General features: G+C 43.3%; 2 protein-coding genes across 4 annotated transcripts; one reads left to right on the top strand and one right to left on the bottom strand.

The window, feature by feature from the left end:
* The first annotated feature begins 334 nt into the window (after window positions 1-334).
* On the top strand, window positions 335-64,809 carry SLC34A2 (solute carrier family 34 member 2). 3 transcript variants are annotated; one of them, XM_034426290.3, is made up of 13 exons: window positions 335-557; window positions 42,969-43,080; window positions 44,195-44,332; window positions 46,722-46,850; window positions 49,096-49,239; window positions 51,045-51,156; window positions 53,275-53,470; window positions 56,539-56,634; window positions 58,534-58,654; window positions 60,040-60,207; window positions 61,032-61,148; window positions 61,875-61,999; window positions 63,608-64,809. In XM_034426290.3, exons 1-13 carry the CDS (start codon window positions 534-536, stop codon window positions 64,172-64,174), a joined length of 2,049 nt encoding a protein of 682 aa, XP_034282181.1. In that variant the 5' UTR covers window positions 335-533; the 3' UTR covers window positions 64,175-64,809. The 3 variants fall into 3 exon arrangements, with proteins under 3 accessions (XP_034282181.1, XP_060544863.2, XP_060544866.1); XM_060688880.2 differs by lacking the exon at window positions 335-557 and adding an exon at window positions 29,894-30,143; XM_060688883.2 differs by lacking the exon at window positions 335-557 and adding an exon at window positions 30,269-30,292.
* Window positions 64,810-77,409: 12,600 nt separating this feature from the next.
* On the bottom strand, window positions 77,410-113,616 carry SEL1L3 (SEL1L family member 3). The gene is made up of 24 exons (XM_060688876.2): window positions 113,525-113,616; window positions 110,774-111,332; window positions 107,775-107,901; window positions 106,921-107,042; window positions 104,571-104,686; window positions 103,120-103,175; window positions 101,339-101,471; window positions 99,433-99,562; window positions 98,731-98,874; window positions 97,532-97,743; window positions 96,168-96,347; window positions 94,269-94,388; window positions 92,977-93,117; window positions 90,658-90,720; window positions 89,184-89,360; window positions 88,109-88,236; window positions 87,943-88,026; window positions 86,665-86,755; window positions 85,843-85,927; window positions 85,496-85,605; window positions 83,501-83,628; window positions 80,166-80,268; window positions 80,015-80,087; window positions 77,410-77,839 (listed from the first exon to the last, which is right to left on the bottom strand). Exons 1-24 carry the CDS (start codon window positions 113,576-113,578, stop codon window positions 77,679-77,681), a joined length of 3,297 nt encoding a protein of 1,098 aa, XP_060544859.2. The 5' UTR covers window positions 113,579-113,616; the 3' UTR covers window positions 77,410-77,678.
* Window positions 113,617-121,146: the final 7,530 nt, after the last annotated feature.

Here is a 121,146-nt window from a genome sequence, read left to right as displayed (position 1 = left end):
AAGTGCAGGGATTCCCTTAGCACCTGTAGCAAGAAAGATTGTAAAATGGAGCAAAACTCTCTTAACAAGCGTCTCGCTTAGCAACAGAATTTTTGGAGCCAATTACGGTTGTAAATTGAGCTCTACCTGTATTCTATCCGAAGGGGCTATGCGTGAACTGTGAGAGTTGCTGTGTCTGTGACCATCCCAATTTAGACATAGTTTTCACATTGCATGAAGTCCCCAAGGTAGCTTGCTTGGCTTTGAGCTAAGAAGGCTTAGGTTCAATCGACATTATTGCTAAACCATGATATATGGCTGTGTCGAAGGAGCGTAGAGTCGTGTTACAACCAAGCGTGGCTTAATGGTGGCTGCTCGTTTGTGACAGCTGTCTTCTGTTGAACAGATTTACACATCCGGAAAACGTTTGAAGAATCTTCACCTCAGAATTCCGACATGAGAACCTTGAGGGGAAATTTGGAGGGAATTTAAAGCATAGATTAACCGAGTTCAAGGATTAAATATGGTCAAAGCGATGGGATGCAGACAACTGTATGAAGGCAAGAAGAAATATACAGGTCAGTGAGCGAATGTGGGACACTATGGCTTGTTCTCCAGGTTTGCTATTTCTTTGTAGACCAGGGATCTCCAAACTTGGCAACTTTACGACTTGTGGACTTCAACTCCCAGAATTCCCCAGGTTGGCTGGGGAATTCTGGGAGTTGAAGTCCACAAGTTGTAAAGTTGCCAAGTTTGGAGAGCATCATTGTAGACTTTCACCATATTACAATCTATAAAATGTTGTCTTCAAGTCGAAATAAAAACTCAGCTCCCTTATCTGCATCTGTACAAACTACGAACCACCAGGAGTTCATTTTATCAGGGTTATATTCTTAGTGGAACTCCAACTGAGGTTTGAATGTAAAATATAGAAGAGATCATTTATATCTGTTTATAAACACATAACACACCGCAGTATATTTTATATTAATTTCATTGTTAGAAAACCGATGAGGATTTTCAGTCTTGAGGCTCACAATGGGATCCATCCATGCTTAGACTTTAGAGATCTAAGAGTTGAAGGGGCCCTGGATTAATTTATGGAAATGTTAAATCACTTGAATTTAAAAATATGAGAATGATATGATTAGGTAAAGATTCCCCTCGCACATATGTGCTAGCTGTTTCCAACTCTAGGGGGCGGTGCTCGTCTCCCTTTCAAAGCCGAAGAGCCAGCGCTGTCCGAAGACGTCTCCATGGTCATGTGGCCAGCATGACTCAACGCCAAAGGCGCACGGAACGCTGTTACCTTCCCACCAAAGGTGGTCCCTATTTTTCTACTTGCATTTTTTACCTGTTTTTGAACTGCTAGGTTGGCAGAAGCTGGGACAAGTCACGGCAGCTCACTCCATCACGCGGCACTCGGGATTTGAACCGCTGAACTGCCGACCTTTCAATCGACAATCTCAGCATCTTAGCCACTGAGCCACGGCATCCCATAAAACCTGCATAGGTCTCCAGAACTTCTAACTTCTAGATAACGTTTTATGGAAAATGAGTCTTCTCCAACATTTGCTTTGAAGGACAGGGATTTTCATAATTCCGTTATCCACCATGTCAGGTTTATATCAATCAAACTAAATCCTCTAAAAGTCTTTAAAGGGCGTGTTTTCCTAGTTCAGGTAGTAGCTTCCCTTGAGTAATGGTATAATGTTAGACAAAACTCTTGAGAAGCAAGGCAAAAAATGCTGTCCAGAGAACACAAAGATAAGAGTGGGCATAACCCTCAGCTGGGAAATGGGCAGAGGAAGAATCCTGCTTAAATTCCCAGGCTGTGAAAGCGACAGTGGGCGATTGGTACTTTCAGACTTGCAAGATTTTGCTAATGTAGCTTTCAGGGGTAGTATTCATTTGCGTTCTCTACCGGTTTGCAAATGTGAGCGGATGGCATAGACCAGGGGCCACCCGCGATTTCCACTACCGGTTCGAGCGAACTGCTCTGAACTGGCTGAATACCATCTCTGGTACGCATACAATAAAGTAGAATTAACTCATCTGGTTCAGGGGTGGGTTCTACTTACCTTTACTACCAGTTCACAATGGGATTGCGCGCGTGAGTGAGTGAAGTGAACATGCGCATCTTGTTTCTGCGCAAATCTTCCGGGTCTTCCGGGTGCGCTTCAAGGTGTTGGTGACCACCTTTAAAGCGCTCCGTGACTTAGGGCCGGAGTATTTGCGAGACCGCCTTCTGCCGCCGATAGCCTCCCACCGACCGGTTCGCTCACACAGAGAGGGCCTCCTCAGGGTGCCGTCGGCCAGGCAGTGCCGGCTGGCGACCCCCAGGGGGAGAGCCTTCTCCGTGGCAGCGCCTGCCCTCTGGAATGACCTGCCCCCTGAGATACGCACGATATCAGATCTCCGGACTTTTCATCGGGCCCTGAAGACACACTTGTTCCATCTAGCTGGGCTGGCTTGATCCCATCCTCTCAGTTTTAATTGAATTTGGTTTTAATTGGGTTATTTTAATTACTGGGCCGAAATTATTTAATTGTTTTTAACCTGTTTTTTAAATTTTATATGTTATGTTTTATCTCGGCTCTGCACCGCCCTGAGTCCCGCAGGAGAAGGGCGGTATAGAAATATAATAAAATAAATTAAATAAATAAATAAATAAATAAATCGCCTATGATGACATCTGGGGCGGTGGGCGGGGCCTCCCACCAGTTTTACTACCGGTTCTTGCGAACCGGTCCGAACCAGAGGCAACCCACCACTGATCTGGTTGTGTTTCCTCCTTGGTCTACCAAGGAAAGATGAGTCCCTTGATCTTATCGTACACAATTGGAACCCTTGTTTAGATTTATCTGGAAAACTATATTTAGATTTCAGTTTTTTTCCAGGACTGCCAATGATGTTCTGGCTTCTGTTTCAGTGTTTCCGGGTATTGACAGCTTTCCAATCAATTAATCTCTCTCTCTGTCTCTCTCTCTCTCTCTCTCTCTCTCTCTCTCTCCCTCCCTCCCTCCCTCCCTCCCTCCCTCTCTCTCTCTCTCTCTCTCTCTGTGTGTGTGTGTGTGTGTGTGTGTGTGTGTAAGCTTTCAAGAAGTGTTTGGCCCCAGCTACGGATCCCAAAGAACACAGCACACACAAAGTCTGTACAAATCTTAGTTTACTAATTAAGGACTACTAATGAGCTTTCTTAGTAGTTGTTCAAACACAAGTACAGTTTAAATTAATCTTTTCTGAACAAGGGCTGTTAATTTAACTTCATTAACAGCCGACAAGAATCCAAAGAATAATAACTCAGTTCTGAGGCACAGTATTTCAGATAACCATAATCTTACTGTGGTTGGCAGAATGCCCAGAAGCAATTTGCAGGAAAACTGACAAGAGAAACAAGAGCCAAATCAAACATTTCTGGAGTCAAGACGCGAAGGAATATGAATGAAGTTGTTTCCTGCAAATTGCATCAGTCGTCGTTCCTCCTTAAATAGGCTAAGGGAGTGGCCAATTAGCCCCAAGCCTTACTCTCGAGGAGACCTCCTCCTGAGGAGCCACTCCTGCCTTTTGGCAGCTCTGCGCGCCTGTGCATCGAGAAGAGGCTCCTCCTCTTCTTCCTCTTCACTTATGGGAGCTTCTGGAGGTTCTGAAGGCCCTGGCTGAATCCCCACCTCTGGCACCACATCTTCTCCAGCCTCCTCATTGTCTGACTCGAGTGCCAGCTGCACACCAGCCTCCTCGCTGTCGGAATCAGCTACTAACTGTACAGGCCGCTGACAGGCCACAACAAGAAGAGACTGGACTGCCGTCTGTCAGAAATGGTGAAGTGTCTCCTGCTTGGGCAGGGGGTTGGACTAGAACAGGGGCTGCCAACCTTTTGTACCTCAGGGATCACTAAATTCATAATTTTAAATCCCGCGGACCATAATATGAATTTTTCAAAAAGATAAATAGTATTTTGTGCAATATAAAAAATGCAAACAATTTTTCTGCGGGCCACCAAAATTTTCTTACGGACCACCAGTGGCTCATGGACCACCAGTTGGTGGCCGCTGGAGTAGAAGACCTCCAAAGTCCCTTCCAACTCATCTGTTAATCTGTGTGTATATCAAGTTTGTGTGTGTGTATATATATGTATGTATGTATGTATGTGTATGTATGTATATTTTTATACATACATAATAATTTTACGTGGGAGTTATAACACAGTTATAATTTTACGTGGGAGAAGACTCGAATAACCAAAGACCTACATACAAACACCCGCGAAAACCTGAGAAAACATATATATATATATATATATATATATAAAAATTTGATTTATATGCCGCCCTTCTCTGGAGACTCAGGGCACCCCCCACAATCTGGGTCCTCAATTTACCTACCTTAGAAAGGATGGAAGGCTGAGTCGACCTTGAGCCTTGGCGAGATTCGAACCTGCAGTAATTGCAGGCAGCTGGTCTTAATAACCAGCTTAATAACAGGGTGCCTTAGACCACTGTACTACCAAGGCGCGCTCTCTCTCTCTCTCTCTCTCTCTCTCTCTCTCTCTCTCTCTCTCTCTCTCTCTCTCTCTCTCTCTCTCTCTCTCTCTCTCTCTCTCTCTCTATATATATATATATATATATATATACATACATACATACATACATACATACATACATACATACATACATACTGAAGGAGGAATTGGAGAGGATGTGGAAAGTAAAAGCCAAAGTGACTGCAGTGGTGATCCCAGGAGCATTCAGGACTGTGCTGACCCAGTGGATCTAACAGATCCCAGGAATGACATTGGACCTCTTTGTTCAGAAGAGCGAAGGGCTAGGAAGAGCTAAGATCCTAAGCAGAACCCGTAAATTCTTAGGCCTCTGGTAGAAGACCTGAGACTGAGGAAGACTCATACCAGCCACACGGCTGAGAAGAGAATTTTTTTAAATATATACATAAATGTCCTTAACCATGATTTCGAATTGATCCTTCTGAAAGGAGAACTTGATCTTGAAGTCTTTGTTGAAAAACTTCCTGGTTTGATTATTCTATAGTATATTCAATACCGGACATTCCGAAAGTCGACATTTTGTGAAGGATTCTCTTTCGGTAGGTTTGTTTATCCAAATTAACGGAGCTGACTGTTTACCGATTTCCTGGTTGCCAAGTTATTGTTATTCTCATGCATAAAAAAAAAAAAAAAAAAAAGATGAGAAAACCGGCTTATGTTTGTGTTATGTTAAACCCAACAACTAGCTGACAAACCTGTCACAACATTCAGCAAAAGTCTATATATAGTCTTTATAAAGTCTGCTTTTGAATCGGTTCCCAGGGAGAGATATTGTGGGAGAACCTAAACAACGCTTGTAATGAGTGTACACAAGATTATTGGATTTAATCTGGTGAATCATACCGTTCAAACAGAATTTGATAGCAGAAATCATTTAAACAACCTCGTGCCTCTTTCAGAGAAGTTCTGGCAGGACTGTGCCCGCGTGCCATTTTTTTCCTCATTTTTTTTTTTAAAAGCTGAGTGTGTGAGATTATTTATTTATTTATTTATTCAATTTATATACCGCCCTTCTCCTAGTGGACTCAGGGCGGTGCACAGATCTGGTTGTGTCCTCCTTATTCACCTAAGTCAGGGATTCACACAACCTTTGGGCTGCGGCCCACCAACGGATTGCGGCCTATTCGCAACCGGGCTGCGCAAGCATCAGGTTGGCGTGCAACGCACTCGCGCAGCTCAACACACTGCGGTGTGCATGCCGGCCTGATGCGTGCATGAATCGAGCTGTGTGCACGCGTGTGCACATCAGCCCGACACTCACGTGGGCCGGTTTCCCTCTCCCAACCCAGCCGGGCCACTAAGCCGCACAGGTTGGAGACCGCTGACCAAAATGAATGAGTTCCCGTTGCTGTGCGCCAAGAACAGTTTGTCTGATGTTAAACTGGGAAGAATTTGTCAAGTTCTTTGTCAGGCATTGTTTGACGGAGGGGTGTCAATCTCGATTTCATTGAGGGCCACATCAGGGTTGTGTTTGACCTCGGGAGAGGGGCGGGGGTGTGGCCATAGTGGGCATGGCCAGCTCGACACCATCCGTGTCGGGGGCACCTGTGGTGGCCAATTGCTAAGGCTAGACTTCCCTCAGAGCCTCCCTCACTCTAATTATAATCTCCTTCCTTCCTTCCTTCCTTCCTTCCTTCCTTCCTTCCTTCCTTCCTTCCTTCCGTCCTTCCTTCCTTCCTTCCCAGTGGTAAGAATGCAGTATTGCAGGCTAACTCTGCCCATTGCCAACAGTTCGATCCTGACCGGCTCAAGGTTGACTCAGCCTTCCTTCCTTCCTTCCTTCCTTCCTTCCTTCCTTCCTTCCTTCCTTCCTTCCTTCCTTCCTTCCCTCCCTCCCTCCCTCCCTCCCTCCCTCCTTCCCTCCCTCCCTTCACAGTGGTTAGAATGCAGTATTGCAGGTTAACTCTGCCCATTGCCAGCAGTTCAATCCTGACCATCTCAAGGTTGACTCAGTCTTCCATCCTTCCAAGGCCGGTAAAACGAAGACCCAGATTGTTGGGGGCCATAGGCTGACTTTTTAAACTGCTTAGAGAGGGCTGTAAAGCACTTGTGAAGTGGTATATAAGTCTAAGTGCTACTGCTATTGCTATTTGTTAAGTTAGTGACACGTTTGCACAGTGAATCTGGCTTTTCCCATTGACTTTGCTGGTCCGAAGGATGCAAAAGGGAATCACGTGGCTGGGGGACACGGCAACCGTCATAAATACGAGTCAGTTGTCAAGCGTCTGAATTCTGATCACATGACCAGGGGATGCTGCAACAGTTGTAAGAATAGAATAGAATAGAATGGAACGGAATGGAACGGAACGGTACGGAACGGAACGGAACAGAACAGAACAGAACAGAACAGAACAGAACAGAACAGAACAGAATAGAATAGAATAGAAAATACAGAATGGAATGGAATGGAATGGAATGGAATGGAAACGGAATGGAACGGAACGGAATGGAATGGAATAGAATAGAATAGAGTAGAAAATACAGAATGGAATGGAATGGAATGGAATGGAATGGAATGGAATGGAATAGAATAGAATAGAATAGAATAGAATAGAATAGAATAGAATAGAATAGAATAGAATAGAGTAGAAAATACAGAATGGAATGGAATGGAATGGAATAGAATAGAATAGAATAGAATAGAATAGAATAGAATAGAATAGAATAGAATAGAATAGAATAGAATAGAAAATACAGAATGGAATGGAATGGAATGGAATGGAATAGAATAGAATAGAATAGAATAATGGAATGGAATAGAATAGAATAGAATAGAATAGAATAGAAAATACAGAATGGAATGGAATGGAATGGAATAGAATAGAATAGAATAGAATAGAATAGAATAGAATAGAATAGAATAGAATAGAATAGAAAATACAGAATGGAATGGAATAGAATAGAATAGAATAGAATAGAATAGAATAGAATAGAATAGAATAGAATAGAATAGAAAATACAGAATGGAATGGAATAGAATAGAATAGAATAGAATAGAATAGAATAGAATAGAATAGAATAGAATAGAATAGAACAGAACAGAACAGAACAGAACATAATTCTTTATTGGCCAAGTGTGATTGGACACACAAGGAATTTGTCTTCGGTGCATACGCTCTCAGTGTACATAAAAGAAAAGATACGTTTGTCAAGAATCATAAGGTACAACACTTAATGATAGTCATAGGGTTCAAATAAGCAATCAGGAAACAATATCAATATAAATCGTAAGAATACCAGCAACAAAGTTACAGTCATAAGTGGGAGGAGATGGGTGGTGGGAACGATGAGAAGATTAATAGTAGTGCAGACTTAGTAAATATTTTGACAGGGTGGAGGGAAGTGTGAAAAACGGTCATCAGCCCCTTTTCTGGGTGCCGTTGTAACTTTGAAACAGTCACTAAATGAACCGTTGTAAATCGAGGGCTACCTATACATATAAGGGAGCCTTTAAAGGTTGCAACTAAAAATAAAAATTGTCCAGCTTAAATAAGGAAACGGAACATGTTTTAGCATGTTTTTTTTCTCCCTTCTGCCAAGGTTGTGCATAAACTATTCCTCAACCTGAACATTCCCCTCGAGCTGTTTGCTCCTGACCTAAATAAACCTTCGAATGAAATATTGACACAGTTCCAAAACAAAAGAAACGAAAAAAAACAGAGAATCAAGCGGTTTTTTTCCAAGAGACAATAATTAGAATGTTTTTCATCAAGGGTTTTTCCAAAGCCATTTTATAGATCCAATTTCCTGGGTCTATAAAGCATATTTTTTTGGTATTTTATTATTTTATTTTTTTTATCTTCTTCTTTCTTTTTTTGCTTTTGATGATCTTTGAAACTTATGTCGGGACAGAGAAGAGAGAGGGGAGAGGCTGCAGTTCGTTAAACTTAATCTGGAATTGATTTATTGAAACTGTTCGGTAAAACTTTGCCGTATTTTTTTTGGGCACGGTATGGGGCACAGGTAGTCCTCGACTTACGACCACAATTGAGCCCAAAAATTGTGCTGCGAAGTGAGACGTTAAGTGAGTTTTGCCCCATTTGGCCACCTTTCTTGCTGCAGTTGCTAAGTGAATCACTGCAGTTGTTAAATCAGTCACATGGTTGTTAAGTGAATCTGGCTTCCCCCCTTCCCCCCTGTGGCCTGTGCTCGTCAAAAGGTCGCAAAAGGGGATCACGTGACCCCGGGGATGCTGCAACGGTCATAAATCTGAAATCATCATAAATCGTGATAAGTCTGAACCAGTTGCCAAATCAACTGAATTTCGATCACCTGACCAAGAAGGAGATACTGCAATGGTCGTAAGTGTGAAAAACAATCATAAGTCATTTTTTTCCCCCCAGGCCGTCGTAACTTTGATGAACTGTTGTAAGTCGAGGACTACCTGTATTTTCAGTTAAAAATGTTAATAATCTTGTAAAAAATTTAACTTCTTGATTAATTATTGCTATTGGTTTCACAAGAGCTAAGTTTATATTATGTTTAGGTAAGACGTGGGATTCTTACCATAAATATTGGGTTTGTTTACCATTTATAACACTATCTAAAACTGTGATGGCGAACCTGTGGCACATGTGCCACAGCTGGCACACAGAGCCCTCTCTGCGGGCACCCAGCCATCGCCCCAACCCAGCTCCACCGCACATGCGTGCGTGCTCCTGCCAGCCACCTGGCCCTTGGGTCTCTGTTGCACATGCACGGGGACGGGGCACATGCACAGGGGGTGCTTGCATTGCATTTTGGGGGTTCGTGCGTGCCCCCCTGTGTCCCATTTTGGGCCTGGAAGCAGTGGTGGGATTCAGCCGGTTCGCACCTATTTGGGAGAACCGGCTGTTAACTTTCTAAGCAGTTCGGAGAATCGGTTGTTGGAAGAAATCTTATTTTTTTTCCACTTTACAGGGCTAATCCTGTAAGGAAGGCAGGAAGGAAACATTCTGGTGGTGTTTCTAGCCTAATCTTTATTGCCCTGCTTACAGAAACTGCCTCTCTGGTTAACCCTTGTTACATTGTAACAGCTAAGGCGAAGCACCGTTCAACGTGAGTGACCTTGAGTTGGCCACACCCATATGGTCACATGACCACTGAGCCACGCCTATCCAGCTGGTCATTAGGGCAGAGAACCGGTTGTGGGGGGCAGGGTCATGCTTGGTGGTCTCATGGGCATGTGCGGGGGTGCTCACATTGCATTTGGGGGGTTTGGGCAGGTGCGCGTGCATTCACGTGTGCGCTTTGGGCACTCAGTACCAAAAAGGATAACATCACTGATCTAAGATCTAAATTTTTATTAGGTTTATGTAAAACATTTGGGATTCTTGCCATGGAAATTGGGTTTGTTTACCAATGGCAGTTAAGTAGGACAAAATGATAATCTATCTATTCCAAAGCCTTCCCTGTTTTGCATTCTCAATAGACATTTTGACTCCACCCTCACTTCTAAATGTATTAAAATAATGTATGTTCTTCTCAGAATTTCTTTATGCATATCTTATTAAGATGGTTTTAATTCTGAAACAATCTCCTTCTCCGTCTCCTTATCTTTATTTTCATAAGATTTTCATCATATTCTTTCAAACTTTCCATTACTCTTTTGGAAGTGTACATACATTTCTCCTCTGGCAATGTAATTTAAGAGATAATTTGAGAATTCCTAGCACATTCTTTGATTTAAACATAGCTGCATGAGAGTTAGCATTTTTGCCACTCAATGGATAAAAAGGATTAAAACACCTACACAAGAAATTAATGGCAATAATCTTAATCCATCTGAGATTTTTTTTTTTATTAAAATTGATTCAGAGATTTATTACACCCCTGTGGCTCTAAATCAATTCAATGCAATCTATCCGATTTGATTAACAATCTATTTTGATCATTTTCCATAAGATTTATGGGTAACATCAATTGCCTTGAGGTTATAATAAAATCATAGTCGATGTAAGCGAGAAACTCATTTGTAGTTTCTGAAACGGAAGCGCCTTTTCTTGAAATAAAATGAAACGAATTGCGCTTTTTAAAGCTCGTGTTAAACATTGATCGTAATTAACGCTTCGGTCTTGTTTGCTCTGTACCAACGAACTTAAATTACAAGGATATTATAATCATTCAGATTCTGAATTTTATTTGGGATTCATTATTCCATTAAATAATTGCTCAGTTCGTTTTGAATTCCTGTTGTGCTTTGCAGGCGGTTAGAAGTGAGTTATTATTATTTTTTACAAATCAGAACTTGCCTGAATTTAATTGTCTGGGGGAAAAAAAATTGTAAAAACAAATCTGAGGCATACTGTGAATGGTTTATCCGGCTTCTAAAATGTTGTACTTGGGCATTTAACAAGTATCAAGTGGTTGATCCTAAGGCTTTTAGCAATTATGTGTAATCAAGGATTTAAACTCAGTGGCAAGTTATAGGTGAGTTCAGGATGGTTTCACAATCACTAAACGGGAATTTTAATCTGAATAAATGCTTGGGATCTTTCTCCCTAGTTAAAAACTAATGCAAATATTATTATTATTTTGATTCGTCACACAGTCAGCCAAATGTTCAGACTGTATTTGGAATTTTTATCTTCCTATTGATTGGTTAATTGTTTTTGCTGCCAAGAAATTCCTCCTTAGATCTAGGTTGCTTCTCTCCTTGATTAGTTTCCATCCGTTGACTAGAATAGAATAACAGAGTTGGAAGGGACCTTGGAGGTCTTCTAGTCCAACCCCCTGCCCAGGCAGGAAACCCTACACCACTTCTTGTCCAAGTTGCTTCTTGTCCTGCCTTCTGGTGCTTTGGGGAACAGGTTGACCCCTTTTTCTTTGTGGCAACTGCTCAAATATTGGAAGACTGCTCTTATGTCACCCCTAGTCCTTCTCTTCATTAGACATACCCAGTTCCTGCAATCGTTCTTCATATGTTTTAGCCTCCAGTCCCCTAATCCTCTTTGTGGCTCTTCTCTGCACTCTTTCCAGAGTCTCCACATCTTTTTCACATCGTGGGGACCGAAACTGGATGCCATATTCCAAGCGTGGCCTTACCAAGGTCTTATAAAGTGGTATTAACACTTCGCATGATCTTGATTCTATCCCTCTATTGATGCAGCCTAGAACTGTGTTGGCTTTTTTGGCAGCTGCTGCACACGGCTGGCTCATATTTAAAGGGTTGTCCACTAGGACTCCAAGATCCCTCTCACAGTTACTACTATTCAGCAAAGTAACACCTATACTGTACCTGTGCATTTTGTTTTTCTTGCCTAAATGTAGAACCTTGCTTTTTTCACCGTTAAGTTTCATTATATTAGATAGGGCCTAATGTTCAAGTCTGTCAAGATCCTTCTGTATCTTGAGCCTATCTTCTGGAGTGTTGGCGATTCCTGCCAGCTTGGTGTCATCTGCAAATTTGATGAGTTGCCCATCTACTCCCTCATCCAAATCATTGATGAAGATGTTGAAGAGTACTGGGCCTAAGAGAGAGCCTTGGGGTACCCCACTGCATACTTCCCTCCATGTAAATGCAGTTCCATTGAGGACTACACGTGTCAGCATTCTGATGCTGCCATAAAATATGAGGCTTGACTTTTCACCTATTTATTTTCTCTGTAGATCATATCCCCTAGGAGATGAGATGGGAGGGGGACATTCCTGTGGGTTGAGGTCAGAAGCTGGGGAGACTGACTTGGAAGATGGCCAATGAGAAGATGAGAGTTGGGGAACGGAAAGGGAAGGGTTTGGGGGTCAGAGGGTTAGTATCGGCTACGACGAAGTCGGGGCCAGATCTGTCGTGCTCAATATTTCAGCAAAGATTAATTGTTTGGGAGTGCAATTTATTTGAGATGACATTGAAACCTGACAACACGTTGAGTGCGGTTGGTCAGCCAGTTACGAATCCATCGGATGGTGATGCTGTCTAGCACACATTTTTCTATCTTATCAGGTAGAAGGTTGTGGTCTACTTTGTCAAATGCCTTACTGAAGTCCAAGTCAATTACATCCACAACATTTCTCTGCTCTGCTAATTTTGTCACTTTGTCAAAGGTTTCAATAAGATTTTTGGTCCGGCATGATCTGTTTTTGAGTACTTCTGGTTTCCCTCACCGTACAGCTGCCATCATTTCTGTTACAATATTCTTTGTCTTGCCCAGAGTGAATTCACCCTCCCCATGCCCATCCTTGCCCTCCTGCCCTCCAGCTTGATAGCTACCAGTAATTGAGGTAGGTTTGTAGTCATGCTTGTAGACGACTTAGACTCTTGACTTATGGAGCCCCCTTAAGGCAGGGATATTGTGTTGCTCTTTTGATGAAATACCTTTTAATTAAGTTCTCAAGTCAGAATAGAGCTGGGAGGGACCTTGGAAGTCCTCCAGTCCAACCCCCTGCTCAAGCAGGAGACCCTTATGTTCATCACATTTTCTTCTCCTTCGTGAAGACAGTGGAGGTGCCTTCTCAGCTTCTCAACTACCTTCTTCTATGTTTCCCAAGAATGACAAATGATGTTTGATGTTGATACAGAATACCAAATAACAGAGTTGGATGGGACCATGGAAGTCTTCTAGTCCAACCGCCCCCTGCTCAGACCATTTTAGACAGGTGATTGTCTAGTCTCTTCTTTAAAAACCCCAGTGATGAAGCACCTACAACTTCTGAAGGCAACTGGTTAATTGTCCTCACTGGTAGGAAGTTTCTCCTTAATTCTAGATTGCTTCTCTCTAGTTTCCATTCATTGCTTTTTGTCTTCTCTTCTGGTGCTTTGGAAGATAAATGGACCCCCTCTTCTTTGTGGCAGCCCCTCAAATACTGGAAGACTGCTATCATGTCACCCCTCGGTCCTTCTTTTCTCTAGACAAAACATACAGAATTCCTGCAACCATTCTTCATATGTTTTAGTCTTCAGGCCTTTGATAATCTTAGTTGCCCTTCTCTGCACTTTTTCCAAAGTCTCAACATCTTTTTTTGTAATAAAATTGGATGCAGGTATTCCAGGTGTGGCCTTACTAAAGTTTTATAAAGTGGTACTAATACTTCACGTGATGTTGATTCTGTTTTTATACAACCAAGAATTATTTGCATTTAGTTTTTTTCTATATGTAAGATAAATTAACATTTATTTTACCCAATCCTTTTGTGCTCTTTTCTTTTTACAAACAACTACTGTATTGAAAATGTGCAACCCTGGTTTTTTACAAAGCAAATTCTCTAACTCTGAACAGCTTCGCATTGGAGATCTTTTCTGAATTAGAAGAACGTTAGAAGGACTAGATGTTCTGAGTCACCAACAGGATCTGCCTGTAAGCTCAAGAGCTTGGACTAAAGACTAACAGGTTCCTTCCATTGCTGTCCAGCACTGAGTTTTAGTATCTGCTGCTTAATTCAAGAAGTATTCCACAGCTATCAAATTCTGGAGCTATGCAGAGCCTAGTTTTCTGCAAAACTGTCTATTTCCCCCTTGAAAACCACCCTGACTGGATGCCAACACATCAGGTGGGGTTTATCCGTTTTGTATACACATGGATGCAAAAGCAGTTCCTTCTCTTAGTCCTCAATCCCCACGCACGGAGTTTCCACGGATGTCACTGAGTTTTAATATTATAACGAAGGAAAAAAAGTATTATTTTGCATTCACATTGTTGATGTCACCCATCGTTTTAAAAATCTCATTTTTTCCCCATACCAACTTAAAGAGCCACATTTACTGCAAATTTCTTTTAATCGTTTGACCTATTCCTCCTTCCCTCCCTCCCTCCCTCCCACCATTCCTTCCTTCCTTCCTTCTTCCTCCCTCCCTCCCTCCCTCCCATCAGTCAGCAGATTTATCCTGAAATACTGCATTCTAAAGACTGTACCATGGATAGATAGATAGATAGATAGATAGATAGATAGATAGATAGAGATAGATAGATAATAGATAGATAGGTGATAGATAGATAGATAGATAGATAGATAGATAGATAGATAGATAGATACCGGTAGGTAAGTAGGTAGATAGAGAATGATAGATAGATTAGATAGATAGATAGATAGATAGATAGATAGATAGATAGATATAGATAGATACTGTAGATGATAGATAGATAGATAGATAGATAGATAGATGATAGAAAGAAGATAGAAAGAAAGAAGATAGAAAGAAGATAGAAAGAAAGAAGATAGATAGATAGATAGATAGATAGATAGATAGATAGACAGACAGACAGATAGACAGACGATAGATAGACAGACAGATGATAGGTAGGTAGGTAGGTAGGTAGTTAGTTAGTTAGGTAGGTAGATAGATAGATAGATAGATAGATAGATAGATAGATAGATACCGGTAGGTAAGTAGGTAGATAGAGAATGATAGATAGATAGATTAGATAGATAGATAGATAGATAGATAGATATAGATAGATACTGTAGATGATAGATAGATAGGTAGGTAGGTACCGGTAGACAGACAGACAGACAGACAGACAGACAGACAGATAGACAACTGGTAGCTAGATACTGGTAGGTAGGTAAGTAGGTAGGTAGAAGATAGATAGATAGATAGATAATAAATACAGAATAAGTGAGTTGTAATAATATTTAACTGTCCATAGCTCTGGAGAGCAGGAGCACTTAAGACTTACATGCCGCTTCACAGTGCTTTTACAGCCCTCTCTAAGCAGTTTACAAAGTCAGCCTCTTGCCCCCAACAATCTGGGTCCTCATTTTATTGACCTCAGAAGGAAGGACGGAAGTCTGAGTCAACCTTGAGCCGATCAGGATCAAACTACTGGCAGCCGGCAGAGTTAGCCTGCAGTTCTGCCTTCTGACCACTGCGCCACCATGACTCGTTATAAAATCCCATTAGTCCTTTTTTTCTTTTTTCTTTTTTTGCATGCATGCATAAACTCCCATTTCACACTTAACAGACCTCCTGCTTAAGGACTAACTTTGCCTTTCCATTAATCCACTCTTTTTTTTTTTTTTAACTTCTCTTCTTCCTGCACCCAGGAATAAAGTGTTACCATTTTTATTGCCAGGCTGCAATTTTCATTAAGCTGTCACGCTTAATGTTCCTTCCTGATCCATGACTGTCTGTTCAGATCCTGTTAATAGATAGGTGAAGCTTACATTCCTAAGTGTGAGCTAACACGCTTCCCATTACATAATATAATACCTGCCTCGGTGACCTGTTTACACGAGGCGATTATTGTCCGAGACAATAATCATGTTTTCCAAGGCTACTCCATCATTTCGATGTACACGCTTACATATATAATCGCAGCAAAGGTATTCTCAGCAATCTTAGAAGAACCGTTCAAACGACTTAAAATTAATCCAAAGTAGGAACAAAGGTCAGGGTTTTTTGCGGAGGTGGGGAGGAATATCTTAACCATGTTTATTTTTTGCTGATGATGTTTTCTGTGTCTCCAACAACGCTGAAAATCTTCTGTAAGGGAAAGTGGGAACTCTAGTGCTTGCAGTTAAGATGAATTGATGACTGCATGTCATGTGTAGTAAGTTAACTCGACTGATACTCTCTAGTAAGCGCGGAATGACAGAAGTTCAAATGATCTTTAAAATCGCCAATGTTTGTCTGTACGTCGCATCCGAAAGTCATATAAACCAGAATACCAGGCTTGATCAGACTTTTTGTCTTTCGGGGGTGGTTGTTAGATCTTCGTGGTGAAGAAGACCTGGAAGCCTCTTGCAAACATGTGTGAGAAAGCGATGGAAGTTTAGGTAGCCCCTGACTTACAACACTTCGTTTAGTGACCGTACAAAGCTACGACTGCACTGAAAAATGTAATTTATGACCAGTGGTGGGATTCAAATAATTGAACAAATGGTTCTCTGCCCTAATGACCGGCTGGGTGGGTGTGGCCATGGTGGGAGTGGCCAGAGGGTGTGACAGGCAGCCCTCGGCCTCCTGCACCCCCCTGGGAGTGAAAATGGGCCACAGGGGGGCGCCACCCCACCATGCCCCGTTTGGACCTGTTAGGCCTCCCTGCCAGTGGTGGGTTCCTCCCGGTTCGGTCCGGTTCGGCCGAGCCGGTAGCGGTGACGATATGATGTCACCGAACTGGTTCTCATGACCTCCAAGCCACACCCACAAAATAAGCCATGCCCACAGAACCGGTAGTAAAAAAATTTAGAACCCACCCCTGCTCCCTGCACTTACCTGGGAGCCAAAATGGGGCACATGGGGACTCCTGGAAGGGGCGGGGAAGGGAGGGGCAGAGCCAGCCAGCAATTTAAGTACCAGTTCTCCTGAACCGGCCCGAACCAGCTGAATCCCACCACTGCTTATGACCATTTTTCGCAGTTACGACCTTTGCAGTGTCCCCATGGTCACGTGATCCAAAGTCAAACTCTTGGCAACTGGTTCGTATTTATGACCGCGGCTGCGTTTCCAAGGTCCCCTTTTGCGACCTCCCCGACAAGCCAAGTCAAGGGGGGGGGACCAGATTCATTTAACTGCTGGGTTACTCACTTATCATCAACTGCCGGGATTCACTTAACAAGAAAGCTCGTAAAATGGGACACAAAACTCACTTAACATACGTGTCCCTTAACGGCAGGAAATGTTGGACTCAACTGTGGTCATAAGCCGAGGACTATCTATGGATGAGCTACATCCACGGACTAGATTGGCCTTAAAAAGGCCTCTGTGTATCTCTTCAATCTATTGGCACGATCTTACCTGGAACTTCACGTGTGGTCTCAATTTTTTTTTTTTTTTTTTGCACCTGTCAGCTGGATCCTTGCAGAATTTTCTGATTCCCAGCATTAGAAGGTTTTTAGCTTCAAATTTTAGAGTTTCTGGTTGGTCGGAAAAAACCACCTGCTGTCTAAGGCCAAAACTGTATTGACGGAATAAATAATAGTGGCAAAAATAGAGTAGCGTTAAGGAAACGAGCGTGTTTCTTAACACCTCCTCCCATCATTTATTTGCGGGTTGAGAAAGAGTTACAAAACTGGTGGCCAGTTATCATTTCCAGATCTCTATGCTATTAAGACTGGTGTATCTGTTTGCTAGAGTAATTAACCCGTGGAACAGCCTGTCTCCAGAAATTGTAAATGCTCCAACGTTGGAGGTTTTTAAGAAGAGATTGGACAACCATTTGTCTGAAGTGGTGTAGGGTTTCCTGCCTAAGCAGGAGGTTAGACTAGAAGACTTCCAAGGTCTTATACCGGTTTATTTTGCTTTTTTGCAACCTTCAGTTGGACCTAACAGTACATAATAGAGCAACAGTTTTGGAATCAACATATCTCGAATGGGCCAATTTACAAAATAGGTCCAAAATCCAGGACTCCCGTGAGGTTAAAATTTGGAGAAATTTGGGGTGCTTCAGTGCTGCCCCAGGGATCCTGGTCGTGTGATTGCCATTTAACAGAATGACAGAGTTGGAAGGGACTTCGGAGGTCATCTAGTCCAACCCCCTGATTAGGCAGGAAACCCTACACCACTTCAGACAAATGGTTATCCAACATTTTCTTAAAGACTTCCAGTGTTGGAGCATTCACAACTTCTGGAGGCAAGTTGTTCCACTGATTAATTGTTCTAACTGTCAGGAAATTTCTCCTTAGTTCTAGGTTGCTTCTCTCCTTGATGAGTTTCCACCCGTTGCTTCTTGTCCTGCTTTCTGATGCTTTAGAAAATAGATAGAATAGAATAGATTATAACAAGAGTTGGAAGGGACCTTGGAGGTCTTCTAGTCCAACCCCCAGCTCAGGCAGGAAACCCTACACCACGTCAGACAAATGGTAGTCCTATCTCTTCTTAAAAACTTCCAGTGTTGGAGCATTCACAACTTCTGGAGGCAAATTGTTCCATTAGTTAATTGTTCTCACTGTCAGGAAGTTTCTCCTTAGTTCTAAGTTGCTTTTCTCCTTGAAGAGTTTCCATCTGTTGCTTCTTGTCCTGCCCTTCAGGTGCTTTGGAGAATAGCTTGACTCCCTCTTCTTTGTGGCAAGCCCCTCCGATATTTCCAATGCTTCCAGACAGCTTTCTACAAGGAAATTCAATGATAATTCTATGACAATTTGCCATGGCCAACTCACCACGGCCAACTCGTCAAAAGACAACTCGCTGTGAGGCAAGAATCACACTAATAACCAAGAAATGGGGGGATAGAATAACTAAAGAAAGGATGGAAAAGGAAGGAGAGAATCAAATGCGAATGACAAAAATGAAAATATTTGTTTTCATTATATTCTAAAAAAATAATTCAATTGAATAGTTAAATTGTCCCTCAGAGAGGTGGCCGTGGCAAGTTGGCCCATTCCAAACCAAAATGGGAAAACAGGTGGGAAATCAGAGATTGTTCCCCCTCCAAAGGTTATTTGTCCACCAGTGGTCATATTTATTTATTTATTTATTTATTTATTTATTTATTTATTTATTTATTTATTTATTTGTTTGTTTGTTTGTTTATTTATTTATTTATTTATTTATTTATTTATTTACTTATTTACTTACTTATTTATTTATTCATTCATTCATTCATTCATTCATTCATTCATTCATTCATTCATTCATCACTTATTGGATTTATATTGCCGCCTATTTGCCCATGGCTGACTCAATCGGCCCGCAGAATATAAAACCACATTTAAAACAATAAAAACTAAGAAAAAGAATCAAATCAATTAATATAGTACAATATAACAAAATCATCCCCTACCCCCACCACCACCACCACTCCCGCCCCGGCGACAGCGCCTCACACGAGCCATCCAATGGGCTCCATCCCACTCCGGGTTCCCCAGGCCCGCTGGCAGAACCAGGCCTTCAGCTCCTTCCAGAACAGTGCTAGAGTGGGGGCCATTCTAATCTCTGAGGGGATGATGTTCCAGAGAGAGGGGGCCACCACAGAGAAGGTCCTTCTTCTGGATCCCACCAGGTGTATCTCCTTAGGGGACGGGACCCACAACATTCCCTGCCTTCCCCGCTCTGGTGGGTTGAGGTACAGGGGTGAGGTGCTGGGGGTTCGCAGGGGTTCGGGAGAACCTCTAGCTAAAATTCTGTGCAGTTCGGAGAACCCCCAAATCCCACTCCTGGCTGGCCCTGCCCTGCTCGCCCCGCCCCTCGCAGGAGTCCCCACGCAGCCCATTTTAGATGCAGGTAAGTGCAGGGTATGCATGGAGGCTCGGGGAGGGTGAAAAACGGGCCTACTGGAATTTCAGGAAGGCCGGAAACAGGCCCATTTCTGGCCTCCAGAGGGCCTCCGGAGCCTGGGGAGGCCGTTTTCACCCTCCCGGAGACTCAAGGAAAGCCCACCCCTGGTCGGCTAAATGTGACCGTCCCTTTTATTTCTCGGTTAGGTAAGGAGATGCCTCTGAAAGGATGACCCAACGAGGCCCTGTTTTCTAATTACTTTTACATCCGTGTTATCATTTCCCCAAAAGAAGTTAACTGCACGTCACAAAAACAAATAAACAAGGCAGTCATAAAATACGGGCTCAAGCCATTTAGAATAACTGAGGCAGTACAGTCTACAGTAAAACCAGTCCTCCACATACGGCCACAATGGATCGCAAACTTTCTGTGGCTACGTGAGACAGTTGTTAAATGAGTTTTGCCCTGTTTTACGACTTTTCTCGCCCCGGGTGTTAAGTGCATCACTGCAGTTCTTAAATTAGCGACATCGGTTGTTAAACGAATCTGTTTTCCGCATGGACTTTGCTTGTCAGGAGGCCGTAAAAAGGGGATCACGTGACCCCGGGACACTTTGACTGTCATAAGTATGAGTCAGATGCCAAGCGGTCCGAATTTTGACCACGTGACCATGGGGAGGCCGTAAGAAAGGTCATAAGTGTGAAAAACGGTCCCTGTTTTCCGTGCCGTGGTATCTTTGAACCGTCACTAAATGAAAAGTTGGAAGCCAAGGACTACCTATAACCTAGATCGGATATATTTCTCCTGCCTAGAAATGTCTACCTGGTGATTGATTGATTTTTCATGGAACCCAAACCATGTGCTTCTTTAGGAAGAGCTCACGAAAACATTGTCTGAACTTTCTTACCTTCTCTGGACAATGACGCACGCAAATAAAATCCTTGGATATTTGATATAAGCCCACGCTCGACTGGGCCTTGTTAATCTCCCAAAGGAGCCTTCTTAAGCCCTAAAAATGTTGAAAGAATGACTACCTCAAATGTCTGACTTCTCATCCACCTTCACTGACAAATCTTGTATCTCCAGATACTTAACTCCTTATTCAGATTATTGGGTTTCCTTGGCAGGAGTCTCACAGGCATGGCATGGCTTGATTTAGTCTCTTTATTCCGGACTAGAAAGACATAAGAAATGTTCCCCCGTATGCTCCACAGAAGCCAAAGCTTGTATATATGGATTTATGGCCTTGGGTTTCTACTCTAGATTTCTTCCTTCCACCTTTATGAATCCTTTGGATGCTTGGCTGGGCTGCGGATGCCCTTGGGAAGGCACTTGAGATTAGATTAGATTAACAAGAGTTGGAAGGGACCTTGTAGGTCATCTAGTCCAACCCCCTTCTGCTCAAGCAGGAGACCCTACACCATTTCTGACAGAGGGCAGTCCAGTTTCTTCTTGAAAGCTTCCAGGGATGAAGCTCCCACAACTTCTGAAGGCAACTTCTGTTCCATGGGTTGATTGTTCTCACTGTTGGAAATTTCTCCTTATTTCTAGGTTGAATCTCTCCTTGTTCAGTTTCCATCCATTATTCCTTCTTCTGGCCTTCAGGTGGTTTGGAAAAATAGCTTGACCCCCTTCCTCCTCTCTGGGGCAGCCCCTCAAATATTGGAAGATGCTCTCCTGTCTCCCCTGGTCCTTCTTTTCACTAGACTAGCCATGCCCAGTTCCTGCAACCGTTCATCGTATGTTTTAGCCTCCAGTCCCCTCATCATCCTGGTTGCTCTTCTCTGCACTTTTTCTAGAGTCTCAACATCTTTTTTATAGTGTGGTGACCAAAACTGGACGCAGGACTCTAGGTGTGGTCTTACTAAGGCTTTATAGAGTGGTATTAGGACCTCCCTTGATTTTGATTGCATCCCTCTGTTAATGCAGTTTAGGATTGCGTTGGCTTTTTTGGCTGCCGCCGTACACCGCTGGCTCATATTTTGCAAAATAGTTATTAAGCATAAATACCATTTCCTCCCCCTATCAAAATGCCTTCCTTAAAGTTTAGGCTGGTAAAGAAATCAGGAATTGGGGCGATCGAAGCATCAGTCAAACATCATTTCTCCTTGGACAACACAGGTGACTAACAAGTAAGTTCTGGACTGCATAACATCAGATGCAGTGGTGGGATTCAAATAATTTAACTATCAGTTCTCTGCCCTAATGACTGGCTGGGTGGGCGTGGCTATGGTGGGCGTGGCCAGGGGGTGTGACAGGCAGCACTCGGCCTCCTGCACCTCCCTGGGAGCAAAAATGAGCCACAGTGGGGACGGGGGACGTGCCACCCCGCCTGTGCACCCTTTTTTGGCCTAGGAGGCCGCCCTGAAGCCTCCTGAGGGCGAAAACAGGCTGCAGGGAGACTCCTGGAAGGGGGAGCAAGGGGAGGGGCCATCCAGGAATTTAACTACCGGATCGCCAGAACCAGCCCGAACCGGCTGAATCATATGTGTCACTAGAAGGCAAAATCACAAAATTACGGCTCACTTATTTTGGCCATGTCATGTGGGGGGAGTTCACTAGAGAAATAAATTGTGTTGGAAGAATCAGCAGTAAAAGGAAACCAGGTCACCAAAAAACCTGGCGGATGGACACCATCAAAGCTGACCAGAGCAAAGAACAACACAAAGGAGCAGTGCAAGATGGGAAGATGTGGAGAGGTCCAGAGAATTGTCGGACTTGACAGAATGGAAAGAACAATTGTTGGAATGGGGTATGTCTAGTCTAATGAAAAGAAGGACCATGGAGGACATGATAGCGGTCTTCCAGTATTTGAGGGGCTGCCCCAAAGAAGAGGGGGTCAAGCTATTCTCCAAAGCACCTGAAGGCAGGACAAGAAGCAACGGATGGAAACTCACCAAGGAGAGAAGCAACCTAGAACTAAGGAGGAATTTCCTGACAGTTGAGAACAATGAATCAGTGGAACTACTTGCCTCCAGAAGTTGTAAATGCTCCATCACTGGTGGCTTTTAAGAAGAGACTAGACAACCATTTGACTGAAATGGTCTGAACAGGGGAGTTGGATTAGAAAACCTCCGAAGTCCCTTCCAATCTGGAACGAGCTCCCCCCAGAGATACGGAGGATCCCGGATCTGCACACTTTCCGCCATGCTCTTAAGACCCTCCTATTCCAGCAAGCCGGCCTGGCCTAATTTTCTCCCCTTTCTTTTTAATTTTTTTAAACTGAAATTTTAATTTGTTTTAAATTATGGGGTTTTTTAATTGTCTTGGGCTAAATTATTTAATTTGGTTTTAAATTGTTTCTAACTTTTGTATTTATGTATTTTATTCTGTGCCTGTTCACCACCCTGAGTCCTTCGGGAGTAGGGCGGTATATAAATTTAATAAAACAAACATAAAACAAACAAACAATTCTGTTATTCTATATTCTGTATCTGTATCATCAAACATCATTTGGCAAATCTGTCATTTTGGCTCAAAAGCCAAAAGTTTCTGGCAGCGAATAAGGAGCTGGTTACAAGAGATGTTAATGTTTAAAATAGAAGTTAAACCGGAATTTTTTTTACTGGGCATGTCAGATGGCAAATATGACAATAATGTAACCTATTTAATATTGCATATACTTACTGCGGCAAGACTGGCATTTGCTCAAAAATGGAAGGGTAAAGAAATACCCTCAGAAGAAGAAGTAATACACAAAATTTACAGCTTTGCAGAGATGGACGGACTCCCTTTAGAACTCAGAGACAAAAGTGAATCAACATGCTATGAAGTCTGGAATAAATTTTATAATTGGTTAGATAAGCTGACTTTGTATTAAAAAAAAGAACACCGCTTGGGGGGCCCCGAAAGCCCTACTAAGCAGGTATATACAAAAGTATGAAGGCTATTGCTTAACGCATTGTAAGCCGCCCTGAGTCTCCGGAGAAGGGCGGCATATAAATCGAATCAATCAATCAATCAATCAATCAATCAATCAATCAATAAGAGGAAGAATGCCAAAAACAAGGGATAACAAAGGGAAATGTATACATCAATGTTTATTGAATTTGTTGAATGTAATATAGGTTTATTAAATACATGCATAGTTGTTTAGGAAGTAAAATACTGCATACTTGATATATAATGAAGTAGGAGATATGTAAATTGGTGTATAGATCAAGGAATAGATTACTTATTAACTTGATTTAGACGCAAATGTTAGAAACCAGAGACGTTGAGCCATGTCCGTTGTTTTACTTTTAAAACTAATAAAATATTTAAAATTTAAAAAAAACAAAAACAAATGTCATTTGTCGTTCTTGGGAAACACAGCCAGAGGAAAGTAGTTGAGAAGCTGAGAAGGGACCTCCATTGTTTTCACGGAGGAGAAGAAAATGTGGTGAACACAGGGCATAGAAGTATACCTGGAGACCCCTTGAGCTGGGGCTTGGATTAGAAGACCTCCAAAGTCCCTTCCAACTCTGTTGTTCTGTTAATTAACCAGTGGAACAGCTTCCCTCCAGAAAGTTGTGGGTGCTCCATCACTGGGGCAGGGTTTAAGAAGAGACTGGACAACCATTTGTCTGAAATAGCCTGAGAAAGGGGTTGGACTAGAAGACCTCGAAGATCCTTTCCAATTCTTTATTTGGTATTTGGTATCATCATCAGAGATGGTACTCAGCCGGTTCAGACCGGTTCGGGCGACACGGAAGGTAGGCCAGGGTGCAATTCAGTCCTATACTGCTGTGTTTTTGACGCCATAAGCATGTGTAGACAGTGCGTGCGAGTGAATTACTCTGTTGTTTGATGTCGCACACACGTGTGGATGGCATGCGTGAGCGAATTGCCGTGTTTTGTGACACTGCACGCATGTGAATCCCACCTCTGATCATCCTCAAACATCATTTTTTCATTCTTGGGAAACGCATGTTGTGACCTAGGCTTCCTGAGTCATTAAGACACACGAGGAGTCCCAAAAACCTCTTTTATTGCAACAGCTGTGAATTACGTTCCTTCACAGCTGAGTCCCAATTAGTTGCAAAAAGTCCTTCAGGAGAAGTACTTTGGGATAATCACCCACCTTTATCTCCCTTGACAAACACCTACTTGGCAAAGCCACACAGAGTCCAGAATCGAACAAGAGATGCCGACTGGAAACAGAGTTAGCAACGTTGCTTTCTTGCAAAAAGCCCAAGTGCCTTTGTTTCTCTTTTAAGCCTTATGGGAGGGGCCAATCATTTCCAGGCCTTACTCCCGTGTCGTCCCTTTTGCTTTAGCTGCTCTTGCCTTCTGGTAGCTCTGCGCATGTGTGCACTAGGAACAGGCTCCTCCTGTTCCTCTGCCTCTCTGATGCCCGACTCTGGAAGCTCCGCAGGAGTCCTGCTGGCGGACCACAACAACACAACCAGAGGAAGGGGTTGAGAAGCTGAGGAGGCACCTCCATTGTCTTCAGAAAGGTGAAGAAAATGTGATGAACTCGGGACGTAGAACTGTATCTAGAGACACCATTTCTTGCAGCGGGTGAATTGCAATTTTGGAGTAGCATTTTCCAGGGTATGTTTTGGCAGTCACACAACTGGGCTTTATGATATCAGAATATTTTTGGACATAAGAAATAAGAAAGCTAGTGTTGTGGTCCGCCAGCAGCCTGTGGAGCTGGCAGCGGAGTCGGACAGTGAGAAGGCTGGGGAGGAACATGGGTCAGTCCTGGAGTCTGGGGAAGGCTCGGACGAGGGAGTAAGGCCTGGAGATGATTGGCCCCTCCCATAAAGCCTAAAAGAGAAACAAAGGGACTTGGGCTTTTTGCAAGAAAGCAACGTTGCTAACTCTGTTTCCAGTCGGCATCTCTTGTTTGATTCTGGACTCTGTGTGGCTTTGCCAAGTAGGTCTTTGTCAAGGGAGAGAAAGGTTGGTGATTATCCCGAAGGACTTCTCTCGTTAAGAAGTTTCTCCTTAATTCCAGGTTGCTTCTCTCTTTGGTTAGTTTCCATCCATTGTTTCTTGTCTTGCCTTCCGGTGCTTTGGAGAATAATTTGACCTCCCCCCCCCTCTTCTTTGCGGCAGCCCTCAAATCCTCATAGGATATTCCCTGCGTCGTCTCGCTTCCATTCTTTGGATATCAATTTTGCTTTGGGCTAAAATTATAATATAGTAGATAAATGGATGTAGTAAAAAAATACACCACACCCACAAATGAACCCAGGGTTCAAAGAAAACTCTGCAGTTTTCTTTCGATTCCTGTAAAAAGATATTTCCGCTACGCTTCTGTACCCTTTACCTTAGTTTAGCAGGATTCAATGACCTGCAGAGAATTAAGAATTGTTACGTAACTCGGCCTTTTTTCTTCTTCTTTTTAAATTGTTCCGTGTTATTGATGGGCTGCTGCTTTCTTAGAAATGAGATGCGGCTACAATTAGTTTGACAGATGCCCTCCAGAGTCTTACCTACTTGGCTCCTAATGAATAAAACATTGTTCTTGAGCTTGGCTTTCCTAAAGAAATCAATCCAGCTCTTGCAGTACTAATGAGCGAGACTGCCAAGAGGGAGGGAGCAGATCGCTTAAATATAAGGACTAGTAGGAGGAAAGCACTTGATGATTTTAGGGTGTCCCAGAAGGGCCTTGTAGTTGCATTCCTACTTCTAGCAGAAAAGGGAGACTTTATTTTATTTATAAAATAAATACATGTAAATATATATTACAAAGAGGAGGGGGTCAAGCTATTCTCCAAAGCACCTGAAGGCCAGAGAAGGAACAATGGATGGAAACTGAACAAGGAGAGATTCAACTTAGAAATAAGGAGACATTTTCTGACCGTGAGAGCAATCAACCCATGGAACAGAAGTTGCCTTCAGAAGTTGTGGGAGCTTCATCCGTGGAAGCTTTCAAGAAGAAACTGGACAGCCACCCGTCATAAATGACGTAGTGTCTCCTGCTTGGGTGGACTAGATGATCTACAAGGTCCCTTCCAACTCTGTTAATTTGTATTTGTATCTATAGGGCTGCCCACCTCGCTCTCACTGACTCCAGGCGCTTTCAGATCATCCTTGATTTACAACATCTCATTTAGTGACTGTCACTGAAAAGAAGTGACTTAGGACCGTTTCTCAGGCTTACATTCGGAGGCTTGACAACTGACTCATATTTATGATGGTCGCAGTGTCCCGGGGTCACTGGATTCCCCCTTTGTGACCTTCTGACTGTCGAAGTCAACGAGGACGCCAGAATTGACTTAACAAACGTGTTGCTCACTTAACAACTGCAATGCGTCACCGAACAACTGTGCCAACGATGGTCGTAAAATGGGGCAAAACTCCCTTAACAAATTTCTCACGGAGCCACGTAAAGTTTGAGCTCAATTGTGGTCGTAAATCGAGGACGACTGGTGTCAAATGTGAAATATTGCATCCTGAGGTGTTTTTTTTCCCAACCTCAAATTGAGTTGGTCTGAGCCAGGGGCGGGCTTCAGATCCTTTAGCAACGATTCGCTGCCCTGTTGCTGGGTGGGTGTGGCCATGGTGGGCATGGCCTAGTTGGCCACCTGCACCACGGCGGGGGGGGGCTTTTTCGCCCTCCCCAGACTCCGGAGGCTTTCCTTGAGCCCCCGGGAGGGCGAAAACTGCTTCCCCTGGGCTCCGGAAGCCCTCTGGAGGCCAGAAACAGGCCCATTTTCGGACTTCCGGAATCTCCAGTAGGCCCAATTTTTGCCCTCCCAGATCCTCCACATGGCCCTGCATTTACCTGGCATGATGAACGGGACGTGTGGAGACTCCTGGGAGGGGAAGGGCAGGATAGGCGTGGCCAGCCAGGGGTGGCATTTGGGGGTTTGCCGAACCCCGACGATCCTTGGCTAGAGGATCGCCCGAATCCTGCCGAACTCCCTGGAGCCCATCCCTGGTCTGATCCTCTTAGAGGCCAGGCTGCTATCAGGGAACTTCCAACTGGGCCAAAAGCCAATGTCCTTCTGAAATTAAAACATCTATATAATAAATCAGGTCAAGATGTACCTACCCGAGTAGAAATTTCACAATTTCCTTGTCCTTTTCCCCAGCTCGGAACATTTAGTATTCAAGAAGACTGGTGGAAAATAAACAGTGAGGAACTTTTGCAAAAAAAAAAAAAACATCACACCAAACTCAGAGTTTTTTCCCCCCCAAAAAAATTCAGGATGGCTAATTGGTGACTAGTTTATTTTAATTTCCCCTTTGTGGCTTTCTTAGTCTTTTTATCAATTCCTAGTTGGTCGGATATCTGGGAACATCTGGAAACATGGCACAGATGTCTGGGAAAAATGTCCTTATTTTGCATTATATTGTCTTTTAATAATTCTCCAAATAAGCATTGTGGCATTCCAGTTATCCTATTCTGGAGAGCTCCCAATCAAAACTACCCTGTTTCCCCGAAAATAAGACATCCCCTGATAATAAGCCCAATAAGCCCTGGTGGCGCAGCAGACTAAAGCACTGTTATTAACATCAGCTGCCTGCAATTACTGCAAGTTCGAATCTCACCAGGCTCAAGGTTGACTCAGCCTTCCATCCTTTCTAAGGTAGGTGAAATGAGGACCCAGATTGTGGGGGCAATAAACTGACTTTATATAAATATACAAAAGTATGAAGGCTATTGCTTAATGCATTGTAAGCCGCTCTGAGTCTCCAGAGAAGGGCGGCATAGAAATCAAATTTAAAAAAAAATCGGGGCTTTTGAGTGCATGCGCTAAAATATACCTCCCCCCTGAAAATAACCCCTCCCCAAAAATATTTAAATGTAGAGCTGGAAATCAGGGAAGGCAGCAAGAGAAGCCCCATCTTGTTCCACATGCCCCAAAATAATAAGACCTCCCCAAAAATAAGTCCAAGCGCTTATTTCGGGGTTGAAAAAAATATAAGACAGGGTCTTATTTTCGGGGAAACACGGTACTTCACTAGCTAAGTGTGGTGGAGGAAAATTGAATTTTCCTTCTAACAATCCTCCTGCAATTTCGAAACCAGCTGGGAAAGTCAGCTGGCCTTCAGAGAGTCAACCGGAATACCTAAACCTTTCTTTCTCAATTTAAATCCACCATGTCGGCTTGTTATGAAGCTAGAAATAAGGCAAAAGGTGTGTGTGACCATTTATTTGGGACCTGTGAGCTAGGGTGGAGGGGGAAAAAAAACTAAATAAATAAAGTTAATTACAATGTTGACAGTGCACATTTAATGCCATTAATCCAGCACCTGGCTGGCTGCGGAATGGCAAACACACATCTGTTTATTTTCCGTGGAGAAGAAGAGATTTCAGTTTCCACCTTTCCTGATTTGCAACAGTTCATTTAGGGACCGTTTGAAGTTGCGACGCCACTGAAAAAAAACTGAGTCACCACTTTTTTTCACACTTACGACCGCAGCGGTCGTTAAGTGTGGAAAAACAGTGGCGACTCACTTTTTTTTCAGTGGCGCTGCAACTTGGAATGGTCACTAAATGAACTGTTGTAAATCAGGAAAGGTGATCAAAATTCGGAAGAACGGTTAGAGGAATTGGGTATGTCTAGTTGAATGAAAAGAAGGACTAGGGAGGACATGATAGCAGTCTTCCAATATTTGAGAGGCTGCCACAAAGTGGAGAAGATCAACTTATTTTCCAAAGCATCAGAAGGCAGGAGAAGAAACAATGGATGGAAACTAATCAAGGAGAGAAGCAACCTGGAACTAAGGAGAAGCTTCCTGACAGTGAGGATAATTAGCCAATGGAACAAGAAGTTGTGGTTACTCCATCACTGGAGGTTTTGAAGAAGAGACTGGACAACCATTTCTCTGAAATGGGGGAGAGTCTTCTGCTCGAGCAGAGGGTTGGACTAGAAGACCTCCAAGGTCCCTTCCAACTCTGCTACTCTCTTAAAAATTGAGCTCCTCCTTATCTCCCAACAGATAATTATGTCATAATTATAAGACATGCACGTTGGCCCTTTCTCAGTAGGCATCTGTCACACCTTTTTCCAACATGCTTCCTGACCTACTCCCTCCTTGGTTTCATCCACACACACCCTTCCCTCGAAAAGGCGCAGATACCCCTCCAAAAAAGTTGATGGCTTATAACAAGGTGGCTGAGAAAAGGCCTCCCCCCCCACTTGCCAAATAATTAAACAGTGTTGTCCCATTATTTCCAAAAGTCTTCTTAAAGTAATGAGGTTTAATGTCTATGTGCAGTACCAGATAATCCTTTCTTTTCTTTGGAAGCAGATCCACGGGGAAGATAAGCCCTTTCCAGAAACAATACTTTTCTATCTCGTCGGGGCAAGCCCTATTGTTTTGTCCCGAAGGAGCTAAAGAGGTATATAATAAACAGGCTGGCCAATTAGAAGAAGTCACCGCTAAATGGTTATAATACTCAGGTATGTTTTGGCAGACGAACATCGACGGACAGAGTGGGAGAAGGTGGCCCTTTTAAAATTGGCCTTCACTCCAGCTAGCTTTTCACGGGGGTGGAAAAAAAGAAAGAAAGAAAAGAAAAGAAAAGAAAAGAAAAGAAAAGAAAAGAAAAGAAAAGAAAAGAAAGAAAAAGGAAAAAAAGAAGCTAAGGTAGGTTGTGCCTTGAGAGTGATTTAGGAATGTGAGAAGGCAAATGATGACAGCGGACTTTGCCCAATACCTGTTGTCTATATATATATATATATTGTAGCTCCAGGAGGAGACCTGTTGGAAACCTTCACCTGAGAAGGAAGGAGCAGGTGAGTAATTGGAGCCACAGCTTTCTATTCCCTCTTCCTGCTTCGGTGGAAGACAATATAGTATTTTCTTGCCAGTTTCCCTTGCTTTCATCTGCCTGATCTTGCGGCTGTCTTAGGAATCAAATTGAACCAATACCAAAAAAAAAAAGAAAGAAAGAAAGAAAGAAAGAAAGAAAGAAAGAAAGAAAGAAAGAAAGAAAGAAAGAAAGAAAAGAAAAAGGACTGTTTATGGATCGGAGCTCAAAGTGGCATTTATTGTGTCTGGAATGTTTGATTGCTCCGGGACCGAAGGGGAAAAGTTTTTACTTATTAATTGAAAGAGTCACCGAATCAAAAAACTAAAACTAAAAATTGAAGGTGATAGGGAGTGGCTTTTACTGCAAAGAAGTAAAGATGTGTTGTCTATCTTCTCCTTCCGTTATTGGAATCGTCATTTTAGTAGATTTTTCACTTTTCAGGCTATTCTTAAAAAGAGATATTTTTAAGGAGGGGGTGGTGGGGGAAAGATAACTTGCTTTTGATCTGGCGAGGAAGTATTTATACTTTGAAAAAGTTTATCGATAAGAAAAAAGAACAGTTTAATTCAAAGTTTCCCCCTCCACTCACACGCACGCACATCGAAACGATTAGATTACATTGCATGCTTTCCTGAATTTGAATCTTACCATTTGGATCTTGTTGGAATTCTTTACTAGATTTGACTGCACTGTGTTATTGTCGCTTTTTTTAAAAAAAACAAAAAATTGGAGCAGTTTTGGGGTTTGTGAACGCCAGGACAGAATTCATAACGAGCGTTGGCGAGATGCTTCTTCTAAATGCATCCTTCGTAGGAAGAAATGGGCAGTGCTTTCAATTTAATGAATAGCTTCTTTGATGCAATGACAAAACTTCAAGATTAGTCATTCCCAGTGTCATCCTTCTTTCTCTCTTTCGGCTTCTGGTGACATGTGCATGTGATCGGTGCATAGATTCCTGACAGGGAGGGATGTCCCAGGAGCAGGAAAAACTTGCCCTTGCAATTTTCGGCTGCTCCAAGGAGTTCTTTAAAACCATCGCTTGTTCCACCACGCAAAACATTCTTGTCACCGATGACTTCATTAGGAAGTCCCCGGAGGGTGGAGAGGTGAGGGAAAGCAGGGGAAGAAAAAAAAAATCATAATTAACAAACTAATTTGACAAGCTGGAACTATTCGACAGAACTTCTGTGGAAAGTTGTTTCACCTTGTTGCATCTGTGGCTGTGTGTAAGTTACATTTTGGAAGCATCGGACAATTTGTCGTTGCGTGAAGCACGGTGCTGCCTCCGAGGAACGGCGTGTGGGCCTTGCGTGCGTTGTTTTTGTTTTGTTTTTGTGTATTTGCCGACTTTTGTGTATGTGCCAACTTTTTTTTCAACACAAAGTTAAAGCCAAAGGTAGACTGGTTTTTAAATTGAGGAGATGGGTGGAAATGTTTGTGCGTCTCTGAAGTCTGAATGTCACTGAATGTTTGCCAGCTAGCCTGAAATTAGCCTACACTGCAGGGTTGTTGTGATATTTCATTGGACAGAAAAAGCTTTGTGGAGGAAATAGGCTCTTTTCCCCAAAGGAGGTTGAGAATTATTGTTGATGATGATTGATGGGAATGTTCTCGCCAGGATAAAACATAAAGTAGGCAATCCAAAATGCAATAATTTTGTATTGATTAAAGCAAGCTCTTTAATTGCCTCCAATATGTTTATAGCAAAATACTTACAATCTACAACTAAATCTGTGAATTTACACTAAAAGAAGTCTAAATTCTGCATCTTATTATACAATATAAATAATGACAAATATAAAATTGAAAAAGAGAGGAATAAATGAACTAAGAAATCGCTCCAAGATAAGTTGTTTTTTAAATGAAGTGAACTAAAGCAACAAAAATAAATTTTGGCCCTTATCCGTAACTCTAACCTTGGAAGAGTATCTAATCTAGCTGAAATCATAACTGTTACTTTGCAATGTCTAAGTAATAAGAGCAAAATATGGACATGGCATGTTTCTAGTCCAGTTCGCATGCACTACAGATCAATTCCTGTTTTATTTCATATATTGACATGTAGGATTTGGCTCAGGGGTGAAATCCAGCAGGTTCTGACAGGTTCTGCAGAACCGGCAGTGGAAATTTTGAGCAGTTTGGAGAACCGGCAAATACCACCTCTGGCTGGCCCCAGAGTGGGGAGGGAATGGGGATTTTGCAGTATCCTTCCCCCAGGAGTGGGGTGGGAATGGGGATTTTGCAGTATCCTTCCCCTCCATGCCCACCAAGCCACACCACGGCCACCAAGCCACGCCCCACAGAACCGGCAGTAAAAAAATTTGGATTTCACCACTGATTTGGCTACATTATAAATAATGGACAAGTCATTATCCAAAAGTAATAAATACATGGGGATAAAAGTGACGGCATTCTTATCACTAATGGATGAATAGGTGAGCTGCATGTCTACAGAGATTCTCAGTCCTCTGGGTCGTGATTTTTTTTTTTTTAATTTGATTTATATGCTGCCCTTCTCCGGAGACTCAGGGCGGCTTACAATGCGTTAAGCAATAGCCTTCATACTTTTGTATATTTATACAAAGTCAGCTTATTGCCCCCACAAACTGGGTCCTCATTTAGCCTACCTTAGAAAGGATGGAAGGCTGAGTCAACCTTGAGCCTGGTAAGATTTGAACCTGCAGTAATTGCAGGCAGCTGGTCTTAATAACAGGGTGCTTTAGACCACTGCACTACCAAGGCTCTGATTGTCCCAAAGGTGTTTTTTTTTCAAAAGGCCACTGGACTTTATTCTCCCTTTCACTTCTCATCCTAGAAGCTTCTTCAGTTCTGACTGAATGGCGGTGGATGGAAGGATTTATATCCCTTGCAGCCATCTGGTTGTTAGCACTCCTTCTGAGAGTCGTTGAGGCCACTTGGAGGTCTGTCTATGTCCTCGGGGTCACCCGAGTGGTACAAACGGGTGTGGACCCTTCTTGGAGCTGCTGAAAGGATCTGTGTTGTAGACTGAAGATAGAGGATGTCGTATCCCTCTGTTGAGGGAGGACCGTTCAATCTTAATGCAGATGTAATGTAGGATTCAGATCAACTTCCAAGTGGCCTCCACAGCTCTCCGAGAGAGCGCTAACGACCAGCTGCTTGCAAGGAATATAAATCCTTCCATCCTCCACCATTCCAGTCAGCACCAACGAAGCTCCTTGGATAAGAAGCGAAACGTCTCCAAAGAAAATAAAATAAAATCTAGTTGCCTTCTGAAAAAGCACCCTTGGGACTCCAGTGTTGGAGCACCCAAACTTCTGGAGGTAAGTTTTTCCACTCATTAATTGTTCTCACCATCAGGACATTTCTCCTTAGTCCTAAAGCCTTGGTAGTACAGGGGTTTAAGGCACCCTGTTATTAAGCTTATTAAGACCAGCTGCCTGCAATTTCTGCAGGGTTCGAATCTCGCCAAGGCTCAAGGTTGACTCAGCCTTCCATCCTTTCTAAGGTAGGTGAAATGAGGACCCAGTTTGTGGGGGCAATAAGCTGACTTTGTATAAATATACAAAAGTATGAAGGCTATTGCTTAACGCACTGTAAGCCACCCTGAGTCTCCGGAGAAGGGCGGCATATAAATCAAATTTAAAAAAAAAAAAATGATTCTCTCCTTGACTGGTTTCCATCCATGGCTCCTTTTTCCACCATGTGGCCAGTTCTGAAGTCAACAAATGAGGTGCAATTTTGTAGTACAATACACAGTGAAGACCATTTTCACACGCGACCATCCCAGCATAGAGATTAATCTTCCTATATTTTTCTTCTACACATAGCCAAGGGGAGGACACGCACATGTGCCGAAATATAAATCTTTTTATATTGAGGAACCTTTAACTGCGTTAGACAGGAAACGGATGCCATTCTATATTTGAAACTTGAGTTGGGGTTGTAACAGGGGTGAAATCCAGCAGGTTCTGACAGGTTCTGGAGAACCGGTAGCGGAAATGTTGAGTAGTTCAGAGAACCGGCAAATACCAGCTCTGGCTGGCCTCAGAGAGGGGTGGGAATGGGGATTTTGCAGTATCCTTCCCCCAGGAGTGGAGTGGGACATGTAGAGTTTGCAATATCCTTCCCCTGGAGTCGGGAGGGAATGGGGATTTTGCAGTATCCTTCCCCCAGGAGTGGAGTGGGAAATGTAGAGTTTGCAATATCCTTCCCCTGGAGTCGGGAGGGAATGGGGATTTTGCAGTATCCTTCCCCCAGGAGTGGAGTGGGACATGTAGAGTTTGCAATATCCTTCCCCTGGAGTCGGGAGGGAATGGGGATTTTGCAGTATCCTTCCCCCAGGAGTGGAGTGGGAAATGTAGAGTTTGCAATATCCTTCCCCTGGAGTCGGGAGGGAATGGGGATTTTGCAGTATCCTTCCCCAGCGCTGCTGGCTGGGGGATTCTGGGAGTTGAAGTCCACCCATCTTCAAGCTACCAAAGTTGAGAAACACTGCTCTATAGGGTGACACAATAGCACTGTTGCCACCAAGAAGATGGTGTCAACCTCTTCTCCAAAGCTCCTGAAGGTAGGACAAGAAGCAACGGATGGAAACTCATCAAGGAGAGAAGCAACCTAGAACCAAGGAGAAATTTCCTGACAGTGAGAACAATTAATCAGTGGAACAACTTGCCTACAGAAGTTGCCTCCAATGCTGGAAGTTTTTAAGAAGATGTTGGACAACCATTTGTCTGAGATGATATAGGATCTCCTGTCTGAGTAAGGGGTTGGATTAGAAGACCTCCAATTCTTTTAAGTTAATGTTTTTAACCTTCCAACTTGGTTATCCTGTTATCCTGAAAGTTTAATCAAGGTATTCTGAATTCTTATTCAGAAACAAATTTAGCTTGATAAGTCCAGAGTAGATTTTCCTTGCTTCTTTCTTTATACAGGTAGTTGGCCACTAGGAAACTAACATCCTGTAGTTGCAGAAAGATAGATTTTGTTCCTGCTGAATATTATTTATTCCTTTCTTTTAATCTTTATCCCGCTTTCCTTTCTAAGAACCAGTGGTGAACGATACAATAAATGACCACAAACAGCATAAAATAATCAGGACATCATGACGCTGAGAAAAAAAATAAAATAAAGAGTAATGTAAAACTGTTAGCCGAGTAACAGAGTTTGCCCTCTGCCCTTAGGAGAGCAAATGATCTTTATTGCAGTCAATTAGCGCTCGAGATAATATGTCTCATTAAAGTTAAGGAGAAAGAGACACAGTCCTATCTACCACTTTCAAAAGCCAGTTAAAGTCCATATCTGGAGTCCGTGGCGAAACCGTGAAAACGATCCTGGTGGGTTTTTGATGGGGAGATAATTCTGCAACATATCCCGAAGATCGTGAGATCTTCTCTGCACTGCGCTGGTGAAGCCACACTTGGAATGTGGGCTTCACATAATTTAACAACCGGGTTGCCCAGAATCAAAAATGTGAGTGCTTCCTCAAGTTTTAGTCTTCAGTGTAACATTATAATTATTTCTCTTATTTCCATTTTCCATGCGTCAAAAACACGGCGATTGTATAGGATGGGATAGTTTCACTCATGCGTGTGCCTTGCACACATGCACGCCAGTGGTGGGTTGTTCTCGGTTCGCACCGGTTCGTAAGAACCAGTAGTAAAAATCTGTAGTAGTTTGTAGAACCAGTAATAACATTGGCTGGCCACGCCCCTGAACTGGTCCCCGGCCCAGTTGCCGCTCCCTTACCTCACTCACCTCATCAGAGGTTCTTTTTTTTTTTCACTTTTAAAAGCATTTTTTCTACAACCGGTCTTCGGCCGAAAAAATGCTTTTAAAAGTAAAAAAAAAAAAAAATGCCTCTGATGATCGTGCGGCTCATCTGGGATCGTCAGAGGCTTTTAAAAGCATTTTTTCTATAACCTCTTCAGTCAAAGAGATTGTAGGAAAAAAAATGCCTTTAAGAGCCTCTGGTGATCCTAGCTGAGTTGCCTGATTGTCAGAGGCTTTTAAAAGCATTTTTTCTGTAACCTCTTAAGGTTGTAGAAAAAATGCTTTTAAAAGTAAAAAAAAAATGCCTCTGATGATCACACGGCTCATCTGGGATCGTCAGAGGCTTTTAAAAGCATTTTTTCTATAACGTCTTCAGCCGAAAAGGTTGTAGGGAAAAAAAATGCCATTAAGAGCCTCTGACAATCCCAGCTGAGTTGCCTGATCATCAGAGGCTTTTAAAAGCATTTTTTTCTGCAACCTCTTAAGGTTGTAGAAAAAATGCTTTTAAATGTAAAAAAAAAAAAAGTTGGCCACGCCCACCCAGTCACATTACCACTATCAAGCCACACCCACAAAATAAGCCACGCCCACAGAACCGGTAGTAAAAAATTTTAGAATCCACCCTTGATGCACCCTGCATCAAAAACACGATGATTGTATAGGACGGGATAGCTTTGCTCGTGCGCCCCCCTTGCACACATGTTCGCTGCGTCAAAAACATGGTGCTTGTATATGATGGGATATCGCCAGGGCTGGTGGGCAGGCCCAGCCACTGACCGTAACTATTGATTCACCCAAACTGGTCCGAACCGGCTGAATCCAATCCCTGAATACGACTTACGATAGTTCTATTTAGCGACCATTCAAAGTTACAATGGCGTTAAAAAATGCGACTTACGGCTGTTAGGACCTTTGGGGAATTCCCATGATCATCAGGTGATCAAAATTCAGATGCTTGGCAATGGTTTCGTACTTATGACTGTCGCCGTGTCCCATGGTCCTGCGATCCCCTTTTGCGACCTTCTGATGAGTAAAGTCAATGTCATCCGGGTTGCTAATTTATCAACTGCAGTGATCCACTTAACAACTGAGGCGAGAAGGTTGTAAAATGGGGCAAAGCTCACTTAACAAATGTCTCACTTAACAGCCCAAATTTGGGGCTCAATTGTGGTAGATCAATGGCAGGAAGTCGCTGAAATACATTTTTAGCCAGTTGGCTCTAAGGACCAAAGTAGATTCATTTCACGCACAATCCATATCGAGGACATTATTGTTGCTGAGCCTACAGGACAAAGTTTTTCAACCTTGGCAGGTGTAAGATCTCTGGATTTCAACTCCCAGAATTCCTGGTTGGGAAATTCTTGGAATTGAAATCCACATGTCTCAAAGTTGCCAAGATTGAGAAATGTTGGCCTTTAGGTTACCAAAACTATGAGTCTTGTTCAGTCAGAAAGTCTCTGTACTGGAGATAAAAATGGGATTGATCACGAGTTGCTGTGAGCTCTTTACACATTAATGTTTTATCTCTGGCTTTTGATTCTTTTTTCCCCCCTCCTCCATTTTATTTCTGGATCCAGCATTTATTTAAAACTTTTTTGCCTTTGAAGAATGGAGAAAACCAAACCTCAAGCAAAACTGGTTTTATAATGTATGTATGTATGTATGTATGTATGTATAGATAGAAGATAGATAGAAAGAAAGAAAGAAGATAGATAGATAGATAGATAGAAGATAGATAGAAGATAGAAAGAAGATAGATAGAAAGAAAGAAGATAGGTAGATAGATAGATAGATAGATAGATAGATAGATAGATAGATAGACAGACAGACAGACAGACAGACAGACAGACAGATACATAGAGTATATGTATGTATGTATGTATGTATGTGTGTGTGTGTGTGTGTGTGTGTGTAGATAGATAGAAGATAGAAAGAAGATAGAAAGAAGATAGAAAGAAGATAGAAAGAAGGAAGATAGACAGACAGACAGACAGACAATAGATAGGTAGGTAGGTAGGTATATAGATAGATAGAAGATAGAAAGAAGATAGAAAGAAAAGATAGATAGATAAATAGATAGACAGACAGACGATAGATAGATAGATAGATAGATAGATAGATAGATAGATAGATAGATGGATGATAGACAAACAGATGATATGATAGATTGATAAATAAATAGTAGATAGTAGATGTAGATAGATAGAGATAGATAGAGATAGAGATAGAGATGAGAGGGTGGGAGGATACTTTCTGCAAGTACCAACTATAGGTTAGAATGTGTGAGTAAAGAAACACAAGTAGTCCTCAACATACAACAATTCATTAAGAGACTGTTCAAAGTTACAACTGCCTGTTGCCTAAATCAGCACTGATAACACAATAATGTTTAAAGACCTGGCGTCTCTTTTGAGAAAACTAGGCACCTGTGTGTATCTAGCAGAGGCGGTTAAGAAGTCAAGATGGAAGCTGAAACAGTGAAATTGAAGAGCTCTATTTTTTATATGCAACGCATGCCCATGGTTATTGTTGGAATGTATTTTTGTGCAACAACTACAGTAGTATTCAGCCAGTAGATGGCAGTGTTCACGAGTTTGGATCTATTGTATTTCCTCTATGTTCTTTTGTTCTAAGTAGAGTTTCCTGTTACAGTTAAAACAGTTAAGCAGTAAAGCACATGGTGACTGTTGCTTTGTTTGATCTGTGTTGATATATATGTGTGTGTTGTGTGTATGTGTGTGTGTGTGTATGTATGTATGTATATAAATAAATAAAATTTTAATTCTTTTAAAATTTTAAGTTCCAGAGCTCGCAGGATGTCTGCTTCTTTCTTTACTAATATACCTGGAACTCGTATTTTTAGAATAGTTTGTAATATATAAATATATATATAATTTTGAACAGTTACCATCTTGTCTTTTTGACACGCAGAGATACTCCTGTTGGGGCATCTTCTCCCAAACAGGGCTAAAAAAAAATCAATGATTCCAATCCTGATTTTAATGCTTGAATCTGTTTAGAGAGCTTAGTATCATCCCAAATGTTTTAAGCTTCGAAGACTCCCAACAGTTTCATGGATGGGTTCCCTCTCCCCCAAAATGAGCAGCCAACGTAAATAATACAGAACCAGTGTAATATGATTGGAACATTTAATACTCATTTTCTACCAGTTTGCAATTTTGCAGTTTCCAAAACATTTCCAAGGGCATCTTACTCTGAGTGAATTACCGTAATGTAATCTAGACAGAACCGAATTTGGGGTCAACTTGGAGGTATAGAAGTAGCTTCATCTTGTAAAAAGATCCTGGCAGATAATCATCATTGTATTTACAAGGTAGTGGTGAATTCAAAAAGGGCTCTACGTTGTGTAACTGATCTTTTAATGGGGCCAGAGGTTAAACTATATATAGAAGCGTCCTTCTTGCCTTAACTCCAATTTTACTGAACTAAAATTAATTAGCTCTAAATGATCCCAGGATCGCTGCCAAGCCCCCATCTAGGTTATTCGGGAATTCTACTTGGATAGAAATAGAGCGATCCTACATCATAATTATATTTTTATAACGAAAAAAACTTTTTGAAAGAGTTGTAACCTCGTTTCCTCGGGCTCGCTTTGTAAATTCCTTGTAACCCTGAACAGAATATGCAGTTTTAAAAGTCTTAACTGCTAGCTGAGTTAATAAGTAGTTTGAAAGTTTTTGGCTGTTTCCTTCTACTCTGGGTTTCCCTTCAATTTTACCGTGTTCTGTAATTTAATTTTTTTAAAAAAACCACACAGGTTATTTTACTGTATGAAGTAGTACTGTTCGTTCTTTCATAGTGCTGTCATGGCTGGCGAGTCAGAGACAATACTTTGTAGGCACGTAGAACTTTCAGAAAGTACAGAAATTTCTATTTCTCTGTGTCCTAGGGAAATGACAATTTTTTTTTTAATTAAGACTTGGGAGGGGGGGGATTCTGTCCAAAAAGCAGGGTCAAAAGAAGTCATCTACTTCTACTATAAATTTAACTCTGTTTAGGCATGATTTGGAAGATGGCTCAGTGACTAAGATGCTGAGCTTGTCAATTGAAAAGGTCGGCAATTCAGCGGTTCGAGTGCCGCGTAACGGTGTGAGCTCCCGTTCCTTGTCCCAGCTTCTGCCAACCTAGCGGTTCAAAAGCACGTAAAAAACGCAAGTAGAAAAAATAGGGACCACCTTTGGTGGGAAGGGAACAGCGTTCCATGCGCTTTTGGCATTGAGTCATGCCGGCCACATGACCATGGAGATGTCTTTGGACAGCGCTGGCTCTTCGGCTTTGAAATAGAGATGAGCACCGCCCCCTAGAGTCGGGAACAACTAGCAAGCATGTGCGAGGGGAAACTTTACCTTTAGGCATGATTCTTTCATGTTCTTTTAAGAGCCCCTGAATTCATTGGGGGAAAAAAATTCATACAGAATAACAGAGTTGGAAGGAACTACGGAGGTCTTCTAGTCCAAGCAGCTTGTTCAAGCAGGAGACCCTAGACCACTTTCAACAAATGGTTCTCAAATCCCTTCTTAGAAGCCTCCGGTGTTGGAGCACCCATAACTTCTGAAGGCAACTTCTGTTCCACTGGTTGATTGTCCTCACTGTCTCCTTAGTTCTAGGTTGCTTCTCTCCTTGGTTAGTTTCCATCCCTTGCTTCTTGTCCTTGCCTTCAGGAGCTTTGGAGAATAGTTTGACCTCTCTCTTGTTTGTGGCAGCTCCCCAAATATTGACAGCTCCTCAAATATATGTCCTTCGTTTTCTCCTGAAGTAGCTGGGACATAAATGGAGATTAACTTTGGTTCAACTGATGGAAATCCTTGACTTACAATCATTCATTCAGTGATTGAAGTTAGAAGGGCACTGAAAAAAGTGACTTACGACTGTTTTTCATACTTATGACCAGAGGTGGGTTCTACTTACCTTTACTACCGGTTCTCAACGGAAGCGAAAGTTGTGGGTGCTTCATCACTGGAGGTTTTTAAGAAGAGACTGGACAACCATTTGTTTGAAGCTCCAGATGATTTTCGGGCCTTCTGAGCCTACTGAAAGTCAGCAAACAGGCCATTTCTGGCCTCCAGAGGGCCTCCGGGGGAGTGGGGAAGGAAGTTTTTGCCCTCCCCAGGCTCCTAGAAAGACTCTGGAGCCTGGAGAGGGCGAAAAATGGGCCTACTGGGCCCACCGTACCATCGCCTGCAAAAAGTGGGGGAAGCGCAGAGGGGTTGCACACATATGCACGGGGGTGAGGCGCATAGAATTATGGCATGTGATGGCAAAAGGTTAGCCATCACTGGTGTAGGGTCTCCTGCTGGAGCAGGGGGTTGGACAAGAAGACCTCCAAGGTCCCTTCCAACTCTATCCTTGATTGTAAAAGTTCTACCGCTTGTTTTGTGAGCTGAAGGATCGACCTAGAACCAAAGTAGGTGTCTTCTATCTTCAGGAACTGTATCAGCATGAGATCAGATGTGTTCTCATTCGTTCCCTATGACTTGCAAGAGGTGTGGGAAGTAAAGCCTGGGAGCCTAGGTAGTTTTGCAACATTTTTTCCCCCCACCAGAGCTATGGAGGAAGAAGTTCCTTATCGAGGGAACTCTGGTCTCATGCCACCTCTTTGAATCTCCTTCCGCAATTACTCAACTGATTTGTTCATTTCTACAGTAGCCCATCCGTCCCAGTTTATATTGATATTGTTTCCTGATTGCGTATTTGTACCCTGTGACTATCATTACGTGATTGATTCTTGTCAATGAGTGTATTTGATTCTCGAGGAGTGTATTTTTTCTTTTATGCACCCTGAGAGCATATGCACCAAGACAAATTCCTTGTGTGTCCAATCACACTTGGCCAATAAAGAATTCTTCTCTACTCTACTCTACTCTACTCCACTCCACTCTATATTCTATTGCATTCTATTCCATTCCATTCCATTCCACTGTACTCTATTCTATTCTATTCTATTCTATTCTATTCTATTCTATTCTATTCTATTCTATTCTATTCTATTCTATTCTATTCTATTCTATGACTATCATTAAGTGTTGTACCTTATGATTCTTGACGAACGTATCTTTTCTTTTTATGTACACTGAGAGCTTCTGCACTAAGACAAATTCCTTGTGTGTCCAATCACACTTGGCCAATAAAAAATTATATTCTATTCTATTCCAAGAAAAGCTGGGAACAGGAAAACCATCTCAATCATTAAAAAGCCCAACTTCACCATGATTGAGGCTTTTGATAAAATTCTCCTTTGGCTCCATCAATCCTCCATGCAATTCCACAGGGTTGGTGCCTGTTAGTGAATAGAATAGAATAGAATAGAATAGAATAGAATAGAATAGAATAGAATAGAATAGAATAGAATAGAATAGAATAACAGAGTTGGAAGGGATCTTGGAGGTCTTCTAGTCCAACCCAGATCTTTTGAGATCCCTGCAAAAGTCCATTTCCACAAGAAGAGAATGATTACGGAAGACCATTTTTTCTTCTTCTTGCCATTGGATGGAGAAAGATGAGAAAGGTAGTCCTTGACTTATGGCCACAACTGAACCCAAAATTTATGTTGCTGAGTGAGACATTTGTTAAGCGAGTTTATGTCCTATCTTATGACTTCAAGCTCTGTGTGATCTTCTTCAGAGACCCAAGCTAGCCTACAGCCCCGAGATCCCTTAGAAATCTCCCATCGGAATACTAACCAGGTATAACCCTGCTTAGCTTCCAATCAGAAGAACCAAGCCAACTACCACCACTTGCTCGGATACTTAAGATGATGGTTTACAACTAAGTCAGTTGCTTTTAAGGAATGGGTGTCTGTTCCTCCAAGTTTGACATAGTGCACCCTTGGAAATACGATAGCGGATCGTTCAATATTGATCTTTCTCTTCGGCCACAATGTCTTGCAGGACATGGCTCCCTGGCCTGAACTGGAAGACACAGACACCAATAAATATATTGAAGACCCTTCCTCAAAATCCAAGAAGATCATGTCTGACAAAGAGGGGAAAGACACCAAAGGTAAAAATTGAAGTGCCTTCTTTTGATCTGTTCTCTCCTTTCTGTTGTGATCTAGGCTCATTTAAGTCATTACAAGACACAAACAAAACTCCTGTCAGCACTTCAAGCTTCCTTTACTCTAGTGCTGACATAAGAAGGAGAAGCGGAGGTGTCTGGAAAGGGACGTTTGACTTTTCACCTACTTATTTTCCCTGGAGATGATATCCCCTAGGAGATGGGATGGGAGGGGGGAAATTCCTTTGAGCTGGAGTAGATTAGGGGTAGAGTGACTTGGAAGATGGCCAATGAGTGCAGGGGAGTGGGGAACGGAAAGGGAGGGTTTTGAGTCTGGAAGTCAGTGTTGGCTTCGATGGAGTCGGAGTTAAAATGTCGTGCTTAATAAATGGGAGTTTTTCTTCACAGACTTTGTTTGAAATGCAATTTATTTGAGACGACCTCGAAACCTGACAACTATTTTATTATAACAGCTGAGAATTACTTCATTCTCAGCTTAGTCCAAATTAATTCCAAAACAAGCCCTTCAGAAAAAGTCCTTCGGGCTTATCACAAACCTTTGTCTTCTTTGGCACCCTGCCAAAGGCCTTTCTTGGCAAAGCCCCACGAAGTTCAGAAACAAGAGATGCCCACTGGAAAACAGATTTAGCAACGTTGCTTTCATACAAAGAGCCCACGAGCCTTTGCTGCTCTTTTAAGCCTTGTGGGAGGGGCCAATCATCTCCTGGCCTTACTCCTGAGTTGTCCCTTTTGCTTTAGCTGCTCTTGCCTTCTGGCAGCTCTTCGCATGCGTGCACTAGGAACAGGCTCCTCCTGTTCCTCTGCCTCTCTGCTGTCCAACTCTAGGGGCTCCGGAGTCCGCGCATCACTCCCAGATGGCCCTGGCCCCATCTCTGCCTCCGACGCAGAGCCCTCCTCTGGGCCTTCCCCAGACTCCAGGACTGGCCCATGTTCTTCCTCAGCCTCCTCACTGTCCGACTCCGCTGCCAGCTCCGCAGGCTGCTGGCGGACCACAACACTTCCTTCCATATCCCCAATACAACCATTTTAAAAAAAAATACTTCCACATCTCCCATTGGTGAACTGACGGTAATGTTGACTTGCTTGCTTGGTCCATCAGATGGGGTCATTTCCATGGGGAATCAGGTCGAGCTTTTGCCTGCGTATTCCACCATTGCTTTGACCGCTGTATCTGAAGAGGAGGAGGAAGATCCCTGGCGTCTACCAGAGCTTCAGGATACTGGAATCCAATGGTCAGGTGAGGCTCTATCATCAGAGAACTGGTGGCCTTTGTTTCATTTTCTCCAGGTTCTAAGAACTTCCATTTAAGTTCTTCTCACGGAGTGTTATATATCTGGGGGCGGGGTGGGGGTTGGGGGAATAGAAAAGAGCATTTGGATGGATTTTGTTCTGAATGGCATGATTTCTTCATTCATATAACCTCAACATTCTCTCTTTCGTTTCTTTGCTTTGGAAAGCGAATGGCGGGCTGGAAGGACAAAATGTGGCATGGCTCACCACGACAAATGATAACCAAGAGATATTAAGTGATAACCTCTTCCTCCACGTTTGATATTCTCCTAATTGAGTCTCAGTTAATGCACAGCACCAAAAATTCTGCAAATGTTATCAGGCATTTATATTTACATATCTACATATCTCTACCTGCTTATCTATTTGTCCGTCTGCCTGCCTGCCTGCCTCCTGCCTATCTATCTATCTATCTATCTATCTATCTATCTATCTATCTATCTATCTATTGGTGAAATTCAATTTTTTTTACTACCAGTTCTGTGGGCGTGGCTTCATGGGTGTGGCTTGGTGGGCATGGCTGGGTGGACATGGCAGGGGAAGGATACTGCAAAATCTCCATTCCCACCCCACTCCAGGGAAAGGATACTGCAAAATCTCCATTCCCACCCCACTCTGGGGCCAGCCAGAGATGGTATTTGCCGGTTCTCCAAACTACTCAAAATTTCCGCTACTGGTTCTCCAGAACCTGTCAGAACCTGCTGGATTTCATCTATCTATCTATCTATCTATCTATCTATCTATCTATCTATCTATCTATCATATATCCATCCATCCATCCATCCATCTTTCAATCTTATCTATCTGCCTGAACCATGTTATGTTGTATTAATTAATGTTATTCTACTTAGGTACGCTCAAAGGTCATGCATCAATAGAGAAAGTAAGCCTCTAGAAGAAAATAGCAACCAATGTGAACTTTTAATGTAATTTACAGTATATAATAAATCCTTTATGGGGCCTGATAGTGCTTATGTACCTGATTTTTGTGCTTATGTACCTGATTTTTGGTATATCACATCATTTCTTTCTCTTTCTTTCCTTCTTCCTGTCTCTCTCTGTAGATAGATATAGATAGATGATAGAAAGAAAGAAAGAGAAAGAAAGAAAGAAAGAGAAAAAGAAAGAAAGAGAAAAAGAAAGAGAAATAAATAAATAAATAAATAAATAAATAAATAAATAAATAAATAAATAAATAAATAAGTGGGATTATTATAATTTTTTTTAAAAAAAATGATTGAGAATCCTAAAGTTTGGATTTACAGCATATTTTCCGAAAGAGTTGGTGGATATTTCAGCTAAGGCTTCCTTGATCAAGACAATCTGACTTCCCTGGAATTCACTCCGGCTTTTGCCAGATATATTTAAACACATGCGCAGCTGGTCCCTGCCATTTCCTCTGGTTTCCTCCATGTGCCCCAAAATAATAAGACCTCCCCGAAAATAAGGCCAAGCGCTTATTTCGGGGTTCAAAAAATATAAGACAGGGTCTTATTTTCGGGGAAACACGGTATATATATATATATATGTATATATATATGTATATATATATATATATATATATATATATATATATATATATATATATTTGTCTATGTAAGTTTTCACAGGTATATATGTGTGTATAGTTAATATCTCGGGTTTCTTCCTGTGTAATTGTAAACATATCCTTAAGAGGATAGTAGCTACTACCCTCTTTTTTTTTTAATTTGATTTATATGCCGCCTTTCTCCGGAGACTCAGGGTGGCTTACAATGCGTTAAGCAATAGCCTTCATCCTTTTGTATATTTTATACAAAGTCAGCTTATTGCCCCCACAAACTGGGTCCTCATTTCACCCACCTTAGAAAGGATGGAAGGCTGAGTCAACCTTGAGCCTTGGCGAGATTCGAACCCGGCAGTAATTGCAGGCAGCTGGTCTTAATAAGCTTAATAACAGGGTGCCTTAACCCCTGTACTATCAAGGCTCTCCTCTTAAGGATATGTTTACAATTACACGGGAAGAAACCCGAGATATTAACTATACACACACACACACACACATATATAGGATGAGATCTATCAATAAAAGAATCTAAACACGAAATGCTATTTTCTCTTTCAAAGTAAAGGGCTCTTTTAAAATATAGCTGTTTGTAAAGCTTCGTTAAAAAAACCAAAACCTCCTTTTAGCTAAAGTTAAATTTTAATGATGAGAACATTCCTTCTGGTTTATTATCCACAGGGCTCTCGATAGATCTACCTTGACTCCATGAACTTATAGATGAGATTTTTGAGATTTGAAGACTTATATTTGGTGCTAATTACACATGAATGCTCCCTTTCTCTTTTTGCAGAGCTTGATGGAAAACACAAAGTCATTTATATTTTGCGAGGCATCGGGAAATTTATCCTTCTGCTCGGATTGCTTTACTTTTTCGTTTGCTCCTTGGACGTGCTCAGTTCTGCCTTCCAGTTAGTTGGAGGTAAGGCAAGAATTTCAATGTCTCTCATTCAGCTACCACAATGTACTTGATTTAAGGATACAGAAAGTCTTATCGCCTTCATTTGTGCAGAATAAATATTTTTTAAGCATTGCAACTCAAAAAGAATTGCCCTGCAAGACCGAGGAATGTGCAAATAAAGCTACAACAAGCATTTATGGCAGTTTGAAAAGAATCAAAAAGAATTCTGTTTTTAAGCCATTATATAATCAAGATGATTGGCACTAAGGATAGCAAACATAGATGGGTCTATGACAATTCGCTGTGGCCAACTAGTCATGGCCAACTTGCCAAGGCCAACTCACCATGGCCAACTTGCCAAGGCCAACTTGCCATGGTCAACTCGCCAAGGCCAACTTTCCATGGCCAACTTTCCATGGCCAACTTGCCAAGTCAACTCGTCTTGGCCAACTCACCAAGGCCAACTTGCATATCAAAGAAATGGTGGAAAGTCCGGTTGCTTTTAAAATAAAAGCATCTTTGGGAGGAAGAGGCCACCCATAAAGAAAACACATCATAGGGGATGTTTTGTGCCCTGGCATCTTTGCTCTCTCTTGTTGCTAAACCTCACCCAGATTTCAATAAGGTATGTTTAATATTTGACTGAACCAAACACGGAAACGTGAAGAAGAATTTCCCAGACTTATTTACAAGAAGTCAATTAAGGTGTAGTCATTTTGAATACACTGAAATGTTTGATTTCCCAGGTATCTTCCAGACTGAGATGCCATTTAGGAGATTAGTTGTCGATTGACTCACTACTCTTACTGTTTCTTCCATTTGACACCCTTAAAAGACACTGTATGTAGAGCATTAATATCTCAAAGGGATTCTCGGAGTGAGGCTGGCTAAACTCAGTTTTTCCTTGGCTCGCTTAGTTCAGTGGTGGTATTCAGCCGGTTATATCCGGTTCGAGCGAATTGGTAGCGGGAAGCATCGCTTCCCATTTTTGACGCTCTGTGCAAGGCTCTGTAAGTGAGCGAGCGTGCACATAAGATCACATTTGCGAACCGGTAGCGAAGGTAAATGAATACCACCCCTGGCTCAGTTGAACACAGCAAGCCTCTGAGGCCCACTGAGCATAAGAGTTGTCAATCACATGGGGATATTGTGGGTGTGGTGCAGGAGGAGATCTGTTTGTTTCCTTCTACCTGCATTGTTGTAACTACTGGCAGGTAGCTGCCAATCTAGGACTTAATCTCTTACCCAAACTAATCTCTTGATCTAGTGTCCTTAAGTGTTTGGTAATATATATTGTGATGGAGAATGTCTTATCCATGAGATTCAATACATAAAATACCTTTCACAGACTTTTGAGATAGGTCAATCGGGATATACACCCATATGCAAAAAGTTCTGGGAACCATTGTAATCTTCATCTCCAGTTAAGGAAACGAGTTCCCTTCCCTACAAGTCTTGCATGCTATGAAGACAGGCATTGTAGTTAAATACAATTTAAGGGATGTTTTTCACACTGGTGAAATAACGTTGTTGGAATTCATTGTTGGAATGTATTTCTGTGCAACAACTACAGTAGTATTCAACTAGTAGATGGCAGTATTTACAAGTGTGGATCTATGGTATATACTCTATACTCTTTTGTTCTAAGTGGTTTCCTGTTTCCTGTTGCAGTTAAATACAGTAGCTGAGCAGTAAAGCACATGGTGACTGTACTCTTTGTTTGCTCTGTGTGGTGCTTTATATAAACAGAATGTTTAATAAATGTAAACCTCTGTCATTTATGCTATGGTTCACATCCTGTGAAGTGCATCAGATCATCTCCAGATATTATTATTTATGCTATGGAGGTTCTACTGTTATGAAGGTTATTTAAAGCTGTAATACTCCATTTGCGACCCTAATTGAGCCTAAAATTTCCAAATGTTGCTAAGCGAAACATTTAAGTGAATTTTGCCCGATTTTATGACCTTTCTCGCCACAGTTGTTAAATGAGTCACTCCAGTCATTAAGCGAATCTGGTTTCCCCATTGACTTTGCCGATAAGAAGGTTGCAAAAGGTGATCACATGACCCCGGGATATTGCAACTGTCATAAATATGAATCAGTTGCCAAGCATCTAGATTTTGACCATGGAGAGAGGCTACAAGGGTTGTAAGTGGGATAAATGGGCACATATGTCACTTTTTTTCAGAGCTGCTGCAGCTTTGAACAGTCACTAAATGAACTGTCGCAAGTCGAGGACTACCTGTAAGTTTTATTTCTACAGGCAAAGCAGCAGGAGACATTTTCAAGGATGGTTCCGTCTTATCAAATCCCGTCGCAGGCCTGGTCATCGGTGTTCTGGTGACAGTGATGGTGCAAAGTTCTAGCACGTCTTCTTCTATCATTGTCAGCATGGTGTCTTCTTCATGTGAGTCAACTATAGAACAGATTTTTGGATTTTATAACTTCTTGCGAGAGTTTGACAGCCAAAAAATAAGGAAATAACAAAGACAGCCGTCCGCTCAGAAATAGCCTGTCATACAACTATGGGTATTTTAAACAGGAGGGGATAATTCTGCTGGCGTTGTTTTTCCCTACCAGTGTTACAAATGTGGGGTTGGTTGTTTAGTTTGGAAATAAACAATCCCCAGCCAAAACTTCCAAGAGAAAACAATGGTACTTGTTTTATTCTTCACTTTGCAAAGAGGGGGGGGGACTAGAGGTGAGTTTCAGCAGGTTCTAACCAGGGGTGGGTTCTACTTACCTTAACCACCGGCTTGCAACAGAATCGCCCGCGCCTTGCTTCTGCTGATGATGACATCCGGGGCAGTGGGTGGGGCTTCCCGCCGGTTTTACTACCGGTCCTTGCGAACCGGTCCGAACCGGGGGCAACCCACCACTGATTCTGACCAGTTCTGGAGAATTGGTAGCGGAAATTTTGAGTAGTTTGGAGAACCGGTAGTAAAAATTCTGACTGGCCCCATCCCTGTCTATTCTCTGCCACCCAAGTCCCAGCTGATCGGGAGGAAATGGGGATTTTGCAGTAACCTTCCCCTGGATTGGGGACAGATTGGAGATTTTACAGTATCCTTCCCCTGGAGTGGGGTGGGAATGGAGATTTTACAATATCCTTCACCTGCCACGCCCAACAAGCCATGTCATGCCCACCACGCCACATCCACAGAACCGGTAGTAAAAAATTTTGAAACCCACCACTGGGGTGGACCATGTGTACGCAGGTACAATCGACACACTGTAAATCATCAATACATTTGCCTTATATTCTCTAGTACCGTTACAAATTTACCTTCCACCTTTCCTTCATTGAATTAGTAATTATGATGTCACAACCTATCCGAAGTGTCTAAAATGAATACATTATCTCCAGAAGTGATATTCAGCCGGTTCAGACTGGTTTGCTCGAACCGGTAGTGGAAATCGCAGGTGGGCTCGCCCACCTGCCCTGCCTCTAGGCCGTCTTATTTAGGCACATTTTTGAGGCTGGGCGCATGCGTGGTAGCTGCACGAGCGAGCAAAGCACATGTGCATGTGCATGCTCACATTTGTGAACAGGTAGTGAAGGTAAGTGAATATTACCCCTGATTATCTCCCCCCCATTATATCTCCCACTACTCTAATTCTATCTCCCCCTGCCCTTATTTATGAATTTCCTTTATGGTCCTAGGGCAGGGGTCAGCAACCAGCAGTTCTGGAGCCACAAGTGGCTTTTTGGGCCCTCTGCCGCGACTCTCTGTCTCATCACTGGTTGGCCCCACCCACCTGTCAGAACCTGCTGAATTTCACCCCTGCAAATATTGGAAGACTGCTATCATGTCACCCCTGGTCCCTCTTTTTCTCTAAGCTGGCTATATCCAATCCCTGCAACCGTTCTTCATATGTTTTAGTCTCCAGGCCTTTGATCATCTTACTCACTCTTCTTTGCACTTTTTCCAAAGTCTGAATATCTTTTTTGTAATGTGGTGACCAATACTGGATGCAGCATTCGAGGTGTGGCCTTAGTAAAGATTTATAAAGCATACTAATACTTCACATGATTTTGATTCTGCGCCTCTGTTTATATCGCCTGTTTATATTTTGTATAAAGTTTGGTAGAAAGGAATTGGGAGAACTGGAATTCAGTACCTTTCATGCACTGAAACAGTCATGTATGAGCCACTAGTTTTCATTCATTCTCACCTGTAATCATTATTATATCTATGTTTATTTTTGCAGTATTGAGTGTTAAGCATGCTATCCCGATCATAATGGGAGCCAATATTGGGACTTCGGTTACAAACACCATTGTGGCACTGATGCAGGCTGGTGACAGGAATGAATTCCGAAGGTATCACATTCTTATCTTAAGACATGCTAATAGCAATAAGGGTAATAGCCAAGAAAGACAACCCAAGAAAACCTATAAAATTAGTACCTATAAAATGTAAATGTTTATACCATCTGTTATAACAATCTCGAGGGACGCGGTGGCTCAGTGGCTTTGAAATGGAGATGAACACTGCCCCCTAGAGTCGGGAACGACTAGCACATACGTGCGAGGGGAACCTTTACCTTTACCTTTAATAACAATCCTGGTCAGTCCTCATCTTCCAACAGTTCATTTAGCGACCATTCAAAAATCACACTGAAAGAAGTGACTTTTGACTGTTTTTCACAATTAATTAATTAATTAATTAATTAATTAATTGTAAGTTGTCAAACAAAAATGAAAATAGGAATAATATAAAAATACAATGACAGGGATGATAGGCACGTTAGTGCACTTACGCACGCCCCTCTATGGACCACTTAAGTATGAAGTGAGGTCCACAGAAGCCAATTTGTGACTAAAACTATGAAAATTTGTAGGTGAGACAACCGGATCAGGTAGGGCATTCCAGACTTTGACAACTCTATTATGAAAATCGTATTTTTTACAGTCAAATTTAGAACGAGTTGCATTAAAGCGGTTGTTTGCACGCGGATTATTGCGATTAAAACAAACAAAAAAATCATTTACAAGTACAACATCACTACGTACAATTTTGTATGCAATACCTAAGTCTGAACACAAGCGACGCAATTCCAAGTTATCCAAAATTGGAACCCGCTCGATTGTACTAATTAACAACCATTGCAGTATCCCCGTGGTCACGTGATCAAAATTCAGACTTTGGGCAAGTGACTCATATTTATGACGGTCGCACTTGTCCAGGTCCCTTTTGCGACCTTCTCACAAGCAAAATCAACAGGGAAGCCAGATTCACTTAACAATCGTGTTGCTAACTTAAGAACTGCAGTGATTCGCTTAACAACAGTGGCAAGAAAGGTCGTAAAATGGGACAAAACTCATTTAATAGCTATCTGTACATAGATGCAATAAAACTACTTCATAAAAAGCTAATTATATGTTATGACCTAGGCTTACTGAGTCATTGCAATACCCAATTAGTCCCAAAAAACCTATTTTATTGTAACAGCTGAGAATTACATTCATTCCCAGCTGAGTCCCAATTAGTTGCAAAACAAGTCCTTCGGAAGAAGTCCTTCGGGATAATCACCAACCTTTATCTCCCTTGACACTCTGCCAAAGGCCTTACTTGGCAAAGGCCCCCGGAGTTCAGAAACAAACAAGAGATGCTGACTGGAAACAGAGTTAGCAACATTGCTTTCCTACAAAGAGCCCACGAGCCTTTGCTGCTCTTTTAAGCCTTGTGGGAGGGGCCAAGCATCTCCAGGCCTTACTCCTGAGTTGTCCCTTTTGCTTTAGCTGCTCTTGCCTTCTGGCATCTCTGCACGTGCGTGCACTAGGAACAGGCTCCTCCTCCTCTTCCTCTGCCTCTCTGCTGTCCGACTCTGGGGGCTCTGGAGTCTTTGCATCACTCTCAGATGACCCTGGCCCCATCTCTGCCTCCGACTCAGAGCCCTCGTCCGGGCCTTCTCCAGACTCCAGGACTGGCCCATGGTCCTCCCCAGCCTCCTCACTGTCCGACTCCGCTGCCAACTCCGCAGGCTGCTGTCAGACCACAACACTTCCTTCCGTATCTCCAATACAACCATTTAAAAAAGAAAAAATACTTCCACATCTCCCATTGGTGAACTGATGGTAATGTTGGCTTGCTTGCTTGGTCCATCAGACGGGGCCATTTCCATGGGGAATCAGGTCGAGCTTTTGCTCCATTCAGTCGCCTCAACTCCACCCTGAATAAAGGGATTAAAAGGTTCTAAAAAGAAAAGAAAAAATCAATTTGGCCAGAAGAGCAACAAACCTGATCAATTATCATCCTGTTTTCCCATTCCATTCTTATTCCAGAAAATCCATGAAGCAAAGAATATAGCAGGAATCCTCTACCTGGCTATGTTGTCAATCATACTTTTGAAGAAAAAGAATATATTATTTTTGTTGAACCTCTTTTATGTCGTTGGTTGCCTTTCTGATGATCGCTCTCTGTCTGTCTGTCTCCAGGGCCTTTGCGGGTGCCACTGTCCACGATTTCTTTAACTGGCTTTCCGTGTTTGTACTGTTGCCCATTGAAGTTATTTCTCAGTATCTCTTCCGCCTGACCAGCCTTATTGTGGACTCGTTTCAGCTGGAAAGCGGGGAAAATGCCCCTGAATTGCTAAAAGTCATCACGGATCCCTTCACAAAGCTCATCATCCAGGTAAATTCTTCCCTTATTTATGTAATGTTTAGTAGGACCGGTTGCTCAGAACCCTCTTACTCCTTCACTAATACAATGCTAGGAATGAAAGAAAAAAGCACTCCATAAAATCCATGGAGCTTCTCAGCCATCCTGGTCGTGGTGGTCCCAAAAGTGCTCAACTGGACTTTCTGGTTTTTCTTTGATGTTTCACTTCTCATCCAGAAAACAACTTCTTCTTCTTCTTCTTCTTCTTCTTCTTCTTCTTCTTCTTCTTCTTCTTCTTCTTCTTCTTCTTCTTCTTCTTCTTCTTCTTCTTCTTCTTCTTCTTCTTTCTTCTTCCTTCTCCTTCTCCTTCTCTTCCTTCTTCCTTCTTCCTTCCTCCTCCTCCTCCTTTTTCTTCTTCTTCTTCCTCTCCTCCTTCTCCTCCTCCTTTTTCTTCTTCTTCTTCCTCTCCTCCTTCTCCTCCTCCTCCTTCCTCCTCCTCCTCCTCCTTCTTCCTTCTTCCTTCTCCTTCTCCTTCTCCTTCTCTTCCTTCTTCCTTCCTTCCTCCTCCTCCTCCTTTTTCTTCTTCTTCTTCCTCTCCTCCTTCTCCTCCTCCTCCTCCTCCTTCCTCCTCCTCCTCCTCCTTCTTCTTCCTTCTTCCTTCTCCTTCTCCTTCTCTTCTTCCTTCTTCCTCCTCCTCCTCCTTCTTCTTCCTCTTCTTCTTCTCCTCCTCCTCCTCCTCCTTCCTCCTTCCTGTTTCTTCCTTCTTCTCAAGAAGTTTCATGATGAGAAGTGAAATGTTTTCAAAGAAAAAACAGAGAGCCCACTTGCCTCTTGAAGACAGTTGTTTGCATATTCTTTGCAGCATGTTTCTCAACAATAAAATTTTAATTTTAATTGTTTTAATTTTCTGAAACGTCAAACAAGATGTCCAATGAGACTTCGAAGATTAGACAAGTCTAAGAATCTAAAGAGATGTATATGGGTGAAGACTTATTTGGGATCCTGAAGTTGGAAAGACAGTTGTTTGCATGTTCTTTGCATCATGCTTCTCAACTATAAAACTCATAAAATTTATGGGGTGCTTGTCGCAAAGGTGCTTTTTCAAGAGGCAGCTGGACTTCTTTTGTTTTTCCTTGAAGACATTTTGCTTCTCATTCAAGAAGCTTCTTCAGTTCTGATTGGATGGTGGGGAATGAACGGACTCCAAGTGGCCTCAACGACTCTCAGAGAGAGTACTAACGATCAGAGGACTGCAAGGAATATAAACCCTTCCGTTCTCCCCCCATTCAGTCGGAACTGAAGAAGCCTTTCTGGTGAGAAGTGAAAAGTCTTCAAGGAAAAACTCCTTTGGGACAAGCACCCCGTGAATTTTATGGATTTTATTGTTGAGAAGCGTGCTGCAAAGAATATGCAAACTGTCTTTCCAACCTTAGGATCCCAAATAAGTCTTCACCCATATAAATCTCTTTAGAATCTTGATACCTAATTCTAAGATTCATAGACTTGTTGAATCTTCAAAGCCTCATTGATGTTTCAGAAAATCAAAACCTTCTACTCTAGATAACTAATATCATTGCCGCACAGATATTTCAGACTTATTATCTTCTTTTTGGGGAAAAGAAAAATCTTCCTGGAATCATATTCTTCCTTCTCCTTTGAAAGGTTGGAAGAATTATGCGATTCTAATGCTGCTTCTGTTGATTTAATCCAAGAGTCAGCAACCTGTGGCTCTGGAGCCGCATGTGGCTCTTTTATCCCTCTGCTGTGGCTCCCTGTCCCTGTCGGCTCCACAATTGATAGGACTTTTGGTTAGGACAGGTAGAGGAAAAAGGATGCCACTCTAGGAGGAGATTCTATGATGGGGGAACTGGACTTCTGGTCGGCAGAGGAAAAAGGATGCCACGCTAGGAGGAGACTCTATGGTGGGGGAACTGGACTTCCGGTCGGCTCCATAATTCAATGGGGGGTTTCCGGTTAGGACCTTTGTGGCTCTTTGAGCGTTTAAGGTTGCCGACCCCTGATTTAATCTAACGTTATTATCCTTGTTCTGTGCTGGCAATCCTGGTTTTTTTGAGGTTTTTTTGTCTAGCATACATTTCTTTTTTTTTTTAAATGGATTTTAACAATTAAACAATTCTTATTCAACTCTTGTGCATGACTGTCGCCATTTACATATCATCACACTCCTATACTCTATATCATTTTACAGAATCTACTAACTGTTATTTCCCTTTTTTTTTCTATCTTCAGTCCAATCCATTTCTCCCATATTATGTAAAAGTCCGAATCCATCAGTTCTTTCAGTTCCAATATCATTTTATCCATCTCGGCGCAATCTAATATCTTCCTAATTATTAAATCTTCGGAGGGTATGTTTGAACTTCTCCAACATTGCGCAAATGCCAATCTTGCCGCCGTTGTCATACGTAGAATAATATATGTTTTTGTTTTTTCATATTTCTTTTTCATTATTCCTAGAAGAAACAATTCTGGTGTATATTCTATCTGGAAGCCCGTAGTATGTATTTTTGTACAGGATACATTTCATTCTGTTCTGGGCACCCAGAGAAGCCAAATTAATACAACAACACACCAAAAAAAACAACAACACAAGAGCAGCTTCTTCTATTGAAATACCACAATGCGTGTTTCGTATCATTAGTCTATTCGAATCTTCCAAGCTTGTCCTGAAGATCAGAATAAACGGGAAACAAACAACAAAAACATTTCTTGGTCACGATAGAGCAGGAGTCCCCAATCTCCCGGGCCGTGGCCTCTTTGCAACTGGGCCACGCAAGCGGTGGGCCGGCGCGCACACTCATGCACGTGGGGTTCATCTTGCAGTCGAGTTGTGTGTTTATGCACATATGCGCTGGCCCACCAGCCTGCCACTACACTGCCCAGCCCGATCGTTGCCGAGATCCTTTTTGCAAATAAGTTGTATTTTATTTTGAGGTCGTGTTAACTTTTTCAAACCATTGGCTGGCCTTTTTGGAAAAGGCAAGGCAGGAGAAAATGAATCTGATGTAATGTGCGTTCTTCAATTGATCCAATAAATGGTATTTCCATTTTTATTTTTTTTGCTTCCCTCTGATTAACAGCTCGATAAATCGGTCATCAGTGCAATCGCTACAGGTGATGAATCGGCAAAAAACAAAACGCTGGTGAAAGTTTGGTGCAAAACGAAAACGAGCCTGGTGAGTGTTGAGTTAAGGGGTCATTTGATGCAGATAAGAACCTGGCATATCGCTGAATTAGTCACTTTTCTCTTTCTCTCTGATAACTATTAATCAGTGAACGAAACCGTAACGGTGATAATGTGTGATAATGTTCTGGGTATTCATTCCTCTAGAAAATCCAGCCTGGGATTGTTTCTATTGTTTTTGGAAAGGGCATATAACTAGAGTTTATAATATAAATAAGTAAAGGGATGCAGAGTCTTAGTGGCTAAGACGCTGAGATTGTCGATCGAAAGGTCGGCAGTTCAGCGGTTCAAATCCCGAGTGAGCTCCCGTGACTTGTCCCAGCTTCTGCCAACCTAGCAGTTCGAAAGCAGGTAAAAAATGCAAGTAGAAAAATAGGGACCACCTTTGGTGGGAAGGGAACAGCGTTCCGTGCACCTTTGGCGTTGAGTCATGCCGGCTGCATGACCACGGAGACGTCTTCGGACAGCGTTCGGCTTTGAAACGGAGAGGAGCACCGCCCCCTAGAATCAGGAACGACTAGCACATATGTTTGTGAGGGGAACCTTTACCTTTATATAAATTGAATATCATACAGGTAGTCCTTGATTTACAACAGTTCATTTAGTGACGGTTCAAAGTTACAACAGTACTGAAAAAAACATATGCCGATTTTTCACAGTTATGACCTTTGCAGCATTTCCCCATGGTCACGTGATCAAAATTCAGAGGCTTGCCAGCTGGTTCAGATTTATGATGGTCGCTGTGTTGACCATGGGGTCACGTGATCCCCTTTTGCAACCTTCTAACAAATGAAGTCCGTGAGGAAGACAGAGTCGCTTAACAACCGGGTTACTAATTGCAGGGACTCACTTAACAACAGAGACAAGGCAGGCGGTAAAATGGGGCAAAAACTCACTTAACAAATGTCTCGCTTAACAGCAGAAATGTTGGGCTCGATTGTGGTTGTAAGTCGAGGACTACCTGTACTGACCTTTGATCTCCTAGAATCTGAATATACGCATAAATATATCCAGCCTGAAGAATGCTGAATATTATAAAAATTCAAAGAGTAGAGAAGCCAGGAGGAGGAGGAGGAGGCTTGTGGGGTCCTTGGTGCTCTCTGAGTTTGGTGGTTTTGCAATATCCTTCCCCTGGAGTGGGGAGGGAATGGAGATTTTGCAATATCCTTCCCCTGGAGTGGGGAGGGAATGGAGATTTTGCAATATCCTTCCCCTGGAATGGGGAGAGAATGGAAATTTGCAATATCCTTCTCCTGAAGAGGGGAGGGAATGGAAATTTTGCAATATCCTTCCCCTGGAGTGGGGAGGGAATGGAGATTTTGCAATATCCTTCCCCTGGAATGGGGAGGGAATGGAAATTTGCAATATCCTTCTCCTGAAGAGGGGAGGGAATGGAAATTTTGCAATATCCTTCCCTTGGAGTGGGGTTGGAATGGAGATTTTGCAGTATCCTTCCCCTGGAGTGGGGAGGGAATGGAGATTTTGCAGTATCCTTCCCCTGGAGTAGGGAGGGAATGGAGATTTTGCAGTATCCTTCCTGTGCCACACCCACCAAGCCATGCCCACCAAGCTACACCACACCTACCAAGCCACGCCCACAGAACCAGTAATTTAAAAAATTTGGATTTCACCACTGGCAGGCAATTGTGTTTGAAGACCTGCAAAGGCCTTTCCAGCCTCTTATTCTTTGAATTAACATTTTACGGTGATGGGGTGAGGTTGGGAGGTAGAAAAAGGGCCAACATGGAAGAGTCCATAATTCCATAATTTCCACTGCTGAGGTGAATTCTTTTTGGCTGTCATGTTCGGTTTCGAATAATAATAAAAGAGCCTAAATCAGCATAACATGAATAGACTGAGTTTCATCGAACGATTTTATGTCAATGCCTAGGTTGAACGGAATATGACCGTCCCAGCATCTGAAAACTGCACGTCTCCAGATCTTTGCTGGACCGGTGGAAATATGACCTGGACCGTCAAAAACGTTTCGGATACACAGTATCTCGAAAAATGTAAGGAAGGGGGTGGCCTTATTTCTCTGAAGATATAAGATCAAGGGTGAAATGCTCCTGGTTCGGACCGGATCGCTCGATCCGGTAGCGATGGAGGCGGGTGGTTCGGAGAGAAGCAGTAGCAAAAATTCCTGCCCCCCCCCACGCCCCATGCACAGCTGAGCCACACAATCATCAGAGGCTTTTTTTTTTTACTTTTAAAAGCATTTTTTCTATAACTTCTTCAGCCGAAAAAATGCTTTTAAAAAAAATAGCCTCTGATGATCGCACGGCTCAGCTGGGATCGTCAAAGGCTTTTAAAAGCATTTTTTAAAAAATGCTTTTAAAAGCCTCTGATGATCCCAGCTGAGTTTCCTGATCGGTAGAGGCTTTTTTTTCTTTTAAATGTCTCTGACGATCCAAGCTGAGTTGCCTGATCATCAAAAGCCTCTGCCGATCAGGCAACTCAACTGGGATCGTCAGAACCTTTTGAAAGCATTTTTTTTAACGCCGAAGAGGTTGTAGAAAAAATGGTTTTAAAAGTTTAAAAAAAATTGGCCACGCCTACTCAGTCACATTACCCCCACCCACCCACCAAGCCACGCCCACAGAACCCACAGAACCCACAGAAATTTAGTAACAAATTTTAGATTTCACCACTGTATAAGATCCGTTGTCAAAACAAGGGATGACCAGATATGACGCTAGGAAAATGTCAGGTTGGAGAGGGGGTTTATATAATCCAAGACACTTCATTGCTGGAATTAAGAAGAAGGTGGCAGCCATCCTGTTAGAAGGTCAACCGGATCACTCGCGTCTTTGGATGGTGGCCAAAGAACCTCCCGAAGTAGGAGCAGATCCTAAACATCCACCATTTGTAACCACAAGTAGCAGGTTCCTTTTAGGAGATATAAATTGAGCCAGAAATACCACTATGAAAGATCTCCTGTTTAAGGCAACTAATGACCTAATGCCCTAATGACCGGCTGGGTGGGCGTGGCCAGGGTGGGCATGATCAGGGGGTGTGACAGGTGGCACTTGGCCTCCTGCACCCCCCTGGGAGCAAAAATGTGCTGCAGGGGGGGGAACGTCCTGTCCTCGTGCCCTGTTTGGGGCCTAGGAGGCCTCCCTGAAGCCTCCTGGGAGCAAAAACAGGGCACGTGGGGACTCCTGGAAGGGACGGGGAGGGGCGGGGCCAGCCAGCAATTTATCGATTCACCCGAACCGGCCTAAACCGGCTGAATGCCACCACTGTGCAGTTCCATACACTGTTCTCCAACATAGAGAAAGAGAACAGGAATTGCAGCTGTTTTCTCCTTGTCTGACGATGTTATGTGGTCACATTTCGGCCCCAACGGGATATAAGTTGCTTAGCATTTGTTGACTTGTCTCTTCTCATTCCACAGGCAAGCACATTTTTGTAGGATCTCAGCTCCAGGATCTGGCCATTGGTCTCATCCTGCTCGCATTCTCTTTACTGGTCCTTTGCACTTGCTTGGTATTGATTGTTAAACTGCTGAACTCGGTCCTGAAAGGACAAGTCGCAAATGTCATCAAGAAAACACTCAATACTGGTAAGTATTTCGTCTGGGTTTTTTTTTTTCTTTATTTTCGGCATCTAATTTTTTTCCCCATTAATTTTGTTTTCAACAAAAAGAGAGGAAAAAAAAGCAAGGGAATATAAAGAAAGGAAGGGAGAAAAAGAATAAGCCAGGGAGAAAAGCAAAAAAACGTGCCAGAAATGAAACAAAGGTTGAACCAAAATTGTAAAAAAACAAAAAGTGCAAAAATAGTTTTTAAAAAGATAATTAAAAAGTGGCTTCTTCCTAGCAGTTATTAGGTCAAAAGTATTTTTTTGGAATACAGTAGAGTAGAATAGAATGAAGTTCATAATAGAGTAGAGTAGAATGAAGTTCATAATAGAGTAGAGTAGAGTAGGGTAGGGTAGGGTAGGGTAGGGTAGGGTAGGGTAGAGTAGAGTAGAGTAGAGTAGAGTAGAGTAGAGTGAAGTTCAGAATGGAATGGAATGGAATGGAATGGAATGGAACGGAATAGGATAGAATAGAGTTGAGTTGAGTTGAGTTGAGTAGAGTAGAGTAGAGTAGAAAAGAGTAGAATGAAGTTCAGAATGGAATGGAATGGAATGGAATAGAATAAAGTAGAGTAGAGTAGAGTAGAGTAGAGTAGAGTAGAGTAGAGTAGAGTAGAGTAGAGTAGAGTAGAGTAGAGTAGAGTTGAGTAGACTAAAGTAGAGTAGAGGAGAGAATGAAGTTCAGAGTAGAGTAGAGTACAGTAGACCTTCCAACTCTGTTATTCTGTTATAAATATTGAAGACAATGGATTAGGTAGAAAGAACCTGCTGCATAAATCTAGCATCTTTTATTTCTCTGTTTTCCAGATTTTCCGTTTCCGTTTTCTTGGGTAACTGGTTATCTGGCTATGCTGGTAGGAGCCGGGATGACCTTCATTGTTCAAAGCAGCTCAGTCTTCACCTCTGCTATCACTCCTCTTGTTGGTAAGAGCTTCATGAAATGTTTGTAGCATAAAGGGCTTTTTGTTATTATGTTTTGTGTGTGCATTTACACAAAGTAGAATCTCTCTTATCTTTCATTTGCTGGGTTGATTTGCAACAGGATAGCTTCTATATTTTATACAATCGTCCTTGACCTTCAGCGCTTCATTTAGTGACCGTTCGAAGCTACAGCGGCACTGAAAAAAAGGGACGTACGACCATTATTCACACTTATGACCATTGCAGCATTTCCATGGTCACATGATCTACATTTGGGTGCTTGACCGCTGACTCATATTTATGACGGTTGCAGTGTCTCGTAGTCCCCTTTTGTGGCCTTCTGACAAGTCAAGTCAATGGAGGAACCAGATTCACTTAATAACCGGGTTACTACCTTAACAAGTGCACTAAGGCTGAGTCAACCTTGAACTGAGTTTGCCTGCAATACTGCACTCTAACCACTGTGCCACCACAGCTCCTCTCTATCATCGATTTGCTTCGACTGTTAGTAGTTCAGATTCTTTTAGAGCGCTTAAGCTTGCAAATAAACCTTTATATTTATTTGAACTGCCTGGATTTCCCCACATTTGACAGCAAGCATCCTACTGTGATTTAGAATTGTGGACTCTGGGAAAGCCACTCGCTCAATGGATGAAACGTTTTGAACTCTAGGGCATTATCTAAAATTACAATCAAACGATGCAATTCCTCCCGTTTTCTTCCCCTCAGGAATTGGGGTTATAAGCATAGAACGGGCCTACCCACTGACCTTGGGATCGAATATTGGGACAACAACAACAGCTATTCTAGCTGCAATGGCCAGCCCTGGGAACCGACTGAAATATTCCTTACAGGTGAGCACTTTTTGATATTCGAAAGCCTCTTCTGTTGAAAGAACATATAATTCAACTACCGTGTTTCCCCGAAAATAAGACCCTGTCTTATATTTTTTTCAACCCCGAAATATGCGCTTGGCCTTATTTTCAGGGAGGTCTTATTATTTTGGGGCGCGTGGAGCACCACCTTTAGAGCGCTCCATGGCATCGGACCAGGGTATTTACGAGACCGCCTTCTGCTACCAATAGCCTCTCACCGACCAGTACGCTCCCATAGAGAGGGGCTCCTCCGGGTGCCGTCGGCCAAACAGTGTCGACTGGCGGCCCCCAGGGGGAGAGCCTTCTCTGTGGGGGCACCTACCATCTGGAACGAGCTCCCCCCAGAGATACGGAGGATCCCGGACCAGGGGGAGACCCTTCTCTGTGGGGGCACCTACCATCTGGAACGAGCTCCCCCTAGAGATACGGAGGATCCTGGACCAGGGGGAGAGCCTTCTCTGTGGGGGCACCTACCATCTGGAACGAGCTCCCCCCAGAGATACGGAGGATCCCGGACCAGGGGGAGACCCTTCTCTGTGGGGGCACCTACCATCTGGAACGAGCTCCCCCCAGAGATACGGAGGATCCCGGATCTGCACACGTTTCGTCGTGCTCTCAAAACTTTTTTATTTCAGCAGGCTGGCCTGGTCTAACTCCCCTCTTTTAAATTTTTTAAATCGTTTGATTTGTTTTATAAATTGGGTGTTTTAATCTGTGTCTCGACCAAAATATTTAATAATTTTAAGGGACTTTTAATGTTTGTATTATCTGTATTTTTATCTCGGCTGTTCACTGCCCTGAGTCCTCCGGGAGTAGGGGGGTATAGAAATTTGATAAATAAATAAATAAATAAGATGGGGATCCTCTTGCCGTCTTACCTGATTTTTAAATATATTTGGGGAGGGCTTATTTTAGCGCATGTGCTCAAAAGCCCGATTGGGCTTATTAACAGGGGGTGTCTTATTTTCGGGGAAACAGGGTACAATTACAATTCCTATCTCTCAAGTTTTTACTTTGTCTTCAGCCATGACCATTTGCTTTAAGGTCTAAAAAGGCCATCCTTAGTTTGTTCCTTCAAACCAAAGGGTTTAAACTGCTGATTCAGGAAAGAAGCAGAAACTCTTGGTGTTTCTACTTTAGCTACCAACTCAAAAACGCAGCTTGTAGTAAGTGGGAGTAAGCGGATTAGGATTGGAAGAAACACCCGTTTCCAGCCTCCAGAGGGCCTCCGGAGCCTGGGGAGGCCGTTTTTGCCCTCCCGAAGGCTCAAGAAAAGCCTCCAGAGCCCAGGGAAGGGAACCACTCCCACCATGGTGCAGGAGGCTGACTAGGCCATGCCCATCCAGCAACAGAGCAGAGAACCCTTGCTAAAAATTTTGAAGCCCACCCCTGAATGTTATTATGACTATATATCACTCTGGCTCCATACAATCTCCTCTCCCAATTTCCCACAGTAGTAAATGTGGCAGGCCTGAAGATCCAACGAAAAAAATGGTGTCCAAGCGTGATAAATTGCATAGTATGTACATGCAATGCGCTGTCTTGATATTCTTCTGACGTCTCCTTTGAACTCTGTTTTCTTTCCAGATCGCTTTGTGCCATTTCTTTTTCAATATCTCGGGGATCATCCTTTGGTACCCATTTCCTTTTATGCGTATCCCCATTCGCTTGTCCAAAGCTCTGGGGAACATCACCGCCAAGTACCGATGGTTCGCCATTTTCTACCTCCTCTCCTGCTTCTTCTTGATCCCTTTGGCCGTGTTCGGCCTTTCGGTGGCCGGTTGGCCCTACCTGGTGGCCGTGGCTGTCCCCGTCTTCATGGCCTTGATCCTGGTGCTCACCGTCCACCTCCTGCAGAAGAAGAAGCCACATTTGCTCCCGGAGAAGCTCCGAAGTTGGGATTTCCTTCCTCGATGGATGCATTCTTTGCGGCCCTGGGACGAAGTCATAACCGCCGCAGGCGTCGCCTGTGGCAGATATTGTTGCTGCTGCTGCAAACGTTGTCGAAACAAGGAGGCCACCCCGAGCGAAGAAGCCAAGCACACGAAAACGATGGAAGTTCACGAGAACCCCGTATCGCTGGCCGATGAAGAGAACTGTCTTTCCAAAGGCACGAAAGCAGAGAAAGCGGACTTGAGCACCACAGCGTTGTAGCAGAGGGGGAAGTTGAGAATGGAGCTCCAAGGATGGAACGCTTGAGGGGCCTGTCTAGAGGGGAAAAACGGGGAACGTGGGCCAGTGACTTGCACTCAGTGAGAAGATTGAACCAGGGATGGGTAACAACCGTTGTCAGGAACCCTTAAATTGTGTCTAAATCTCAAGACGTGCATTCAAATCATCCGTAAGGTCAAGGCCTTACCTCACATCTGCTCAAGTGAAGTCCTGTACTTGTCTCCAGACTAAGGAAGGCCTCTGGACAAGTACTCCACTTGGTTTTTTTTAGAGATCTATGGGCCAACAGTCCTTCTGCCCATCACTGCTAAGACTCTCTCATTTGCAGTCCTGTAGAAGTCCAATCTACTCCATGTTCTTCAGCATCTGTAGACCCACAAGTAGGACAACTGGTCATAGGCTATATCATATAATATATCACTAGCTGGATCAGGTTTTCAGCAAGAACTTTAAAACTGTATCCCCTCAATCCGATGTTTTGGAGAGTCCAGACCTATGCCATTGTAACATAATGTAATATAGTGTGTACCAGGCAGATCTGTTCAACCAAACGAATCTTCTAAAAACCTTCAAGAAGTGCCGGTTAAGGTGTGCGTTAAAGAAATTATCTCTCCATATATTTTAGTACTGTAGGTTCTGTGGTTTGTGCAATGTATGACTTTTCTAAAGCACTTGTCTTTTTTGGACCTAAATTGTTTGAAGGCTGAATTGAGAGAACAATTGTTGAAGAATTGAGCTGCTGTATCTCCGTAGGATATGTAGGGACACCATTTTTGATTTGTAGACACAAGATAGCGAGGAAGAAAAAGGTACTGGGGTGGGCGGGGCATTCGCAAGGTTTTCTCCTCCTGACAAGATTAAATTATGTAAATAATGTGTTTTTTTTTAAAAGAAGTGAATTGCCCTAAAATATAACCTTGTGTTCCAGAAGTATTAACTCATGGAACGTCCCAAAGCTGGGTGAGAGGAAGCTTACTGCTCTTACACACAACCTTTTTACCTCTGTTGTCGGGTGTGAGGGGGTCTGAATATGTTCACCGCTCTGTAAATGGATCTAGGACAACTTGCCCTGGCCAACTTGCCATGGGACAAGAGTTACACGAATATCAAAGAAATGGTGGAATGGAGTCATTACAGAAAAGACATCTAAGGAAGGACAAAATGAAATGCGAACGACAAAAATTAAATTATTTTAAATGATTAAATTGAACTTTTCAAATCGTCCCGTGGCGAGAACTGTGGCGAATTGGCCACGGTGCGTGGGCCACGGTGCGTTGTCCGATTCCACTCTAAACAATAGTTTGTTGACATGTAGCATTATACCAACCAGCCTTCAGATCAAAGAGAGCCATTTGTAGATAAGGTTCGCGCCCCATATTTGGAGAAGCTCTTTTCACTAAGAGGCTCTTCGGATATTCGGAACGAATTCATACAGAAGAAGTTGCGATTCGTAACTTTGGGTGGCATGTGGAAATAACTCCCCACCGTTTTCGTTTCATGCCACTGAGAAGCCATTTCAGTCAACCAGGATGAAACCTTGGATCCTGAGATGATTGTACGCTCGTGCTGCTGGAAAAGAAAATTAGCATTTTGCTTCAAGGTCACATATTATGTCACCAAGATCAAAAAGAGAACAAATTCATATCTTGAGACGTGCTATGCTCTATTACAGCTTAATGTCCCTTGCATCCAGTTATTATCGTTCTGTTTATTGCCTCGTGGGCTGATTTTCCAACAGCTGATAATGTATCCATCATTTTCCTCATGATGCCATTTATTGCAAAACTATCTACATTTCTTGGAATGTGCTACTATTAAGAATTTTATCTAGATGTAGATAGAAAATTTATTTACTTGGCGATCCAGGCAAAATGCACATACTTGGATCTCTTTTGTCAGAGTCATTGAGACTTGAAAGGGGTCGGCTTAGGTAGCAATGCAGGCTGGAAGTCTGTATCATGACCTTAATATTTGCAAGAAAAATACAAGGCAAATTCAGCTTTAAAAAAAAAAAAAAATCTCTGATAAGTTACAGTGGAGAAACTTCCATTTATTGCTACTGATATCATTGAAATTTAAAAGTGCTTAAATGTGCATTTCTTGGAAAGCAGAGGAAGTGATCCTGCACCCCAATTTCATGCAGGTTTACTCAGAAGTAAATTCCCTGTGATTCACTGGAAATAACTTTGAATTGAAAAACAGTTTGGGTGTGTATTTGTACTGGAAAGAGGCCACTTTCTTACAAATGCTTGGACCTGCCAGGGATCGAAGTGAATTTAAGAAAGCTGAAGATCTAACCAACTTAGAAAGGATAGAAACTATTTGTAGATATTTGGGTGGTTTGTTCTCTGGACTTGTTGTTTTGCTTCCAAACGTTTTATCTCCGGACGAGGTGACCTCCTCAATGGGACTTTGGTTGAAGTATCTCGGTTCTTCTCCGCTTTTATTGATCTCATGTGGTTGGTGGTTCGTGTGACTAGCTGGTCACGCCATGTGAAGGTCACCAGGTGAGATCAATAAAAGCGGAGAAGAACTGAAACAAGACACTTCAACGAAACATTTGGCAATCCGGAGAACAAACTGTCACCATTTCATCAACGTTATGCAGAAATGGATTCATTTCGATGCAATATCATAGGCGTGAAGTTTCTACGGTATTAATAATAATCGGCACCTGGCAGAAACAGAATGACACAACCAAAATAAAGCACTTATAAAACCAGGGGTGTAGGGCGAGGGGAGGAAGAGCCTGAAGAATCAAAATGGCGGCTGCTACAACTTTGAAATCAAGTCCCACCTGTTTTTGATGGGAACTTTTACTCTATCTTTCTTATGATAATGTTGCTTGTTTGGGGAGCAAAATAATTTCTTCACGCTCAATCATTAATATTAGCAGTGGGGGGGGGGTGGTCGTTCATATTTGTTAAACAGAATACTGACACTCAATTCCGTAGACTTTCGGTCTTCTGAAAAACTTCTCAGAAGAATAGAAAAATGCCTTTGTATGGATCTCTTGCTTTCTGGTTGACCGATTCTGATGCTGTAACTCAGTCTACCTCTTGTTCCCTTTGGTGGAATCGTGGGAAGTGGGAAGGCTTTCCAAGCAAAATGAAATTGGATTTTCAAGGGCCAACATGGCGGGTGGATTAAGGATTACAGCAGCTGAAGTCAACTGACGGTTGAAGAACTAGCAGCCACGTTCACCAAAGTTGAGAAGCAGAAAATGTTTTGGGGCTGATTTAATATTATTTTATGTGGAACCGGGCAGAAGCATAAGAAGGGGAGTAAACTGGACAAGATTAGGATTAGAAAAGAGAGAATACACTTAACGTTTATGCATAATCAAATATTACATGTCTCGGCTTTATGAACCAATATTTTAGCTCTTCAGCGGTGTTTTATTAGAGAGATGAATCAACTTATCAATTAAATTGATTCATTAATTCCCTTAATTCTATCGTTTGTTACTGGATGGATAATGGTTGTGTTTTACAATCCCTATGTAGAGAAATATACCTAGTACTGATAGAACATAAACGTAACCAAGAACCTGGTTTTATGTCTTCGTAACTTAATCTGGTGATTGGAAACCAACTTTTCCTTCCTAAGGTGGAAGGAAGTTGGAAAATTGAATCAGCAGGGAAACAAAAGAGTTGTTTTGAACAGGGAAGATGGGGAAACGAAGTCAAGTCCCATAATTGCTACCATCGCCACCAATTTCCTAGAACATTACGTTGATGGTGGCCATCCCACCAGTGACTCTGTCGATGATCTTCAAAGTTGAAGCATTACAACACTCCTGTGGCATCTCCTGCTTCATAATTATAGAATTATATTGATTTTATAGAGCTGCCCACTCTGAAAGACATGTGATAGGAACTGGGGATGCAACTAGCTGTTGAAGTTTGCCATGATACAATTCCAAATGTTTAGTTTAATGTCTTTAGTTGATTGTATGACTTGTTTTACAACCATCCAATGAACATAGTCAGCTTTAACCCCAAACAGGAGCAGATTGTTTACCCAAGTCTCATTAGGGTCATCAGATATGGAAGTAGGTTTTGGTCGGTGGGTGAAATTTGAATCTGGAGATAGTCTTGAAGGCTTTTTGATCAGATGTTCAGAGCAAGACAACTTGCTTCAACCATGGTCCTTCCTGCTTTCTAAAGTTGTAGCTCAGATGGGAAGATGGCTTCCATCTCTTGTAACGTCTCTCCATCAGCCTCAACGTAACCATCTTGTACATACTAACAGTAGAAAAGAGGGGAAAAAATGATGAAAGGACCCACAAGTTCAACTGTTCGTCAACATCCGTTTCACACGTAATTTCCCCGTCTCTCCTGTCCAATCATGAATGCAAAAATGAAAGGAATGCATTTCCTTTCTCCAACCTGGTGCTCTCTTGAAGTTTGCTTGCTGGGATATGAAAGTAGCTGCAGTAGAAGACAATAGGCAAGTTTCCAGATTCAGGGAAATCTAGGTGTCCTCCAGAGTCCCCTCTGAAAACATCGGATTATGGTAACCTCATCTCTTTTTAAGCATTTCCCATTATTATTTATAATGTTGGTTGTTGTTTTTTTTTTAGTGTACAGTTTTGCATATGTTCTCTAAGGATCCCTGCTTGTGAAATTTGAATTATGTATTGTGTATTTTACAGTGTTGTGGTGTTTAAAATAGCTTTGGGTTGTCCTATTTTAGAAAATGAGTGGGAATATTGCTTGGTTTAATAGGATTTGTTGAAAAAGCAAAAAAAAAAAAAACTCTCTGTCAAGCTTTACCATTTCTATGATACATTAAAATATTGAGCTATATATATATATTTTTACATCTTAGTCCCTTTGGCATTTGTTTGTTTTTGTAACAAAGGTTCTTCCTTAAATTGTGGATAAAACTACGAATGACCAATAATGTAAAACGGAATGATATTGTAATTCAGCATAGTTTTTAACTCATTGGAAAAGAACGACAGGATATTGAATGCAATATCGAAAATGGAACATTAAAAGATTTTTAAAAGACCATAAACGCAGAAACTCTATTTTTATAAAACCCTTCAGATATAATAATGAAGTATTATTTTATATCATTATCTGTGCGTTTCATTTATAGCCATACATACATGTACATACATTTATTTTCCACTACTTAGATTGCTACTCATTCATTGTTCATTCATTCATTCATTCAATCAATCAATCAATCAATCAATCAATCAATCAATCAGGGGGCTTTCAACTCCTGGACAAGACAAGGGTGGGGAGGAAACAGGTAGTCCTTGAATTACGACCACAATTGACCCCAAATGTTGCTAAATGAAACATTTGTCAAGTGAGTTTCGCCCTTTTTAGTGACCTTTCTTGCCACAGTCATTCAGTCAATCATTGCGGTTAAGTTAGTGACACGGTTGTTAAGTGAATCTGGCTGCCCCTGTGGACTTTGCTTGTCAGAAGCAGGGATCACCTGATCCCGGGAACGCTGCCATACGAACCAGCTGCTGAGCGCCTGGGTTTTGATCACGTGACTATGGGAATGCTGCAACGGTCGTAAGTGTGAAAAATGCTCACAAGTTCCTTTTTTTTTTCAGTGCCGTAACTTTGAATGGTCACTAAATGAACTGTTGTAAAGTTGAGGACTCCCTGTATCTGGCCCAGGGTCACTTAGCTTGTTTTGTACATAAAGTGGGACTAGAATTCATGGGCCAAATGGTTTTCAGCCTGAAGCCTTCACTACTACACCCAACTGGATCTTCCTGTATGTCCCAGTAGCCAATTCTTTCTCGATTACCTTAGAGGCCACCTGTGCAGCTCACTTTAAAATATTAGCAGGATGTGTTGCAGCCTGTGCAGCTAGTAGCTGATTCCGACAGCGAGGAGGCTGGTGTGGTGCTGCGCCAGCAGCCTATGCAGCTGGCACTCGCGTCAGACAGTGAGGAGGCTGGAGAAAATGTGGTGTCAGAGGCGGGGATTCAGCCAGGGCCTTCAGAACCTCCAGAAGCTCCCTTAAATGAGGAGGATGAAGAGGAGGAGCCTCTTCTCGATGCACGGGCGCACAGAGCTGCCAAAAGGCAGGAGTGGCTCCTCAGGAGGAGGTCTCCTCGAGAGTAAGGCTTGGGGCTAATTGGCCACTCCCTTAGCCTATTTAAGGAGGAACACCGACTGAAACAATTTGCAGGGAACAACTTCGTTCACTCTCCTTCGCGTCCCGAACTTAGTTCTCTTATCAGTTTCCTGCAAATTGCTTCTGGGCTTTCTGCCAACCATAGTAAGATTACGATTATTTATTCTTTGGATTCTTGTAGGCTGTTAAGAAAGTTTTATTTGAAAAAGACTGATTTAATTTAGTAAACTAAGGTTTGTACGGATTTTGTGTGTGCTGCGTTCTTTGGGGTCCGTAGTCCGTAACAACTCTGTTGTTCTGTCTGTCTTCTGTCTGCCTATCAACACCCCAATCAATAACCAAAAAGCCTCAGACAGCCAGGCCTCACATAAATATCATGCACAGAACAGCCCAAAGTAGCCACTAGAGAGAAGTTCCCTGAGGCTGGGCTCCAGCAGGAGTCTGAAAGCTCGGAAGAATAAAGCTCTTGTCCCGGTGACCGACCCAGATTGGATTCTGAAAAAAAACCCAATATTTGAACTACAGGAATGGAGTTTGTACCAGTCCTTTTTTTCCAGTTTTCTAAATATAGAGGATATTATGGAGTTCAGCCATCTAAACCTTACTATCTGAAATATTAGCATCCAGGACTCCAAGTATAGAGGCCACCCTCACTTGACATGACCCACACCTTCTGATCCATCATGACCCATCATAAGACCCTCACTTGACGCAGCCCACACCTGTCCTATCACAAGACCTATCGCAAGATAGCAATGGAGGGAAACTAATCAAGGAGAGAAGCAACCTGGAACTAAGGAGAAATTTCCTGAAACTTAGAGCAATTCATCAGTGGAACAACTTGACTCCAGAAGTTGTGAATGCTCCAACACTGGAAGTTTTTAAGAAGAGACTGGACAACCGTTTGTCTGAAATGATATAGGATTTCCTGCCTAAGCAGGTGGTTGGACTAGAAGACCTCCAAGGTCCCTTCCAATTCTGTTACTATTTCTATTCTATTCTATTCTATTCTATTCTATTCTATTCTATTCTATTCTATTCTATTCTATTCTATTCTATTCTATTCTCTACTCTACTCTACTCTACTCTTCTCTACTCTACTCTTTATTCCAATATTCTATTCTATTCTATTCTATTCTATTCTATTCTATTCTATTCTATTCTATTCTATTCTATTCTATTCTACTCTACTCTACTCTATTCTACTCTACTCTATTCTACTCTACTCTTCATTATTCTATTCTATTCTATTCTATTCTATTCTATTCTATTCTATTCTATTCTATTCTATTCTATTCTATTCTACTCTACTCTACTCTACTCTACTCTACTCTTCATTATTCTATTCTATTCTATTTTCCAATATTATTCTGCTCTGCTCTGCTCTGCTCTGCTCTGCTCTGCTCTGCTCTGCCCTGCCCTGCCCTGCCCTACCCTACCCTACCCTACCCTACCCTATTTTATGTCAGGGTTCTATTCTATTCAGATTCTCAGCTAACATGACCCATCAAGACCCATCATCTGACAGTGACCCATACCTGACCCATCACAAGTTCCATCACAAGACCCTGACTTGATGTGACTCACACCTGACCCATCACAAGGCCCTCACCTGATGTAACCCATACCTGACCCATCACAAGACTCTCACCTGACATGACCCCCACCTGACGTGACCTCCCCATCACAAGACCTACTGACCACATGAACCTCTTAAGAACAGAAGAACACCGACACCCACATCCCCTAATTCTACTGATGTTACCCAGCCAGGTAACAAAATGTTCGGAAACCAACCCACAAACATCAAGAATGAACCTTCACCTACATCCTATACCCCAAGCTACAGATATTCGCCACTATTGCATATCTAAGCTTATTATAAAAACCCTTTTCATCAGCTGGCTCTGGGCTTCTCACTGTCTAGTAGTCATGTTTTTTTAAAAAAAAGTATTTAAACTACATAGGTCTTGTGTATTTATCTTCCTAGCTACGTTTTATTACTCCTTTCCAATCAAGAAACTGTTGACACCGTGTTTTCCGAATCTAGTATCTACAATTTGACGTCATTACAGCTGTCGCGGTGGCCTTCCATACCCAAGCACCTGGTTATTACGGCGATTTCTGCAAATAAAATAAGATCACACCGTTTCACATGAGCGTAAACATGCCCTCAAGGGTCAGAAGTTACATAACCGTGATTTATTTATTTATTTATTTATTTATTTATTTATTTATTTATTTATTTATCTATCAAATTTCTATACCGCCCTACTCCCGGAGGACTCAGGGCAGTGAACAGCCAAGACAAAATACAGATAATACAAACATTAAAAGTCCATTAAAATTATTAAATATTTTGGCCGAAAAACAAATGTAAAACACCCAATTTATAAAACAAATTAAACGATTTAAAAATTTAAAAGGGAGAGTTAGTTTTGAATATGTTCCTGGTGAATAATAATAATACTGGATCATAATATGGCAGATGTAATGTGGAAAGAGTAATAGAAACCATGTTTAAAAAAAATAGCCCAAGTTTGCTGGGCTATTGTGATCGTTGGGATTCTTCTTTGATCTAAACAAATGTAACCATGGATGTCTTAGTCGTTTTTAATTATGACTATGGCCAACCATCTTAAACATAGGTGGCCTGTTGGCCGCCAGCCCCTCCAGCAGCCGAATCAGTGTGGGAGTCGGGGTCAGCATCAAGGGAACCTGAGAGCTCGGAGGGGCAAGAGGGAATGGAGCTGGCAGAGAGAGAGAGAGAGAGACAGAAGCGGAGCCTGGGCCGTCCATCATCCCTCAGATGGAGAGTCAACAGCCCCCAGGTCTGGAGGTGGCTGATGAGGAAGAGGAGGAACAGCTGGGTCCAGTGCCTGATGCATAGATGCACAGAAAGCAGAGGAGAGGAGAGTAGTGGAACTCTATGGGCCAGTCCTCGGGATGGAAGAGCCACTGCTGCTAGCGAAGCCCCACCCTAGCTCTGGGGAATAAAAGGCAGGGGGAGGAGATGAATAGATGTGGCAAGCAACTATTCATCTCCCTGCCGGACAGACTTGTTAGCCTGAGATGAAAGAGAAACTTTTTGCCATGGCTGCTGGCATGCCTAATAGAGGAATTATTGCTTCAACTACCGAGGGCTTGTCGTGTTTGGAAAGCTGGGTCGAGACAGTAGGAAGTTAGCTATAGTTTCCTTACCTTAATATGGAATTATTTTATACCTGATTAACACAAGACCAGTTAACACGTTTATCTTCTGACACCGGCACATTCTAGGAGTGATGCAGTTGGACAAATGAAAAACCTATTTTACAACATTTCTGCGGGCACATGAGCCGTCGCCCTAGGTCAGCTCCACCGCACATGCGCACACACCTCCCGCCTGCCAGCTAATTTTGGGGTTTCTACCGTGTATGCGGGAGACGTGCGCACATGCCCATGCCTTCCTTCCCCTCCCAGGAGTCTCCATGCAGCACGTTTTGGATGCCATGTAAGTACAGGGCTCGCATGGAGGCTCTGGGAGGGTGAAAAACAGGCCTACCGGAAGTCCGGAAACGGCCCGTTTCTGGCCTCCGGAGGGCCTCCGGAGGGCTGGGGGAGGCCGTTTTCACCCTCCTGGAGGCTCCAGGAAAACCTCCAGAGCCTCTGGAGCCTCCAGAGCCTCTGGAGGGCAAAAAATGGGCTTACTAGAAGTCTGGAAATGGGCCATTTCCCACCTCCGGAGGCTTCAGGGAGGCCTGCTAGGCCCAAAAGGCGGCTTGGGGGGGTCGCGCCCGCATGCGTGAGGGGGTGAGGGAGCATAGGGGTTGCGCGCACTTGTGCAGGGGGGCCGGGCGTGCATGAGGGGGCATTGTATTATGGGTGTGAGCACGCACGCACGATAGCGCATGTGCACACATTTTTGGCACCCGAGGAAAAAAAGATTAGCCATCACTGTCCTAGATAATCCTGAGCTTCTGCTAGTTTGGAAAGTTGAAAAAAAAAATTCCCAGAAAGCAATGACAAACCACATCTATATCATTGCCAAAAAAATGTCATGGCTGCGGCCATCGACATCAAGTTCCACTTTATCTTTGAAGATGATTAATGATGATTTCGCCTGTAGGAGTTTCGAGCTCAGAGTAATCAATATATTTTGGAAAAGTGTGAGTATTTACCCATGTAGTAGACTGTATGGCTGTTATCCTTCTTATCTTCTCATCTTCTCATTTCTCTTCTCATCTTTCCTACTATCTTTTCCGATTGGTATCTTATGGTTTATCACTTGTTGTTTGTATTTTAGGATTAAGATTTGTAACGATGATTTATGATCTATGATCTAGCATTTTGCTGAGAGTTTCTGCACCAAAGACCAATTCCTTGTGTATCCAATCACACTTAAAGAATTCTATTCTATTCTATTCTATTCTATTCTATTCTATTCTATTCTATTCTATTCTATTCTATTCTATTCTATTCTATTCTTTTTCTCCCTATTCTCTATTCTCTAGTCTAGTCTACGACTTAATCCTAATCTATATTCTGTTCTGTTCTCTTTTCTTCTCTTCTTCATTATTCCATTCCATTCCAATTAATTCTATTCTATTCTATATTCTGATATTTATTCTATTCTATTCTATTCTATTCTACTCTACTCTACTCTACTCTACTCTACTCTACTCTACTCTACTCTACTCTACTCTATATTCTATTGCATTCTATTCCATTCCACTGTATTCTATTCATTATATTTCTATTCTAGTCTCTATTCTGATATTTATTCTATTCTATTCTATTCTATTCTATTCTATTCTATTCTATTCTATTCTATTCTATTCTATTCTATTCTAATTCTATTCTATTCCATTCCATTCCATTCTATTCTTCATTCCAATATTCTCCTCTTCTCTTCTCTTCTCTTCTATATTCTATTGTATTCCATTCCATTCCATTCCATTCTTCATTCCAATATTCTATTCTATTCTATTCTATTCTATTCTATTCTATTCTATTCTATTCTATTCTATTCTATTCTATTCTATATTCTATTGTATTCTATTTCATTCCATTCCATTTCACTGTATTATATTCATTATATTATTCTATTCCATTCCATTCCATTCCATTTTTTCTATTCTATTCTATTCTATTCTATTCTATTCTATTCTATTCTATTCTATTCTATTCTATTCTATTCCCTATTAGTATTCTATTCTATTTATTCCATTCCATTCCATTCTTCATTCCAATATTCTATTCTATTCTATTCTATTCTATTCTATTCTATTCTATTCTATTCTATTCTACTCTACTCTACTCTACTCTACTCTACTCTCTTCTTCTCTTCTCTTCTCTTCTCTCCTCTCCTCTCCTCTGTATTCTATTGCATCCCATTCCATTCTTATTCCAGCTCTGAGCACAAATTTCTGAGGCCGACCATAATCTCTAGAGACTGAGACAGAACCCAGCTTTGCTATCTCTTTGCCTTATGACAACAAGGAGTTGATGTTTAACAAACACTTACTTACTACAGGGGGGGGGGAAGAAAGAAAGAAAGAAATCCATGATCTAATACTGATTTGAAAGCTACCCTAAAATTATATGTTTCAACCATCGTGACTGTAATTAAAGCCTGTTAAATTTCTGAGATTCTAATATTCACTAAATATTATAGTTTATGGCAGGAGATTAGGGTTATAAACCTACTCTATTTGTAATCATAATTGTTAAATAATAAGTACAGTTTGACATCATAACATCTGAATGATAAGAACAGGCAGGTTTAAGATTATGAACTCCTTTCTAGTTTACTCTAATGAATTCCCTCATTAAGCCATATCTCTTATAGACATATTTCCTTTTGACCCCTTCCAGCTCAGCTAATGGAAGGTAATTTGCAAAATACAGTCATATAACTATATAAGATCAATAAGTTATCGGTCGCATGTAATAAAGCAGCCAGAGGAACTGCATTTAAATAATTTTCAGCCAAACATCTTTCTGAGCAGCAATGTTTTAATCAAACTCTAGAAAAATAAAATCTTGGTATTTTTAATTATTATTATTATATATATTATTATATTTTTTTTCTTTCCTTTTCGTAGGCCTTTATGTGTATTTCTCTTTAGCCAGGTTCTTCTTATGCAAACCAAGATTTTTATGCAGCCCTAGTTCAGTGAAATCCCAATCCACTTGTTTCTAGGCTTTTTTTTCTTCCTCTGGCAGCCAGCAAACAGCCAGCCTAGTCAGCAGAGTGTTTGCTGTCCATGGGAGGAGGAGGAGGAGGAGGAGGAGAAGGAGGAGGAGGAGGAGGAGGAGGAGGAGGAGGAGGAGGAGGAGGAGGAGGAGGAGGAGGAGGAGGAGGAAGGTGAAGGAAGAAGGGAGGAGGAGAAGGAGAAGAAGAAGGAGAAGAAGAAGAAGAAGGAGAAGGAGAAGGAGAAGGAGAAGGAGGAGAAGGAGAAGACGAAGAAGAAGAAGAAGAAGAAGAAGAAGAAGAAGAAGAAGAAGAAGAAGAAGAAGGAGAAGGAGAAGGAGAAGGAGAAGGAGAAGGAGAAGGAGAAGGAGAAGGAGAAGGAGAAGAAGGAGAAGAAGGAGAAGAAGAAGAAGGAAAAAGGGAGGAGAAGAAGGGGAAGGAGAAGGAGAAGGAGGAGAAAGAGAAGGAGGAGGTGGAGGAGAAGAAGAAGAGGAAGAGAGAAGAGGAGGAAGAGGAAGAGGGAGAGGGAGAGGGAGAGGGAGGAGAAGAAGAAGAAGAAGAAGAAGAAGAAGAAGAAGAAGAAGAAGAAGAAGAAGAAGAAGAAGAAGAAGAAGAAGAAGAAGAGGAAGAAGAGGAAGAAGAAGAAATTGTTTCTTGGATGAGAAGTGAAACATCTTCAAAAAAAACCCCAAGAAACTCCAGTTGCCTCTTGAAAAAGCGCCTCTGGGACAACCATGACTTGGATGACTGAGAATCTCCATAGACACATGGGCCTTTTTCTTTTTAAAAATTATATAAAACAAATTAGGGTCTTTATTTGATCACCAGCTGAAGACAGATGTAAACAAGGAAGTCCTCTATGCACCCAAATTGAGGGTGCAAGGAAGGGAGGGGCTTAGAAGAACGGTCTCATTCAAAAGTGGTTGAACTCATGGCAGCAGATCCTTTTTAATAATCACACGCTGTAAAGTAAATTAGAAACACGTTCAAAATGGCTTGCAAAAAAACATCTTCTTACTCATCCCCACCACTTTACTTCCTCTTGATTTTGAAGGCTGTTGACTTCTTGTAGAGTCACGCGTGCTTCCTCACCAGGCTCTCCAAATAAATCCAAAGACAAAGGGGGACTATTTTGCGACCCTCTTTGGGAAAGGAAGTTTGTTTTCCCTTCTGAAGACAACTCTTCCGTGCGTTTCAGCTTCTTGAACAAGAATGTTGGGGGTCTACGGAATCCTCCTCAAAGCCATTTGGGCCAGGAGATGCTCCGTGTTCTGCTGACCTCCTCTGATTTGGCTCTTCATCTCTAGGAAGAGGTCCTCCTTCGGCCACTGCTGAATTATCCGGATGAGTGACCGCTGCACAACACAACCAAAGCGGGAATGAAATGAATTCTTTATTGTGGACGGAAAAGCTGTAGAGGAAGTCCTTGACTTACATTCGTTTACTCACCGTTCAAAGTTATGATGGCATCGAAAAGATACTCCGGGACTTAAGTTTTTAACACTTACAACTGTTACAGCATCCCCCTGGTTATATAATCAAAAGTTGGATCCCTCGCAACCGATTCAGATTTATGAGGGTCAAAGAGCTGTATGCCACGAAATTTCGTTTTAATACATGCCGATCAGGGCACATTCAAAGTGACAATAAAATTATTCTAAAGTTCTAACCGAGCAGGCTGTGAAATGTGAGATCAGCTTTAAAGAAAGTGAGCTCCTCTTGACATCGATTTCCAGTGTAAACTTTAATCATAACTGGTTGTTTTGCCTTATGAAGTCTTACAAATCAAGTTTGTGGATGGATGGATGGATGGATGGATGGATGGATGGATGGATGGATGGATTGGATGGATTGGACTGGACTGGATTGGATTGGATTGGATTGGATTGGATTGGATGGATGAATGGATGGATAGATGGATTGATGGATTGTATGAATTGATGGATGGATGGATGGATGGACAGATGGACTGATGGATTGAGGGATGGATGGATTGATGGATGGATTGGATTGGATGGACAAATGGATGAATGGATGGATTGATGGATTGATGGATGGATTGATGGATGGATGGATGGACTGATGGATGGATGGATGGATGGATGGATGGATGGATGGATGGATTGGATTGGATTGGATTGGATTGGATTGGATTGGATGGATGGATGGATGGATTGATGGATTGATGGATTGATGGATTGATGGATTGATGGATGGATGGATGGATGGATGGATGGATGGATTGGCATTTTGTTTGTTTGTGAATTTTCCATCCTGTCCTTCTACGAGCCTCCCTGACCACAACTTGATCAACCACAGAATCACGCACCGTGTTAAATTTCAGATGTGCAACGGGGGGCAATTAAAGATCCGGTCTGCTAACATTTCACAGCTCTCGGGAATGAATTATCTCCGTCTTCCTTCAGAAGAGATAACTTTAACCTTACGGCTGTCAAGTTATCAGCTCAACCCCGTGGTGATTCAGGTGCTCTCCAAAGGTGAAAGGACAAAGAGGGGGGGGGAGGAAAAAAACCCTGTAAAGCAAGTTATCTCGTCTCGCTACCCATTAGCTGGCCTTGTTAATGATCTACTATTAATCTCCCTCATTTTTTAACCTAATGGAATGCTTGAGTCTGCGAGTGCCTTAACAAAACAGGCTCAAACCAGTTGGTGATATCCTCGTGTCTTCAATGAACAGAGAACTTTTAATAATCAGGGCTGTTACAGATTAACAGAGTTGGAAGGGACCCTGTAGGTCATCTAGTCCAACCCCACCCCCCCAACTCCCGCCCAAGCAGGAGACCCTGCCTACACCATTTCTGACAAATGGCAGTCCGATCCCCTCTTGAAATTCTCAAGTGATGAAGCTCCCACAACTTCCAGAGTCTTCTTTCATTCCAACCAGGGGTGGGTTCTAAAATTTTTTACTACCGGTTCTGTGGGTCGGTGTGGTTTGATGGTCATGTGACAATTCTTTAGGATTTAGCAGAGGTACTGGTCTACCAAGCTTTTAACTGCTTGCAGAGCTGTACCGGTCTACTCATTTGTTCTTGGAGTGTTCTGGTCTACCCATTTATTTTGGAGGCACCGGTCTACCCATTTGTTCTTGGAGGCGCTGGTCTACCCATTCGTTTTTCGAGCGCACTGGTCTACCACCACACTGCCTTTTAACACTGATCAGCTGTAGGGCGGCCTTTTGAAGCCCCGCGGCAAGAGTTTAAACAGTTTTTTTCCTTCTGGCCAATCAGCTGGGACTCGGGAGGCAGCAAATAGATTGGGGGCGGGGGCAAATAAAAGGTAAGAATAACACGGGGGGGGTGGCGGGAGGGCCCAGCTCCCGAACAAAGAGAACCAGTTCAGTGACGTCATATCGTCACCGCTACCGGTTCGGCCGAACCGGGCCGAACCGGGAGGAACCCACCACTGATTCCAACCGTCCTTTCAAGAGAGACAGATAGAGAGGGCTGGAAAGTACCGTGAAGCGGTATATAAGTTTAAATACTATTGCTCTTTCTATTGTAAATAATTACCTGCAAGAGACCAGAAACGCCAAAGGATGAAAGCAACCAACAAATAGGGAGCTAAGTAGCCCAAATAATAGATCTGCAACAAAGCAGAAGTTGGTATTAGAGCCACAAAATCTCCAGCATTTACTCAAAAGGGCAACAGATGAGTACTCACCGGATTGGAATGGAAAATGTTGTCGGACAAAATCCTCAGCCGTAGATAAAGCAAGGCCAACATGCATGGGCTGACAGAGTCTTGATTGCTGTAATTCCAGCATCTGTGGAAGAACATTATGTAACGTATTTTTTTAAAAAGTTCAGTAATTTGTAAGATTTAGGCCTTGTAGAATTCTTTATGGGCCAAGTGTGATTGGACACAAACACAAGGAATTTGTCTCCGGTGTAGAAGCTCTCAGTGTACATGCAAGCAACAAGGGATAAATCACGATCATAACAATAAAAGACAATCATTGTAAGTCATAAGATGCAACATTCAGTCAGAGGATAGGATACTAAATAGGGAAGGAAGGGAAGGAGAGGAGAGAGAGGAGAGAAATACAGAAGGAAGAAGAGTGGAAAGAGAGAAGGGAAGGGAAGAGAAGACACAAAGAGAAGAGAAGAGTAGAGTAGAGTAGGGGAGGGGAGGGGAGAGGAGGGAAGGGGAGAGAAGAGAGGAGAGAAGAAGAAAAGAGAAGAGAAGAGAAGAGAAGAGAAGAGAAGAGAAGAGAAGAGAAGAGAGAAATGAATGGAAGGGAAGGGAAGGGGAGGGGAGGGGAGGGGAGGGGAGGGGAGAAGAGAAGAGAAGAGAAGAGAAGAGAAGAGAAGAGAAGAGAAGAGAAGAGAAGAGAAGAGAAGAGAAGAGAGAAATGAAGGGAAGGGAAGGGAAGGGAAGGGGAGGGGAGGGGAGAAGAGAAGAGAAGAGAAGAGAAGAGAAGAGAAGAGAAGAGAAGAGAAGAGAAGAGAAGAGAAGAGAAGAGAGAAATGAATGGAAGGGAAGGAAAGAATGTAGCAAGAGAAGAAGGAAGGAAGAGAAGAGACAAAGAGGAGAAGAGAGGAGACAAGAGAAGAGACAAAGAGAGGAGAGAAAGAAAAAGAAAAAGAAAGAAACAAATCTCTTCCCTCTTCATTACAACAAGTACAATTTTAGTAATGTATCATCATCTCTTAAGATACAATCTATGCTCTCTTCACCCCCGTATCTCATCTCTTAACTAAAAACAAAATCCAAAATCTGTTCTTCAGCATCAGAAGTCCAGTAAGGGTTACCAGATTTAACTATCTTAACCTTGATGGAATAAGTGACACCTGTATGTCTTCCCTCTACTTTTAACTATCTAGAGTTTTAAGTCCTTCAAATGAAGCCCCAGAATTTGGTTTCTTGACATCTTCTTTATTTTTTATCCATGAGAACACTAAGATCTCATTTGTACTTCCAATAAGAAAAAAGTTATCCATATCTTTTGGCTAAGACGCGGAGCTTGTCGATCGAAAGGTCGGCAGTTCAGCGGTTCGAATCCCGAGTGCCACCTAACGGGGTGAGTTCCATTAAACACTTAAACCTTAAACACTCAAAGAGCCATTTGGACCTGTTTCCCACAGAAAAGAAAACACCGGGAGTCACAAAACGCAAGTAGAAAAATAGGGACCACCTTTGGTGGGAAGATAACAGCGTTCCGTGTACCTTTGGCGTTGAGTCATGCCGGACACATGACCATGGAGACGTCTTCGGACAGCGCTGGCTCTTCGGCTTTGAAACAGGGAGGAGCACCGCCCCCTAGAGTCAGGAACGGCTAGCACACATGTGCGAGGGGAACCTTTACCTTTACCTGTTATTTTTCTTATTTAGTAGTGGTATATCTCCTTTAGGCAAGAAAACCGCAGACTGGTTTGTTTGTAGGTCCAAGAGATCTTTTTCCATATCCTTCTCATGGCTTTGTCATACTTTTATCCACTTTCAAATTAATTTCCAAACTTATCCGGAATATCTTATTCCTCTTCTGCAATTTCCTTAACCCTCCATCTATCCATTATGTCGTATAGTTTTGAAGGCTGGTTTTCAAAACTACCCATAGAAAACTCGCTGTTCAATATTTTGCGCCATTCTTCGTTCAATTATATTCTTTATTATCCTCTAGCTCCCTCTAGTCTCCAATCCTCAAAGTCCCGTTCTATTTCTTTTTTCACTTAAACAAACCAGCCAGTTTGCCAAAGGAGGCATTAATTAATTAATCTAATTAATTTAAAACTATAATTCTAGCCCCCTTGATTCGTGGTCCACGGCCCAAAATCTGTATTCTTAAGCACGCTTTTGCCGTTTGTTTTAAAAAGTCATGTTTTCCCCCAATTTTAAAAATCATATTTAAAATTCTTTTTTCCCAAGAAAACCACTCGCTGAGTGATTGCAGTAATACTCTCTGTTTTAATATTTCCAAAGCAATAAATACAATTCCAAATGGTTAAGAAACGAGGTTTGATTTTTGTGTCCTTAAAAATGGCTGCATTAAGGACTGTGAGCATAGATGGTTTCTCCCTTGATCGCCACTATTTAAGGGGCTGCCACAAAGAAGGGGGGGGGGTCAACCTATTCCCCAAAGCCCCTGAAGGCAGGACAAGAAGAAACGGGTGGAAACTCATCAAGCAGAGAAGCAACCTAGAACTAAGGAAAAACTTCCTGACAGTTAGAACTGGAAATTGGCAAACGGGCTGTTTTTGGCCTCCAGAAGTCCTCCGGGGGGCCTCCAGGAGGGTGGGGAAGGCTGTTTTCACCCTCCCCAGACTCCTAGAAAGGCTCTGGAGCCTGGGGAGAGCAAAAAAAGGGCCTTCCAGGCCCATCAGAAGTTGGCAAATGGGCCGTTTCCAGCCTCCGGGGGGCCTCCGGGGGAAAGGCCATTTTCGCCCTCCCTAGACTCCTAGAAAGGCTCTGGAGCCTGGGGAGAGACAAAATTTGATAATAAATAAATAAATAAATAAATAAATAAATAAATAAATAAATAAATAAATAAATAAATAATGAATGAATGAATGAATGAATGAATGAATGAATGAATGGGCCTTCCCCACCACCACCCCCAAGGCCCTCTGGAGGCAGGAAACAGCCTGTTTCCCTACTTCTGGTGGGCTCAAAAGGCCCGAAAATTAGCTGGCCAACATGCACATGCACACCGGAGCTGAGCTCCAGAGCTGAGCTCAGGTGCCCACCGATATGGCTATGCGTGCCACCTCTGGCCACCTGTGGCACGCATGCCATAGGCTCGCCCTCACAGATCTAGTCCAACCCCCTGCTCATGAAGGAGATCTATACTAGGGATTCGAACCGCCGAACTGCCGACCTTTCAGATCGACAAGCTCAGTGTCTTAGCCACTGAGCCACCTAGTCAGGCACTAGGTTGAAGGCTTCATTCCCACAACTCATTTGTGCTAATTTTCTACGGACACCACTCTCAACTCTGACTTCAGTATCTGTCAAAAAAAAAAAAAGAAAGAAAGAAAGAAAAAGAAGAACGGGCCTACCTTTCATAAAGCTCTTGACGAAGGGACATATTTCTGGAGTGGACACTGCTGTCAATTTCTAAACGATCTAAAATGTAGCTTGGGATAGAATAACCTTCTTCCAGCAGAAGAGCCAAATTAAAGAATCCCTGGAAGAGATAAAATGATGGTTGATTGGACAATCTTGCTGGGAAGATTCCTGCAGAGAATAGAATAGAATAGAATAGAATAGAATAGAATAGAATAGAATAGAGTAGAGTAGAGTAGAGTAGAGTAGAGTAGAGTAGAGTAGAGTAGAGTAGAGTAGAGTAGAGTAGAGTAGAATAGAATAGAATAGAATAGAATAGAATAGAATAGAATAGAATAGAATAGAATAGAATAGAACAGAACAGAACAGAACAGAACAGAACAGAATAGAATAGAATAGAATGGAATACTGGACTAAAGAGTAGAGTAGAGTAGAGTAGAGTAGAGTAGAGTAGAGTAGAGTAGAGTAGAGTAGAGTAGAACAGAACAGAACAGAACAGAATAGAATATTGGAATAAAGAGTAGAATAGAGTAGAGTAGAGTAGAGTAGGGTAGAGTAGAGTAGAGTAGAGTAGAATAGAATAGAATAGAATAGAATAGAATAGAATAGAATAGAATAGAATAGAATAGAATAGAATAGAATAGAATAGAATAGAATTCTTTATTGGCCAAGTGTGATTGGACACACAAGGAATGTGTCTTTGGTGCAAAAGCTCTCAGGGTACATACAAGCACCAAGTGATAAATCACGATCCTAATCATAAAATACAATCATCATCGTCTCTTTAATGATCCCATAATTCCTTACGGGATGGAGTCTGGGCAACTGAATGTTTACTGAGTGTTTACTGGCCGGCTGCCCTTCCTGTCGCCAATGCGGAGTTATATTCAGCCGATATAATTTCAACGTGCCCAGAGAGCAAAATATCGGCCTCTACCTAGGATCGAACTCCCAGCCTCCTGATTGTGAGGAGAGAGCTCCACCTCTCTAGGCCACCGCACCACTCAATCATAAAACACAGTCATCATGAATTATAAGATAAAACAGGAGGAAAACTCATGTTAGTTTTCCGCGATAGATAAGAAAAGAAATTGGTATTGATGTAACTTTTATAGATGAAAGAATTTACGCGTTTGAATTGTGATAGATGGCATATACTTATATAGCAAAAAGGAACTGTATTCGTTGCAAGGTCAAAACTTGACGGAAATGTCTAAACTGGAAAAGTCACACCGTGTCCAATGTTTTTAATTGTATTATTAATTAAAAAAAATTTAAAAAAAATCAATGATAAGATAACCCCAGCCCTGTGGAATGAACTGCCCCCGGAAATACGCAAGATCTCCGACCTCCGAGTGTTTCGTTGCGCACTGAAGACCCTGTTGTTCCGCCAGGCAGGGCTATCAACTTAATAATTTTAATTGGGGTATTTTAAATGTTTGGGGTTTTAAATCGGCCAAATCTATGTAATTATTTTAATTTTTAATTATTGTTGTGTGTTGTGTTTTTAAATTGGCTGTACACCGCCCTGAGTCCTTCGGGAGAAGGGCGGTATAGAAATAAAATTATTTATTTATTTATTTATTTATTTATAAAACAATTTGAACTGAGCCAGCTGCTTTGCCGACTCTTTCTCGTGGCGGCTGCTTAGCTCCAACAACGGCTTCCTGTCGGGGCCCTAAGGAGCCCGGGCGGGCAGGCGAGGAGTAGCTGGGAAGGGAGGGGCGAGTAGAGGCCGGCGAGGCGCCCCTCGACGCGAGTGACATCGAGTTGGCCACGCCCACCCAGTCACATGACCACCTAGCCACTCCCACCTAGCCAGTCATTAGGCAGATCATATTCGTGGTCCGCGGGATTTAAAATTATGAATTTAGTGGTCCCTGAGGTCCGAAAGGTTGGGGACCCCTGCCGTAGAGGGCAAGCTTGAACAGAGTCTTATGTCGTTTTGGAAGATTTCATATTTGATATGCTGGCCACCTGCTACTCACCTGTGCATCTTCCCTCAATGCTGCTTGTGCATACATACGGGCTGACATATCCAAGCTCCTGCTCTGGTTCTGATAGCCATAGTAGTAAAAATCTCCTACTTTCAAGTAAGCTGCGGAAAGAAAGACCCGTGTTAAAGCTTGGGAAGTGTGCTTTTGCTTGTTATATTTAATTTAACAGATTAGGATTTAAAAACGGATGCCTGGAACTTCAGCACCAAATGCTTTTAATCGGTTACTGCTTCTTATTCAATGCTGGGTGATGCACAAACTCCACCAACCCCCGGATTATATTCCATGACTCCCCAATACTCACAGGGCATCATTTTGTAATCTGCTGGTATACATACCGAATGAGGGAGCGTTGCTTTGAGAAACGGACAAATTATAGTACTTCCAAACGCAGTCAGCGGCGAAGTATCTTTTTGTCAAGTTCTGGGAAGTATAATGGGAAAAAATGATTTAGGAGAAAGGAGGAGGAGAAAGAAAAAGGTGAAAGAGAAGGAGGAAGAGGAGGAGGAGTAAGAAGAAAGAGGAGGAGGAGGAGGAGGAGGAGAAAGAGAAGAAGGAGGAGAAAGAAGATAAAGGTGAAAGAGAAGGAGGAAGAGGAGAAGGAAGAGGAAGAGGAGGAGGAGGAGGAGAAAGAAAAGAGAAGGAGGAGAAAGGAGGAGGAGGAGGAAGAGAAAGGAGGAGAAGAAAGGAGGAAGAAGGAGAAAGAGGGAGGAGGAAGGAGGAGGAAGAGAAAGGAAAAAAGGAGAAAGAGGAGGAGGAGAGGAAGAAGGAGGAGGAGGAAGAGAAGGAGGAGAAAGGAGGAGGAGGAGAAAGGAGGAGAAAAAAGGAGGAAGAAGGAGAAAGAGGAGGAAGGAGGAAGGAGAAAAGGAGAAAGAGGAGGAGGAGAAAGGAGAAGAAAGGAGGAAGAAGGAGAAAGAGGAGGAAGGAGGAAGAAGAAAAGGAGAAAGAGGAGGAGGAGAAAGGAGGAGAAGAAAGGAGGAAGAAGGAGAAAGAGGGAGGAGGAAGGAGGAAGAAGAGAAAGGAGAAGAAAGGAGGAAGAAGAGGAGGAGGAGGAAGAGGGAGGAGGAAGGAGAAAGAGGGAGGAGGAAGGGGAAAGAGGAGGAGGAGGAGGAGGAGGAGGAGTAAGGAGGAAGAAGGAGAAAATGGGAAAAATTACTCACCGGCTTCTCTTCACAGAGATGTGCTAAATTTGTCTGTGATACCTCAATTCCTGTCTCTGCAGAAAGGACATAATACAGTAGAGCTTCATTCCTAAAATGAAAGAGAAGAGCAAAAACAAACAAACAAACAAAAGCCCAATTAAACTAAAATAAAGAAACTTCAGAAAATGTTGGAAATATTGCCTTTCCATCAAAACAGCCCAGAGAATCAGAAAATCTTCACAGGGTTGAAATGAGTGAGCTTTAAAAGCATTTCCAGAGGTACCGAGGAAGTCACTTGGCTACGGCAAAGCCCAGAAATTATTATTTTTTTTAAAAAAAGATGAAAATTGCAGCTTTAAATTAATACATACTACAGGACTACTGTAGTCCTGGACTTAGGACCACAATTGAACCCAAAATTTATGTTACTGAGACATTTGTTAAGTGAATGTTGCCTCATTTTACGGCCTTTCTTGCCACCGTTGTTAAGCGAATCGATGCAGTTGTTCAGTTAGCGACATGGCCGTTCGGTGAATCTGGCTTCCCCGGTGATTTTGCTTGTCGGAAGGTTGCCAAAAAAGGATCACATGACCCCGGGACCAGGGGTTCTCTGCCTGGGTGCTGGGTGGGTTTGGCCATGGTGGGCGTGGCCTAGTCAGCCTCCTGCACCACGGGGGTGGGGGGCTTTTTGCCCTCCCCGGGCTCCAGAGGCTTTCCTCGAGCCTCCGGAGGGGGGGGGGGCAAAAACAGCCTCCCCAGACTCCAGAGGCTCTCTGGAGGCTGCCCATTTCCAGCCTTCCCGAACTTACGGTAGGCCCATTTTTCACCCTCCCAGAGCCTCCGCGTGCGCCCTGCATTTACCTGCATCCAAAACGGGCCGCGTGGGGACTCCTGGGAGGGGAAGAGTGGGCAGGGCGGGGCCATCCAGGAGTGGGATTTGGGGGTTCTCCGAACTGCACAGAATCTTAGCTAGAGGTTCTCCCAAACCTCTGTGAACCCCCAGCAGCCCCACCCCTGCCCGGGACACTGCAACCGTCATAAATATGAATCAGTTGTCGAGCATCTGGATTTTTGATCATGTGATCCTGGGGATGCCGCAACAGTCGTTAAGTGTGAAAAATGGCCATAAGTCACTTTTGTTCAGTGCCGTTGTGACCCCGAATGGTTACTAAACGAACTGTTGTAAGTTGAAAACTACCTGTAAGATGAGGACCTGAGGACATCACTCGCAATATTAATTACCGTAAAAAAACAACAACATATTTTTACAGGTGTAAAAATCCACAACAAACTTACCAAGACAACTCCAGATATGCTTTGAGTGCTTTTTGGATGACGTGGCCTAAATGGCCATTCTTTTCTGCCACGTATTTTGCCCAGCTGCAAATGAAAGGAGTAACATTAAAAAAAAGAGAGAGAAGCACCGTTATGGCTGAATCGTTTCTCCTTTCTCTTTACTTACAGCACTGCCTTTTCCGGATCCCTGGGAAAACTTGGTAGATTTCCTGTAATGTAAAACTGGGAGCAGTGTAAAGTCCCTTCCATATGACCTTTTTCTGCAGCTTTATAGAAATAGCCAGCAGCCATCGTCTGCCAAAGAAGGGGAAAAAAATAAACGATGTTGCACAGGTATGCATAACTTCCATCTACATTGTTTAAGAAAAAAAAACAAAATAGTTTAACGCAGGTTACTAGCTGCCATGAAACACATTTAAGTGCAGGTAAATCCTCGAATCGCGACCATAATTGAACCCAAAATTTCCGTTGTTAAGTGAGGCATTTGTTAAGTCAATTTTGTCCCGTTTTATAACTGCAATAGTTAGTCACACGGTTGTTAAGTGTGTCTGGCTTCCTGTTGTGGCCCGCCAGCGGCCTGTGCAGCTAGTAGCTGATTCCGACAGCGAGGAGGCTGGTGTGGTGCTGCGCCAGCAGCCTGTGCAGCTGGCACTCGAGTCGGACAATGAGGAGGCTGGAGAAGATGTGGTGCCAGAGGCCGGGATTCATCCAGGGCCTTCAGAACCTCCAGAAGCTCCCTTAAGTGAAGAGGACGAAGAGGAGGAGCCTCTTCTCAATGGACGGGCGCGCAGAGCTGCCAAAAAGCAGGAGTGGCTCCTCAGGAGGAGGTCTCCTCGAGAGTAAGGCTTGGGGCTAATTGGCCACTCCCTTAGCCTATTTAAGGAAGAACGCCGATTGCAGCAAGTTGTAGGGAACAACTTTAGTTCACTCTCCTTCGCGTCTGGATTCCCTGCAAAATTGCCTCTGGGTTTTCTGCCAACCCTAGTAAGACTGTGATTACCTTATCTTAGGATTCTTGTAGGCTGTTAAGAAAGTTTATTAACAGCCTTTGTTTTGAAAAAGACTGAGTTATTTTAGTAAATTAAGTTTTGTACAAACTTTGCGTGTGCTGCGTTCTTTGGGGTCTGTAGCTGGGGCAGAACACTTCCCCGTTGACTTTGCTTGTCAGAAGGTGAAGGTCTCGGAGGCCCAAAGGTTTAGGGGACCGTTGTTTTACGGGACAACGAAAAGTTCACACTTACCCGATTTCTACCCGTGACTCCTGGATATAGTCCATCTAAATGCAAAACCCCAAGGTTGAAGGTGGCCTCTGGGCTACCCATAGCTTCGGCTTTTAGCCAGTATTTGGCTGCTTTGACATAATCTCTTTTAAAGTTGTGATAATACCAGCCAAGGCCGTTGACTGCCTGGGGGAATCCCTGTTAGGAGAGGGGGGAAAAAAATCAAGAAAAGATGTAATGGACAAAGTGCCACGCAGGTTAGGTCAGGGGTCAGCAACCTGTGGCTCTGGAGTCGCATGTGGCTCTTTCACCCCACTGCTGCGGCTCCCTGTCGCTCAAAATATGCGTCACAGCCGCCAATGTGTGACACCCACCGGCACGTGATTTATTGAGCTTTTCAACCCCCGGTAGGCCAACCATGGATAAATCCAAGAAAAGAAAAGTTTCAGAAGAAAACAGAACATTTAATTCAACTACATATGCTAGTTTTGTGGCCGCTCAAGGAATAGTCAGGCACGGGAAGGTTTTGTGGCTCCCGGTGTTTTCTTTTCTGTGGGAAATGAGTCCAAATGGCTCTTTGAGTGTTTAAGGTTGCAGACCCCTGGGTTAGGTAAAGATAAAGGTTCCCCTCGCACATATGTGCTAGTCGTTCCTGACTCTAGGGGGCGGTGCTCATCTCTGTTTCAAAGCCAAAGAGCCAGCGCTATCCGAAGACATCTCCGTGGTCATGTGGCCGGCATGACTCAATGCCAAAAGCGCACAGAACGCTGTTCCCTTCCCACCAAAGGTGGTCCCTATTTTTCTACTTGCGGTTTTTTTTTTTATGTGCTTTCGAACTGCTAGGTTGGCAGAAGCTGGGACAAGTCATGGGAGCTCACTCAGTTATGCGGCGCTAGGGATTCGAACCGCTGAACTGCCGACCTTCTAATCGACAAGTTCAGCATCTTAGCCACTGAGCCACCGCATCCCCAGGAGGGGTAGGCTGTTCTGGGTTCGCAGGGGTTCGGGAGAACCTCTAGCTAAGATTCTGTGCAGTTGGGAGAACCCCCAAATCCCACTCCTGGCTGCCCCGTCTCAGGAGTCCCCACACGGCCCATTTTGGATGCAGGTAAGTGCAGGGCCCATGTGGAGGCTTGGGGAGGGTGAAAAACAGACCTACCAGAAGTTCGGGAAGGGCAGAAACGTCCGGCCTCCGTTTCCAGCCTCCAGAGGGCCTCCGGAGCCTTGAGAGGCTGTTTTCGCCCTCTCGGAGGCTCAAGGAAAGCCCCCGGAGCCTGGGGAGGGCAAAAACGCCGTGGTGCAGGAGGCCAACTAGGCCACGCCCACCATAGCCATGCCCACCCAGCAACCAGGCAGAGAACCCCTTGCTAAAATTTTGGAAGCCCACCCCTGGTCCCCACGCAGGTTAGTGTGCAAAAAACGAAATTTAATGGGGAGAAAAGCAAGGTGTTACACATAGGCCGGAAAAACTGATCTTGTGTCTAGAAGATTCTACCTTTGAAGAGGCTTTTTTCATCAGCTGGAAAGCAAGGCGCCTGTTCCTTTTCACTCCTTGGCCCTAAACGACGAGAGAGAAAAAAAAAAACAATAATTTCCAAATGTCTTAAGCCTCTTTTGTTTTTTTTTCATATAGAACCCTCTTTTGCGACCTTCTGATAGGCAAAGTCAAGGAGGAAGCCAGATTCAATTGTGTTACTAACTTGAGCAATTCCCTTAACATCTGCAGCGAGAAAGTTCGTAAAAGGGTGAGGGGCAAAACTCGCTTAACGAGTGTCTCGCTTAACAACAGAAATTTTGGGCTCAGTTGTAGTTGTAAGGCGAGGACTACTGTTGTGGCTCCGTTACCTGAGCCTGTGTCATCGGCAGGAGAGGACTCCGAGAGTGAAGGAGAGGAGTTGGCAAGGCCTCCCTCTCCAGGACCCTCCTCTCTGGCAATGCCTTCGGGGTCCGCCGAAGGGCAAGAGATAGGGCCGGGGCCAAGCACGTCCACGCAGCCACAGATGGACAGTGATGAGGGAGATGAGTCTTGGCTGGATCCACGCCAGCGTCGCAGAGATAAGCATGCACAACAGAAGAAAAGGCGTGCCCAAGATTAGGCTGAGTCACTGGACCACACCCCACAGGATATAAAAGGGAGCGTGGTGGTCAGTCAAACCTTGTGACAAACAAAGCTGAAAGCTTCCACGCCATTCTGCATTGCCGGACTTTTGCTATAGACTTTGCTGGATTATCTCTGGACTTGATTGACTCTGTAATTATTGAGCTGTTTCCTTTGATGTACCAGAAGTGGGGAGAAGTTATCTCTCCTCTTCGTAAGTAATAAACTCTTGGCAGGCAGCCACTAGGTTGTTGCCAAGTTCCGTTAACATAAGGAAAAGGATTTTGCTGGCTGGTTTGGTCTTTAACTCTTGAATGTCTGTTGGTGTGTGTGCGTGTGGGACGGGGACAGAACAACTACCTGGAAGAGAAATGCAGTAGGACCGACTTTGAAGGGAAAGGGACATCTCTTCCCATTTAACCGCAGTTCATCCTGCAGGAGAATGTTAAGTTTTGCACTGGTTTTGCTGAATAGCTAATACAGCTTACTTCAATTCTTTGGATAACTAAGTCATTTTTGAGTGATGGAGCACAGAACCTCAAAATACAGTAGTGGCCAAAATTGTGGAAACCTTTTGGGGAAAAGTGTATTTTTCTAAAACGAGCTAATAACACCACTTTTTTTTTTTTTTTTGGAGTAGTGCCATAAAATTATATCTCAATGGAAAGATCATTGAATCAAGAATGTCATGCAATAACTTTTATGAAGGATTTGCTATTAGAATAGCAGTTATAGGATAAAGAAGAAAAGGGAAACACGTAGAGATATACAAAAATGATCCCCATGTCAGTGAATACTTGCCTTCCATCCTTCCTCCCTCCCTCCCCTCTTTTACTTCCTTCCTCCCTCCCTCCGTCTTTTTCCCTCCTTCTTTCCTTCCTCCCTATTTTCCTTCCTTCTTTCCTTACTTCCTTCAATCTTATCTTCCTTTCTCCTTCCCTCTATTCCTTTCTTCCCTCTTTTCCTTCCTTCTTTCCTTCCTTTCCTTCCCTCTCTCCTTCCTTCCTTCCTTCTTATTTACCCTTCCTTCCTTCCTTCCTTCCTTCCTCTTGTTTATCCTTCCTTCTTTCCTTCCTCTTATTTACCCTTCCTTCTTTCCTCTTGTTTACCCTTCTTTCCTTCTTGTTTACCCTTTCTTCCTCTTGTTTAACCTTCCTTCCTTCCTCTTGTTTACCCTTCCTTCCTTTCTCTTGTTTATCCTTCCTTCTTTCCTTCCTCTTGTTTACCCTTCCTTCCTTCCTCTTGTTTACCCTTCTTTCCTTCTTGTTTACCCTTTCTTCCTCTTGTTTACCCTTTCTTCTTCTTGTTTACCCTTCTTTCTTTCCTTCCTCTTGTTTACCCTTCCTTCCTCGTTTACCCTTCTTTCCTTCTTGTTTACCCTTCTTTCCTTCTTGTTTACCCTTTCTTCCTCGTTTACCCTTTCTTCTTCTTGTTTACCCTTCCTTCTTTCCTTCCTCTTGTTTACCCTTCCTTCTTCTTGTTTACCCTTCTTTCCTTCTTGTTTACCCTTCCTTCCTCTTGTTTACCCTTCTTTCCTTCTTGTTTACCCTTTCTTCTTGTTGTTTACCCTTCCTTCCTTCCTTCCTTCCTTCCTGTTTACCCTTACTTCCTTTTTGTTTCCTTCCTTCCCCTCATTCCCACCTTCCTCGTAATAACATTACACAATTTAAAAAGAATAGGAAAATATTAATTTTTTTTTAAAAAATTAACACTTACCTTGAATAACACAATGGAATAGTCGAATAAAGAAACGGGGTCTTTGTTTTCTAAAGCGCCCTTTGCATACCATTCTACAGCTTTCTTTAGATTTTTTTCTACTCCTTGCTGGCCCCAGAAAAGCATTTGTCCCAGGCGTTGCTAAAGCAAGACAAAATGTTCCAATATTAGCCCTGCAAAGGTAGACCGGAAAAAAACCCAGTACCAGCAGCAACTTAGTTCTATCTTTATTACAAGGTTATATTCACAGAAGTTCAAAAGCCAAAATATTTTTCCCCTCCTTTTTCTTTTAATCTCTGGAAAACTAGGGAGAGTCTTCTCCCCTCATTCTTTGGCTGAGACATCTTTCACACAGCCGGTTGTCCACTTCACAGTCCTCCCTTCAGTCTTCCAAGTTCATTTCCACCTACCATTACAGAAATGTATAAATCGGTTATGGATTCTACCAATGTACAGGTAATCCTTCTACTTACGACCACACTGGAGCCCAAATAACAGAAGAACAGAGTTGGAAGGGACTTTGGAGGTCTTCTAGTCCAATCCTTTGCTCAGGCAGGAAACCTTACACCATTTCAGACAAATGGTTGTCCAACCTCTTCTTGAAAATCTCCAGTGTTGGAGCATTTACAACTTCTGGAGGCAAGTTGTTCCACTGGTTAATTGTTCTAACTGTCTGGAAATTTCTTTTTAGTTCTAGGTTGCTTCTCTCCTTTAATTTAATTTAATTTAATTTAATTTCCAATTTATATACCGCCCTTCTCCCTGAGGACTCAGGGCGGTGTACAGCCAAGATAAAAAACATAAAATACAAATATTAAAACATTTAAAAATATATATAAATTTTGGCCCGAAAGTTAAGAGTCCTTGATTAGTTTCCATCCGTTGCTTCTTGTCCTGCCTTCAGGGGCTTTGAAGAATAGGTTGACTCCCTCTTGTCCAGTCCCCTAATCATCTTTGTTGCTCTTCTCTGCACTCTTTCCAGAGTCTCCACATCTTTTTTTTTATATCATGGTGACCAAAACTGGATGATGTATTCCAAGTGAGGCCTTACCAAGGCATTATAAAGTGGTATTAACACTTTATGTGATCTTGATTCTATCCCTCTGTTTTAGCCAGTCTATAACTGTGTTGGCTTTTTTGGCAGCTGCTGTACCCCGGGAAGCATCTTCTTGTTTCAGTCCTACGTTCACTCAATTTCGGCGAGTGAAAGTAAGTACCGTTTAATTCAGCTCAATACAGAAAAATATATATATCTTTTTTTGTTTTGTTTTAAGGTACAGACTTCGTTTTACCTGTGCGGCCGAATCTCCTCTGACTGCTTCATGTTTCAACCACATAAAAATATCCCCATTTTCTTTGGTCAAGGCTTTTAATAAGTCGCCGTCCTGAAGCCTGATTGCTTCAACCAAGGCCTGAAAAACAAAGGAGGAAGAGAGAGAGAAAACACCGTAAACCCGTCGCGGCAAAATATCCTTCTTTCTACGGAAGTTGAAGCTACTCGTTCTGCAAACTCCGGAGGAAATGAGACAGGTCCCAACCCAGAAGAAGTGCTGCCATGAGACTTCCAATGTCCTCCCTTTTGAGCTTCAGCATGTGGCTTCCCATATGAATACTCGGTTAGTGTTTGGATGGGAGGCTGTTTAGCAATTCCAGGGGTTTAGGGAAGAGAGAGACAGAGAGGGACAGAGAGAGACAGAGAGACAGGGGGAGAAAAGGGGGAGAGGGAGAGAGAGGGAGAGAGAGATAAGTGATAGAGATGATACAGAGATAGATAGATAGATAGATAGATAGATAGATAGATAGATAGGAGAGAGAAAGAGAGAGAGATGAGAGAATGATACAAAGATAGAGATAATGAGAGAGAGAGAGAGAATGAGAGATGAGAGAGGATACAGAGAGAGAGATACAGAGAGAGACAGAGAGAGACAGAGAGACAGGGGGAGAGAATGGGGAGAGGGAGAGAGAGATAAGTGATAGAGATGATACAGAGAAAGATAGATAGATAGATAGATAGATAGATAGATAGATAGATAGGAGAGAGAAAGAGAGAGAGATGAGAGAATGATACAAAGATAGAGATAATGAGAGAGAGAGAGAATGAGAGATGAGAGAGGATACAGAGAGAGAGAGAGAGAGAGAGAGAGATACAGAGAGAGAGAGATGAGAGAGAATGATACAGAGATAGAGAGATGAGAGAGAGAGATGAGAGAGAGGATACAGAGAGAGAGAAATAGAAAAATAGAAAGATAAAGAGATAAGAATGATACAGAGATAGATAAATAATAGACAGAGAGAGAGAGAGAGATGAGAGAGAGAGGATACAAAGAGAGAGAGAGAGAGAGAGATAAGAGATACTGAGATATAGAGAGATACAGAGAGAAAGAAAGAGAGAGAGAGTGAGAATGATACAGAGATAGATAGCTGAGAGAGAGAGAGATGAGAGAGAGAGAGGATACCGAGAGAGACAAATAGAAAAATAGAACGATGAGAGATATGAGAGAGAGAGAAAGAGAGATGAGAGATGAGTGGGGGAGAGGGAGAGAGGGGAGGGAGGGATTATTTCCTTGACATTAATAGTGGATTGTTATGGATATGTTTGACTTTTCAGTCTAGCCTAAAGCCCTGGAATTGCCAAACAGCCTTGCATCCAAATATTAACCAAGTTCAAACCTTCTTAGCTTTTCAAAACCAATTGCAGATGTTTTGGTGCTGCCATCTAGCCAGGCAACATAATACAGGTGGTCTCCACTTACAACAGTCTCTTTAGTGACCGTCCAAAGTTACAACGGCACTGAAAAAAGTGATTTACGGCCCTTTTTCACACTTACGACCGTTGTGGCATCCCCCATGTGCACAAAATTCAGATGCTTGGCCACTGATTCATACTTATGACGGTTGCAGTGTGACGGCATCAGGCGATCCCCTTTTGCGATCCTTCTGACAAGGCAAGTTCAACGGGGAAGCCAAATTCGCTTTACCCCCAGATTATTAACTGAAGAACTGCGGTGATTCGCTTAACAACTGGGGCCAGCAAGGTTGTAAAATGGGTCGAAACTCACTGAACGAATTTCTCAGCCACAGAAAGTTCGGGCTGAATTGCGGTCGCAAGTCGAGGATTACTTGATTATATTTTAGCAGTGCGTTGAAAGAATCAGCCAGGAGAATATGTCCGCCAGAGACAATCCCTTTACCTGATCTCCTCCTCCGGATTGTTGATCACGGGGTGTCTTTAGAGCCACGTCACTATAGTAAGCATACGAGACCTCAAGATCCTGGGGATAATTATTAATCCCTCGGTAGTGCTTATAGCCAAGATTCATCAAAGCCAGCCGGTCCCCTTCCTGAGCTGCAACCAAGCTGTAGAGCAATCCCTGCAAAGGATGAGACAGTTGGCAATCGAATCAGCACTGGGGAAGCCTTTGGGTCAACACCAGAAAAGTAGCATTATGTCATATTGCCAATCGCAAATAAACAAGAGCAAATTCAGAAACGTGGAAGGAGGAGCCCAGTCGATCGATCAATCAGCCAGAACGGAGATGGAAGACACCCTGGAGGTCTTCTAGTCCAGTCCCTTGCTCAAGCATTTCTCAACCACTTGACTCAGTTTTCCCATCCTTCCGAGGTCAGTAAAATGAGGATCCAGATTGTTTGGGGTAAGAGGCTGTAAACCGCTTAGAGCAGGCTGTAAAAGCACTGTGAAGCGGGATATAAATCTAAGTGTTATTGCTAGTCCGTCCTTCCTCCCTTCCTTCCTCCCTCCCTCCCTCCCTTCCTCCTTTCCTTCATTTTCATTTTCTTCTTTTTCATTTTTTCTTCCTTCCTTCCTTCCTTCCTTTTCATTTTCATTTCCTTCCTTTTCATTTTTTTCCTCCCTCCCTCCTTCCTTTTCTTCCTTTCCTTCCTTTTCTTTTTTCCTCCTTCCTTCCTTCCTTCCTTTTCCTTTTCATTTCCTTCCTTTTCATTTTTCCTTCCTTCCTGCATCCTTTCCTTCCTTTTCATTTTCTTCCTTTTCATTTTTTTCCTCCTTTCTTCCTTCCTTTTCATTTTCCTTTTCATTTCCTTCCTTTTCATTTTTTCCTCCCTCACTCCCTCCCTCTCTCCCTCCTTCCTTCCTTTTCTTCTTTCCTTCCTTTTCATTTTTTCCTCCTTCCTTCCATTTCCTTTTCATTTCCTTCCTTTTCATTTTTTTCCTCCCTCAGTCCCTCTCTCCCTCCTTCCTTCCTTTTTTTCCTTTCCTTCCTTTTCATTTTTTCCTCCTTCCTTCCTTTTCATTTTTTCCTCCTTCCTTCCATTTCCTTTTCATTTCCTTCCTTTTCATTTTTTTCCTCCCTCAGTCCCTCTCTCCCTCCTTCCTTCCTTTTTTTCCTTTCCTTCCTTTTCATTTTTTCCTCCTTCCTTCCTTTTCATTTTCATTTCCTTCCTTTTCATTTTTGGACTTCAACTCCCAGAATTCCCCAGCCAGCCAGAGGCAAATACCCTCACGACAGTGTTTCGGGGAGGTTGATGAAAGCAATAGATGCCTCTAAATCCTGGAGCAGAATCTCCAACATCTTACCTGAAGTGGGTCTGGAGATACACCCAGTCCAATTTCGAAGATGACACCAAGGACATAAGAAGCTCTAGAATAACCACAATGGCTGGAAACCCTCAGGGCCAAGATGGTGGCATGGATATGGAGCAAACCATCCCATTGTGATAGGTTTTGAGCAGCTGCCTCGAACAACCTGCGTCCGATTTTGAATGCTAGCTCCTTCTTGGGTTGGGATACTAAAATAGTAAGACACAACGTTATTATCAAGCCGGTGGGATGATTTCTTCCCCAGCTTCTTCTACCAGCATGTCTTCATCCTCCAGAAACATCTACAATCCATCAACCCATGGTGTGGGTTGGTAGACATGTTTGGCCATGTTGCAAGAGTGGCCGTGATCTTGGCTCCCTGCTGTCTCAAAGACGTTACTTTCTGGAGAACGTGGAGTTGTGTCCTTCATATCTTCATACCTTCCCATAGAAATACTCGGTTAGTGTTTGGATGGGAGGCTTTTTGGCAATTCCAGGGCTTTAGGAGAGAGAGAGCGAGACAGAGAGAGACAGAGACAAAGAGACAGACAGAGACAGACAGAGATAGAGAGACAGAAAGAGGGGGCAGAAAGATGGAGAGAGGGGGGAGACAGAAGAGAGAGAGAGAGATGATATAGATAGATAGATAGATAGATAGATAGATAGATAGATAGATAGATGATAGAGAGAGAGAGCTAGATAGATAGAGAGATATAGGATAGAGAGAGAGAGCTAGAGAGATGAGAGATGATACAGAGAGAGAGAGAGAGCTAGAGAGATGATAGATAGATAGATAGATAGATAGATAGATAGATAGATAGATAGATAGATATAGGATAGAGAGAGAGAGCTAGAGAGATGGATAGATAGATATAGGATAGAGAGAGAGAGCTAGAGAGATGAGAGAGAGAGAAAGAGAGAGAGAGAGATGATACAGAGAGAGAGAGAGAGAGAGCTAGAGAGATGATAGATAGAGAGAGAGAGAGAGAGAGAGAGAGAGCTAGAGAGATGAGAGAGAGAGAAAGAGAGAGAGATGATACAGAGAGAGAGAGAGAACTAGAGAGATGAGAGAGAGAGAGATGAGAGAGAGATGATACAGAGAGAGAAAGAGAGAGAGAGAGAGAGAGGGAGGGAGAGAGAGAGAGAGAGAGAAAGAGATGATCTTGGCTCCCTGCCATCTCAAAGAAGGACGTTACCTTCTGGAGAACGTGGAGTGGTGTCCTTCATATCTTCAAGCATGCTGTGATCTTCTCTTAGTCCTTTCTCCCAGTCCAAACCAACACACTTCAGAGAGCTTCTGTACTTGTTGCTCAGTTCCAAATAATAGTTGTCAACAGGGCCTGAGGGAAAGTGCCATAAAAAAAGAAGAAGAAAATGGTTTTCTTAACTGAAGAACGGAGTTGGGAGGGACCTTGGAGGTCTTCTAGCCCAGGGGTCTGCAACCTTAAACACTCAAAAGACCCATTTGGACCCGTTTCCCCAGAAAAGAAAACACCGGGAGCCACAAAAACCCTTCCCGTGCCTGACTATTTCTTGAGTGGCCACAAAACTAGCATATGTAGTTGAATTAAACTTTGTTTTCTTCTGAAACTTTTCTTTTCTTGGATTTATCCATGGTTGGCCTACCAAGGGTTGAAAAGCTCAATAAATCGTGTGCTGGTGGGTGTCACAGATTGGCGGTTGTGACGCATATTTTGAGTGACAGGGCGCCGTAGCAGAGGGGTGAAAGAGCCACATGCGGCTCCAGAGACACAGGTTGCTGACCCCTGTTCTAGTCCAACTCTTTGCTCAGGAGGAGACCCTACACCATTTCAGACAAAGGTTTGTCCAATTTCTCCCGATGCCTCAAATTATCCTTAGCGAATAAGAGTGTGATAAAATCAACCGCGATTACTTACACTGTTGATTTTCGTCAAAATATTTCAGTGAGAATCCGTGATTAGTGACTCTGCTCTGGATATTAGCTCGTTTCTGATAGTACATCTCAATTCTCTCTGAAATGTCTCTGTTGGAGAATGGATGAGAAAACTGGAAGGGGGGGGTGAGAGTCTATTTAGTTCATGGAGTTGGCAGTAAAGAAAAAACAAAAAACAAGTAATTGTACAAGTTATCCAGGGAATACGGCACATGGTTCCCGACAGTTGTTCCCTCCTGTGACATCACACTGCTCAACAACTAATTCCCACAACACTGTCCCACAAGACTATTTAGTCAGGCTGTATTACTGTTCTTCTTCTTCTTCTTCATATTTATTTATTTATTGATTGATTGATGATATGTACTAGTAATACAAAAATACAAAAGAAAATGGCAGGAAAATAGGGGAGGAAAAAGGGAAGGGAAAAGTGTAGGGCAAAAAGAAAGAAAGAGAGAGGAGAGGAGAGGAGAGGAGGAAAGGAAAGGAAAGGAAAGGAAAGGAAAGGAAAGGAAAGGAAAGGAAAGGAAAGGAAAAAAAGAGGAAGGGAAGGGAAGGGAAGGGAACGGAAGGGAAGGAAAGGAAAAGAAAGGAAAGGAAAGGAAAAGAAAGGAAAGGAAAGGAAAGGAAAGGAAAAAAGAGGAAGGGAAGGGAAGGGAAGGGAAGGGAAGGGAAGGGAAGGAAAGGAAAGGAAAGGAAAGGAAAGGAAAGGAAAGGAAAGGAAAGGTGTGGGGCAAAGGGAAAGAAAGGAAGGAAGGAAGGAAGAAAGAAAAAAAGAAAAAAGAAAAAGGAAGGAAGGAAGGAAGGAAGGGAGGGAGGGAGGGAGGAAGGAAGGAAGGAAGGAAGGAAGGAAGGAAGGAAGGAAGGAAGGAAGGAAAGGCGTTGACTTCCAACTCCCTTTGGTGCAGTAGAATAAGATAATAACATCAAACCTCAACTTTTTTACTTTTACACAATAGTATAAATTAGCCATTTCTATAACAACAAACCTATCTCATCAGTAAAACCCCAAAGTTTCATTTTTTTTCCCCACCCCAAGCACAAAGTCCAGAAATGGTTTCCAAGTAGAAACAAAAGTAATTTTGGGATTTTTTTTCTTCAGTCAAGATAGTCCCTTGAACTCCATCGACTTTTGCAGCCATTCGTCCATTGTAGGAATTTAAGCGTATTTTCATTTTTCTGCATAAAGTCATCTTCCTGTCATCAACGTATATAACATCGAAGTTCCAAAATGTTTACCCCTTTTTCCATTAAACCCAGAAGAAAAGTTTCTGGTTTTATCTTTATATTCACTTTGAGAACCTTCTGATCGCTGATGACATTATCTAGTTAAGGGTCATGAAACGTCTGCAAGAAAATAATCCAGCTCAGAGAGCACCAAGGACCCCACAACCTCCTCCTCCTCCTCCTCCTCCTCCTCCTCCTCCTCCTCCTCCTCCTCCTCCTCCTCCTCCTCCTCCTCCTCCCTGAAAATCCCATCTCCTTCTAGCACTGATGATGTTACCTAATTGGGTCATGAAATGTCTGTAAGAAAACCACCAAGCTGAGAGAGCAGCAAGGAGCCCACAATCCTCCTCCTCTTCCTCTTCCTCCTCCTCCTCCTCCTTTCTGCAAATCCTACCTCCTTCTAGCACTGATGATGTTACCTAATTGGGTCATGAAACATCTGCAACAAAGCAAGCAAGCTCAGAGAGCACCGAGGACTCCTCATTTCAACCCTGAGCTACAAATATTCTCCTTTATTAAAACCTTCTGTATTCAGATGTGGATATTTATTTGCTAAGAAAGAAACCATAACGTCCACCAAGTTATCAGAAGCTACAGCTACAAACAACGCTTGTCAAGCAGAGATCGGACTCCCTCTGCCTCTCCATCCTTCAGGCACTCACCCTTTCGGTCTCCAAGTTGTTAAGGCGGTAGTATTTCACCGATCCAAAATACCCTTTGATCCCTGGCACGTATCCACTGCCCCCCAAAACCAAGTACCCGTCCGTGTCATCGTAGTAGAAATCTTGCTGAAAACTAGAAAAGAAGACAGATCATTGTTTTAGATTTCCATTCTGGAAAGAGCCAAAGACAGAACGGTAAAACTGAGAAATCCCATCCTGCATTGCAGCCAGTGGTGAAATCCAATTTTTTTAAACTATCGGTTCTGTGGGCGTGGCTTGGTGGGCGTGGTGTGGCTTGGTGGGCGTGGCTTGGTAGGCAGGGCAGGAGAAGGATACTGCAAAATCTCATTCCCTCCCCACTCCAGGGGAAGGATACTGCAAAATCTCCATTCCCACCCAACTCCTGGGGGAAGGATACTGTAAAATCTCCATTCCCACCCCACTCTAGGGGAAGGATGCTGCAAAATCCCCATTCCCTCCCCACTCCTGGGGGAAGGATACTGCAAAATCTCCATTCCCACCCCACTCCAGGGGGAAGGATACTGCAAATTCCCCATTCCTTCCCCACTCCTGGGGGAAAGATACTGCAAAATCCCCATTCCTTCCCCACTCCTGGAGGAAGGATACTGCAAAATTCCCATTCTTTCTCCACTCCTGGGGGAAGCATACCGTAAAAACTCCGTTCCCACCCCACTCCTGGTGGAAGGATACTGCAAAACTTCCATTCCCACCCCACTCCTGGGGGAAGGATACTGCAAAATCTCCATCCCCATCCCATTCCTGGGGGAAGGATACTACAAAACTTCCATTCCCCCCCCCACTCCAGGGGAAGGGTACTGCAAAATCTCCATTCCCATCCCACTCTGAGGCCAGCCAGAGGTGGTATTTGCCGGTTCTCCAAACTACTCAAAATTTCCGCTTTCACGGGGGGGGGGGGGTTGGATTAAATGACCTACAAGTTCCCTTCTGACTCCATTAATCTAAGATCTGAGATGTGATTTGAGACAAGTCCAAAACAGTGGATATCATCACTCAAATGGCACCCCTGAGTCTTACATGACAATGAAAATAAAATACTTTATTAGATACAATATTTTTCCTATTGAATGTAAAGTTTCTGTAACAAATCTGGAGCATTATCATGGGGACAATTATTTCAAAGGCATGAAACAATACTATAATTGTTATGGAATGATGGGACCAAACAACATTCCTGGGTCAGCCAGAGACAGTTTTATTGCGCAGTTTCAGAACCAGATTTGTATCTGCTCTGATACAACTGCTTTTATACATCTTCAAGACAAAGGATTTTGCAAGCACAGCAGTTTTCCATATATGGTTAACATACATTTGTTACATGATAATTGACACTTTCTAATTACTAAATTCCTATATTATTTTCTAGTTCATAAGATTATCTTAGCTAAACAACCTTCCTCAGTTCTGTGATCGCTGATGCGTAGATTCATGGCTGCTTTGGATAATAAGTAACAATTGTTTCATATGGATGTCCTTGCATCCTTGACAGCTAGGCCCCTCAGAAGATATATTACCAAGAATGGAATTTAGCTGACTTAGTGTAATCTCTAAACAAGCACATTTCTTTCTTATAATAATGTGAATAAAGAGGGTCCTTCAGTGTTTATATAGCTGACCCTGAACTAGTCCTACATCATTCACATTATAATAGCTCTATAATTCTCCATAATCAAAGAAATGTAAAATATAAATAAGCATATAAACCATGGCACTTATATGAATAGAGGAGAAGTTGGCCTTACTTAAAACGTTGGCGTTGAAAGATATTCATATTCTTTCCAACAATGGCTATGTCGATCTGAAAGAAAAAGTTAAATATTAGTTCTGAAAATGTGCATGTTACAATCAGCGAAATCAATACAAGCCCAGGTTTGGTCTGGAAGTTTTGGTTACAGTGTTCAGTTGAAGGTTAAAAATTAAACCTTCAAAATCCTATCTGTAGGGGTAAGACATCCTCCTTTACATTTTGAGAGATTATCTCAAATTTACACCTTCTCTATAAACATTGTAAAAGCTGGGCCGATGCTGTGCCTCCGAGGACACAGATCAGTGGTAAAAATCCAATTTTTTTTACTACTGGTTCTGTGGGCGTGGCTTGGTGGGCGTGGCAGGGGAAGGATACTGCAAGATCCCCATTCCCTCCCCACTCCTGGGGGAAGGATATTGCAAAATCTCCACTCCCACCCCACTCTGGGGCCAGCCAGAGGTGGTATTTGCTGGTTCTCCGAACTGCTCAAAATTTCCGCTACCGGTTCTGCAGAACCTGTCAGGACCTGCTGGATTTCACCCCTGGCACAGATTCATGGTCTGGTTTGTTGGTGGGATAAATAAATATCTATTAAAGCTTCCAAGGCTTAGGAAGTCTCCCTCTAAGCCAGTAGTATCCACCTAAGTCAGGATACTACCAAAGAGAGTTGTTGCAATGGCACAACTGAACCGAGAGCAACTGCAGTGTCTTCACCTCTCTCATAGAAAAAATGTACTTCAATCTCCTACAATACCCAGAATTCTTTTGGGAAGGCAAGACGATTATGCTAGTATAAAGCCAATGTAGGGAGGGTGTGTGCGTGTGTGTGTGTGAGAGAGAGAGAGACAGAGACAGAGAGGGAGAGAGAGAGAGGGAGAGAGGGGGAGAAAAACAGAGAGAGAGGGGGGACGGAGGGAGAGGGAAAGAGAAGAGGGAGGGAAGGAAAGAGGTAGGAAGAGAAACAGAGAGGGGGAGGGAGGGATAGAGAGAAACAGAGAGAAGGGGAGGGAGAGAAACAGAGAGAGAGAGAGAAAGAGAGGGAGGGAGGGAGGGAGAGAAACAGAGAGAGAAAAAGAGAGGGAGGGAGAGAGAGATGGAGGGGGAGAGAGAAACAGAGAGGGGGAGGGAAGGAGAGAGAGAAACAGAGAGGGGGAGGGAGAGAAACAGAGAGAGAGAGAGAAAGAGAGGGAGGGAGGGAGAGAAACAGAGAGAGAAAAAGAGAGGGAGGGAGAGAGAGATAGAGGGGGATAGAGAAACAGGGAGGGGGAGGGAAGGAGAGAGAGAAACAGAGAGAGCGGGAGGGAGAGAAACAGAGAGAAAGAGAGGGAGAGAGAGGGAGGGAGGAGAGAGAAACAGAGAAAGGGAGGGAGGGAGGAAGGGAGAGAGAAACACAGAGAGAGGGAGGGATGGAGAAAGAGGGAGGGAAGTAGAGAGAGATATATATACCTCTTTTCCATTAATGGAGAGATCAAGTCGAAACCACCGCTTTAGAGGAAGGGGGAACGTGGTCTTCACTGCAAGATCCCCTCCTTTGACAAGGTGCATTTGGATGTGAAGATAACCTGAAATGTGATTCCCCAAACCATAAAGATACTTAGGATCAAAGTAGATTTCTCACTGACAAACTTCATACGTACAATCTCTTTCCAGTCTAGCTGGATTCCTGGTGACTCTTTGGGGGTCTGGCAAAATCCGCAAACTCCAATTACGCTCAAATACGGTTATCCAAAGTTTAAAAAATAATACACCTATTATAGGAATATATATATATATTGCAATGTGCGATCACACATATTGCTCCTAGAAGCACGAAGCCGAGAACACCAGCCTGAAGATGACGAATGAGACTTCGTCGAAATGTTGCCAAGACACCTCCAATTTTACGTGGGAGAAAACCCGAATAACCAAAGACACACACACACACACACACACACACACACACACACACACACATATATATATATGTGTGTGTATCTTTTTTCTTTTTTCATAGGCTTTTATGTGCATATTCTCTCTAGCCAGGTTTTACCTATGTAAACTTAGTTGTTCTTCAGCCCTAGGTTCTGTGAAATCTCATTCACAAGTTCTTGGGCCCTTTTTCTGCTGACAAACTGCAACTCTGTGTTGCTTCCTGGGAGACCCAGATAGCTATTTCTACCTCTTAAGGCGTCATCAGTGGGCCACACCCACTTCCCAATTATCCTCCCTGTAAAGGCATAATGTATCTTTTTTCTTTTTTCATAGGCTTTTATGTGCATATTCTTTCTAGCCAGGTTTTACCTATGTAAACTTAGTTGTTCTTCAGCCCTAGGTTCTGTGAAATCTCATTCACAAGTTCTTGGGCCCTTTTCACAGAACCTAGGGCTGAAGAACAACTAAGTTTACATAGGTAAAACCTGGCTAGAGAGAATATGCATATATATATATAACGTTTTAAATAGGTTGGGGAAGAATAGGCAGAGCCTGAGGGCAGAGGCAAGACAGGAATAAGCCTGGAGTCATTACGTTCCCAGAAGCTATCAAAGCCTTGATTTCTGTTTAACTTACTGTATCTAGAGCCAATTTAGTGCTAACTTCTTAGTTGACTAGATTCTTATTATATACCAGTGATGGCAAACCTTTTTGCCGTCGCATGCCAAAAGTGGGGGGAGTGCACGCATGCCCACACCCATAATTCACTACGCCCAACCCATCCCCCCGCACATGCACACATGACCCTCCCACACTCCTCTCAGTTTTGGCACGTGATGGCACGGTGGGCGCAGTAGATCTGTTATTTGCCCTCCCCAGGCTCCAGAGGCTTTCTAGGAGCCTGGGGAGGGTGAAAACAGCCTTCCCCACCCCACTGGAGGTTCTCTGGAGGCCAGAAACGGCCCGTTTCCCGACTTCCAGTGGGCCAGGAAGGCCCGAAAATCAGCTGGCCGGCACGCACATGCTCACTGGAGCTAAGCTAGGGCAACGCTCGCGTGCCCACAGATATGGCTCCACGTGCCACATGTTGCATGTGTGCCATAGGTTCATCATCACGGTTATATACTATATGCATGAGCGATAAATCTGCTTAGCTTGGAACCTAATGTGTGGTCCTGATTTTAATATTTTATTAAAAATATTATTTTTCTCATCCAATTTAATGGACCCTCTGAAAACTATCCGTAGGCCCACAAGGAGTCCCTGTGTCCCAAATTAAAAACCACTCATTTACATTGTCAACCAACCTGTTAACAAAAATCATAACTTGTGCACCGAAGCCTTTGTATTCATTTTAATGCACAGAAGCGCCAATTATAAAAGAATCAGAATCGTCTTTTGCAACGGTTATCGTCCCCCGTCTAGATCAAATCCAGAGCCAAGCTCCTTCTACCAGACTGACTTTCTTAAGAAGGGTTTTAGGCAGTGGTGAAATGCAAATTTTTTTACTACCGGTTCTGTGGGCGTGGCTTGGTGGGTGTGGTATGGCTTGGTGGAGATGGCTTGGTGGGCATGGCAGGGGAAGGATACTGCAAAATCTCCATTCCCACTCCACTCCAGGGGAAGGGTACTGCAAAATTCCCCTTTCCTCCCCACTCCAGGGGGAAGGATATTGCAAAATCTCCATTCCCACCCCACTCTGGGGCCAGCCAGAGTTGGTATTTGCCGGTTCTCCAAACTACTCAAAATTTCCGCTACCGGTTCTCCAGAACCTGCTGGATTTCACCCCTGGTTTTAGGGGAGAGTGCAGGGGGAAATCAAATTAAATTTGCTTTGGATTTAAGGCAGCGTTAATTCAGTCAACCTGGAATTTTCTTCTTCTTACCTGTATTGGTTAGAAATACAGAAGGGGTGCCGTACATTTCTCTCGAATCGATGAAATATAGGATGCCGCACAACGATCTCTCACAGTAGCACAGCAAATAAAGCCAGGCCGAGATTGTAAAGCTGTACAAACACAAAAGGCTGGTGAGAAACAGCTTACTGTCTAACTGAATAACATCCAATCACTTCAAACCAGGTGTAATGTTGATTTTATCTCTTCGCCTAAATGGAAAAGGGTCCATTGAGATGTTTCCACTGAAGGACATATATTGATACAAAAAGCGACGAGTAAGGTTGAGATGGAAAAGGCGACATATCTTCACAAACCATGTAGTGGATAGCAATGTCCACGATATTTTAGGGTGATGTCTCCCTTGGACAACTCCTCAGACTCTTCCCTGTAGGTCAGCTCAAAGGCCCATCAGGAACTGGGTTAGTTAATTACTCTCAACCTATTCTCCAAAACACCGGAGGGCAGGACAAGAAGCAATGGATGGAAATTAATTAAGGAGAGAAGCAACCTGGAATTAAGGAGGAATTTCCTCACAGGGAGGACAATTAATGGGAGGGCATGCTAAAATCTTTGCTAAAAGATTTTGAAGCCCTTGCTAAAATCTTTGAAGCCCACCCCTGATTTCATCCCTTCCATACCCATCTCTACCTCTGCAAGAAGCCCTCCGAAAGATAGGCATTTAACTAAATAGCTTTATTATTGCCACCGAAGTTTGAAATCTTGGAAAAGTTTAATCCAGCCGCCTAAGTAGCTTTGCGAAAATGTCACAGGGTAAATAAGCACGCAACCTATACACATTTCAGAAAAGAATAAACGTTCTTTTATTGTTAGAAACTGCTTACGTTGGATAACTCATATGATCTTTCCGGATGGCTTCAAGCTCTCTGTTTTTAAATTTCTGAAACTTCTTCACGATTCCTGTCCCCTCTCCACTGGATGCATACGGAAAGTTGAGGATGTCCATCAGGTCTGTAAAAAAATAAGACAGTTTTGATTGGTTTTACATAACAAAAAAACAAAAAACCTTCAAGAATTCTTTCGCTCACATTCTCACTCAGCTCTCTGATGAAACACTGCAGTCGTTAAGCAAATCCAGCTTCCCTCATTGACTTTGCTTTTTTTGGAAACTGGCAGGGAAGGCGGCAAATGGTGATCTCGGGATGTGGCAACCATCTTAAATGCATGCCAACTGACGAGCACCCAAATTTTGACTGTGGCTCTGATGGTTTTGAGAACTGGACATAACTGTGGTCCCCAATTCGGGTCTGAGCTCGGTGCCAAGGCCAATGAAAAACACCAGACAGGAGGTGCAGGTTTTCTCTCCTTTTATTGAAGCGCTCCAAGAAAAGGGGTCCTGTCCAGAAAATGCTTAGAAACCCTGGATAATAGAATTAAGAAAGCCTTATACCAGTGATGGCTAACCTTTTTGCCGTCGCGTGCCAAAAGTGGGGGGGAGCACAGGGGGGTCACACGTGTGCGGGCCCACACCCATAATTCAATGCGCCCACCACCCCCTGCATATGCGCGCAGGACCCCCGTGGTCTCCCCTGCTTTTGGCACGTGATGGCATAGAGGCCTGTTTTTTGCCCTCCTCAGGCTCCAGAGGCATTCTAGGAGCCTGGGGAGGGCAAAAACAGCCTTCCCCACCCCTCCGGAGGAAATCCAGAGGCCAGAAAAGGCCTGTTTCCCGACTTCTGGTGGGCACAGAAGGCCCGAAAATCAGGTGGCCAGCACGCGCATGTGCACTGGAGCTGAGATAGGGCAATGCTCACATGCCCACAGATATGGTTCCACGTGCCACATGTGGCACGTGTGCCATAGGTTCGCCATCACGGCCTTATACTTCTTCACTAAAGCAGAAGGCGAAGTGAGGCGGGATATATAAGAAATATCACCTAATAATTTTTTAGTAATGATCTAACGATTATTCGGTCTTCCGGGTGCGCTTCAAGGTTTTGGTTACCACCTTTAAAGCGCTCCATGGCGCAGGACCTGGGTACTTGTGGGACCGCCTACTACCACCAATAGCCTCTCACCGGCCGGTACGCTCCCATAGAGAGGGGCTCCTCCGGGTACCGTCGGCCAAACAATGCCGACTGGCGGCCCCCAGGGGGAGAGCCTTCCCTGTGGGGGCACCTACTATCTGGAACGAGCTTCCCCCAGAGATACGGAGGATCCCGGAACTGCGCACCTTCCGCCGCGCTCTAAAGACCTTTTTATTTCACCAGGCAGGCCTGGCCTAATTTTCTCCCTCTTTTATAAAAGATTTTTAATTTTTTAATTTTTTAGTATTTTATATGTTCAAATTTTAAAATAAGTTTTAAATTGATTGGAGTTTTAATTTGTCTGGGCCAATACTATTTAATTTGATTTTAATTCCACTTTTAAATTTTGTATGTATGTATTTTATTGTTTGGCTGTGCACTGCCCTGAGTCCTTCGGGAGTAGGGCGGTATAGAAATCAATAAAATAAAATAAAATAAAATAAATAAATATTCTGTTGGTCTCTAGCCATCCCTAATGCTTGGCTAATGAATGCTTCAGGAGTTATCTCATACACGTTCTATTTGCTCCAGGCCATCTCTATCACTAACGTCTAACCGAGGTCTGCAGGATGCGTAACTCTTTCTTACTTTTATCAGCTTTCTAAGCACCCAGAATTGTCACAAGCTTTACACCCCTGTGAATACACATTCTTTGTTCTTGCCAGATGGACTCCATAATTCCACGCTTCCCGGTCTCCTCACAAGTGTCAGCCATAACTTTGCTTCGTTTCAGCAGACCGTATATCCGTAACAACACTTTTTCAGTGCCGCTGCAACTTGGAACAGTTGCTAAACAAACCATTGTAAGTCAAGGACTACCTCTATGTCAATACGGCGAGTCCTCAACGTATGACCACAACTGAATTGCCAGAATTTATGAAATACGTTTAGTGAGTTTTGTCCCATTGGACGGCTTTTTTTAAAAAAACAACAACGCCACACTTGTTAAATGAATCATTACGGTTCTTAAATCAGTAACACTGATTCGGGCATCCCCGTTGACTCCGCTGGTTAGAAGGTCGCAAAAGGCAATCATGGGACACCTCAACCGTCGTAAATATGAACCGGTGGCCAAGCATCTGAATGTAAATCATGTGACTACAGGGATAGCAATAGCCATAGACCTTAGACTTATATACTGCTTCACAGGACTTTAGAGCCCTCTCTAAGCCATTTACAGAGTCAGCCTCTTGCCCCCAACAATCTGGGTCCTCATTTTACTGACCTCGGAAGGAGGGAAGGCCTTGAGCCAGTCAGGATCAAACTGCTGACAATGGGCAGAGTTAGCCTGCAATACTGCATTCTAACCACTCTGCCACCATGGAAAGAAGGAAGAGAGGGAGGGAGGGAGGGAGGGAGGGAGGGAGGAAGGAAGGAAGGAAGGAAGAAGGAAGGAAGGAAGGAAGGAAGGAAGGAAGGAAGGAAGGAAGGAAGGAAGGAAGGAAGGGCAATATCAGCCCTTTGCAGCCCTTTCTAAGTGGTTTACAGAGTCAGCCTCTTGACCCCCAACAATCTGGGTCCTCATTTTACCAACCTTGGAAGGATGGAAGGCTGAGTCAACCTTGAGCCTGGCAAGATTCGAACTGCTAAATTGCAGGCAGCCGGCAGACAGCAGAAGTAGTCTGCTGTACTGCACTCTAACTGCTGCGCCACCGGTGCAGCAACGGTCGTCGTCGTGAAAAACAGTCATATAGCGCTGTTGTAACAATCGCTAAATGAGCGATTGTTGGCTGTACTCAACAGCTGCAAACTCACAACGTGGTTGCCAGTGAGAAGAAATCTGCATGTTTCCCTACCGTTCTCGTGGGGACACCGCGGTATCCTGTTTGCTCGGAGTTTCCACGTCTGTTCCGTGCCCCAGGTCAAGCACATCTTATGTTCCTTGAACGGACGTTGAAAAGGTGGAACTGGATCCAAAAAACTGTAATCCCGTACAATGGCGCGCCAGTAGCTTTCCGCTTGCGGGGCGTGGTGGACCAGGGCCGCCTTGTGAGTAATCCAGGCGTAGAGGATCACATACCCTACATTTAGCGATCGTTTGATCAGGTAATCGTCTCTGAAGACCATACTACTTGGGAAAGTCAAGCTGATCGTCCGATTCTTCCAGACGCGATCCCCTTCCCATTGTTTCTTGTACACCGATACGGTATTCCTGAACTCCAAGGAGGCTTTCGCTTCTAAAGTTACGATGCAGGGTTTTGAGCAGAAATAGGCCACCGAAATGCCGACGCTATTCCGCAGCTTTTTGTTCCGAACATTCAGGTGAATAAAATCCTCAGAAAATGTCTTGCGCTGAATCTCGGGAGTTATTGGTGTGGTCAGCAGCGTTTCCCTTCCCGATGTTATCCCGCTTTTCTAAAGAAGAAAAATCACCAGGAGATAGTGAGTTCTAGTCCCGTCTTAGACATGAAAGCCAGCTGGGTGACTTTGGGCCAATCACCAGGAGATTGTAAGTTCTAGTCCCCCCTTAGACATGAAAGCCAGCTGGGTGATTTTGGGCCAATCACCAGAAGACGGTAAGTTCTAGTCCCGCCTTAGACATGAAAGCCAGCTGGATGACTTTGGGCCAATCACCAGGAGATGGTGAGTTCTAGTCCTGCCTTAGACATGGAAGTCGGCTGGATGACTTTTAGCCAATCACCAGGAGATGGTGAGTTCTAGTCCCGCCTTAGACATGAAAGCCAGCTGGGTGATTTTGGGCCAATCACCAAGAGACGGTAATTCTAGCCCCACCTTAGATATGAAAGTCATGTTGGAAAGTCGTTAATTAGTAACTAATTAATACTAACCATTAATAGAATGAATAAATGGGAGAAGGAGCAGGAAAAATCAACGGTATAAGTACAGATTAGACGAGACCTGGCTCAAAAAGAGTAACTGTGAGAAGGGACCATGGAATCCTAGTCGACGATCTCTTAAAACATGAGCCAGCCATGTGCGGCAGCAGCCAAAAAAGCTAATACAATCCTCGGTTGTATAAACAGAGGCATAGAATCAAAATCACGTGAAGTATTAGTATCACTTTATAAAGCCCTTAGTAAGGCCACACCTGCAATAACTGCATCCAGTTTTGGTCACCACATAACACAAAAAAGACGAGACTTTGGAAAAAATGCAGGGAAGAGAAATTAAGATGATTAAAGGAGACTAAAACATACGAAGAACGGTTGCAGGAATTGAGTAGGGCCAGTTTAGAGAAAAGAAGGTTTATTTCTTTATTTATTTTATTGAATTTCTATACCGCCCTACTCCCGAAGGACTCAGGGAGGTGAACAGCCATGGAATAAAACACATACATATACAAAATTTAAAATCGAATAAAATGAATTAAATAAATTTGGCTGAATTAATACCCATAATTTAAAATACCCATATTTTAAAACACATTAAAATTTAAAATTTGCACTTAAAAGGGAGAAGATTTAGGCGAGGCCTAAATAAATAAATAAATAAATAAACTTTATTGTCATTGTATGTGTATACACAGTATACACCCAAAGACCAGGTCCCACACACATAACAATCCCCAAACACGCTCCCACCCACCGCAATTCCCCACCCCCTAAACCACCCAAACATCCACACAACAAACCAAGTAATCCTGTCTAACCGCTCAGTGACGGTGGCCCTTTAGTTAAGCAATGTTTCAATATCACAAAGAAGAGGGGCTCAAATTATTCTCCAAACACCAGAAGACAAAGACAAGAAGCAACGGCTGGAAACTAAGCATGGAGAGAAGCAAGCTGGGATTAAGGAGACACTTCCTAACAGTGAGGACAATTCACCAAAGAGCCTTGGTAGTACAGTGGTCTAAAGCACCCTGTTATTAAGACCAGCTGCCTGCAATTACTGCAGGTTCGAATCTCGCCAGGCTCAAGGTTGACTCAGCCTTCCATCCTTTCTAAGGTAGGTTAAATGAGGACCCAGTTTGTGGGGGCAATAAGCTGACTTTGTATAAATATACAAAAGGATGAAGGCTATTGCTTAGCGCATTGTAAGCCGCCCTGAGTCTCCGGAGAAGGGCGGCATATAAATCAAATTTAAAAAAAAAAAAAAAACCAGTGGAACAGCTTGCCACCAGAAGTTATAGGCGCTCCATCCCTGGAGGTTTTTAAGAAGAGACTGGACAGTCACTTATCTGAAATAGTATCCGTTCTTCTGCTTGAGCAGAGGGCTGGACTAGAAGACCTCCAGGGTCCCTTCCAGATCATTCATTCTACATTTGACCCGGATTCTGCCGTCGGAATTCACAGAACGGACCCAACGGGGAGCCAGCGGGCGAAGGAGAGGACCCCCCCCCGGGTGCCCATTTGAGCTTGGCAGGGGGATGGACTAGAGGACCTCCAAGGTCCCATCTGAGCTTGGCCACCGGGCTGGGGTCCATCCCGGGCTCCGGCAAAGCCCGAGAATCCGCGTTCACACGCGACCCACGAAGTTCAGCGTTTGCAGCCAAGCCCGCCTGGCTCCTTGGGCGCGGCTGCAGCGGAGAAGCGGGGTTGGTGGGCAGGGGTCTTGGGCAGGGGGCGGCGGGTTGGGCAGGGACTCACGCAAAGCAGCAGGCAGAGGCCGAGGAGGGACCGGGCGGCCGCGGCGCTGTCCATGGCGGTGCCCGCGGGGCTCAGCTCGCCCGGGGCGGAGGAGGAAATCCTGCTTCGTGGACAGGTGAAGGAGGAAGCGGGGAGGGGCGCGGCAGGTGAGCCAACCTGGCTCCGGCCCCGGCCCGGCCCCTCCTCGCTCTTCCGCCGCGAGGCCCGGAGCGGGAGCCCTCTGAGCTTGTGCAGAGTGCCCTGGATTCCCAGGACTAGAGGCCGCCCGTTCCTTGGGCTGGAAAAAAAAAAGTGGAGTCTGGGAGGAAGGGGTCTCCGCACCCCCAGTTTGCAACTGAAGAGCTGGGGAGGGGGCAGGTTGCCCCCTCTTCCTCTCCAACAAGCCTTTGCGCCTTCCTCTCCTCTCCATTCGTCCCTTTGCCCATCCCCTCCTTCCTTCCTGCCCATTCATGCAGAGAAAAACACCGAAGATGCTCAGGGCTCTGCTTAAATCCCCCTGTGTGAAGAATTCATCCAGCCACTCAGGGTTTGCACGAATCTCTAAAGCGGGTTTTAAATTCGTCTTTCGTTTTGTATTTATAACTTTGACGCAGCCTCCCAAATACACAAAAAAATACACTCCTCTTGATAAAGGTTTATATTAGTGGGTTTGAGATGGTCTTCATCGCGCCCAGCGTCCAAATTATCCTGGGGGGGAGGGGCAAGGAGAGAGAGAGAGGGAGGGAGATGGATAGAGATGGAGGGAGGGATGGGGGGAGAGAGAGAGAGATGATGGATTGATGGAGAGAGAGAGAGAGAAAGGGAGGGAGAGAGGAAAGGAGGGAGGGAGGGAGGGGAGAGAGAGATGATGGATGGATGGATAGATGATAGATAGATAGATAGATAGATAGATAGATAGATAGATAGATATAGATGGAGGGAGGGAAGGAGGGAGGGAAGGTGGGAAAGGTGGGATAGATTGATTGATTGATTGATTGATTGATCGATCGATCGATAGATAGATAGATAGATAGATAGATATAGATGGAGGGAGGGAAGGAGGGAGGGAAGGTGGGAAAGGTGGGATAGATTGATTGATTGATTGATTGATTGATCGATCGATCGATAGATAGATAGATAGATAGATAGATATAGATGGAGGGAGGGAGGGAGGAAAGGAGGGAGGGGGAGAGAGAGATGACAGATGAATGGTTGGATAGATAGATAGATAGATAGATAGATAGATAGATAGATAGATAGACAGACAGATAGATAGAGATGGAGGGAGGGAGGGAGGAAAGGGGGGGGAGAGAGAGATGATAGATGGATGGTTGGATAGATAGATGATAGATAAATAGATAGATAGATAGATAGATAGATAGATAGATAGATAGATATAGAGGGAGGGAGGGAGGATTTATCAAGCCCCATCATAGTTTCGTAGCAGAGCACGGGTATCCAGCTAGTTCCATTATAAGGGTTTGTGAGTCATAAGGCTTACTTTGAAATCTATCGTTGGTCCTTTAGGTGAACAATTCTCATTCATTGCAGTCTTTCGTTCCTTCTGACAGTGAGTCCTCTTCTTCATGGAGTGTCCTCTGTGGATGAGCTGGTTGGGAGTTTAACACGCTTGGCCTGTGACAGGTGGGAAGAGCAGGTGCCAATTTTCCACACGCTCCAATTTTTTTTTTTAAGGCTCTGATCTTTCTTATCGAGGGGGTCTCGCTCACAGGTGTAGGGAGGGAACCCAGGAGAATCGGGATTTTTGTCTTAAGGATCTGGAGTTGGGGGAACAGTGTCATCACCCCTTGATTCATAGTTGGGTTACTCTTTGTTAGCCCTGGAATTTGCTAAGACCTCTCCCCACTTCTGGCCTGCTAGGGTTGAAAAATAATTTGGGGTTTGGCCTGGATGTTTGGAGGCCTGGCGTGACTGAGGTTTCTTTCTTTTTTTTTTCTTTTTAAAGTTTTTTTTATTAAATATACAGTTAAAAACATTAGACACAGTACAACTTTTCTGGTTCCAACATTTCCATCAAGTTATACCTTACAACAAATACAATTCATATTCGATATATGAATTTTGTACACTCTATCAAAATTCAGACACGTAAATCTCTTCGTCTGTGGAAATTACTTTCGATACCAATACAATTCCTACCTATCACGTAACACTAACATAATAATTTTCCAACTCTCGGCTTATCAATATTTCTCTATCCAGACATTCCTCCTCCTCTCCAACCACTGATACGTTTTGTTCCAGATTTCATGATATTCCGTTTCAGCCTTGTCTTTGAGTTCTAGACTCAGCCTGTACATTTCTGTGCAAGTCAGTATCTTATTTATTATCTCTTCTTCAGGGGAGGGTTCTCCTTACTTTTCCAATTTTGCCTGAAGACCAGTCTCACTGCTGTTAGTATATGCCACATTAAATATATTGTTCCTTTATTATATTTATCCTTTGTGATACCCAATAGAAAGAGTTCTGGTTTTGGATCTATATTTTGATTTAACATCTCTTCCAGCCATCATTTTGTCTGATGCCAAAAATCCTTAGCTTTTGGACAAGCCCACCACATATGGTAGAAGGTTCCTGGTGCTAGCTTACATTTCCAGCACATCGGTGATAGGTTTTTGTTCATTTTAGCTAATCTTGTAGGTGAGAAATGCCACCTATAAAACATCTTGTATAGGTTTTCTTTGTATGTAGTAGCTAGCGACTGAGATTTCATTGCACCAAAAATTGGGCCTGCCTTTTACCACTGACCAGCTGTATGGCGGCCCTTTGAAGCCCTGCGGCAAGAGTTTAAATAGTTTTTTTTCCTTCTAGCCCATCAGCTGGGATTCAGGAGGCAGCAATAGATTGGGGGTGGGGCCAAATAAAAGGTAAGAATAACGCAGGAGGGGCGGGAGGCGGGAGGGCAGAACCGGTTCGGTGACATCATATCATCACTGCTACCGGCTCGGCAGAACCGGGCCGAACCGGGAGGAACCCACCACTGGTGCTTCTCGACAAAATATCCACCACATTGTGTCCGGATGTCCATCAAAAGCTGACACCGGCCCAATGTCCTTGAATGGCTGGATGGACTGAAGATTAACATTTGAACCAATATAAGTCCATGTATTTGCCGTACACTAAAAAAATAAAATAAAATAATAATAACCCAGCACCGAACTTGCAAATCTGGGTGCAGATGAGATGCAGCATCGGGGAAAATAGCATCCTTTTTTAAAACAGCCCCTGCGAAGAACAGTTTTTATCCTTGTTTTATTAGCAATTATGTTTATAAAAATGTGCACCGATCAACAATATTTGGCTGGAGTCTTAGGTTGTGATACAGGGATTCATGTTGATTTGTGTTAGAAATTCTGTTTTGTGTAGCCCCGGAAAACAAAAAAGTGCCTTGGTTATCACCAGGGACTTGCTGCTTAACTGTTTTTAACTGTCACTGTAACAGAAATTCTGCTTTTGCACAAAAAGACCATAGAGTATAGAGCCTAGATTATACCTAGCGAACCTACAAACACCGCCATCTACTGGCTGAGTGGTATTATTGTAGTGGTTGCAAATTATACATTCGGACGATGTAGAGGCAAATCACAATTGAGCTCCAAATTTATGTTGCTAAGTGAGACATTTGTGAAGGGACTTTTGCCCCCTTTTCCGACTTTTCTCGGCTAAAAATTTTTTAATTGGTGAATTTTATGGGTAAGGGGTTTTAAATTGGGGGAAGCCATAGATAAATTTAATCTTGTTTTATAGTATTTTAATGTTTATATTGTATGTTTTTTTAATTTTGGCTGTTCACCGCCCCGAGTCCTTCGGGAGAGGGGGCGGTATAAAAATTTTAAAAAATAAAAAAAATAAAAAAATAAATGCTTACATTGAATCACTGCCGTTCTTAAATCAGTGACAGCGTCACTAAGCTAATCAGATTTCCCCGCTGACTGTGTTTGTCGGAAGGTCGCCATTTGATCCCCAGGACACCGTCATAAATATGAGTCAGTTGGCAAGCATCCGAATTTTGATGACGTGACTGACTGTAGGGATGTGCCAATGGTCGTAAGTGTGAAAAACGGTCCCTATTCCAATGCCGTTGTAACTTCGGACAGTCACTAAATGGACTGTCGTAAGTCGAGGACTACCTGTATTCCAACAATTTGACAGGGACCCAATTGGAAAGTCATCTAACTTGACTGTGGGGCCAAATCAGAAACGTTTTTAAACACATGAAACGCTCTTAACTTTAATTAAATATCCTCAAAGGGAAATCCTCAAAGAGTTATAGGGAATTTAAAAACTAATCAATAGAATGAGATGAGTTGTGTCGACGCATACTTGCATTTTTTTATTTTTTTAGAGAAAAAGGGAAGCTTGACCTAATTTATTTGGTTAATCTTTTTTTTTTTTATTTATTTATATGCCGCCCTTCTCCAGAGACTCAGGGCGGCTTACAATGCATTAAGCAATAACCTTCATTCTTTTGTATATTTATACAAAGTCAGCTTATTGCCCCCACAAACTGGGTCCTCAATTTACCTACCTTAGAAAGGATGGAAGGCTGAGTCAACCTTGAGCCTTGGCGAGATTCGAACCTGCAGTAATTGCAGGCAGCTGGTCTTAATAACCAGCTTAATAACAGGGTGCCTTAGACCACTGTACTACCAAGGCTCTAATCGATTTATACGGCTGCCTAGCTCAGAATCATGCTAGATCCCAATAACAGATGTGACTCCCCCGTGGTCTCCCCCACTTTTGGCAGGCAATGGGCCCGGTAGGCCCGTTTTTTCACCCTCCCCAGGCTCCAGGGCCTTTCTTGGAGCCTGGGGAGAGCAAAAACAGCCTTCCCCACACACCCCGGAGGCCTCTGGAGGCCAGAAATGGCCCGTTTCCTGACTTCCGGTGGGCCTGGAAGGCCCGAAAATCAGCTGGCCGATACGCACAAGCGCGCTGGAGCTGAGCTAGAGGCAACACTCACGTGCCCACAGATAAGGTTCTGTGTGCCACCTGTGGCACCTATACCGTTCCAGTCTCTTCTAAAAAAAACCTCCAGTGTTGGAGCATTCACAATTTCTGGAGGCAAGTCGTTCCACAGGATAATGTTTCCAGCCCAGCCAGTGTTGTTGACTTGATTGTCGGTTTGATGTTAATTCTGGAATCCATCTAATCGGCAGCCAGATCAACTCCAAGGTTGACATCACAACAGCCATCAAGTCAATGAAATCCCATCAAGAAGCAGCCAAAAGAAGCCAACAGCCCAATCACAGAACCTCAAAACCATCATCCCCACTGACCCTGGCCGGAAAAGACCCCAGAAGACAAATGGGGAGCAGACCAAGCAACCAAGATCATTAGGGGACCGGAGGCTAAAACATACGATGAACGGTTGCAGGAACTGGGCATGGCTGGTCTAGTGAAGAGAAGGACCAGGGGAGACAGGATAGCATCTTCCAATATTTGAGGGGCTACCACAGAGAGGAGGAGGTCAAGCTATTCTCCAAACCACCTGAAGGCCAGAAGAAGGAATAATGGATGGAAACTGATCAAGGAGAGATTCAACCTAGAAATAAGGAGGAATTTCCTGACAGTGAGAACAATCAACCCATGGAACAGAAGTTGCCTTCAGAAGTTGTGGCAGCTTCATCACTGGAAGTTTTCAAGAAGAGATTGGGCTGCCCTCTGTCAGAAATGGTGTAGGGTCTCCTGCTTGAGCAGAGTGGGGTTGGACTAGATGACCTACAAGGCCCCTTCCAAATCGGTTACTCTATATCTAACCCTCCTTCCTTCCCAGCACTGATGAAGTTACCTAGTCTGACTATGAAACATCTGCCAGGAAAGCAATTCACCAAAACAGACTTCAGGCTGCAGAGCTCTCAAGCTCTCCTCCCCGGCAGGCCCCTTCCAAATTCCCAGCCCCTCCGCCTCCCCTTCCCACCGAGGAAAGGTCAGAGCCGGACAAGAATCACTGCCTTCCCTCCCTTCCCTGACTGAACAGGAATCTCTTAGAAAATTCAGGCAAACCTGTGATGACCTTGGGCAAGGCACGGAGGCAACACAACCAGCTGATCATTGGAACTACCCTTTAGTGCTCCAAGGAGGCAACACAGCCAGCTGATCATTGGAACTCCCCTTTATTGCTCCAAGGAGGCAACACAGCCAGCTGATCACTGGAACTCCCCTTTATTGCTCCAAGGAGGCAACCCAGCCAGCTGATCACTGGAACTCCCCTTTATTGCTCCAAGGAGGCAACACAGCCAGCTGATCACTGGAGCTCCCCTTTATTGCTCCAAGGAGGCAACCCAGCCAGCTGATCACTGGAACTCCCCTTTATTGCTCCAACTTTCCCCCAAATGCTCCCACATTTATGGCAAGTTCTGGAGCAAAGCACTCTCTCTCTGTCTCTGTCTCTGTCTCTGTCTCTGTCTCTGTCTCTGTCTCTCTCTCTCTCTCTCTCTCTCTCACACACACACACACACACACACAGTAGCCTCTGACTGAGTAGTCCAGCAAAACACTGTTAGCATGATGGCTTCAAGGTCAGAAGTCTGATGAGGCAAAGGAACAAGGCAGCAATAAGGCAGGAAGTCCAGCGAACTCCGGATGTCGGCAATGGCTCACAAAACTACATGAATTCAGTGCTTGTTCCTGACAAGCATGATGTCAGCACTTCAACCTGCATTTACTCTAGTGCTGACATAAGAAGGAGAGGCGGAGGCGTCTGGAAAGGGACGTTTGACTTTTCACCTACTTATTTTCCCTGGAGATAATATCCCCTAGGAGATGGGATGGGAGAGGGAAATTCCTTTGAGCTGGAGCAGTAGATTAGGGGTAGAATGATTTGGAAGATGGCCAATGAGTGCAGGGGAGTGGGGAACGGAAAGGGAGGGTTTTGGAGCTGGAAGTCAGTGTTGGCTTCGATTGTAATCAGGTTTAGAATGCCGTACTTAATAAATAGGAGTTTTTCTTCAAAGACTTTGTTTGAAATGCAATTTATTTGAGACGACCTCGAAACCTGACACATCTCTCCCCACAGTGTCTCTTTAAGTCTCATTCCCCAGGTGTGCCTTATTAAGAGGGGTGGGGTGCTCTCCTCCCGAGTCGTTGGGTCAGCCTGCGCTGTTCCTGCCTCCTCTCCACTCTCTGTGCTCGGGGATCAGGAGGGGGCAGTCCATTGGTGGGTTGCTCCCGGTTCTGTCCGATTCTTTAGAACTGGTAGTAAAAGCGGTGGGAGGCTCCGCCCACCTGCCCGGATGTCATAATTGACAAACTGCACATACACAGAAGGGTGTGCGCGCTCCCATTGCGAACTGGTAGTAAAGGGAAGTAGAATCCACCCCTGTGGTGGTCCTTGCTCGTTGCCTGCTCTCCCTTCCCCGCCCTCTCTCAGTCGTCCTGCGCCCCCCCCCCCGTTCTTCCCTGCTGGCAAGCCATTCCAGACACGAGGGACCCGGGGATGCCTCATCTGCTCCTTCCCGCGTTCCTCCGAAGCCAACGAGGCCCCAGCTCCGGCTCGTCCTCCTCTGCGGACTCAGGTTCCGACGGGGCCATGACACAAACCTTTAAAATCAGCCCCCCCTCCTTCTTTTTTGACTTGGAAGGAATAAAAATCGATTTCATCGGTTGCCGAATTGACTCAT

The sequence above is a fragment of the Pantherophis guttatus genome, chromosome 8 (genome assembly GCF_059756535.1).
Source record: "Pantherophis guttatus breed Tessera chromosome 8, ASM5975653v1, whole genome shotgun sequence".
NCBI classification, from domain to species: domain Eukaryota; kingdom Metazoa; phylum Chordata; class Lepidosauria; order Squamata; family Colubridae; genus Pantherophis; species Pantherophis guttatus.
This window is presented reverse-complemented; position numbering and strand designations above follow the sequence as displayed.

Excerpts from the sequence above, each read along its gene's own strand:
- SEL1L3 (XM_060688876.2), bottom strand. The coding sequence starts at position 113,578 with ATGGACAGCGCCGCGGCCGCCCGGTCCCTCCTCGGCCTCTGCCTGCTG. Across the intron at positions 107,902-110,773 it reads GCGGTGTCCCCACGAGAACG|ACCTGATGGACATCCTCAAC; the intron begins GTAGGGAAACAT and ends ATTTTTTTACAG. Across the intron at positions 93,118-94,268 it reads GAGGAGATTCGGCCGCACAG|CAACGCCTGGGACAAATGCT; the intron begins GTAAAACGAAGT and ends GTCTTGCTTTAG.
- SLC34A2 (XM_060688880.2), top strand. The coding sequence starts at position 29,940 with ATGGTTATAATACTCAGGTATGTTTTGGCAGACGAACATCGACGGACA. Across the intron at positions 44,333-46,721 it reads TACTGGAATCCAATGGTCAG|AGCTTGATGGAAAACACAAA; the intron begins GTGAGGCTCTAT and ends CTCTTTTTGCAG. Across the intron at positions 56,635-58,533 it reads GCAAAACGAAAACGAGCCTG|GTTGAACGGAATATGACCGT; the intron begins GTGAGTGTTGAG and ends GTCAATGCCTAG.